The following is a 131,919-nucleotide window of genomic DNA, read 5'->3' on the forward strand; positions in this document are numbered from 1 at the left end:
GTTTTTCTCTCTCCTCTCTCCCGAGCCCAGTTTCGCCCCCTTCCCTTCGTCGGCCGATTTCTTCACCGTCTGGCCACCAATCGGCGCGATTCCAAAGGGAATCCTTCTCTCCTCAGTCCCCTATACACGTATGTGGTGATGGTTTGTCGTGGGGAGCACCGTACACGGCGGTACAAGGCCGAGAAGTTGCACGGTGGAGCCGCAAATCGCCTCAAATCGCCGGCCTTGGTTCTCCCAGCTCCGGCCACTATAGCTCGAGTTCTTTGGGGGCTTTTCTAGCCCAGAGGAAGTAGAAGCTACACCCAAGAAGGCTTGCAGCGATTTGATTTGTGGTGATCGAATTTGGAAGATTCGGAATCTAGGGTTCTTCGAATTTCTGAACTTGCGAGGTAAATTACGGCCAAATGGCTTTGATTCTGACTTTGTGCTAGTTATGAACGTTTCAATTGGAGTTGAGATGAAGAACTTTGATGTTGGAAGTTTTGTCAAATTTTGACTTTGGTTTGGTGGCGGTGCCGCCACTGTGGTGGTGGTTTCCGGCGGCTTCCGGCCACCTCTGGGGCAGTTTCTGCTCCTCAGTGCGATCTACTCGTCGATACGATCATTTCGATATATAGTTTGTAATTTTTGGAAATCGTATGAGCATGTTATGAATTTTCCAAGTTTTAGGGTTTTCGGTTCGATCGGTTTTCTATCCGTGAGGATTCGGCTGTCCGATCGACTTGTAGTTTTGATATAGTGATCGTAGAAGTGTTCCGAAGACGTTGGATGGTCTCGGATGACGATCCGACTGTTGGTTCGTGGTATAATTGTGTTTTGTGATTTGTGTGATTTGTTTTGTATTGAATGTGAACTTGATGTGATTAGGTGATTGACGAAATTGTGTGAGCGGAGTATGAATGATTTTGTGCTTGTCTTGGTTTGTGTGAAGACGCAGCAGGATTTGGAGGTGAGTAAATCTCAAGGTGTTTCGATTGATAAAGTAGTTATGTTTTAATTTAGTATATTTAATTGTTAGCATGAAAAAATCATATTTATCAAAATAAATTATTTGTTTTAAAATATATGAACTTGATCGACAACGGTTCATGGGTAAGTTAAAACATGGTTTTGATATAAAATGATTTTCGAGAAGTATAATTTGTAAACTATAGTTGGTATTAGTGGTCATTCCTGAGTGAATGACTACGTATATATATATATATATATATTTACGTGGAATATATATATTGATTGGCGTGTTATCGAGTGATGAGATGATTGGAATGGATTGATTATTATTCAAGCTTTTATTTCCGCACGTAAGATTTTGAATAATGAATTGTTGAACATGTGGTGAGAAAGTTGTCCTGTATGTTGCGAATTTTGGATTTAGGGTCGACGTAGTGACCGGTATGAAGGAATCGGATGCTCTAATCTTAGGTGGTTGATGAGCTACGATTAGTTGGGGGTATCAGATGCTCTAATCTTAGGCTTATGACGGGCTACGATTAGTTGAGGGTATCGGATGCTCTAACCCTAGGCGGTTGACGGGCTACGATTAGTTGAGGGTATCGGATGCTCTAACCCTAGGCGGTTGACGGGCTACGATTGAGGTAACGATGTCGAGTTTTGAAACGAGTTATTTTGTGAGATGGTGTATTTGGAGTTGAAGGGTGAAGTCTTGGTTTTAGCATGAGTTGTTGATTTCTTTAATTAATTTCCTTTTTCATTTCTATTGTTTGGTTTCTTTTTCTCTTCTATGATTGATTTTTAATGTAATCTCCTGAACTAAGTTATATGCAGGGATTACCACTTTTTGTATTGTTTGTTTTAATGTAAATTCCTGAACTAAACTCTATGCAGGGATTTATATGATTTCTTTTGTTTGTTTTCATGTGATCTCCTGAACTAAGTTTCTATGCAGGGATTACTGATTTTGCTTAATTCTTATTGTGGGTACAGTTGTGGGTTGTGATCTGTAGTGATTGGGGAACGAGTTGTGAGGTCATTGTTTTGACAAATGCTTTATGTTGAGGGGAAGAGAGTGTGATTTGTCGTTGAGATGATATGATATGATATGAACTTGATGTTTGGTTGTGTTTTGTGGAATTAAATATTGTTGCTTTAATTATCTCACGAGCTGAGAAATTATAAGCATGAGTGACGTGAGTCACTTTAATTGAGTTTACTCATACGGGCTGAAAAGCTTACCGGGTTTGTTTTGTTCATTCCCGGTGCACTATTCTATGGTGTAGGGGTTTTTGTGCAGGTTTGGTTATCGAGTGATCATTATCAAAGCTGAGGTGTACGTTCGATGGCATGGAGGGTGCTCTTAGTTTTAAGTCTTCCGCAGGGTAGTAAGTTGTGGTGGGTGTATTTACTTATTGAATTGTCATTCAGTTTGATTTGTAAACTATCTGTAATGTAATATGTGACTCTAAAGAACGAGTCGGTATTGACATTGTGAGTTCAGTTTGTTTGTTACTTAGTTTTAATGAAAAAAAAATTTCTGTATGTGTTTTCTTGTGTTTGTTCTCGCGTTTCGGATTTGAATTCCTTTATTCAAAATTCGGGGCGTGACAGTTTGGTATCAGAGCGTAAGTAAGAATACATTATTGTTCCACTAGGAATGAATGGAGTTATTGTAAGCAATGAGAAATTAAAGCCTGTCAAGTCTGTTAGGTCAGTTGCTGACTTAAGTAAGAATACATTATCTAGGAATGATCAGCATGTAGAGGTAAAGGATGATGTTCAGGGAGATACGCAGAAGAGTGCAGATGTTGCAGGAAACCTCAGAGTTAAGGAAAGGAAAGAGGCGAAGGTGTATCCCAAGGATACAAGAAGTGTCATTTTAGAAAGCAAGGTTAATCAGTTGGAGCACAGAATAAAGATGCTTGAGGGAGAGCTAAGAGAAGCTGCAGCTGTTGAGTCTGCTCTTTATTCAGTAGTTGCTGAGCATGGAAGTTCCATGAGTAAGGTCCATGCTCCAGCTCGGCGCCTTTCTAGGTTGTATCTTCATGCTTGTGGAGAAACTTCACGTTCTAGGAGAGCCAGTGCAGCTAGAAGTGTTGTTTCAGGACTAGTTTTGGTTGCAAAAGCATGTGGGAATGATGTTCCAAGGTATATTCATTGGCTTTTGTTTTGTGTATTTTCTTTGAACTTCTCTTTGTGATTCTGTCGCATGTATGTTGGCCTCTGCATGAACCTAACACTAGGGACATGGACCTTCCATTCAAGGGTCCGCAAGTCTTCCAAAAATAGTATATGACCATAATCATAAAGTTTCCAAGGTGGAGAAACTAGATATCTGCTTGGCATACCAAACATGTGATTGTAACTGATTGGAATAGGTCTCTCTGCTCATGTTACTGCATCTGTTGCATGTGATAGGACTGCATCCGTTATTAGTTGAAGTGATATTTTTTAAAGTTGTTTTTTCATTCAATCTTCTATTCTCTGATTACAGGCTAACATTTTGGCTTTCAAACTCAATTGTCTTGAGAACAATTATAAGCCAGGCTACTGGGGACCCTGAACTTCCCAAGTCTGCCAGGTCTTCTATTGACAGAAATGGTGCTGCAAAAGTTAAACATAAGGCTTCATCTCCATTAAAATGGGAGGCTCCATCCTCTGGGAAAAAACAAGGGATGAAACTATTGAACGGAAGTTTTGGTGACTGGGAGAACCCAAATTCGTTTATGTCCACACTGGAGAAGATTGAATCATGGATCTTCTCCCGAATAGTTGAATCTATCTGGTGGCAGGTGATTGAGTGCCTGCCTTATCTGTTTTTCCTTGTAGATCTAGTATGTACCATATGTGGAATTAATTAATCTTAATCTGAATCATTTTCACCGTCATATTTTCAGACTTTGACACCACATATGCAGTCGGTTGCTGCCAAGGCAATTGATGAAAATATTGGTTCAGTGTCACAAAAGAATTATAGAAGGACATCTAGTTCAGTTGATCAAGAGCAAAGTGACTTTTCATTAGACCTTTGGAAGAAGGCTTTCAGGGATGCTTGTGAAAGACTTTGTCCAGTAAGAGCTGGTGGGCATGAATGTGGCTGCTTGCCTTTGTTGTCTAGATTGGTATGTCTATATACTCAGATATTTTCATTATTATGCTATTTCATTGATAAGTGTTTTTATTTCTTAATAAATCAATCCTGTGAATTTTATCTCAAAATCTTCAATATATTGTTCTGTTCCATATTTTGTATTATTGGAAATTTATCAATCTTGAGTATTATTTCGCAATGATCTCTGTCCTGCGTACGTCTAGGTCATGGAGCAATCGGTGGCTAGATTAGATGTGGCAATGTTCAATGCCATTCTCCGTGAATCTCCTGACGAGATCCCCAGTGACCCTGTGTCCGATCCCATCAGTGATTTGAAGGTTCTTCCAATTCCAGCTGGGAAATCTAGTTTTGGGGCAGGTGCACAGCTGAAGAGTGCGGTAAGCCAATTCGAATTGTATCTTCCAACCTATTTGTAATGAATTTTATTTATTTTATTTGTCTTGTAACAATTATTTGTTTCAATTCTTTATTATTTTCCTCAAGCTTTGGGGTTAGGACACCTTCCACAGTTTTTCTCTTTCCTGGGTAAAATTAAACATTAGGAGTATTGTCCATATGTAACGCTATTGGTTCCTGCTACATGTCCTTGAGTTCTTCTCCACAGGAGAGTACCCTTGTGTTTAATTCCAATTACATGTCCCTTACAAATCGATAGTCATGTGTCTTGACTCGATGACTAATACAGCAAAACACTTTTAAGTCGCATCTAATTTCCATCCTGACATTACATAATATTTGACCTTTATTAGGATGATACACATTCTGTAATATTCCTCAAAAGTGCCTAATGCCTTTGGATGTACCTCAAGAGCATGACCACTTGATTATCACATGATAAAGCAACGTGAAATTTCATATAAGTAACTGACCAAATTGACAAAAACAAAAAACTCATCTTTTTTTTTTATCAAATAGGGAAAAAATTTATTGGTAACAAAAGTATCAATTTACATCAAGGAGTACATAGTGGCCTAGTTAAACCTCACCACAAAAGTAAGGAAGAGTACCACACTCCATTACCAAAAACTGAATACAAAATAACTTTGCACCACTAGTACAAAACATTCATAAAATCCAACGACGAAGGCTGAATTGGAAGACCAATCGAGTTATCTAGGCCGATATGTCAGCATGGACAAGGATGGGGCAAACCACAATAGAAAGCTATTGGGCTGGCCATCCCACTCATCTTGTTAAGTCATTTTTTTGTCAATAATTTATATGTAATTTGTTATAAATATTTCATAAGGGTTTAACGGTTTCCAAAAGAAAGCACAAGTTTAATCTAAAGTCAAACCAAATATTAATTATTCAAAGTTTATTTACATGCTAAATTGTTAGCAGAGAGTAGTAAAAACTTACTAATTATGATGCTTAATTTGAGCAGATTGAAGAATTCTAATTAATTACTGTAATATAGTTGTTATATAGTCGATAAGCTAGCTTTTCTCTTTAATTTGTGCAAATTAAGCATTACTCATTGCCATAGCTCAATCATAAACCGCTGGTTTTGATCGTCACTATTCTTATTATCACTATGAATTGATTTTGCGTTTCATAATTATATACTTCATCACTTACTATTAAATGTCCACAATTAGCTGTGTATTAATTCCATAATTTCCAAACTTGCGAAATCAAATACCAAAAATATTGTAGCGTGGTATTAATATTTAAGTGGGAGTGTAAGTATTTTAGCGTCCATCCCCCTCTTGCTAGACTAGTGTGGAGATCAATACTTCGACCTGAGTCTCAGAGAAGAATATCATATATATGAGTATGAGAATAAAACTAGTACTTGTTGTGGTGGTTATAATATTGTTGGAGCATTATAATCATGGAGAAAAAGCAGCAGCAGACACCAATCCAAATCAACTGGAATTAGTCAAGCCAGGCTGCTCAGCCACCTGTGGATCTCTTGTCGTTCCATATCCTTTTGGTACTACCCCGGGTTGTTACTTTAACGACGACTTTTTCATATCTTGTAATAATACAATTACAGGCGGCGGCGGCGGCTATGAAGGAGGTCCAAAAGCTTTTTTCAGAGGGAGAAGTGATTTCGTTATCCTCAACATATCGTTGGAGCGTCAAGAAATGAGAGTATCACGTTCCATTAGCAAATCTTGCCTTGAAGTTGACAAGACTGGCAATGTGACTTCATATTCTAACGAAGACAACAACCCAGGTGTAATTGCCCCCAAAGCCTTTCGTATCTCAAGTAGGCGCAACAAGTTCACCACCGTCGGTTGCAACTTATTCGGGCTTATTCAGACTGTGGATCAAACTATTAGCAGCAGCCCAGGCTCAAAGAAATACTCATCGGAGACATCGGCGCTGCGTGGATATATTGATGCTTGTGTTTCAACGTGTACCCTAAGAATCGAAAACGTGAAAAATGGAACTTGTCATCCGCATGGTGGCTGTTGCCAAACACCTATTGCAATCGGCGATATAAATCATTATACCACAAGTTTAGACACCATATCAGAAGATTTCCGATCAGTAAAATTATGTGGTTATGCTTTTGTCACAGAAGAAGAGGAGTTCAAGTTTTCCTCTTTAGATCTAATCAAAAGCCTAGATAACAGAAAAGCGGCCCCTTTGGTTCTCGATTGGGCTGTTCGGAATCACCTCAATTGTGCAGAAGCTCGGAGTCGTAAGGATTATGCATGCAAGGCAAAGTACAGCGACTGTCTCAATTCAACAAATGGACCTGGCTATATTTGCAAATGCCGCAAAGGTTACCAAGGCAATCCTTACCTCCTCCATGGATGCCAAGGTACACGCCCTATATACGTGCAAATTTCTTTTACATTTTTTTTTTTCTTGAACCCTACAAATTTTTAACTATTAAACCTACTAATATATTTGTTAATGGAATATTCTAGATTTTATTAATTTGGTAGGAATAATATAAAATGCAGATATCAACGAGTGTGCGAGCGAGAAGTTAAATCCTTGCTCAAGCTCGGCCACATGCATCAACAACCCTGGAGGTGTCACCTGCACTTGCTCGGAAGGATACATAGGAGACGGAAAGGAAGCCGGAACTGGTTGCACCCATCAATTCAGTCGGCAACTAAAACTTCTTGTTATTGCATTTGGTAAGTAACATGCAATATCAACTTCTTTTAGCGAATCTCGCATTCATTACTATTGCTAGTGTTGTGGCCTGATTTAAGAAACTTGTTGGGGACTTAATTCATTAAATAAAAAGAAATTTATTTTGCTTCTAAGCAAATCTCGCATTCATCAATATGGTTACTGTTATTGCACAGTTTTAGGAAATTAATTATTTAATTTGATCGATGAAAGTTGCCAAACAGACAAAATTACTATAATCCTGTTTTTACTTTACTCTCATTGACGTTTATTTTACTTGTCATTGATCGAGCAGGTATTTGCATGGGCATTTTGGTGCTAGTGACAGTAGGTTTTTGGATTTATTTAGTTGAAAAGAGGAGAAGACTCATCAAACTCAAACGCATGTTCTTTGAACAAAACGGTGGAATTTTGTTACAACAACACCTCAACTTGTCCCGTCATAAACCATCCATTGAGATAATGAAAATATTTAGTTCAGACGAGCTCATAAAGGCTACCAACAATTATGACAAGAGTAACATTCTTGGCCAAGGAGGCAATGGAACAGTTTACAAGGGAGTCCTACGAGGCAACAAAATTGTAGCCATTAAAAGGTCCAAGGCTTGTGACCGAAGCCAAATTGGAGAATTCATCAACGAGGGAATTGTGCTTTCCCAAGTCAATCACCGCAATGTGGTTAAACTATTGGGTTGTTGTTTGGAGACAGAAGTTCCGGTGCTTGTTTATGAATTCATCACAAATGGAACTCTTGCAAGCCACCTTCATCCTAATCAAAGTCAGCCGTTGTCAATTACATTGTCATGGCAAATGCGTCTCAAAATCGCAGCTGAAATTGCTGGAGCGCTTGCATACTTGATTATACACATTTATATGCGTATAATTATATCTAAAATACTATAAATAAGCTAATCCTCAAACTAATTATTATGTAATTAATATATTTTTATTTATTTCGTAGAAAATAAGCGGAGTTACGGAAATCGTGAGAAAATGAGGCGAAATTGGAGCTAATGGGAATTATCGACAAAAGGACGAAAAAGTCAGCATTAGTCAACCATGATCAACTTGAGCGAGGAGATAGAAGTCTATCACCCTAAAATAATTTGGACAGAGGTGCCTCAAGATCGGAGCAAAAGAGAGAGAGAAGAAAATATACAGAATAATAGTGAGAGGAATTAATTAAACAATGTTCAATTAATTAAACAAATGTTTAATTAATTAGACAATTGTTTAATTATAGATGGAGGCACGTGGGCTGTGCAAACAGAATGAAGAGAATCAGCTCCACAAATGAGCATGTGACACGCAGCAACACAAGGTCAATTAACTAATTAACCAATTGGTTAATTAAGGGTGCAGCCAACACAGCACGTGATCAAATTCTTCTACATTATTCAATCAATCTGGTTTTGACACGTGGCTGTCCATAAGTCCAAAAAAACCCTATTCTTCTCTCTTCCTTCGTGATAGCCAAGAGCATATATATACATACACAACAGCGCCGCACGAGGAGTCTCTCTCACCCAACACCATAGCAGCCGCACATCACCAAAACAGGGCAGCCCTTTGGGCTGCTCTCATCTCCCTCCTTCCCTTCCATTTCTCTTATTTTCTTTACTTTTCTTGTGGGTATTTGGAGGATTTCTCACTCAAAGCTTCAAGGGAATCATCATCAAGAGTACCACACCTTAATTTGGGTAGTTGGGTGAAGAAATTGCTTGATTCATACTAGCTCATAGCTAGAAGTGACCAAGCTAATTCTCCCCTCTCTTCCTTATTATCTATTTCATAATTTTTATATACTTTTGTTGATGGATTCTTGTATGGGATGTGAGTAGTTTAATTTTGGGAGTTAGGGTTGTGAAGCCCTAACTCATCTTGTATAAATTTTGATGCTTTAATTTTAATAAATGCAATTTCCATTGTGTATGCTTTAAATCCGAATTTATTGGTCCTTAGAAGCATGTTTCTAGGCTTTGTCACCCTTTGAAATTATGTTGTGGGCAATTGTGATGAATGGATTGATAAATTGACAACTTATTGGTCTTGTTGCATCTAGGATTTAAGTGTGGTAACCATTAGCTAGCTTAATTGTAGCTAAGCTTGCTTCAGTCTCTATTATCTTGCACTCTAGGCCTCTAATTTTGGATATTGCGGCCTTAACCGGCGTAATGCCCAAATTAGATAGTTGATTGTGGCCCTAACCGGCATAATCGATACACCGAAAGGATAATTGGTTTAGTAGCCTTAACCGGTACTAGATACGGGACTTAACACATATAGGAAATGCATGCATTTGTGAAATTGACATTGATATTTGCAAGAGAGTTAGTGTGAATCACCCGACACTCCCATGTTCCCATTAATTTGAAAACCCAAAACCCAAATTTAATTTTCTAGTTCGTTAATTAGTTGTTTAGTTTACTTTTTGGTTGCATTTAATTTAGTTAATTCACAATTCAAAACCCCCTACAAATTTCGACTCATTTGTGCATATCCACCACTAGGCTCTTAGTTTTGATTAGGCTTTGGTGAAAACTAAAGCCGAGCATCTCTAAGGCTTGGTGCCTTAGATTAACATTTTTATTTATTCTCTTTTTCTTTTCTTTGTTTGCTAAGTGTCTTTATTTCCGATTACCCAAGGATTGTGGGTTAGCCACTAATCCCCGTGGTACGATAAACTTTGGGCATAATATTTCCCTATCTTGACAAAGATACGTACGCTTGCGTAAATTTGTATCAAGTCAATATGATTATACACATTTATATGCGTATAATTATATCTAAAATACTATAAATAAGCTAATCCTCAAACTAATTATTATGTAATTAATATATTTTTATTTATTTCGTAGAAAATAAGCGGAGTTACGGAAATCGTGAGAAAATGAGGCGAAATTGGAGCTAATGGGAATTATCGACAAAAGGACGAAAAAGTCAGCATTAGTCAACCATGATCAACTTGAGCGAGGAGATAGAAGTCTATCACCCTAAAATAATTTGGACAGAGGTGCCTCAAGATCGGAGCAAAAGAGAGAGAGAAGAAAATATACAGAATAATAGTGAGAGGAATTAATTAAACAATGTTCAATTAATTAAACAAATGTTTAATTAATTAGACAATTGTTTAATTATAGATGGAGGCACGTGGGCTGTGCAAACAGAATGAAGAGAATCAGCTCCACAAATGAGCATGTGACACGCAGCAACACAAGGTCAATTAACTAATTAACCAATTGGTTAATTAAGGGTGCAGCCAACACAGCACGTGATCAAATTCTTCTACATTATTCAATCAATCTGGTTTTGACACGTGGCTGTCCATAAGTCCAAAAAAACCCTATTCTTCTCTCTTCCTTCGTGATAGCCAAGAGCATATATATACATACACAACAGCGCCGCACGAGGAGTCTCTCTCACCCAACACCATAGCAGCCGCACATCACCAAAACAGGGCAGCCCTTTGGGCTGCTCTCATCTCCCTCCTTCCCTTCCATTTCTCTTATTTTCTTTACTTTTCTTGTGGGTATTTGGAGGATTTCTCACTCAAAGCTTCAAGGGAATCATCATCAAGAGTACCACACCTTAATTTGGGTAGTTGGGTGAAGAAATTGCTTGATTCATACTAGCTCATAGCTAGAAGTGACCAAGCTAATTCTCCCCTCTCTTCCTTATTATCTATTTCATAATTTTTATATACTTTTGTTGATGGATTCTTGTATGGGATGTGAGTAGTTTAATTTTGGGAGTTAGGGTTGTGAAGCCCTAACTCATCTTGTATAAATTTTGATGCTTTAATTTTAATAAATGCAATTTCCATTGTGTATGCTTTAAATCCGAATTTATTGGTCCTTAGAAGCATGTTTCTAGGCTTTGTCACCCTTTGAAATTATGTTGTGGGCAATTGTGATGAATGGATTGATAAATTGACAACTTATTGGTCTTGTTGCATCTAGGATTTAAGTGTGGTAACCATTAGCTAGCTTAATTGTAGCTAAGCTTGCTTCAGTCTCTATTATCTTGCACTCTAGGCCTCTAATTTTGGATATTGCGGCCTTAACCGGCGTAATGCCCAAATTAGATAGTTGATTGTGGCCCTAACCGGCATAATCGATACACCGAAAGGATAATTGGTTTAGTAGCCTTAACCGGTACTAGATACGGGACTTAACACATATAGGAAATGCATGCATTTGTGAAATTGACATTGATATTTGCAAGAGAGTTAGTGTGAATCACCCGACACTCCCATGTTCCCATTAATTTGAAAACCCAAAACCCAAATTTAATTTTCTAGTTCGTTAATTAGTTGTTTAGTTTACTTTTTGGTTGCATTTAATTTAGTTAATTCACAATTCAAAACCCCCTACAAATTTCGACTCATTTGTGCATATCCACCACTAGGCTCTTAGTTTTGATTAGGCTTTGGTGAAAACTAAAGCCGAGCATCTCTAAGGCTTGGTGCCTTAGATTAACATTTTTATTTATTCTCTTTTTCTTTTCTTTGTTTGCTAAGTGTCTTTATTTCCGATTACCCAAGGATTGTGGGTTAGCCACTAATCCCCGTGGTACGATAAACTTTGGGCATAATATTTCCCTATCTTGACAAAGATACGTACGCTTGCGTAAATTTGTATCAAGTCAATATGATTATACACATTTATATGCGTATAATTATATCTAAAATACTATAAATAAGCTAATCCTCAAACTAATTATTATGTAATTAATATATTTTTATTTATTTCGTAGAAAATAAGCGGAGTTACGGAAATCGTGAGAAAATGAGGCGAAATTGGAGCTAATGGGAATTATCGACAAAAGGACGAAAAAGTCAGCATTAGTCAACCATGATCAACTTGAGCGAGGAGATAGAAGTCTATCACCCTAAAATAATTTGGACAGAGGTGCCTCAAGATCGGAGCAAAAGAGAGAGAGAAGAAAATATACAGAATAATAGTGAGAGGAATTAATTAAACAATGTTCAATTAATTAAACAAATGTTTAATTAATTAGACAATTGTTTAATTATAGATGGAGGCACGTGGGCTGTGCAAACAGAATGAAGAGAATCAGCTCCACAAATGAGCATGTGACACGCAGCAACACAAGGTCAATTAACTAATTAACCAATTGGTTAATTAAGGGTGCAGCCAACACAGCACGTGATCAAATTCTTCTACATTATTCAATCAATCTGGTTTTGACACGTGGCTGTCCATAAGTCCAAAAAAACCCTATTCTTCTCTCTTCCTTCGTGATAGCCAAGAGCATATATATACATACACAACAGCGCCGCACGAGGAGTCTCTCTCACCCAACACCATAGCAGCCGCACATCACCAAAACAGGGCAGCCCTTTGGGCTGCTCTCATCTCCCTCCTTCCCTTCCATTTCTCTTATTTTCTTTACTTTTCTTGTGGGTATTTGGAGGATTTCTCACTCAAAGCTTCAAGGGAATCATCATCAAGAGTACCACACCTTAATTTGGGTAGTTGGGTGAAGAAATTGCTTGATTCATACTAGCTCATAGCTAGAAGTGACCAAGCTAATTCTCCCCTCTCTTCCTTATTATCTATTTCATAATTTTTATATACTTTTGTTGATGGATTCTTGTATGGGATGTGAGTAGTTTAATTTTGGGAGTTAGGGTTGTGAAGCCCTAACTCATCTTGTATAAATTTTGATGCTTTAATTTTAATAAATGCAATTTCCATTGTGTATGCTTTAAATCCGAATTTATTGGTCCTTAGAAGCATGTTTCTAGGCTTTGTCACCCTTTGAAATTATGTTGTGGGCAATTGTGATGAATGGATTGATAAATTGACAACTTATTGGTCTTGTTGCATCTAGGATTTAAGTGTGGTAACCATTAGCTAGCTTAATTGTAGCTAAGCTTGCTTCAGTCTCTATTATCTTGCACTCTAGGCCTCTAATTTTGGATATTGCGGCCTTAACCGGCGTAATGCCCAAATTAGATAGTTGATTGTGGCCCTAACCGGCATAATCGATACACCGAAAGGATAATTGGTTTAGTAGCCTTAACCGGTACTAGATACGGGACTTAACACATATAGGAAATGCATGCATTTGTGAAATTGACATTGATATTTGCAAGAGAGTTAGTGTGAATCACCCGACACTCCCATGTTCCCATTAATTTGAAAACCCAAAACCCAAATTTAATTTTCTAGTTCGTTAATTAGTTGTTTAGTTTACTTTTTGGTTGCATTTAATTTAGTTAATTCACAATTCAAAACCCCCTACAAATTTCGACTCATTTGTGCATATCCACCACTAGGCTCTTAGTTTTGATTAGGCTTTGGTGAAAACTAAAGCCGAGCATCTCTAAGGCTTGGTGCCTTAGATTAACATTTTTATTTATTCTCTTTTTCTTTTCTTTGTTTGCTAAGTGTCTTTATTTCCGATTACCCAAGGATTGTGGGTTAGCCACTAATCCCCGTGGTACGATAAACTTTGGGCATAATATTTCCCTATCTTGACAAAGATACGTACGCTTGCGTAAATTTGTATCAAGTCAATATGATTATACACATTTATATGCGTATAATTATATCTAAAATACTATAAATAAGCTAATCCTCAAACTAATTATTATGTAATTAATATATTTTTATTTATTTCGTAGAAAATAAGCGGAGTTACGGAAATCGTGAGAAAATGAGGCGAAATTGGAGCTAATGGGAATTATCGACAAAAGGACGAAAAAGTCAGCATTAGTCAACCATGATCAACTTGAGCGAGGAGATAGAAGTCTATCACCCTAAAATAATTTGGACAGAGGTGCCTCAAGATCGGAGCAAAAGAGAGAGAGAAGAAAATATACAGAATAATAGTGAGAGGAATTAATTAAACAATGTTCAATTAATTAAACAAATGTTTAATTAATTAGACAATTGTTTAATTATAGATGGAGGCACGTGGGCTGTGCAAACAGAATGAAGAGAATCAGCTCCACAAATGAGCATGTGACACGCAGCAACACAAGGTCAATTAACTAATTAACCAATTGGTTAATTAAGGGTGCAGCCAACACAGCACGTGATCAAATTCTTCTACATTATTCAATCAATCTGGTTTTGACACGTGGCTGTCCATAAGTCCAAAAAAACCCTATTCTTCTCTCTTCCTTCGTGATAGCCAAGAGCATATATATACATACACAACAGCGCCGCACGAGGAGTCTCTCTCACCCAACACCATAGCAGCCGCACATCACCAAAACAGGGCAGCCCTTTGGGCTGCTCTCATCTCCCTCCTTCCCTTCCATTTCTCTTATTTTCTTTACTTTTCTTGTGGGTATTTGGAGGATTTCTCACTCAAAGCTTCAAGGGAATCATCATCAAGAGTACCACACCTTAATTTGGGTAGTTGGGTGAAGAAATTGCTTGATTCATACTAGCTCATAGCTAGAAGTGACCAAGCTAATTCTCCCCTCTCTTCCTTATTATCTATTTCATAATTTTTATATACTTTTGTTGATGGATTCTTGTATGGGATGTGAGTAGTTTAATTTTGGGAGTTAGGGTTGTGAAGCCCTAACTCATCTTGTATAAATTTTGATGCTTTAATTTTAATAAATGCAATTTCCATTGTGTATGCTTTAAATCCGAATTTATTGGTCCTTAGAAGCATGTTTCTAGGCTTTGTCACCCTTTGAAATTATGTTGTGGGCAATTGTGATGAATGGATTGATAAATTGACAACTTATTGGTCTTGTTGCATCTAGGATTTAAGTGTGGTAACCATTAGCTAGCTTAATTGTAGCTAAGCTTGCTTCAGTCTCTATTATCTTGCACTCTAGGCCTCTAATTTTGGATATTGCGGCCTTAACCGGCGTAATGCCCAAATTAGATAGTTGATTGTGGCCCTAACCGGCATAATCGATACACCGAAAGGATAATTGGTTTAGTAGCCTTAACCGGTACTAGATACGGGACTTAACACATATAGGAAATGCATGCATTTGTGAAATTGACATTGATATTTGCAAGAGAGTTAGTGTGAATCACCCGACACTCCCATGTTCCCATTAATTTGAAAACCCAAAACCCAAATTTAATTTTCTAGTTCGTTAATTAGTTGTTTAGTTTACTTTTTGGTTGCATTTAATTTAGTTAATTCACAATTCAAAACCCCCTACAAATTTCGACTCATTTGTGCATATCCACCACTAGGCTCTTAGTTTTGATTAGGCTTTGGTGAAAACTAAAGCCGAGCATCTCTAAGGCTTGGTGCCTTAGATTAACATTTTTATTTATTCTCTTTTTCTTTTCTTTGTTTGCTAAGTGTCTTTATTTCCGATTACCCAAGGATTGTGGGTTAGCCACTAATCCCCGTGGTACGATAAACTTTGGGCATAATATTTCCCTATCTTGACAAAGATACGTACGCTTGCGTAAATTTGTATCAAGTCAATGGCGCCGTTGCCGGGGATTAGGGTTTGATAGCCTTAATCCTTTGGTGAATCGGTTCTTTAGGTCACTTTAGCATATTTTTGTTTCTTTATTTAAAAAAAAAAGTTGTTTATTTTGTTTGCTTACTCTTTCATTTTATAATTTCTAATTTTTTTTGGTTACTAATCTTACTTTTGGGAACTCATATATAGGTGCATATTTCTTATCATATTGAGTTATGGATCAATGGAGCTATGGATGGGAAGACCCAAGGGGATATGAGCAAGAAAGTTTTTATGGTGGAAGTCATCAAGTGTGGAATTCTCATGCGATCGGTTCTATGTCTTCTTGCAATGAAACTTGTGCTTTGTGTAATTCTCTTTGGCATTCATCTTTTGAGTGCTCTTTGAGATTTGAGTGTCCGGATTTTATGCAAGAGTGTGAGTACAAGATGGGCATGTATCAAGAGACATTTATACCCAATACATATCCACAAGAAGAAGCTTATGAGCCTAGTAAGGAATTTGTTGACGGACTACTAGCTCAATTGCACTCCTCCCAAGCTCTATTACAAGCCTCTCAAGTTAGTATTTCACAAGAGACCATGGTTTCCGAAGTATATCCTCATGAGCAAGCGTATGAGTCTAGGAAGCCTTCTCTTGAAGAATTGCTAGCTCAATTACAAGCTTCCCAAGCCCAATTGCAAGCCTCACAAGCTCAATTGCAAGCTTCTCAAGAAATACTTATACATACCAATGAGCAACTTGAGACTAGTCTTGCACAAGAGCCACCATTCACCATTTATGAGCATGAATCTTTCTTTGACCAAGTGGAGCCTATTTCAAGAGAAGAAGTGTATATCGAGCATCTTGAGCAAGAATCCTTTATGCAAGTTGAAAATGATGATAGTGATGTTGATGTACAAGAAATTGAGGTTGGTCATGAAAGTTTCAATGCAAGTGGGGTGAGAGACTACACTTCGGAGGAACCGGCGCAATATTGGAATTCTAATCTTCACAATGAAGAGGAGGTATATGAAGTTGATTCCGAAGAAGAGGATAGCTTGTCTAGTGAGGAAGATATGGAGCTTGAAGACTTACACCATGATCCCTTAATCGTTGAGGTCGATATTCCCAAGGAGAAAGAGAGTCCTTCAATACCTTGTGATGATGAAGAAATTGAAGAGCCAAGGACTTTCTCTCCTCCCACATCCACGGAAATCCATCATGAGCTTCCTAAGGTGGATTGTAGAATATTGAGCACTTACATTCTTAATGAGAGGATTGAGATCAAGGCACTTTTACCTCTCAATCCACCATTAAGTGGTCAATGTTTCTACAATGAGGTGATGGATTGGAAAGGAAGTGAACCTCTTGCACTTAACCTTCCCCATCACTCGCAAGAGCTTCTACCACCTATTGTTCCTATAAGCATCATTTCTAATCCACTTGAGAAGGAGAAGGCAAGGTTGGCTCCTAGAAGAAAAATTGAGAAGAGGGGGAAGACTAAAAAGCTACACTTTTGGCCACCAATTGGAGTATTCTTAGGTAGTTCTTGGTCTTGCCTCTATGATATATCAAGGAGTCCCTTAGCCCCAAACAATAGGGTGGTCGCACTTGAGAAATATCCACCTTGACAAGATCATGTTCTACATGGACCGGCAATGAAGTCCTTAAACAAAGCGCTCGCTAGGGAGGCAACCCTAGCACATCATTGGTAATATTTCTTCCTTTAGTAGTTTACTTTTGCGGTGAATAAGGCTATTTGGCCATCTTTTTGGAGGATGGGAGGTGTTCGGAGTTGGAAGTGTGGAGAAAGAATGAATGTGGTGGTGAGCAGTTTCTGTCCTGAAAATTCAGTTGAATTTGGGTGACTATCGCTTCTATTCTACATGTTGTTTTGAGTTGAAATTTTCTGAAGCTATTCTCCTATATGTCTACTATTCTGTGCCAAAATTTGAGCCACTTTCAGTCACTGGAGATCCTGTTATTTGATGGTCAAGGCATGAGGGTCAGAACAGAAATAGCTACTGTAGAGCGACTTTGAGAAGCTATACCCTCTACATATCAAGCTATTTGGAGCTAAAAATTTTCAGAGATGTATCTTCACATGTCCTCTATACACAGAAGAAACAGTTTTTGATTTTAACCTTCCTAGCTTCAGATATTGTGTTCCAAGTGACAGAGGTCAGAAACAGGGCACAGCAGAAACTGCAGAACAGATCAGTGAGTTTGGAGGCCAACGATTTTTGACTCATAATTAATTTTCAAGTGAAATTTTAACCAAAGGTAGCTTCATGAGTCTAGTTTTATATCCAGTTGGTCTCACCCTCTTTGCACCTCTGGAGCTTCAGATATTACAGTTTTGGTGACTGAGGGTCAGCAGAAAACTTCATGACAGATTAGCAAGTTTGACCAGCTTTAATTTGCATTTCAATTAGAGATAGGTGGCCAACTTTATATGGATAGAAAGCTCTCTGACTTTCCATTTCCAGTGGCCTCACCTGATTATCACTTTCTGAGTATGAGCTATAGGCATTTGAAGACAGAAAGGTCATTGCTGGAAGTTTTCTGCACTCACTAGTTTTGTTCACTCGGGTTGGTTGGACTTCTTTGCACTTCATTTCATCTTTGAAGGATAATCTATGGGCAGTTGTGGAGTGTGTTGGATGTGTTCAAGGCCATATGCTTAATGGAGGACCTTGTCCTTATTCTTTGGTGGCCTATTTGTGATGCATTGCTCTTTGGACACTATATATTTCTCAATGGAGTTGATCTTTCATGAGCACCTAGAGCTAGCTTGGAGCATACGTTAAGGAAGTCAAGGTCGTGTGCCTTGAGGTTGGTGCCTCATATTTGTCTTCTCCGAAGGTCTTGAGCAATGGAGGGTCAACAAAGGGGGTTTTCTGACGTCGCTCAAAAGCAAGCGCGCAATTTAACCCTGAAATATCGTTAGTAGTATAAGCAAATAGGGATCGTTCTATTCCGGGGATTGAGGGTACACTTGTAATTGTGAAACAAATAAAGAAAAGTATTATTTACAAAAATAAAATAAAGAATATAAATATATACAATTGTATAAACAAATAAAGAATTAAAATAATAAAGTATTATTTACAAAAATAAAATAAATAATAGAAATATATACAAGTAACAAAATAAAAAGGGGGGGGGGTTTAAGAATTATAGAATTGAAAATTAAGATAAATAAAATAAAGAAAATGTAAAAACATATATACAAGGGTGGAACGCAAGGAACAAAGATCAAAACCACATCCATATGCAAGAAATCCAATTACAATTCCTATAGTTGATTTTAAATGTCATGAGAGAGGAGTTGATCATGTGAAACATTCGAAAGCAAATGATTTCCCATATTTTACTTTTCAATGCTAATTAACCTAAGCGAAAGCACCTAGATTAATCCTATCAAACATGCAATCAAGCCCTAGAAAGCTAGTCAATCATGACATGTTCAACACATTAGACATAGAGAAAGGCTATCAACTCAAGTGTACAACTTAGTATGGAAAAGTCCACCTAATTGCAATCCTCTTTAATTAAATTCGGTCTTTGCACAAAACCTTTACTACTTTGATTCAAGTTTACACAAAACGAAAAGTCGATTTCATGTTCTTAAACCTAGCACCAATTATATCAAAACCCTAAGTGTTTGCAACCACATAAGATTAAAATACAAAAGTTTTCTATCATGCAAATTTAATTAAACAAACCCACATAAGCAACATAAAAATCAACATATAGAAATCACAACTTTATCTCAAAACATATAAACGGGCTTTAAACTTTGCCCTTAACATTATTTGTTAACTAGAATTCATAGTTCTACAAATCTAAACAAAGAAAACCAAAAGAAATTACAAGGAAAAAGATAGAATTACACCATGAAGGGAGTGGATGATGAAGAGCTTGAGACATTGATCTTGAATCTTTAAAGCAAGACTTCACTATCACGGCACAAGGTGGATGATGACGGCTAGGAGGCTTCATGCCTTCTTCTTCTCTTCTTCTCTTTGCTTAAAAATGCAGAAACTTAAAACTAGAGAATGGAGAGAAAAATGGAAAGGAAATGGAGAGACAAAGAAGATGAGATGGATGAAGGAATTGGTGTAGGAAATGGTGCCTAAGGAAAATGGAGAGGAAATGGTGAGACAAAGAAGATGAGATGGATGAAGGAATTGGTGGGAAAATGAAAACTAAGGAAAATGGAGAGGAAATGGAGAGACAAAGAAGATGAGATGGATGAAGGAATTCGTGGAAAAATGGAAAGGAAATGGAGAGACAAAGAAGATGAGATGGATGAAGGAATTGGTATTTTGAGAGTGAGAGGAGAAGTGTATTTATAGCCCCAAAAATGATGAATGGAGGGTGGAGATGAACATAAATGAAGGGCTAGATATGTTAGACAAATTTGTAAAAAATATCTTCCCACTTGTTTATCACTTGTTCAACTTGAATTGATTTTCCTCCTCAAGATTTTCCACTTGGTTGCAACTTTAATTTTCCTCCTCAAGATTTTCCACTTGGTTGCAACTTTGATTTTCCTCCTCAAGATTTTCCACTTGCTTGCAACTTTGATTTTCCTCCTCAAGATTTTCCACTTGCTTGGAGGTCCTAAAAATAGAAACTAATAAGAAAAATAGAAACTTTCCTAAAATGAAAAATGGCAACTTTCCTAAACTGAAAATAGAAACTACAAAAATATAAACTTTCTACAAATAGGAACTTTCCCAATCAAAGAATGGAAACTTTCCTAAACAGGATTTTAATAAGGAAATAACGTAAGAAATGTAGGGAAATGCAGTTAAAACGTCGCATTAAAATGCTCCTATCAAATTCCCCCACACTTAGCTTTTGCTAGTCCCTTAGCAAAATCACACTAAGACACACACTAAGACTCAACGAAAATTAAAGACTCTACAAAAACAATGATTCTATTGTCCTTCAACTTTTTGTCTCAGAAATCTCCTACTTTCACAACATCAAGATTAGCACTCAACCAAGAATCAATATGTAGATATTCAAGAGTTAATTAAAACATATAATCCACACATACACAAGTAGGACTTGGTTGTAATAATGGTGATGGTTTCTGTTAAGCATGCTTCGAACAAGTATGATTCATATCCTCACAAGGTATATCCACTCTTTCTTCTCTCAGAATTCAAGACAATGCTTAAAAGCTTATAATCACTCAATTATATGTGAGAGAAAATATTTTGAGGCAATCAAATAGCTCACATATATAAGAAACGAAAAGCACTTTGTGAATATAATTTTTTTGAAAAGATCTCATGAAGGATATCAACTACTTGCACGGATGGACCCAAGTCATAGGTTCAACTCTTGTAACTCATCTCCACAAATCAAAGGCTGTCCCATCTTAAGGATCAAGAAGGTCTTATTTAGGGTTGTAATGGGGCCAAGGCTCAAGGTTTTAAGAAACGAAAGGTAAGGAATTTCACAAAGTGTCCTAAAAACCTAGCAGAGCTCATGTAAATGTAGAGACTTCTAGAAATCCACCAAGATATATCAAAACGTCACATCCCATAGAGGTTTTATGAAAGGACCTAATGTCTTCATGTTGGGCCAAATCTTCACTCTAAACTTCCCTCGAACTAGTGAATTGGACAAAGACCAAATTTTCCAATAGTGGGTCTTCAATTCAAAACAAACTCCAAACTCACCAAGTATGGAGGACTAAAATCCATATACATTTTTTTTTTCTTTCTTTCTTTTCATTTTCTAGCCGTACACTTTTTTTTTTTCTTTTTCATTTCTTTTTCACGGCTTTCACATAATTTTTTTTTTTTTTTTCATGGACAAGTCTACCCCCACACTTGAACTTTCACCTCTTCTCAATCTTCTTTCTCAATGCCAAATCCTCAAGTAAAGTCCCAAAATATAGCTCCGCTAAGTTTTTAGAACAAATGGTAGGAGTGTAGCTATACTAAGGTTCAGGGTTAAGGATTTAAGGGTGATGAAAGAAAAGGCTTAATGTAAGCTCAAAGGGGTTTATCTAAGGGAGTCCCACGACGGGCACAAATAGGGACACATGCTTATTTGGCAATGGTGGTAATTCCTAGGTTGCCTCTATCCTTTCCAGAATCAGGGCCATGTATTGATATAACGTTTCAACAAGCACAAGAGCGAATTCTAGCATTCTCTAGTCCATCAAACTTAATCTATGGCAAGTAGTCAATCAAGATGAAAGAATAATGAGATCATTAAAATATCGCCAAGAAATTAAGAATATGTTTTTCATTTATCACTCCAAGAAAAAGGGACATGGCTCAAATATCTCACATGGGCTTTTATGAATCAAAACTCATCCTAACATGCTCATATTTTGTACCAAGGTTACGAAATCCATATCCACTACACATGCATGCATTTTTCATATATCTCAATTAACCAAAGAATACCATTTTAAAAATCATCTCAGTTTTGTGATCCTCTTTTAATCATGATTTTAGAGATATAGAATTATCCTAGACAGTTGAAAGGGCATCCTAAGACTCAAAAACAAAAACAAAAGTAACGAATTTTTTTTAAATTTTTGACATTTTTCGATTTTTTTGTTTGTTTGTATTTTTCAATATATATGACTCAAGATAAAAGTGTAAATCCCTTCCCCCACACTTAAATATTGCATTGTCCTCAATGTAATCAAGAATAAGCATGCAATGAAACACTTAAGCATATAGGGATGAAATTTACGAAAATAACTACTAAAACAAATAAGCAAAAACGAAAAATAAAAGATAAGGATAAAGAAAGCAAATCTGATTTGCATGGGTTGCCTCCCAAGTAGCGCTTGTATTTTACGTCTTGCAGCCAGACAGTACCTACATTAAATAAAGTTAGTAACTATAATTAACAAAGAAATACAAAATAAAAACAAGTATAACTATTAATTACAAACTACAAGTATTAACAAGTATATTGTACATAAGACACAAGTTAAGTACTCAAGTGAGTATAAAACGTGAAAAGTATTTTTACAAGTTTAAAGTGTGAAACAACAAAATAATTTACACGTATAGAGTATTCACAAGTATTTCTTTTATTATAAACATTATTGATATCGAATCAAATTCCAAGCGGTAAATCAAGTGGACGTGCGGCCCAAGTATAGTCGCCTAGACACAAACTCCCTTTCAAATCGTTTGGGCAACCTTACTGAAATGGCTAGGTGGGGGAGGGCGAACACGAGAGGAAAAATCCATTTTGGCATGAGCTACTCCCACATAGTGGTTTATACCCATTTGCAAGCACTTCTGGATTCAAAAACCCGTCATGAACGTTGTCCCCTTCCTAGACACCATTTCACATAGGCTATACTTACTAAGATGAAAAAGTTCATAAGTGTGAAGACAGTTCAACAAGTGTTAATAAAGGCCGCCCTCAACCTTAAGGGACTTGAGCTAGGTACCAATAAGGGGTTTAGGCCAATATTAACAAAAGAGACTTCACCTATTCCTCTCAATTTACAACCTACAATTAAAATTCGTGTTCAATAATATAAATAATATCCTAGTTAATTTAAACTAAGTTTCAAACAATTTATATACAACAAATATATACAATAAATGATACAATTTAGCAAGTGATTTTTCAATCCCCGGCAACGGCGCCAAAAATTGATGCGCTCAAGGCAAGCGCGCAATTTAACCCTGAAATATCGTTAGTAGTATAAGCAAATAGGGATCGTTCTATTCCGGGGATTGAGGGTACACTTGTAATTGTGAAACAAATAAAGAAAAGTATTATTTACAAAAATAAAATAAAGAATATAAATATATACAATTGTATAAAAAAATAAAGAATTAAAATAATAAAGTATTATTTACAAAAATAAAATAAAGAATAAATATATACAAGTAAACACAAATAAGGGGGGGGGGATTAGGATTCTTAAAATTAAAATTAAAATAAATAAAATAAAGAAAATGTAAAAACATATATACAAGGGTGGAACGCAAGGAACAAAGATCAAAATCAATTCCATGTAATCAAATTCGATTCAAACCCTATAATTGTTCTTCCAAGTCATGAGAAAGGAGTTGATCATGTGAAACATTCGAAAGCAAACGATTTCCCATATTTTACTTTTCAATGCTAATTAATCTAAGCGAAAGCACCTAGATTAATTCTATCAAACATGCAATCAAGCCCTAGAAAGCTAGTCAATCATGACATGTTCAATGCATTAGACATAGAGAAAGGCTATCAACTCAAGTGTACAACTTAGTTATGGAAAAGTCCACCTAATTGCAATCCTCTTCAATTAAATTCGATTCTTGTCCAGAACCTTTACTACTTTTGATTCAAGTTACACAAAACGAAAAGTCGATTTCATGTTCTTAAACCTAGCACCAATTACATGCAAATCCTATAAGTGTCGACCCAAATAAGATAAACATATAAAAGTTTTCTATCAAGAAAATTCAATCGAACAAACTCACATAAGCAACTTAGAATCACAATTATGGAATTCGAAAACTTTATTTAAACATAGAAATTGGGCTTAAACTTTGCCCTAAACATTATTGTTAACTAGAAACAAGTTCATACGAAATCAAACAAGGAAACCAAAAAGGTTACAAGGAAAAGGAACGAATTACACCGTGAGTGGAGATGGAGATGGAGAGCTAGATGGTTGGATCTTGAATCTTGGAAGCAAGCCTTCAAGGTGGATGATGGAGGATATGATCTTCACGGCTCCTTCTTCTTCTTCCTCTCCTTGCTTGAAAACGCAGAACTTTGCAACTAGAGAATGTGTGGGAAAATGGAAAGGAAATGGAGAGATAAAGAAGATGAGATGGATGAAGCAATTTGTGGGAAAATGGAAAGGAAATGGAGAGACAAAGAAGATGAGATGGATGAAGGAATTGGTATTTTGAGAGTGAGAGGAGAAGTGTATTTATAGCCCCAAAAATGATGAATGGAGGGTGGAGATGAACATAAATGAAGGGCTAGATATGTTAGACAAATTTGTAAAAAATATCTTCCCACTTGTTTATCACTTGTTCAACTTGAATTGATTTTCCTCCTCAAGATTTTCCACTTGGTTGCAACTTTAATTTTCCTCCTCAAGATTTTCCACTTGGTTGCAACTTTGATTTTCCTCCTCAAGATTTTCCACTTGCTTGCAACTTTGATTTTCCTCCTCAAGATTTTCCACTTGCTTGGAGGTCCTAAAAATAGAAACTAATAAGAAAAATAGAAACTTTCCTAAAATGAAAAATGGCAACTTTCCTAAACTGAAAATAGAAACTACAAAAATATAAACTTTCTACAAATAGGAACTTTCCCAATCAAAGAATGGAAACTTTCCTAAACAGGATTTTAATAAGGAAATAACGTAAGAAATGTAGGGAAATGCAGTTAAAACGTCGCATTAAAATGCTCCTATCATTTTCGCATCTTTTCTCCGCATTTAGATTTTCATTTTCGTAATTAATTTTTGTGCATTCGCCCGGACTTCACTCTCATGCCTAAATCCAACACGGATTTTAGCTTTCGAGCTCACTTTACAACATTGAGGACAATGTTGGTTTTAAGTGTGGGGGTGAGGGCTCGGGCGCCCTATCAAAAAAAAAAAAAAAAAAAAAAAAGATTAGCTTTTTGTAGTTATATTTTAGTGGTTAATGCCTTTTCCAACCCCAATGACGAGCCATGGACTTAACTTGTTGTGATTGTGAATAGATTAAGCATGATCTAGGACTTTGAATTTGTTTTGTGATTAAGAGTATATGTGATCTATGCTTGATTATATGTGTGCACATAGCCTATGTTAGGTTCGTTCATCATAGTTAGAGAAGCATATAGATTATTCGATTAACTTGCATGCCTTATTTGTGAGCTTTTGAGCCTAATATCCATAGTGTATGCATTGTTCATTCACTTTTTCTTCATGTGTGTACAATTTTATGACATTGCGTATCTAGAACTTGCTTGAGATCTCTCGAGGCTACTTTTAGCTTGCGACATGATAGAAAGGATGGAGGCATTAGGTTTAATACCACCATGGCCAAAGAAGCGTGTGCCTAAAAATATTTACCACTAGCTTGCCACTTTGAGCCTATTTATATCTTTAGCCTTTTCATTCATTTGCACCATAAATTCCTACCTAGCCTATACACTTTTATCCTACCCTTCCATGGTAGTTGGTGAAGCGATTCGAGAGAATGACTTTATGTTTAAGTGCTTCCAAAGAAAAGAAAAATCAAAAGTGTGAGGTTATAAAAGAATAAGTGTGGGGGTGAGTGATTTTAGATAGAAAAGAAAGTTTCAAAAAAAAAAAGAAAAAAAAAGAGAATAAAGTATGTGAATATAGAAAGAAAGTTCAAGGAAAAGAAAAGTAGAAAAAAAAAAGAAAAAAAAAAAAAAAAAAAAAGAAAGAAAAAAAGAAAAAAAAAGTATTACATAGTAAGTAGTATAGTGTAGTGTGGGTTGTACATCGGGATTAGAGTGAGTGAGTTAGCATTTGAAAGCAAAAGTCTTAAATCTCTACAAGAGAGAGTTGCTTCATCGACTTCTATGGACTTTGTATTTCCTTATCCTTCATTTCTATTAGCCACTTGCCTTTAGCCCAATTACAACCAAATAAAAGACCTCTTAATCTTGAATGTTGTGGGTTACTTAGCGGAGATGAGATCGAAGAGCAAGCATATGGCGGCGCGTGTTGTGAAATTGCTTTTGAGTGAAACACATATAGCCCCTAAACACTTGAGCGGTAATATTTAGTGAACCTATGTGAGTTTAGTGGGTTATATCGGGTCTTCTATGTGTCTATTTGATTATGATGGATTGATGTGACACATGGTTTACACATGCATATACTTGAGCATTTCTTACATGTGCATCTTAATTGCCTTACAAATTTATAATTTCTACGTCATGCTTTGTCGAACTCATGGTCATCTACATAATTAGTTCTCTGAGGGTTATGGTTGGAAAGGCTAATATCGCACTTTCTTTACGTTTGAGCTAATAGATTTTTGGCTATTAATTTACATTTAGTTTGCTTGGGGACAAGCAAAGTTCAAGTGTGGGGGTGTGATTATACGCATTTATATGTGTGTAATTATATCTAAAACACTATAAATAAGTTAATCCTCAAGTAAATTATTATGTAATTAATCTATTTTTATTTATTTTGCAGAAAATAAGCGGGATTACGGAAATTACGAGAAAATGATGCGAAATGGAGCAATTCGGAGTTTTTAGCAAAAAGACAAAATTGTGGAAATCTTAATTGAGCAATTAAGTTAATTGATTAATGCAATTATGCTTAATTGGTTAATTAAGCACAAAACAAAACGTGCAGCATGTGCAAGGAATGATGGGTTAATCACCCATTGCTTAATTATCCCTTTGACACGTGGCGGCAATATAATCATTCATGGAGGAACAACATTTCTTTCTCTCTTTTACTACCAAAACGCACTGCACGTGCTGCTCATCCACCATCACCTCATTGTTTTCTCTTTGGCCACTAGCACGCTGCCACATGTTAGTTGATCTCATATCTCTCCGTTCTTCTTTCTCACGAAGAAAAGGTCAGCCCGTCATTCTTTTCTCTCTCTTTGTGACCAGCCACGTGTTGCACCACCATCATGGGCCTTCTCTTTCAAAGCCACACAAAATAAAAACCCAAGACCCATTCTCTCCATATATATTTGCAGTTCGGCAGAAATAGAAGGGGGGAGAACCCTAGCAGCCCAAAGGGGCTGCCTCTATTTGGTGTGTGCGGCCGCTCTAGCTGCTAGGGTTCTCCCCCCTTCTATTTCTGCCGAACTGCAAATATATATGGAGAGAATGGGTCTTGGGTTTTTATTTTGTGTGGCTTTGAAAGAGAAGGCCCATGATGGTGGTGCAACACGTGGCTGGTCACAAAGAGAGAGAAAAGAATGACGGGCTGACCTTTTCTTCGTGAGAAAGAAGAACGGAGAGATATGAGATCAACTAACATGTGGCAGCGTGCTAGTGGCCAAAGAGAAAACAATGAGGTGATGGTGGATGAGCAGCACGTGCAGTGCGTTTTGGTAGTAAAAGAGAGAAAGAAATGTTGTTCCTCCATGAATGATTATATTGCCGCCACGTGTCAAAGGGATAATTAAGCAATGGGTGATTAACCCATCATTCCTTGCACATGCTGCACGTTTTGTTTTGTGCTTAATTAACCAATTAAGCATAATTGCATTAATCAATTAACTTAATTGCTCAATTAAGATTTCCACAATTTTGTCTTTTTGCTAAAAACTCCGAATTGCTCCATTTCGCATCATTTTCTCGTAATTTCCGTAATCCCGCTTATTTTCTGCAAAATAAATAAAAATAGATTAATTACATAATAATTTACTTGAGGATTAACTTATTTATAGTGTTTTAGATATAATTACACACATATAAATGCGTATAATCACACCCCCACACTTGAACTTTGCTTGTCCCCAAGCAAACTAAATGTAAATTAATAGCCAAAAATCTATTAGCTCAAACGTAAAGAAAGTGCGATATTAGCCTTTCCAACCATAACCCTCAGAGAACTAATTATGTAGATGACCATGAGTTCGACAAAGCATGACGTAGAAATTATAAATTTGTAAGGCAATTAAGATGCACATGTAAGAAATGCTCAAGTATATGCATGTGTAAACCATGTGTCACATCAATCCATCATAATCAAATAGACACATAGAAGACCCGATATAACCCACTAAACTCACATAGGTTCACTAAATATTACCGCTCAAGTGTTTAGGGGCTATATGTGTTTCACTCAAAAGCAATTTCACAACACGCGCCGCCATATGCTTGCTCTTCGATCTCATCTCCGCTAAGTAACCCACAACATTCAAGATTAAGAGGTCTTTTATTTGGTTGTAATTGGGCTAAAGGCAAGTGGCTAATAGAAATGAAGGATAAGGAAATACAAAGTCCATAGAAGTCGATGAAGCAACTCTCTCTTGTAGAGATTTAAGACTTTTGCTTTCAAATGCTAACTCACTCACTCTAATCCCGATGTACAACCCACACTACACTATACTACTTACTATGTAATAATACTTGCACTGTGAAACTTGCATGCCAATTATACATAGAGATGTGAAGACTTCTAATGTACTGTTAGATGATAATTTCACAGCGAAGGTCGCCGATTTTGGAGCTTCAAGGCTTGTTCCTCTTGGTCAAACTCAATTGACCACTTTATTGCAAGGAACAATTGGATATTTAGATCCAGAATACTTGTATAATAGCCAGTTGACAGATAAAAGTGATGTTTTTAGTTTTGGAGTTATTCTAGCGGAGCTACTAACAGGAAAGACGCCATTAATATTCGAAGAGGGTCGAAAAGCAACGGTCAACTTGGCAGTGTACTTTGTTTCTTGTGTGGAAGAGGAAAGCTTGCATGAAATTCTCGACGATCAAGTGGCCATGGATGATCAAGTCTTTGAGGTGCTAAAGCAAGTGGCTAGCGTTGCGGTGATGTGTTTAAGGACAAAAAGGGAGGAAAGACCTGCTATGAAGGAAGTTGCAGCAGAGCTAGAAATATTGTCAAAAATGTGAGATTAGTAGGTTCCAGCTTCTTGTTGTTGCATTTGGTATGTAAAACTTTTCGTCCTTTAGATAAAAAAAAAAAAAAACTTTCACTACATCCATGCCATTTCATTAGTTTTCAATTTGTGTTTAACTAGCTCCTTGTTGCATAATTGTAATAGTTTAGGAAAAATTGAAAAAGGAATTCTAGCAATCTTTTACAACATATCTTCTTCCATTTTTCGTTCATTTTTTATAATACGATGATTGTTCACTAGTAGATAATTTCTTAAAGATCAATTACAAACAACAGAATTAATGGTGGCCCAAAATGGTGGACACGTAGCTCAAATTAATGGTGGTTATGCTCCTGCTCCTCAACAAAACTATTCACACAGCACCTCAACATAACTATTCACAGCAGCAAGGGTTCTCCAGTAACAATGGTGCCTACAGGAATATGCCATTACAGCAAGAATCATTATCTCAAGCAACAAATAACTCATTTTCTAATGGAGGCTACTCAACATCAGATGGTGGTGCGCCACAACACAATGTGGGATCTTATCAAAAATCAAGAAACTCAAACTCAGAAGACAATCATGGAAGCTACCCTCGCTTCCCAAACAATAGGAGCTTCAACAAGATTAATACTAATGGCTCAACCAGGTACAACATTGGTACTCAGACAAATACTCAGAACTATGGAAACTCTATTGGTTGCCAAATCTGTGACAAATTAGGACATGAAGCCTGCAACTGCTACTACAGAAATTCTCAATCTCAATAACATGATGGTTCAAGCTCTACTGTTGAATGGCAAGCAGTGGCTGCTTTCATCACTTCTAAACCAATGCCAGTCTCCAATGCCACCCCAACAAGTTATTACTTTGCCTTGCCAAGTGATATTACTTCTCGATCAAAAGGTGTTATTCCCTTGCAAATTACAGCTGCACCTCAGTCATCCATTCCTTCTCATTCTCCTTTAATATCCTACAGTTCTTCAATCACTTCAGTTCCCTCTAAATGGAAACAAGCTATACTTGAAGAAATTGACACTTTGTTGATACAAGGCACTTGGCAGCTTCCCTGTACTCCTCCTGAAAGACTTCTTCTGAACTGTAGGCAGGCTTATCGGCCTATGGATCGGAGCTATGGTGATCACTTCCCCTCCGTCAAAGTTGAAACAAGCATTTTTTGCTGCACTCTTCTAACTCTTTTTTCTGCTGCAATCTGATGTTCGTATCACACCCATCAGCTTGAGGGGGGATGTTAAAGTCTGTAGAAAATGTGAGCCAAAGTCAATGTTCCAGTCAAGTCAACGAGGTAGCTCAGCAGTGAAATACTGTATATGCTAAGCAAGTTTGTTAGATTGTTAAGCAGATTGGTTAGAAGGATAAGATTTCCAGATTAGAAAATCAGTTTCATTTTCTTCCTCTTAATTCTTACAGCAACACAGTGTACAAATACCAGTTTTATAATACCAAATATTCTTCGTCTTTTTCCTCTGTTCTTTAGCTTAGGGCTTAACTTTTTCACCATGATCAAAATTTCTAGCATATAAGAATGACAAAAACATGTTATAAGAGACTAACTGAGGACATCCAAATCAAACATAATTTAGAGCCATTTGAATGTAATCCATTAAATCTATTATTAACTTTGGGAGGGGGACAAAAAAAAACGTCTTCCATTAAATAAAATTACCTTAATGTTTGCTGTACCAGGTTCGTCCTTCTGTTAGTTCTGTGACTTTGTCTGGCTGATATATGCTTTGTTAAATTGCTTAATGGGGTTTCTTCCCTCTCTGTTGCTATATATGCAGCTCTTGGTTCTGTTAGACCTTGTTAATTGCTGCTGAGCTTCAGGTCGAAATCAATTTCAACAGACTTTAAGGGTGGCAAGATTTGAATTGTGGTTTTTAACAGCTATGTGTGTGTCTTAGCACTAGGTATTTGTAGGCTTGTAGCTAATATAATACATTGCAAGTGGATGAACTCTGCTTGCTCTTTGTTGCAACTCTGCAGCATTTGCATGTAATAAATGTGGGACTATTTCTTCTTTTATTTGCTTTTATAAGCTCTCAGCTATGCATTCTTTTTCTTGTAAACTCGGTGATTATACATTTATATTTGCAACATTATTCTCCTTGATCATATAGTTACTTGGAGAGTGCCTCAAATTTTTGTTTAGTTCCGTAACTATCTGTTTTCATAAACTCTCTCTTTTCTTCAAGTTGAGGTATCACATTAGTTAGTAGGTATCACATCTGGATTTTGGCTTTGTCATTGAAGCTGTGATTGTGCTGTTGTGTAGGAAAGCATACATCAGTTCTTGTGATTGTTGGCTCCTGCCTGTGCTACAAGCGGACTGAAATGGGGGGCAATATATATACGGCTGCAATAAGCTGTTCCTGGCTTGGTGAAGCAGAGGAGAAGTACATCATGTTGTTGGTCTGCTGCAGAATTCAGTTGCCGTGGATGAAGGAGCTGATACAGAGCTTCAGTTCTTCACTTCTTCATCTTTTTTCCTTTATTATTCCCATTCCTAAGAACTGATGAACTGATGAATGTTCTGAACTTCTAATTGTTGTTGTTTCACTTTTTATGCCTTTTCAATTTTCATAGCTGGAAACTTGGAATGTGATTATAAATTGCATTGACATTCCATTGTATTGAACTTGTGTTTGAACTTTGAAGGAGGAACTCTGGAATCTATTTTTGAACTTTCGAACTTTACATTTAAACCAATAAACAAATCAATATCTTCGAAAGAGTTAGATCTATTCAAGGATTTCAAGCCATGCAATAAGTAACAAGATTCACTTCTTTTGAATACACTAACGCTTAGGGCTGCACACGGATTGGGTTGGATCGGTTTAGACTCCAAACCATCTCTATGCCAAAGTGAGCGGTTTAGGCATTTTGGAAAACCGGTCATAAAAAAAAAAAAAAAAAAACTCAATCCAACCCAATCCAATCCAATTAAAGATGGTTTGGTTTGGTGGCGTTTTCACCTATATAATATTAACATGCTATTTATAAAAAAATTCATAGTAAAAATTCAGTCTCAAGAATTGAAACTGTGTTAAATTATCTAAATTTAAAATTCAATAATTAAAATCCAAAACATATATATAGTTCAAAACTAAAACCTAAATTAGATTTAAAGCGATTAACTTATTTAACGACTTAGCCAAATACTAGCTTAATATGATAGAATTAAAGGTCAAAGAATGAGAGATTGAGAGATCAGAGATGTGATATGAAATGATCAAAAAAATTGTAGCGATTATATACTAACGTTTTAGGCCTTTGAGCCTTGAATTCAATACGATAGTATATCATTTGAGAATAAAGTTATAACTGGAGATTTAGAACTTACTTAGAACAAACCGGACAAATGAATATATATTTATTATGTATATATATATATAAAGAAAAAAACTTTTTCTCTTATGTTTCAAACATACAGGTCGGTTCGGGTTTTGCGGTTTAAGTACAAGAGAAACCAAACAAACCCAGTTCATAAATGGTTTGGTTAGGTATTCAACCGATTTTCAATTTTGAAAATTAAAAAACCTTAACCAAACCATATTTATCGGTCGATTTTGACTGATTTGGCCGGTTTGTATCATGTTTTGCACACCCCTACTAACGCTCTCTCATGAAACATGCAAGTACCAAAAAATTTAATTATGTTGCTCTCAACTGTGTTTGTCGATGTTTCTCTCTCCGTTGCGGGTTTCATTAATGCGTACAAGTAAAGAAAATCTTCTTCTTCTTTTTTTGTCAACATCTCCATTGGAGTTGGAAATGTTCTGACGCGTACAATTTGTGGGCTGCACCCTTTTTTTTTTCTTTTTTTTTTTTGCTTTTACATCTTTATTAATTAAGCCAATTCCTGGCAGAATGGTTAAATTTTTGAAGTACCTGTAATGTCCACGGTTTATTAAAACTATACATGTATGTAAATACTGTATGAGGGATATGATGGTAATTTTGAAAAAAAAAAACCAAAACAAAAACTACGGGGACAGAATTCTGCGGCCAAGGAGAAGGAAGAAAAAAGAAAAATTGCCCGCCGTCGCACACGATCTCCAGACTCTGGGAGAACTGCCAGGCCACGATCTCAACGCAGACAGACACTAAGGGCGACGTGGGAGTTGATTGCAGTACAAATGGATATATCAACACTCATCCCTCTTCCAATTTACAGTTCATACGAAAATAGAAAACAGACAAAGAAAGAAGAGCAGAGCATAATCAAACCCAAACGGAGGAGAAAATTCTTATCAAATCGGCAGAGGTTAGACTTGATAACTGTCATTCAGTAAATTTCAAATTTCGTTTTCCATTGATTTTCAAATCCACTTGGTTTTTGTTTCCCTTGGCTGTTTGAATTTTTCAGTAGTATGCTCGGAAGTTCGCTATCACCCTTGGGTAATTGATTTTATATCGAAGCAACTATAGTTAGGTTCAGAATTTTGGTTCTTTCAGTTTCGTTCAGTTTATTACATTCATTTATATTTGGGTTTTGTTTGGCTCAAGTAGTGCTTCAGTTTCTGTTTCCTAATGTCGAGTGTTGTACATATCAATACGTGTTATCTAATCATCAAAATTTATATGTCGTTTAGGAACTACATTGACTGATCTGGTCAGGAGAAATTGGTGTTTTGAAGTGAAGAAGGGCATGCCAAGCAGTAGAAAGATTATACAGAAATATATATAAACACACCCGTCCACCAAACTCTCTCAAACCATTTTGGAGGTTGGAAAACTCTCTCTTTTCTTTTTTGATTACTGTATGGTGTTGCCATTGATGTGTTTCTCATACTTATGTAATTGTCTTTACAACGGTAAGATCTTTATTTAGTGGAATATTCAAAATGCATCAGTATTGGTATTACATATATATTTGACACAACACAGACACATATGGAGAGTTGTAGATAGAAGAAGGCGATACGACAATGGAGAATTAGCTACTAAGTCTGCTAATGTGCCCACCAAGTTCTATTGGCTATTAGATTAATTGCAAAAGTGTTGGTGTCTTGCCTTGAAGTTGTGTTAGATTGATGTACTAATGGATGCCCTGTAGACTTGCGTCTATAATTACTTATTCTCATTGTATGCCTTGATTTTGAAAGTCACATTTTCAGAATGTTCCTACTTTTTCTTCTTCATTGGTTGTGCTTCTTCTTTCTTCTTTTTTTTTTTTTGGTTAAAGGTACTTCTTTATTCAATGGATAAATAAGATTATAAACTTAATATTTGATTGCATTTTTGTTTTCACAACCATTGATTTTGTGTAATTTTTTCTATTTGTAGGAAAGTTACCAGCTAGGCGCCCTCAACAAAAGAAAATGTTTCAAAGAAACGAGGGCTTTAGGAGACGTGTTTCTGTGTTTTCATCTGGTTGGCGAATGGGACTATCAGTAAAAATGAACACCGCTAATCTTAGTGAACTTATTTTGAAAGAGTGGAAGAAAAAAAAGCATGCACAGTATGTACTCTGTTAGTTTGTTTCTTATCTTCCAAGTGTAGTTATCAAATTGATTGTCACCTTTTGAAATTCTTACAGTTGGTGCTACAAAAACGCATGTAGAGAGTTATTAACACATGATATTTGTCACATTAAACGAACTTGGAGAAAAGTTTTGCGCATTAGGTATTCATTTGTTCATTTTATTGCATGCATCTTCAATAGACACAACAATTTATTTGCTTTTTCTTTCATATAAAAATTTGAATATGGATGAACAGGAGGCAAAAGCATCGTGAACAAAACAGCTTTTTTGCTAAGGTATTATAGATTTCAATTGTGATACTGAACTATTAAGAAGTCCCTTGATAATAATTCTTTGTGTCTCCTAACAGTTCTACATCAAGCGTTTTCAGGATTTGAAACATGATATTGAGGTGATTATATAATGAGTTCATTTATATGCTATACTTGGTCATATGATACAGTTAAGAATTTTGTATTTTCTGTCACTACAGCATTCTTCCAATAATTGGAGCAAGGGTGTTGCAGTAAGGGAATTGTCTAACTTCATGGTATGTACTTCACTTAGTAGATCCATTTCACTTTATAGTAAAAAAACCAATGACACTGTCTTATGTTTTATTTTATTTTATTTTATTTTAAAAATGTTTTGTTCTTTTTTGTACTATTAATTTGTAGTTTGGGCAACGACTGATGACAAATGGATGGCTGAGATGGAGTTGATTGGAGCATGTTAACTTTAATGAACAAATATGTATATATGCACTTTTTAGAAGATTCTTTTTAAAAAGTACGTTTGTAAACATTTGTATATATTGGTGCATGTTTCTGTATGGAGATTAATGTTTTTTTTACTAATGAATTGCCAAAACCAAATACACTATAGAATAATGTGTGCATATGAGAGAGTTAGGTAATGTGCAAGACGAAAATTATATTGCACTTCCAAGCGAAATCTAACACATGCATAGTAAGAGAGGAATGCCAATATGCATATGCGAAATGTATTGTCCAAAAACAAAACTCCCACATGCGAGCGTGAAGAGTTTGAAATAGTCTGAGAGTGAAGAGTGAAGAGTTTGAAATAGTCCAAAGATGCGGTCATACACGATCTCCAGACTAGCGGAGAACTGTCGAGCCACGATCTCAAAATAGACGGATGTTTAAGACGACGTGGGTGAAAATCGGTGTACAAATGGATGTATCAGGTCTCATCCCTCTTCCAATTTATAGTTCATACAAAAACAGAACAACGAAAGAAGGAAGAGCATAGCAGAATCAAAACTAGAAGGAGGAGAAAGAGAAAGAAACAAATCGGCTGAAAGTTTTATGTTTTTGTACAAAGTTTTATGTTTTTCACTAATGAATTACTAAAGACATATACAATATTTTATAATATCTATATGGGATAAGAGTGAGGAAATATGCAACACACAATTATATTGCACTCATGAGTAACATTTCAAACATGTGTAGCGAGAGAGAAAGGACAATACGCACGCGCGAGCGCGGCCCTTCCGCACGCGCATCGCGCGTGCAGGAAGGCTAGTAATTAATAAAACTAGCATTCTTCATACATGCTCTGCATGTGTAATGGTTTTTTATTTAAAAAATAAAAATAAAACAAAACATTTATTGTAGAGAGAAAATAGTGGGATAGAGAAAAGTGGGGATTGTGGGATAATTTCTTTTTAATTTTCTTAGTAAAAATCTACTTTATAATTGTCATATTTACCCTTGTGATTTAATTTATTCTCAAAGTTTTTTAATCTTTCAAGGCTAAATCTGTTAAAAATTTCAGTTTTGGCCAACAAAGTCTCCTCTGTTGTAGAGAAACTGAATTTGAGAGGAATTTGCTGTGTATTCTCATTGATAATAGGGGCCTCTTTATATAGAGGATTACAATGCATAGAATCTCAATCATACAAGGAAAGTAATTCTACATTGATTAGGATTCTAGATCCTTCTAATTAAATCCTATTACCACTAGGTCAAGTAACCTAGAGTTTGGGCTAAACACAAATTAGGTTTTCCTTCAACACTCCCCCTTGTGTTGCCCAAAAGCGGTGCTTCTCTCGTTGCCTCGTTAAAAACCTTGCCGAGTAACAAAAACTCAGTGGGACCAAAATAACCTCGGTCGAAGGGGAAAAAGAGCACAACACACCCTTCACGATTCGAGACGAACATGTAGACATCTCCCCCTGATGTCTGCACCTCCCCCTGATGACTACGATCATGGGAGTTCAGATAATTTCTGCAAGCCAATTCTTGCCACAAGTTTCTTGAACGTGGTATTGGGCAATGACTTAATAAACAAGTCTGCCTCACTGTCCTCAGATCGAACATAGTTCACTTTGATCTCGAGGAGTGTCTGTTGTTGCTGATTATGCTTGGTGTTGTCGCTGTTGATGTAGTCTTACCTCATTTGTTCAAAACAAGTAGCATTATCCTAAATGCTCGTAGGCTCATCTGTGGTAGACTTCAAACCACAATTGCTCGAACATGCGTAATTATGGATCCAATCCATATACATTCACGAACCACTTCGTGAAGAGCAATGATCTCTGCATTGTTCGAATATATAGCGACTAGGGTCTAATATGTAGACCTCCAAGATGTCACGGTCTTTTCCCATGGTGAACACTTAACCGGATTGGGAATGACCATTGTGTGGGTCAGACAGATACCCAATATCAGCAAAACCTTCCAAAACACATGTCGTTTTGGGATGGGGATAGAGAACGCATGCCAGCGTTGGCGGCGTACCTGGTGTGTGATGGGTCCGAATCCATCATCTCTTTGTAGGGATAGAACAAGCCCATATCAATCGTACATCTCAAATATCGAAAGATATCTTTTACACCAATCAAATGGCGTCGCGTTAGCGCAGAGCTATATCTAGCTAACAAGTTCACAACATATGAGATGTCCGGTCTTGTGCATTGAGATAAGTACAATAATGCGCCTATTGTACTTAACTATGGCATTTCTGCCCCTAGCGTATCTTCGTCATCATCCTTCGAACGAAGAGGATCCTTTTCAGGATCAAGACTACGGACGATCATGGGGGTGCTTGAAGGCTTGACCTTGTCAAAATGCCTAAGCATCTATCGACACGATGCTCAAGTTCCAAACCGAGACATAATCGTGTTTTCCCAAAATCCTTCATCTCAAACTCGGATTTCAAGTGTTCAGCGGTTTCCCTTAACTCTTTAAGGGCTTCTAATGAAGATCATGTCCAACATGAACCGCGATAGAATCTGAAACTTGTCATAGAAACGCGTGGGCATATCCCTTCCCAATCAAGTAGTCACTTTAGTGAGCGTTTCAACCTCTTTGTAAACACGCTCCATGGTCTAGAGCCACTTGACTTGGGTAAATGAAGTTCACCATGAACCTTCATGTATATTCCGTATCTAGATCCCTATAGAGATACGTAGTAACCATATTTGTAAGCTGTATGTTCAGTTATTCGGAAACTACCAAACCGACAGGGTAGTGGAGTGCAATGACATCCATTACGAGAGAATATGTCTTATCGTAGTCGATTCCAGGGTGTTTTGTGAGAAGCCTTGCGCCATAAGGCGAGATTACCATCTCTTTTTCTCACTATGCTTTCTAACGAAGACCCCATTAGTCAACAGGTTTTATGTTAGGAGGTGTTGGCATCTCTAGCTCGAAAACCTTCCTCTTCGTTAGAGAATCCATCTTAACCTGGATCGCATCTTTCCATTTAGGCCAAAAACTCTCTACGTTGGCATTCATTCATTCATCAACGGAGCGTGGTTCGATATCATCGGACTCAGCAAACTCATGCACAACAAAATGCGTAACTACATCATCAATTATGATGGAGTTTCTATCCCACGTCTCATGTACACTAGTGTAAGTTTCATAGAGGTCTATATTCTCAGGAATAGGGTTTGACGTTGAGGCGTCCCCCAACGATAACCATAACCCGGAAGATACTCATGAGACGGATTTTGAGTCTTGATGATTAAAGGATTGGAATGTGCCAAAGTATCCTTCGAACCCACGGGCCTCCCACGCATCCTAGCTGGGGCCATGGCCTGTAACGCCAGAGTGCCACTCTCTTTGGCATTGTCGCCATGCCTACCTCCGTGTAGGGTGGCGCTTACGTCCTCTCGTAGGGACATCCTTCCTTGCAGGCATGTTTGCAGCATATTTGTGTGATCTCGTCACTTTAATAGGGATCAAGATGAGACATAGTGGGGACAGACCACGACAATTCCTGTCGTTCCTGTTGAACATTCGTGTTCTTATCTCCCCCTAACGACGGGAAGATTGTCTCATCAAAGTGACATCCGCAAATCTAGCTGTAAGGAGATCGCCTAGCAAGGGCATTTAAGTGGCGGACGATTGTTGGAAGCGCAAATCCAACGTAGTTGCCCATTCGTCTGTAAGGACCCATCATAGAGCGCTGTGGCGGCACAAGTGGCACATAAATGGCTCACTCAAATGTGCGTAAGTACAAAATACGTGTACCCAGTCACTAGCTGTAACGCATAGGTACATTGAGTGGCGGTAGGTCGTAGACGAATTAGCATGGCTGCATGCGATATCGCAGCACCCCAAGCGGATGTAAGAAGATTGGTGCGCATTACCAATGTTCGGACTATCATCGTAGTCGTTTCCGCGAGACCAATTGGGTGTGTACATAGGAATGTGATATCCAACATCAAACCCATTGCAATATCCATCGAAAGTCTTTCGATGTAAACTCTCTAGCGTAGTCAAATCCAATTGACTGAATAGGATGATTCGGGAAGTGACCCCGTTGTCACATGATATGTGCTAGGAGTGTAGCATAAGTAGCATTTATAGGTGGACAATGGCACAACACGTGACCGGCGTGTTTGCGTGTCAACCAACATCATGAAATATTTAAGCTTCCGCAAGTTGGTTGAATCAATTCACAAAATCCCTACGGATTCTTTGTAAGAACAGAATGAGTATTGTCATATCCTTTGCATAGGACGGTCTCAGTCCTAATTTCCATAAGGAATGGGTTTTGTAAAACGAGCGAGAGGCCTTAGAAGCAACCAATGAGGAGTTTGGTTAGGCCTAAGCGTCTGTAGCGCTATTAGAAGCAAAATATGTGACTACATCTCCCATCATGGCATGGGAGCCATGGAAATTAGCATGTATGGCGTCATGGCCACAAGGAGGAACAACCATGGTGTTATGCCCATGGTTGGCGCCTTTTATGGCGGCATCTTGCTTCATTTTTCTCAAAAGAAATGATGTCCATGTGAAGTCTTTTGTAGACGGATCATCATATCATGACTAGGATGATCTATCCTGTCGTGACAAAGCCAATATGTGTCTAAATCCAAGAGATCTTCTCTCATAAGTTTATTGGATTTAATAGCTCGAATAGTGACATAAAGTCCACTAGAGAGACACATAAACGTCTCTAAGATGCGTCTTTGTTCGCAATCATTAGAGGTAATGTAAAGGAACTCATTTTCGTTCTCTACATGCATTTTCGCATGAAATTCGTTGGCTATTCATAGGGTACTATTTGCCCTAAGAGCGTAGAGAGTTTCTGTGACAACTGTAATCAAGGTGCCATTTGGCAAGTGGAACTTGGGCTATTCCATGTCCTTAAATTAATACTAATGGTCTAGCCATCGTAGTCACAAAGTCATATGCTCATAATCAAAATTGAGTCATAATGAAAAGAACTCAAAATTTTATTCATAAGCCAACGAAATACATCATTGTTTCTATGATCAAAGAAAATCTAATCCAATAAAAAGGAATATGGCAATCGCCTACATCTCTTGGAAAATAAAAAGACTTAATCAAAATCGCCAGTTTCTGGGTCTTGATCCTTGTAGTCTTCCACCCTTAGATCTAGATCACCATCTTGATCTTCTTGTGCCATGTAATTTGCTTCCCTTGCTTCACGATACGTCTTGTATGCGTTTGCAACATTCTGGGGTGCGGTACATGTTTTGGCCCAATGTTCAGTTGATCCACATCGAAAACAAACATCATCATGGTCAGGCTCCCTTGATCGAGGCGCCATTGGGGCGCGATTTGAATGACCTATCCTCTTGGTGGCGTTACTACCATGGTCGGAGGCTCCGCCTCTCTCTCTCTTCACACGTTGACCTCTACGGTTCCGTGCACGCCTCTCTTGGCGATTTCCTTCCTCTTTAGGGCGAATATATGGACCAGAACGTCCAGAATTGTCCCTATCCTTAGGGTTTCGCTCCTTGCGTCTTCCATTAGGGGCGCGACTATAGTTAGACTCCGGAATAGGCTTAGTTCCCACGGGTCTAGCGTTATAGTTATTCACAAGGATATTATCGTGCTTTTCAGCTACGTTCATGGCGCCAATGAGCTCATGAAACCTTGTGATACGTCCTGCATTTACATCAATCCGATAATTCTTTGAAATCATCAATGCAGAGACGGGGAAGGTAGAGAGAGTCTTCTCGATCAACATCGTATCAGTTATGGCTTGGCCACAATACTCCATCAGAGACTTGATACGAAGAGCTTCCGAGTTATAATCAAGCACAGACTTGAAATCACAAAAGCGGAGGCTATGCCATCGCACTTCTAAATCAGGAAGCAGGGAGTCACGAACGTTGCCAAATCGCTGCTCTAGTTCTACCCATAGCTTTCTTGGGTCTTCCTCATTGAGGTATTCATTTTGGAGCGCGTCATTCATGTGCCTTGTCATGAGAATTATGGCCTTAGCTTGTTTTGCTTCAAAAGCAGTAGCTTGCTCGATTGAGAGCACGTTCTGACCAGGCTCTTGGATGGTTTCCAGAATTCCATCAGCCTTAAGATGTTGGCGCACATCTCGGACCCACCTATGGTATCCTGCGCCAGTTGTCTCGAGTGGGACAAAGCTCAACTTGTTCAGGTAACTCATCCTGAAAAACAACACAAGATTAGGGTTAGTTTCGGAGCGAAAAAGGCTACCACGAAAAATTATTAAATTTCTGAGCGTAGTCGCTTCCAAGAAATTAGGAATTTTCTGAGCGTAGTCGCTTCCAAGAAAATCCGATTCCAAGAGGGGTTTTGGATTAGATCGAAATAACGATGTATGTGGTCGATCGTTTTCTTCTCAACAAACTCTAAGTTTGGAGGACTCTACAAGCTCCAAGCTTGGAGTGAGCGCGAACCCCCACAGTTCGGCTTTTGGTCTCTCCTATGTAGAGAAAGGGGGGTAGAAGAAGGGATTTTGGAAGTCCCCGAGAAAAGAAGAAGAAATTGAAAAAGAACTTCAAAAACGGGAACTTTTAGAAAAAATTACCTTAAAAGATGGTCGAAAAAGGCGTCGCCGGAAGTTACTGTAGCGGCCGGAAGTACTGTAGCTGCCTGAGTTACTGTAGCTGACCGGAAAAAGTCGCTTGAAAGATGCCGGAAAGTGGCTGGAAAAGTCGCAGGAAGTTGGCCGGAAAAGTCGCCGGAAAGTGTTGACCGGTCGTTGACTGGGTGCTGACGTGGCTGGTCCGCGCGCTGACGTGGCAGGTCCAGTGCTGACGTGGCAGAAGGCTTGGCGGCTAGGTGGCTTGGCGGCTTGGGTTGGGGCCTGCTGCACGTGGGCTCAACCTGTGGGTTTGGGCCTGCAGCAGGTGGGCTGCACAGGTCCCTTTTTTTTTTTTTTTTTTTTTTTTCTTCTTCTGCCGGTTCAGGTTAGGAGGATTCTGGTGGCCGGTTTGGTGGAATTTTGGCTGGTTCCGGTGATGAAATTTCCGGTTCCAGGTTACTGGGGTGGAGGCGCTGCAGGTGGTCGAGTATGGCTGCAGGAGGTGGTGAGGAAGGCTTTGAACCGGGCAGAGAGACTTTGGCTTCTTCCGGTGGCCGGTTCGGTGATTTTCCGGCCGGTTCTGGGGATGGGGCCTCCGGTTTCGGACTCCTGGAGTTGAGATCTTCGAGTTGGGCGGCTGAGGTTTCTGGGATTTGAAGGCTACGAATTTAGGGTTTCAGGGTTAGGGCTCGTGCTGATAACGTGTTGTAGAGAAACTGAATTTGAGAGGAATTTGCTGTGTATTCTCATTGATAATAGGGGCCTCTTTATATAGAGGATTACAATGCATAGAATCTCAATCATACAAGGAAAGTAATTCTACATTGATTAGGATTCTAGATCCTTCTAATTAAATCCTATTACCACTAAGTCAAGTAACCTAGAGTTTGGGCTAAACACAAATTAGGTTTTCCTTCAACATCCTCTTAATAATAGTATAGATAATCAAGATTTTTCTCATTTTTTAACTTGACTATTTTGCTCTTCTGATTAAATAGGATGTAAACTAAATAAAATCTTCCTTTATTATAGTCTGATGTTTACTATTTTTTGAATTTGAATTATGACCACAAATTAGAATCAATTTAATCTTTTTTTTTTTTTTTAATCCCCACCCCTCCCCACCCATGATGGGGCTCGAACTCCTGACCTCCCAAATGAGAGTTCAGAGCCTTACCACCCCACCAACACACACACACACCAATCAATTTAATCCTTGATTTTTCTCTTATTTAAAACAACTAATTGCCCTTTATTTCTTCCTTTCTGATGTGAGCCATATATATATATATATATATATATATATATATATTTGTTAGTAAATATGTCTACTTATTATCAGAGTGTGTTATATATGTTTTTTGACATGGTTAGATATTCTCTCACTAAAGTTGCGCCTAAACTCTAGGTGAGAGTACTCTTTAGCCACTCATGAACTTGTAGAATCTATTGAAAAAAAAAAAATTAAAACTGCCAGCGATGTTGAAACCCATGTTCATTAGCATAAACTCTTAAAAAAAAAAAAACACAAATTACAATTACCTATTGAGGAGGAATCGAACTAAAGTAAATCAGATATGCATACCTATTAATTTGGGTATTTTAAATAACCTTCCATATATGATAAACCCGAAAAAACAAAACACAAATCACAAATATATATTGAGGAGAAATTGACATACACTGAATCAAATATGCATACCTATTTAGATACCTATAATTTGGGTATCTACCTAACAATTGAGTATTACAATTGGTTATTATAAATAACTCCCTATTTAGGTTTTGATTCACACTGCTTAAATCAAGGGTCTGATTATGTTATGGGAGATGTCTGTGGGTGTCATTTTCATCCTTACTTAATTACATATTAGCATAATCAATCTCAGAATATTTCAATTCCCATTCAATTAACTCAATTCTCATCTGCCATTAATTATACAAGTGCATTCTGTCTTTCTTCTTCTTCCCAGTTACTATGAGTTCAAATCCAAGAATGTAAGATCCACTTACAACCTGAAAGAGCTTAATTAAGATCAATATTGGAAAGACAGAAGCAAAGATTTAAATGCTTTCAAAGAAATTAGTATGCATCTGATCAATGATTAGAAACCATGGATGCATGAATTCCTAGCTTATAAATTATAATAACTCAAGAAACCTTTTTTTTTTTTCCAGCATAATATCAGGAAAACTTATCAGATCCAATACATGGGCATGAAAGGTAGAGTGGATATAGAAAAGGGTGAAGTGGGTGAAAGCACTGTTGAAGAAAGGAAAAGAACCCTCTGTACAGAGCTTTTGGAGGCCAGATCACCTTTGATTGTTTCATGTTGCATATTCAAGGTTCCTGAGGTGTTACGAAGACAAAAAGAGAAGGCATACGAACCTGACATAGTCTCAATCGGGCCATTTCACCGAGGTGCTAATGAAAAATTTCAAATCGTGGAAAATGTGAAAAAATGGTATTTAAAATGTCTTCTCGCTCGCCAGCTACCGAACCCGACAGGATTGAGCTTGGAGGACTTGCTTGAAAGCATGAGCCTAGATAGCTTGACTGAAAGTATGGAGAGCTTGGCTGAAATGATCAAGGGAGAGGAACTGGATAAACTCGCCCGGGGTTGTTATTCAGATCCATGCAATCATCTTGACCAAAACAACTTCATAGATATGCTCATACTCGATGGTTGTTTCTTGATAGAATTATTTCGGAAGGCATTTGATTCATCAGGACACGATAATGACGACCCTATTTTCAACGTGCCTTGTATGCTCGAATATCTATACCATGATCTTCTGTTACTCGAAAATCAGCTGCCCTGGTTTGTGCTCGAGTTTTTCTATAAGCTAATTGAGGGTGGCAACGCTAACTCTCTCGATAAATTGGTATTCGACTTCTTCAAAAATTCAGTGGCTTATGACAAAATTTTGAGAGACCCCAATCCCAAGTCTTCTGATAACATTCTTCACATACTTGATCTGATTAGAACTGCCCTCGTTGGTATCCCAGGTTTGAAGGCTGCCGCCAAAACAGACATCCACCCGCCCCACCTGCCGCAAAGGATACCGAGTGTTACTGCTCTTTCAGACGTAGGAGTTAAATTTAAAAAGGGCCGCCCAGGTTGCATATTGAACATAACATTCAAAAACGGCGTTTTCACAATTCCTCCTCTGGCTGTCGATGAGAGGACAGGTACTTTGTTCAGTAACCTTACGGCCTACGAGCTGTGCTATCGCGGTTGCGTGCAAAGGATAATATCCTATGCAGTTTTGATGAATTACCTCATCGATACGAAAAAGGATGCGGATCTTCTATGTGAGGAAGAGATAGTAGCCAGCTTCGATAATATCGATGCTTCGAAGTTCTTCGAAGATCTAACCAATGACACCACAGTCACTGATTTTATCTATGAGGGACTCTGCAGAGAAGTGTGTAATTATCTCGAAGATCCACTGAACAAGATACCATGGAACAAGTGGAGAAAGGAATTGATACGTTATTTTATCGCTTATTTTGCTGCTTTTGTTCTCCTGGTCCTCACCTTCTTGCAGACCGCATACTGAAAGGAAATGGAATTGCTTTGTTTGATTGTGGTGATTGATTACAAAAGAGAACACATATTTAAACTACAAGCATGGAGAAGACAAGAAAATAAAATGTGGCAGACAAGCCTCATAAACATGCCGAATACAAGGTGTGGCAGACAATAGTTCTTGGCACATAGCACAAGGAGCATGCTTGCTTCAGTCTGTTCTATTACGCCCCCGCAAGCTGAAGGTCGGTGATCGAGCTATCAGATTGAAACTTAGTTGATAAGTATGCTCCGTAAGACTCGTTGTGAAAATATCTTAGCAAAGTTTGCTGATGCGAGAGAAGAAGTAGTTCGCCAAAGTCGAAGAGAAACAGAATTTGTTTACCAAACATTTGTTTTGAGCCGACAAGTGGAATGGCTGCTGATTGAAGTTGGAGAAGAAGATGGTTGCCCAATGCCGAGAGGAGGAGAAGGATTTCTTTCAAGTTGAAAAGAAGCTGAATTTGTGTACAATTGGAACTAACGAAAAGAGAAAGAGAAAGTGTGATGCATCTATCAATTTGACAGAGAGAAAATGAGCAGCAGAAGAGGTGACACACCCCAAAGATGAGAGAGATTGAAGTAGTGTGAAACAGGTTGAATTTTGAGAGGAGTAAATCTACTGTACCGCAGACGCACGAACCCAAAGGGTCCCTCAAATCTGCGGACCTGGAGCCGGGATTGAAGTGCAAGAAAGGACGACGATGAAGAAGAAAGACGAGCCACGCTGATGTAGAAGAGAAAATTGCTGTGCAATTAAAGTGTGAAGGAAGAACATGGTTAGAGAAGGAGAGAGGAAAGTGAATAGTCCACACAAGCAAATTGGGGAGAAGAAAAAGATGATGTGAATAACGATGAAACAAAAGTGAGGAAGAGACTTGAATACAGCAAAAGCAAAAGCAAGAGCAAAAAAAAAAAAAAAAGGAAGAGAAACAAAAACAACAGGAAAGCAAGAGGAACGTGGTACACCAGACAAGAAAAAGAGGGAGAGTGTGAAGCATGGGAAAAAGAAACTAACAAAGGAAAAGGGAAGATGTGGCAGACAAGACTCTTTTGTCTTGATGTAATTGCTTTGACTTGGTGTGGCAGACAATGGGGAAGATGTGGGAAAAGAGATACCAGGAGGATGTGGGAGAAAAAGACGGAATAGGGATTAAAAACTTGAAGGATGATTAAATAGCGAGATACATAGATGAGTAGTGGTTTGTTCTTTTGGTTGACAAAGATGTTGTTGGCACACTAGGTGTGAGAAAAAGACCGAGAGTGGGCAGACTATAGAAAGTAAGTAGGAAAGTGAAAGAAGATAGTGGGTGCTGGGCAGCGAGAGGTGGAAGAGAGAGCAAGTAATATGTTGAGTGGAGGGTGCCATGAAGGGAATCAAATAGCCAAGAGTTCTACATGAATGATATTTTCTTTTGCAGAGAAATGAAAAGGAGGTAGTTTATAGGTGCAGAGGGAGTGAGAGAGCAAATGAACAGATGAAAGTGGTTGTTGTTCTTCAAAGAAAAATTTAAGCACAGATGAAAGTGGTTGTTGTTCTTCAAAGAAAAATTTAAGCTTTAATTCGGAGAAGCTATGGAGGAGATCAGGAGAAGGGATGTTGGGATATGGTGGGGAATTGAAACATGGTGCTTCTCCCATGATTGTGTTGAATTGAAAGCTGAACTAAGAAGAAAGGTTCGGAGATGCTGCAACCCGTGGGTGCATGGAGAGAATCAGAGAGCTGGTAGTAGCAGAAGGAAAAACCGAAGAAGGATTGAGAGATGCTGCTTTTGGTTTTGGGCCCGTGGGTGCATGGAGAAAAATTCTCCACACACCCAGGGAAGGTTTTGGAGATCAAAGGATCAAGAGCGGTTAAGCAGTAGCTCTGATACCATGAAAGGAAATGGAATTGCTTTGTTTGATTGTGGTGATTGATTACAAAAGAGAACACATATTTAAACTACAAGCATGGAGAAGACAAGAAAATAAAATGTGGCAGACAAGCCTCATAAACATGCCGAATACAAGGTGTGGCAGACAATAGTTCTTGGCACATAGCACAAGGAGCATGCTTGCTTCAGTCTGTTCTATTACATACACAGTCCAGCAATACTATCATTCTCCTAATTAATGTTGGATGTCACCTGTTATACATATTTCATTTTATTATTTGGTTTGCCTTCATTTTCTTTTAAGCTTACAAAATAAGGCTCTTAGCCATTGATGTAATTTCTTTTGATGTTGATACATTACTGTGTTAAGGGTAAAACTGTAATGTTCCAACTCAAGTTAGATATATGTGCTATGGTATAATTACCTGTACTTGACAATCGATCGATACAATTCGTTTTCCAGCTTCGTCTCTATTCTTCTGCTTTTCTCAGTTTTTCACACAACTCTTTCATGGTATCAAGAGCTCAGGTCGTTTTGTGACCTAGGTTTTGTTCGTCAAGGCCCTCTTACTTAGCCTCGTGTTCGATTTAGTGTTCTCAATATTCGATTCGGATTTTTTTCTATCTACAAAGATTCAGATAAGTACCGTATTACTGAAGAAGAAGATTGTTTCTACATGTTCTTGAAGATTGTTGAAAAATTACAGAAATTGATTAATTTCGAAGCCTTGATTTCGTAGATGCTGTGTTCGAGTATGATTTGATGCAAGAAATAGTTGTTGATTCTTGAAATTCTGTCAAGATTGTGATATTCCTGAGATTTCAAAACTCTAATTCTTCAAGTTCTATGTAATTTGATTGTTCTTGATCGGCGTTCTATGTAATGTGATTATTCTTCATTGATCCAACGTCGTTTCGCTGTCAATTGACTCAAGCTGATCGATTCAGCAACCCTACTGCTTCTGAATGCCTGGAATGTTCCTCGTCTTACTTGCTTGATTGTGTCTGAATAGCCTTTAATTGGTTCGTTTTGGTATATTGTATTTTGCACGAAGAATTGGTAGACGTCAGAGAAGATTGTACATGAATTGAAGTTTTGTGCCATAGCCTTTTCTACACTTGGTTTGGTTCTCGAATTTCTCTCAACTCAGAGGATGAGGAGATAGTAGTTTTTCCCTTGTGCTTGATTTGTTTGAATTTGCTTCCACAATACTTGTCATTGAGCAAACTCGGGTTGTATTGAGCTTGGTTTTGGAGCTTCTAGGATTTCTTTTGAAGCTTTGGAATGATTTGCTTGGTGGGTATGTGGCCACGGACAGGTATTTGGTTTGGTGAAGTTGTCTAGTGTGTTTCAAGCTTCTAGCTTTTGAGCTTTAAGTTTGAATCTTAATTTGAACTTCTGTGCTATTGTTTTGTAGCTTACGAATGGTTTGACTTTGTGGAGGCATTTACAAAAGGTAGATTGGGAAGCGCTGTGAGTTTGTTTGAGGTTTGCAGGAGATTTCCAAGCTTGGACTGATTGTTATCTGGTTGCTTTCATTAAATGCATTTTGCTTCATTGCTGCCCTGAATCATGAATAAGAACATTGAGCTACAGAATTGTCTACTCTTTAACTTCAGCAAGTTAATCTCAGTACAGTCAGATGACTCTAACTACGTAACATGGAAATTTCTGATAGAAACACTGTTAAAGGGTTGTGGTCTGATGAGATATATCGATGGATCGTTCCCTTGTCCTCCAGAACACATGACTATGGAAGAAAATGGGGTAAAATGATTCTGCCATTATGTCTATACTTGCAGCTACTATGGCCAATGATACTCTCTCCATCATTGTTGGAAGTAAGTAACATTGTAACACTCAACTAACTTCAATACCTGGGTATGTTTCTGCATCAACTCATGCTACTAGTGCTGTGCATGCCTCTAATACTATGATGTTTACAAGTAGTGTTGCATCTTACTACTTTCTGTTTTCTTTAAATTGAGGCATCTTACTATTCATTTTGAAGTATCACATAAGTTAGTGGATATCACATTTGGATGTTGGCTCTGTCATCGAAGCATACAACAGTTCTTGCTAATTGATTGTTGGCTCCTGCCTGTGCTACAAGCGGACTGAAATGGGGGGCAATGGCTGCAATAAGCTGTTCCTGGCTTGGTGAAGCAGAAGAGAAGTACATCATCATGTTGGTCTGCTGCAAATTCAGTTGCTGTGGATGAAGAGCTGGTATAGAGCTTCGGTTCTTCAGATCTTCATCTTTTCTTTTTTATTCCCATTCCTAAGAACTGATGAATGTTCAAAACTTCTAATTGTTCTTGTTTCATCTGTCATGCCTTTTTCAATTTTCACAGTTGGAAACTTGGAATGTGATTATAAATTGCATTGGAATTGTGTATGAACTTTGAAATCTGGAAATCTAAAGAAACAAGGTTTTTGGTAAATTAAAAAAAACAAGGTTTTTGGTAAATCAAAAAAAACAAAACAGGTTTTTTTGGGCCAGAAAGCCTGAAATATGGACCCGTAATGAAACGGACCGGTCTCTATTGGGACAGTCACTGGTTTTGGGCTCAAACAGTATATTTCAGTCCGGTTTCAGACTTACTAAAAATCAGATTGGGCCTGGCCTGTGCCCAGACCTAATGGAATGTACACTAATGAGCTCACTCGTGACTTTTGAATACGCTAGAAGTTCTCCCATAATGTTGCCACAGTTTATTTAGCTGTTAACTGGTTTTTCCGATGTCTCTCTCCGTTGCGGGCTTCATTAAGGCATACAAGTACAGAACATCTTCTTCTTTATTTGTCAACGGAGTTGGAAATGTTCCGAGTTCTGACCACGTACAATTCATGGGCCGCACTTTTTTTTTTTTGCTTTTACATATATTCTTATTCTCTGACAAAAAAAAAAAGCATATATTTTTTATTCAAAAGGGTTGGAATTTTTCTTTGCGTTTGGAATGAGAAAGAAATATGTTACGGGCTTTGCTTGTGCAATTGAAAATTATAATATTCTTAGTACACCTTTGCTTCCTGTGTGTTTGAAGATATATAGTTTTTCATTCTATATAGAGTTCCATATGGTACATTCACACTAAAAGAGTCTGTTATCTTCTTCCATTAATACTAGGCCCCTTTTCTTACTGAATGATCCTGCAACTTGTCTGATTTTCAGGTACATGTTTATCTTCCCTTTTCTATTTCAACATTTTAAGTCGGGCTATTTGTCTATCTATGCTATTATGAATAGATTAATGAGGTTTTAATTACCTAAATTTAACGTGCATAAAGGCATGCATGGCCTTAACCTTAATGGGCAAGTTCATTGCACATATTAACATATAGAATGATTTAATTAACGTGTCAAGATTATGAATTTGGTATCCCGTCATTCATCGGATATGGGTGGAAAAGATCAGAACCTTATATGTAGGGCTTTAATTTTTGAATATGTAATTCTAGTCTCGAACAACTACTTATGCATAAGTAGAACTCTTAACTGTATGCAAAATCCAATTCAAAGTCTAAGTATAAATATGTGTGTGTGTGGATTATCTAAAATATCTTTTTAGTCTAGAAAATAATAATTTGTAATGAAATCATCTAAAATAGTTATAATAAAATACAAGGAGAAGAAAATTTGAACAAGTGACAATTATAAGGAGCCTTTATTCACAATTCACACGTGCATCACATGTATATAAGCTAGTATATGTTAGATCAAATTGTATTCGTTTTTCTAACTTTTTGACTAAAACCTAAGTGTTTCAATTTTTTTTATTAAAAAAAAAAAGAAGTGAACTGTACATTACTCAATAGAGTGGTACAATTCAAATTAGTTAGCATGCTATTTAAAAAAATTACAAAAGATGTAAGTCAAATGGTGTACATAAACAATCCTAAAACTTCAAAAAATACAGAAAATGTCAGTCAAGTGGTACAGTACATAGATTTAATTCTTTCCCTTCATATTTTCACACACACACACACAAATACACATATATAAAGTAGGATTATACATTTCAATCCATTGTCTAAAGTAGTTTGTCATTAATAATATTAGAAATAAGTCGTTATTTTCAAAAAAAAATTATGTCTGCTTTAGTCATGTTGATGTAATATTGAAGTATCCATGATGAAGTTGATTCATTTGATTAAAATATATATATATATATATATATATATATATATCTTTGCTGAGTTCTTATTTTCAAAACTTTTCTTGTCCACGTACTTCAGTCATGTTGGCTTCATTATTGTTCTTGTCATGTTGAAGTTAGTATATTTGTTAATAGTCTTTGCCGAGTCTTTGATGTAATATTGAAGTACTTTTGATGAAATTGATTGATTTGATAAAAAAAAATATAAAATAAAAACTTTTTAATCTAAAACATTTTGGGTTTAAAATTTTTCGTCAATGGCCTAGGTGGTACAATCCTTATAAGTTATAATATATAAACATATGGTATATGCATGTACTATTTGTAATTTTCAAATGTTAATATTTTTGTTTGTTGAGAAAGTCAAATGTTGACTTTTGTTACTCTTTGTCCAAAACAAAAAATGTTAACTTCTGTTACTCAATATGTTTACTAGTTTGTAATGTGCCTTGTTGACTATAGTGGTACCAACCATATTTTTCTCCTAGAATCAAACACTCAAAAGCTATAAATTTTTTATGTGAAATAGTCCCGCAAACAATATAGTCGTCCATTCTAATATATACACACATACACATTGTACTCTATCTGTCTTTAACTTTTTAAATGAAATTCTGTACATGTATTTTCATTTTTTGATTAAAAGACCAAATACAATTAAATACGTGTTGTCCATCGACATAATTCAAATTAGGGAGCACACTTAAGAAATTTTTTAGTGGAATGGAAACAATCCAAACGAGAACTAATTTAAACTTTTTATTTTTCAATAATTTCATATCTATTGTGATATATATTTTATTTGGATTGTATCGATCTCAGTAAAATTGATATTATTTGATTAAAAAAATCAAAATTTATAAACTTCACTTTAAATAAAAATTAGAAAACCATAGATGAATTCCTTATAAATTATAATAACTCAAGAAAACTTGTTTTTTCAGCATAATATGAGCAGCTTAGATCAGATCCAATACAAAGGCATGGGAGGTAGCAGTGATATAGAAAAGGGTGAAGTGGATGAAAGCGTTTCAGTTCATCTAGAACGTAAAGGACGTAAAGGTATGACTGTTGAAGAAAGGAAAAGAACCTTCTATACAAAGCTTTTGGGGGCCAAATCACCTTTGCCTGTTTCGTGTTGCATCTTCAAAGTTCCCGAGGTGCTACGAAGACAAAAAAAGGAGGCATACGCACCTGACGTAGTCTCAATCGGGCCCTTTCATCGAGGTGCTAAAAAATTACAACTCGTGGAAAATGTGAAAAAGTGGTATTTAAAATGTCTTCTCGCGCGCCTGCTCCCGAACCCGACAGGATTGAGCTTGAAGGACTTGCTTGAAAGCATGAGCCTAGATAGCTTGACTGAAAGTATGGAGAGCTTGGCTGAAATGATCAAGGGAAAGGAACTGGATAAACGCGCCCGGGGTTGTTATTCAGATCCATGCAATCATCTTGACCAAAACAACTTCATAGATATGCTCATACTCGATGGTTGTTTCTTGATAGAATTATTTCGGAAGGCATCTGTTCTATCACTACAAGATGAAGACGACCCTATTTTCAACGTGCCTTGTATGCTCGAATATCTATACCATGATCTTCTGTTACTCGAAAATCAGCTGCCCTGGTTTGTGCTCGAGTTTTTCTATAAGAAAATTGAGGGTGGCAACGCTAACCCTCTCGATAAATTGGTATTCAACTTCTTCAAAAAATCAGTGGCTGATGACAAAATTTTGAGGGACCCCGATCCCGAGCCTTCTAATGAGATTCTTCACATACTTGATCTGATTAGAACTGCCCTCGTTGGTATCCCCGATTCAAATTCTACCAACATATCAAACATCCACCCGCCCCAACTGCCGCAAAGGATACCTAGTGCTACTACTCTTTCAGAGGCAGGCGTTATATTTAAAAAGTCCACAGAAAGTTGCATATTGAAAATAACGTTCAACAATGGCGTTTTCACCATTCCTCCTCTGGCTATCGATGAGAGTACAGGTCCTTTGTTCAGGAACCTTATGGCCTTCGAGCAGTGTTATCACAGTTGCAAGCACAATATAACATCCTATGCGGTTTTGATGGATAGCCTCATTGATACGAACAAGGATGTGGATCTTCTATGTGAGGAAGAGATACTAGCCAACTGGTTGAGTGCTGATGATGCTTCGAAGTTCTTCAACGATCTATATACTGACACCACAGTCATTGATTTTGTCTACAAGGATCTCTGCAAAAGTGTGTGTGAATATCACAAAGCTCCATGCAACAAGTGGAGAGAAAAATTGAAACGTGATTATTTTGATACACCATGGTCTACTATCTCTTTTTTTGCAGCTTTTGTCCTCCTGGTCCTCACCTTCTTGCAGACCATATACACAATCCAGCCATACTATCATCCTCGTGGATAATGTTGGATGTCACCTATTATTATATATGTTCCATTCTATTATTTTGTTTGTCTTTCATTTTCTTTCAAGCTTACAAAATCAGGCTTGGCCATTGTATTTGTAATCTATTTTGTTGTTGATACATCATTGTACCTAAAGAGATTCTGAATACTATTATGTTACATGAGCTGTAGCACACTATGCTTTCCAGCAATGCTGCAGCTGGAATATACTCATATTGACAGAGGTGTCTATGTAAGCTTTCTAGCTGTAATACACACAGTGTAATCATGGTATAAGCTCTATAAGAGCATGATTGTAATTCAGTGTAAGTGTGCTTGAATACAGAAATACATTACTAGTTTTAACATGGTATCAGAGCAGTTTTGCTCTTGAGACTGATACCCACCTCTAGAAATCTAGATTACCCATACCCATATTCCGCTGCCAAAAATATCAAAAGAAGAACCTTGTTTCTTCATCTTACCCATTACCCATAACCAAGTTTTTGCTCAAAGATTGAGCAGAAGCTCATAAAATACCAAGAACCAATTCTATTCTTCATCTTTTTACCCAGAAAATATAGCCATACCAATTGAGCAGAAGCTTTACCCAACAAAATACCGGCACACCCTTTGAGACGTTTGAATCGGGTCTTGCACTGAGGACATACTTGGCTTCCTTCTCGGCGCTCATACTCGTAGCAAGTCCGGCAAACTGGGAAGGCACACTCGTTACAGGCGACGAACAATTCCCCGTCCGCGTTGAGCCCCACGTCGTCTCCACAAATCTGGCAAATCTGCCCCTTCAACCCTTTCGGAGCAGAATCTTCGTCGCACTCGCGGCGGATGACGACGAGCTCATTCCGGTTGTGAGAGCCGGCCACCAGACCAGCGTTGGAGTCCATTGAATCAGATCTGAAGCTGCTGCTGCAGCTGAGCCGCAAGCCACTGAAGCTTTTAAGCAACCAAAGCTACTCCCGCATCTGCTATGCTTTGCTTGCTCTCTCTCTCTATCTCTCTCTGGCCCGCGCCTTCCACTCCACCGCAGCAGCAGCTCCATTCTCCGATATTATAAGAAGAAAGAAGAAAGGAAAGGAGAGAGAGACAAGGGCTGGTCTCGGGAGGAGGAGAAAAGAAAAAAAAAAACAAAGCAAAAGCAGGAGAAGAAAGAAGAGAGGAGTGAGTTTCAAAGCAAGACAGCAAGCAGCTTTTGAAGAAAGGAGGAGGCGTGCAAGCTTGGTCAGGAGAAAAGAAAAGGAAAAAAAAAAGGGGCACGTGAAGAAAGACGTGAAGAAAGAAAGAAAGTGGGCATTACTTTTTTGTCAAGTTTTTTGACAAATCAAAAAAAAAAAAAAAAAAAAAAAAGGTGAAGGCATGATGATGATGATGAGCACGTGAAGAAAGAAAGAAAGTGGTCATCAATTTCTGTCTAAGTGTTTTGACAAACCAACAAAAAAAGAAAAAAAAGAAAGAGATTAGAAATTTTATCCTTGTAACGTCGAGCTTACTCGCTCAACCACATAGGTCCCTCCAATTAATGTGGTGTCTAGGCTGATTGGATACGAGAAGTGCTAGCAAAGGGTCTCGTCCCCTGCTAAACAAGTGAGCTGAGCTCCGCCAAAATCGTTCCTCTACTACCTGGCCACATTAAAAGGAGTTACCGAAAGGTTGCGCGATAGGCAACACCCAAGGATCCGATTTCTCTTCTCTTTACTTAGTCAGTACTGAACCATGGCTGCTCGATACAGACCGCCGCATGTTCGTAACTTCCAGCCTTCTTCATCTACATCACCCAGGAAAGCACCTTTTTCAGTTCCCATGAATCACTCTGGTAACTCCACTTTTACCTTCATGACCACTTCAGGTAAACCTTACTCTCTGCTATCGAATAACTCTGACTTTAATTGGAAGGATATGTGGATAATAGATTCAGGTGCAACGGACCATATGACTAATAACTCTAGCAATATTCACCATTTAACTTCAGTTCACCGGTCTGGCGTAACTAATGCCAATGGCGATTCCTATCCAATTACAGGTGCTGGGTCTGTCACTCTTACAGACTCCATTACCCTTGATACAGTGTTACTTGTTCCTTCCCTATCTCATAATCTCTTGTCTGTCAAACAGATAACAAAACAATTTTATTGTTGTGTGATTCTTTACCCGTGGTGTTGTATATTTCAGGACATCCTAACAGGGGAAATCATTGGGCGGGGTATTGAGAAGGGGGGTTATACTACATGGAGATGACCACTGCTGGCAATCATCGTGTAAGTGAAGTGCATCAGATTCAAAAAGGAACTTCCACAAATGAAGAACAGATATGGTTATGGCATAAGAGATTGGGACATCCATCATTCGGTTATCTTCAAACTCTCTTCCCTTTATTGTTTCAACATAATAAACCATCCGCCTTTAAATGCGACACTTGCATTTTAGGCAAGAGTCACCGTGTCAGCTATCCATTGAGCTCCACTAAAAGCATTGCCCCTTTTGATCTTGTTCACTCTGATGTCTGGGGACCTTGTCCACCAACCCCCTCTGGAATGAAATGGTTTGTTTTATTTGTCGATGATTGCACCCGGATGAGTTGGATCTACTTGCTGAAAAATAAAAGTGATGTTTTCCCAGTTTTTCAGACTTTTCATGCCATGATCCGAACTCAGTTTCAAACACCTATTAAAGTCCTTCGTTCAGATAATGGTGGAGAATATGTGAACCATCTCTTTCACCAGTATCTAGCTACCCATGGCATCATTCATCAGACCACATGTCCTCAAACTCCTCAACAAAATGGTGTGGCGGAAAGAAAGAACCGCCACATTCTTGAAGTTGCTCGCTCCATGTTGATCGGAGCTCATATGCCAGAATCTTTTTGGGGGGATGCCATCCTAACTACTGTTTACCTCATAAATAGACTTCCTACTCAAGCCCTTCAGTCTACATCTAAGGAAACCAGTCCACCACCACAAACACCAATTCAAGCTCTTGCCAGTCATTTACCTTTACCACCTACCCATGCCCTTGATCCAAAGATTTTTGGTTGTGTAGCTTATGTACATATCCATCGAAACCAGAGGACTAAGTTGGATGCTTGTGCTGAAAAGTGTATCTTTATTGGCTATGCTTCCACTCAAAAGGGATATCGGTGTTATAGTCCAACCACTAAACGTACCTATGTTTCCATGGATGTTACATTCCATGAACATGATCTACATTTTTCCCCGAAGGCTACTCTTCAGGGGGAGAATGATATTGAGGAAGAGCAGTCTTCGAGGGATTGCTTGTGTCCACCCTTGGAACCCATGGACATCCAAGAGCATGGAAATACTGAAAGGAGCAACCAGTTACCGACATCAGAAGCAAACTCTAGAATCGTTGAAAATGGAAATCAGCTGCCAACTCCAGAATCACCAGTAAGAGAGATTTCTTCCCCTTCTACTATCCCATCAACACCAATGCTCCCTGAGGATGATCCAGAGGTAATTAATAACCCTGTGTTTGAATTTCATGATAATATAAATTCTGAGCCTAACACTGAAACGGAACCAAGTCATAAATTGCCATTTCGAAAAAATAGAGGTCAACCAAAGGCTCAATATGAACCAGATCCTAAAGCCAAGGCCAAATATCCCATAAGCAATTACATGTCATCCCATAGGTTATCCAAGTCATATGCGTCCTTTGTATTTCATTTATCTGCTATTATCATTCCAAATAAAGTACAGGATGCTCTAGCAGATCGTAAGTGGACTAAAGCTATGGAAGAGGAAATGGAAGCCTTGCAAAAGAGTCAAACATGGGAACTAGTGCCAAAACCAGCAGGGAAAAGAATAGTAGGGTGCAGATGGATCTATACTTTGAAGTACGCAGCTGATGGTACATTGGATAGATATAAAGCCAGGTTGGTTGCTAAAGGGTATACTCAAACATATGGTATTGACTATCAAGAGACTTTTGCACCGGTGGCCAAGATGAATACTGTTCGAGTACTACTGTCATTAGCGGCTAACCTTGACTGGCCTCTGAAGCAATTTGATGTAAAAAATGCCTTCCTACATGGAGACTTGAAGGAAGAAGTCTACATGGATCTACCTCCTGGCTATTCTCTACCTTCACAAGCAGGAATGGTGTGCAAGTTGAAAAAATCCCTTTATGGACTAAAACAGTCCCCCAGGGCATGGTTTGGGAGATTCAGCCAATCTATGAAACAGTTTGGTTATAAACAAAGCAACTCTGACCATACACTGTTTCTGAAACACAGAAAAGATAAACTTACTGCACTTATCATTTATGTTGATGATATGATTGTGACAGGTAATGACCCAGAAGAAGTCAAGAAACTAGAAGCACATCTATCATCTGTTTTTGAGATAAAAGATCTTGGAGGATTGAAATACTTCTTGGGCATTGAGGTGGCTAGATCAAAAGAAGGCATTTCCCTATCTCAAAGGAAATATGTGGTTGACTTACTCATAGAGACTGGTTTACTAGCATGTCAACCAGCAGATACACCGATGGAGCAAAATCACAAATTAGCAGAATATCCAGACCAAGTGCCTACTAACAAAGAGAGATATCAAAGGTTAGTAGGCAAGCTCATTTATCTCTCACATACACGACCTGATATTGCATATGCTGTAAGCGTTGTAAGTCAATTCATGCATGCACCAAGTGAAGATCACATGCACGCGGTACATAGAATTCTGAGGTATTTGAAAACAAATCCCGGTAAAGGGATCATGTTTTCCAAGAATAACCACACAGACATAGCTGGATACACAGATGCAGATTGGGCTGGTTCTATCACTGATAGAAGGTCTACTTCTGGTTACTTTACTTTTGTGGGAGGTAACTTGGTCACGTGGAGAAGCAAGAAGCAAAAAGTGGTTGCTAGATCCAGTGCAGAAGCTGAGTACAGAGGAATGGCTCATGGAGTATGCGAAATGCTATGGCTTCGTCATTTGATGAAAGACTTGGGGTTCAAACCCAAGCATGCTATGAATTTGTATTGTGACAATAAAGCAGCCATTGATATAGCACACAATCCAGTTCAACATGATAGAACAAAACATGTTGAAGTGGATCGACATTTCATCAAAGAGAAGTTGGAGTCAAAAACCATTAACATGCCACATGTGTGTACTGAAGATCAACTTGCAGATATCCTGACCAAAGCAGTTTCTGGAAAAGTGTTCCACAGCTCACTAGACAAGTTGGGTATGCGAGACATCTATTCCCCAACTTGAGGGGGAGTGTTACATGAGCTGTAGCACACTATGCTTTCCAGCAATGCTGCAGCTGGAATATACTCATATTGACAGAGGTGTCTATGTAAGCTTTCTAGCTGTAATACACACAGTGTAATCATGGTATAAGCTCTATAAGAGCATGATTGTAATTCAGTGTAAGTGTGCTTGAATACAGAAATACATTACTAGTTTTAACATATTATTCTTGATCATCCTTGAAGTTGTTTGTACTTTGTACTACCTTATACCTTCTTGCCAACCATGCATGGCCGAATTTGTTTAAAATTTAATTCCAAATAATTTTCATAATAATTTCTTAATTTTCATCATTACATGCAGTACATACGCAGTAAACCAATTTCATGCAATAACATACTAATTCTCTACCATTAATGTGTTAATATAAGACTATCAATTTTCATCATGAGCAATCAATGTTTCTACTTACCAAGCTCCAATTCCCTATTGATTGAAAGCCTGAGCCTGGATAGCTTGACTTAAAGTGTGGAGAGCTTGGCTGAAAGGATCAAGGGAGAGGAACTGGATAAACTCGCCCGGGATCGTTATTCAGACCCATGCAATCATCTTGACCAAAACGACTTCATAGAGATGCTCATACTCGATGGTTGTTTCTTGATAGAACTATATCGGAAGGCACCGGTTCCAGCACGACAAGATAATGACGACCCTATTTTCATCGTGCCTTGTATGCTCGAATACCTATACCATGATCTTCTGTTACTCGAAAATCAGCTGCCTTGGTTTGTGCTCGAGTTTTTCAATAAGCTAATTGAGAGTGGTAACCCTGACTCTCTCAGTAAATTAGTATTGGACTACAAAAATTGAGTGGCTGATGCCAAAATTTTGAGCCACCCCAAGCCCGAGTCTTCTGGTAAGATTCTTCACATACTTGATCTGATTAGAACTGCCCTCGTTGGTATGCCAGGTTCGAAGGCTACCTCCAAATCAAACAACCACATGCCGCAAAGGATACCTAGTGCTGCTACTCTTTCAGAGGCAGGCGTTATATTTAAAAGGGGTAAAGAAGGTTGCATATTAAACATAACGTTCAAAGGTGCCGTTTTTACCATTCCTCCTCTTGCTATCGATGAGAGGACATGTCCTTTTGTCCAGGAACCTTATGGCCTTCGAGCAGTGTTATCACAGTTGCGCGCACATGATCACATCCTACGCGGTTTTGATGGATAACCTCATCGATACGAACAAGGATGTGGATCTTCTATGTGAGAAAGATATATTAGCCAATTGGTTGAGTGCTGATGATGCTTCTAAGTTCTTCAACGCTCTATATACTGACACCACAGTTATTGACTTTGCCTACCAGGATCTCTGCGGAGAAGTGCATAAATATCACAAAAGCTCCATGGAACAAGTGGAGAGAGAAATTGAAACGTGATTATTTTGATACACCATGGTCTACTATCTCTTTTTTTTTTTGCAGCTTTTGTCCTCCTGGTGACCTGGTCCTCACCTTCTTGCAGACCTTATACACAATCCAGCCATACCATCATCCCGCTCCTGAATAATTTTGGATGTCAACTATTATATATGTTTCATTCCATTATGTTGTTTGTCTTTCATTTTCTTTCAAGCTTACAAAATAAGGCTTTGCCATTGGATATTTAAACTATTTTGATGTAGATACATTATTGTACCTGAAGAGATTCTGAATACTGTTCTTCTTGATCATCCTTGAAATTGTATGTACTACCTTATTGCCAACCATGGCCATATTTTTTTTTTTAATTTTTTTTTTGAGAAAAGGAAACATTGCATATATTAGGCAATTAGATAGTTACATCAGCAATGGCCAGCTTTGTTTAAAACCTTAATTCCAAATCACTTGCATAATAATTTCTTAATTTTCAGCATTACATTCAAAACATACGTAGTACATCAATTCATGAAATAAATATATTATTTTTTTTACCATTAATGTGTTAATAAAATACTATCAATGTTTAGGTAACTTGAATTCTTAGCTTCTTGAAAATATCTGAAGAATTTCGCAGACCATGGTGGCCGGATTTGCCACCCATGCATGACCGGTTTCTTCTGAATTTTAATACCAAATAAGGGTGACAAAAATGAAACAGTAATTACATTCACCAAACATTTTTGTAGCTAGTGATTATAGTGAATAGAGAAACACATCTTTTGAATTTTAAAAGGAACCACCAAAGAAAATATGACAGGACAATCAGGAAGCTACTTGTTAGTTTCATGATCTTCTTAAAGTTCTTCGTGCATGGATTGTGGCAGTTTTGACGGTTTGGCAGTTGGCCCATCTTCGAGAAAGATGAATCGTACGTTTACTTAGAAAATTTAGACACACAGTCTTTGTTTTATATTTCTGAGATTCCTTTTATTAACAAACGTCATAGTTAAAAATAAAAATTCAACGGTCTTTTCCCGCGCATTTAAGAAAATACGATGCACTTGCTTACGTACCCGTCCAGCAAGTTAATCTGGTCAACCACGACACGCGGCATTGTATCATATATGATGAAGCTCATCCTGGTAAGACTAAGGCCAGCCTCATCAGCTTCTGCTTCAGTTTCACGTACGTAGTAAGAGGAGTTTAATGGACAAACTAGCACAATACGAGCGTGTTTTCAATCAATTCGATGGCAATGGAGACAGGAAGATATCACCTTTGGAGCTCCAACAATGTGTCGAGGCAATAGGAGGTGAGCTTTCGTCGTCGGAGGCTGAGGCGGCGGTGGAGTACTTGGACTCCGACAAAGACGGGCTGCTGGGTTTCGACGACTTCGTTAAGTTCGTTGAAGGAGGAGATGAGGAAGAGAAGGTGAGTGATTTGAGGGAGGCGTTTAAGATGTACGACATGGATGGATGTGGGTGCATTACGCCCAAAAGTTTGAAGAGGATGCTGAGTAGACTTGGTGAATCCAGGAGTGTTGATGAGTGCAAGGTCATGATTGCTAGGTTTGATCTCAATGGAGATGGTGTCCTCAATTTTGATGAGTTTAAGGTCATGATGTTTTGATTTGTTTGTTCATATATTACAGCTAGCCGGTATACTCATTTATTTATTGATTTATGATGCCTTCTTCTCATTTGGATTCCATGTATATTTGTTTATCTCTCTATCATCCTCAAAATTTACTTGTATATTGGGTACAAATTTTATTATGCTGAACTATGCAATATAGACTGCAGTCTGGTGCTGTCTCAGTGTCAAAAACTGTTTCCAACTTTTCTTTGCTGGCCTTTTAAATCAGAGTACGCGCGTGTAAAAGTCTACGAAAAAGCATCTCATTTATTAATTCACATGCATGACTATTCAGTCGATTTCTAATGGTTGTGACATTTTCCACATGTCTTATATGAGGTTTAGAAATTTTGTTGTTTAATGAAATTGATTAACATTTCACATAGTTATTTTTCAAGGTATTCAGTGGATTTCCAATGGTCTAGATATGTTTCAAATGTCTTATATGAATTTCATAAACCTCATTTTGTAATAGGATTGTGTTTTGACACCTGCTTCAAATTGTGTTCGATATTAGTAGAGAGCTATTGCTATACACTACTTTTTGGAGAAATTTCATGCGGGCCAATAGACACCATTTTTTTAGAGAAATTTCATGCGGTTTGGGGGTGCTAAGAAAAACCTTAGAACAACATTGAAACCTTTTAAGAATCATAAGTTTTAATATATTTTTGATGATGAAGCTTAAAATCTCAAATACTTAGTAGGGATCAAGCTTATGCGCTTGCCGGAGATTTTATAAACTTACACAGGACAACAGCAGTGGCGGATTCAGGATCTGTGACTTGTCTAGGTTAATTAGAACAACCACTAATTTTTTTTTTTGCTCATAAACCTCCAAAACTCTAAAAAAAAATCTCCAAAATGCACATCTTTAAATAAAAAATAATCACAACATAATTAGAAGCCAAAGAAAGCATCAAGAAATCCCAAAGCCCAACAAAAGGTTGACTACTTGAGCTGAAAAACCAGTCGCTATTTGATGTTTCCGAACACCCACTAGAAACAGTGTACACAAACAAACCCAAAACCGATAGCCCCCAACTCATGACCAAGCAAAACCAATGGTAAGAGCAGTCCCAACAATCCCAATCCTCAACTTATACACAAAAGCCCAACTCACAATTACATCCACCACTGGTAGCAAATAGAATCGGTGAGCTTCTCCTTCTAGGATTTCTTTAAGAAAACCCTATTGGGAAAAACAGAGCATGAAGAAGAACATAGATGTATCAAAAATTCAAAACAGGAGAGATCGATAGAGTTTCATACATTGTTTACGAGAAAGCGAAAGAAAGATTGTTGCTTTGGAGATTCCTTAGTCTGCATCGCAGACTGAAGCTACTGGACAACAAGGGGTGAGATTTTCCACAAGAAGGGAATTTGGGTGTGGATTGCTTGAGGCATTTCGCTTTCGAAGATAAGTAGTGTGAGGCTCCATCGAAACGCACAAATCTGACCTATTGAGTAGTGTGAGGCTCTGTGCTGCTGTGGGAGATTGGGAATACACATGACTTTTACAAATAAAAAAAAAAAATATATATATATATATCTACCTTCAGCCCATACCAGCCCAAAGAAATATATATACTTAAGGGTTTTTGGCCCAAAATATTGTCTAGGCTTGAGCCCATATAGCCTTCTACTTCCTAGACAACGGTAGATGCAAAATATCCGCGGTTGATAAACTAATAGAATTTGCAGACGGTAGCAATCAAGAGAGTACGAGGAGGCAGTGAATGCTTACTACTCGGCTGCATTGATGGGGTTAGCCTACAAAGACACTAAATCTCACTGCCATCGGATCATTGCTTGCAGCATTGGAAATTCAAGCAGCTCAAACGTGGTGGCATGTACACCAAGGAGACAACATGTATGAGGATGTTTTCGCAAGTGAAAACAAGGTCACTGGAATTGTGTGGTCTAATAAGAGAGATACCGGACTTTGGTTTGCTCCTCCAGAGTCAAGGGAGTGCAGGCTTGGCATTCAGGTGCTGCCAATTTCGCCTATCACTGAGGCCTTGTTCTCTAATGTTAGCTATGTTTGGGAAATTGTAGATTGGACAATGCCAGCTTTTGAGTAGGGAGGGAGTGACTGAAGCATGGAAAGGGTTTGCTTATGCCTTGGAAGGGATGTCTAACAAAGAGGCTCTGCAAAAGATCAGAAACTGGAATGGTTTCGATGATGGGTCCACAGTAGAGGCTAGGATCGAAGACAAGGAATTTGGAGTTATTAGAACTCCAGTGTTTAGATAATATGAACTCTGCTAGAAACTCATCGCTACTTAGTTTTAGGGTGTAGGAGCTCTGTAATACTAGTTACTCTTTTATTTGGATCAATATTTTTATTTTGTTAGAAATATGCTAGTTTTTCTTGTTGTAACTCACTAACTCGGAATTAATTGCTAGAAACGTGTTATTACTTTTATATTACATTCTCTTCATGAAAATCTAACATGTGTATAACTGTATAAGCATGTGAGATTGTGTACTACTATGAGGCACTAAATGTAATGAAGTCAAAATAAGGGTCTCTGTTTTTTTGGCCAATAAAACAAGGGAAGTTCACAAGCTTTCAATTTTTTTTTAGTAGAAACGATAACTTTTATTTATCAATTTTATCAGTCTCTCACGGAATTTACTTTCCATTAATGGCATGTTTACTTACTTGGAATGGAAAATAATTATGAATCGGAGACAAGTGGAATGGGAGAAGAAAGGAATCGGTATTGATCCCGGATGAATGATTCCTAAACTCATCTCCCCCCTCCGTAATCGAATTCCTGAGTATTCAGGAATCGATTCCTGATAAATGGGTGGGACCTACACCAATTCCGATTCCTTCATGTGTTAGTAAACACATGAATTCTTTTACCTGGAATCATTCCGATTCTTTTATGTGTTAGTAAACACAGGGGTGTTTTTACTCCGTAATCATTTCATTACATTCCATTCCATTCCAAGTAAGTAAACATGCCCTAAGTTCTCTTAATTCACTTTTTCCAGAAATTCTACAAACTACGGAATTTGAATCCACAAACTACGTAGTACACCACAAATTCATTGTTTCTGTTAGTTTTCTGAAAACAGAATCAACAAACCAACTACCGCTGGAGCGCTTCACCTTTATTATATCAGGAAATGGAGATAATACAGAGTTGAAATCACCCTGCTCTCCATGTCCCTATCAGATACTTGTTGATTACATATATTGATATATATACAACACCCCACTATTAACCTCATCCAAATGCCAAGAACTTAGCTGTGACATTAACATCTAAATACAACCCCAGAAACTTGCTCGCTACCTAGAACATGGTCTTTTGTTTGGATCCTTCATCCCTGAATCAGTCAGTCTGAAATCTGAATATTCACATAATGGTTGCAGCAGCTGCCTTCACCAGAGGTTTGGAACAGCTCTCACTCATCAACATATTCTCTCCTTCTACCGTGTACTCTTCCACCATTCTCGAAAGTTTCTCAACAACTTCTCCTGCACTTGGTCTCAAACAAGGGTCTTCATTTACACAAGCACTTGCAAGATTCGCTATTGTGAGAGCTGCATCAAAAGAATAATTCTCACCCAATGCGCTGTCCATCCATTCCCTCAGCTCATCTGCATTGTCTGACTGCAATATGCATTTGATTTTCTCTGACAGCCAAAAATGTTTGCCCTCCCCCATCTCACTAGGCTTGGTTAATGTCTTTTGCCCGCACAAGACCTCCAACAACACTACTCCATAAGCAAATATATCAGTGCTTGGAGAAACCACACCCTGGTGAACATATTCAGGAGCCAAATTTTCAGTATCATTTTCAACACACTTTGCCATTCCAAAGTTTCCAATCTTGGCATTGAATTCTTCATCCAAGAAGATGTTTCGGCTCTTCACATTTCGATGCACATAACTTGGGTTCATTATGTGGTGCATGTACTGTAATGCCAGGGCCACATCAAGACATATCCTCAGCCTTTGTCTCCATGTCAAGAAACAATCACACGAGGCAATGAACTGGTTTTTAATTGCCAATCCACCATGAAGCCAATCCTTCAACGATCCATTCTTTGCATACTCGAAAACCATAAATGAATCTTGAGCCTCTGTCAAACATGTCCCCAACAACCTCATTATGTTTGGATGGTGGTGAATTGCATCATGGAAAAGCCCAAACTCGATTCTTGAGATGGTGTCATGTCGCGTGCGCTTTATTGCCAAGTTGTTGCCACTGAGACGGCCATGGTATACAGACCCTTCAATGTGGTTGCTTGAACTGAAGTCCTCGGTTGCTTTTCTCAGCTCCTCCATGGTATATGTCTCCACCAGCACTTTGTGTGGCGTGGTGGCTTCAACAATCTGACCATCTAAAGTATCTTGAGATCCCTCAAATGAGACCTTCTTGTCACTTGTGGTTCTTACGCTTAGACTGAGCTGCTGTAGTTCCAAATCAACAACTCCTTTGGATGAACTGATCTGTTTCTTCTTCCTCAACTGAATTACCAACAAAGCCGCTGCAATTGCAATGCTAGTTGCAACAACCACCACAATGATCGTGACATATAGTCCAACCCTGTGCATTTTTGCTTTCTTCTTGTGTGGACTAATAGCTGGAATGCTAGTTGCTGGAAAACGCAAGTTTGGTTCGCGGGGCTTTTCTAGAGGACCAAGTATCGGTTTTGCATTGAGTGGAATCAGAAGAGATGTAAGTGGCACTAAGCTGTTTTCAGGTCTAAATGTTGATCTGTTATTTGTAGATATGATAGCTTCTTGAGTAGTATTGAATTGAATGGCCAAAGAAGAAATGGTATCACCTTCATTCACTGGATAAGAAAGCAAGAGTGTTGACTGAGATGAGTTAGAGGGACAAGCACATCTCAAGGGAATGTGTAACTCAACTTTATCAGCAAGTTCCCAGGGCGAGACACCAGGGTTCTTCTCTCGGATAGCTTTGCAAGTTGTCAAGCCCTCTAGTGCTTCAGCAATGCCATAAAAGCTCTCACCTCTGATGGTGGTTTTTGTCAACTGCGCTTGAAACAACCTCCCATTGCTGCATTTGCAATCAATTGGTATCAACAAAGGCTGTTCTTTCGGAAGAAACTCTGTGTCTGCTGAAAAGCCATTTGCTTCTGCAATCACAAACCGGTTGATCCCCAAGTAAGAACTCAGGTTCAAGAGAGAGGAGTAGTATGAGTTGGTTCGAAGAATTGCAAATGTGGCACAGTGGTTGAGTGATGATGATGATCCATTTGATCCACTAGTACTAGTATTGCAGTGGTAGGCAGAAGAAGCATCTGGAGATTCGGACTCGCAGCTTAGCAGTTGGTTCTGTAGTCCAAGTGCAGACACAAGAAGCGAGACGATGAAGAAGAATAATGTCAAGTAGAGCTGCTCACTAGTGAACAAAGCAGCAGCCATGCCAATGACCAATGACCAGTGACTTCAACACACAAGGCCTATAAAATATGAAGTTAATAAAGAACTTGGTTTGAGACAGTGAATATTTTGGATCATAAAAATATACAAATATGGAAGTTAAAAATACAAGAACTTACAAAGTTGTTCATGGACGGGATTCTTGGGAATAACAAATTCAGAAATTCTATACATTTACTAAGTTTCCAGCTGTTTAGACTCTTTTCCTAACTAGTTCTGAGTCCACTCGTTGGCTTCAAACCAGGTTTTATAAGGGTATTGTAAAGGCAGCTGTGATCATTTTAGAAAGGCAGGATAAAAATCTGAAATACATTCGAAGAGAAAGCTATGCAGGTTAAAGCAGAGGCATGAAAAGAGAGGCTAGGCATTGCATTGCTGATAGGTCAAGTTGGTCATGAACATCCTAGGTTGACAAGCACCACCAACAAATTATCACATCACATCATGCTCGTGTTTGCTTCCATGATAATTAAGTTTTGTCACAGCTTCAAGGTGAAACCCACAAGTATGTATCAGCTACAATTTCATTATCTATAGTAGAGGGTAAGCTAAAAGTGAAAACCTTTACTCACTTTACTATGGAAAAGTAAGATTCAGATTCAGTAAAAACTTGTTTGGGGAGTCTCCATGTAAAGTACTACTTTCCAAGATCTGTGGACTTGGAAAGCATTAGCTTAAAAAGATGCAAGGATTTGCTGAGATCGCATGTTTGGAGCTTAAGCACAACTGCACAAGTACCAAATGAAAATGCAGGAAATGCATGGATATTGTGTCTTACATCTGAATTCTCAACTGGGGAGAGCAGATGAAGGGAATGTAGCACGGTATTGAACAAGCAACAGATGCACTTTTCACTCAAACTCCGAAAACCCCAAGTACCAATGAATCAAAAATCGAACAGTAAAGGAAAGCCACGTGGTAACACATGCTCACCACTAATCTAAGCTAATCTTGGTCAATATAGATTTAGTTACCAAGAAGGTTTTAGGACTCTGGAGCATCCCTCTTTGCCTTTGCCGAGACATGAAAAGTTTCTAAATAGAATACAATAGCACGACTACTGTCTCTCACGTGTATTATGACAAATGCTCAGGTGCTTAAACCTTAAGTAATATGCAAGTAAAAACTTGGATTCTGGTGTGCAATCTCACTTCTCTCAAATGTTTATCAACGCCACTAAAAAAGTAGAGGAATTATGTACTCATTTTTCTGTTACTAGGCTGGTAGTGGATGCCAAATCAAAAGAGTCCTGCAGATCGCATATTATGTGATCTGGCTGGTGCATGTGCCTTAAAATTTGACAGATGAGGAGGGACATATCTTTGACATAAAATAAAAACGAACTGACGTGGTAGACAGGATTGTCTGGGGATTATCTTCATCTTAATCCATCAAGTTATCTTTTCTGGTCTATTCTCTACACAATCCGCTGGTCATCTTCCAGGATTGTCTAAGGAAACTTGTAAAAATAGGCCACTTAGCCAGGTTCTTAAATTCTGAGGGGTTATCACTATTCGAGCAACAAGAGAGTAGTGCTTGAACTCTATCAAGTAATACTAGACTCCCCTATCACATCCTCTCGAGTGATTAAATGTCTATCAAATTAAGGTCGTCTTACAAATTTCCAATGTTGCTCGAGTCTAAACAAGCAAACAATGAGGACGCACCAATGTAAACAACCCAACGGTTCCCCCAACAACTATTCTGATTTCCATGAGTACATGCGAGGTGAAATTCAGATCTCAGTGTGAAATACTGAAATGTATTCTACTATAAAGATGAATAACAACTTGGAGCGAGTGTGATTCTTGTTCTCTTTCCCCCAACGACTATTCGCATTTCAAAAGAAAAGGCAGGAGATCACACGAGGAATATCTGGCTCATGATGACTGCAATTATAACATCCAGGCACCAAAAAAATCACAAAAGTAAAGCTATAAAGAAGCCACAGACATGTCCACAGATATGAAAATGAATAACACATTGAACGTAATAATGTATTGAGGTAGGGACTCATTAAATCAGCATAGGGGTGGCATAATATTCAAGTCTGACATAGAGGTCTTACTATCACACAAGAAATATTGCCACAAAATAGGTATTTGTACTTTGGAAATGAAAGATGTAATAAGCATCATAGTGAGATTTTATTAAAAGACCCTCGAGCAATCATATTGTGTTGGCTGGATTATTACACTTGAGATAGTATACAGATGAAATGATAGTACACACAACAGCATGACTTTGACAAATCGTAATGCTCATTTAAGCTTCAAAAATCACCACATCAATTAGATCATAGATGTACATATAAACTTAAGGAGAACCCACTTGTGATATATCTTGCCTGTACCAGCATCAACTATTTTTTCTGAGATTCCTCAACACTAGTTCTCAAGACGGATATTACTTTGGCAGGTTCGGGGGAACCAAACACTGAACTTCCAGCAACTATGCAGTTTGCTCCGGCTGAAGCTGCAATGTCAATGGTTGAAGGCCCTAAGCCACCATCTACCTGCGGAATGAGGTTGAAAGTGATTTAGGTAGTATCATCCCAATCAGATTGAAGTATGTTTTTCAGAACACTCATGTTATCGTATTAAACATGTACACACATAATATGTACATAATTACGTGTCATGAGCAAGAAGAGACACAATGAGGAAAAATAATTCAGCTATTACTGGGATATACCATAACGAGGGTGAAGTGGAGAACCAATACACAATAGGAAAAACGATTTCAGAGGAAGCATAAGGGATTGACTTACCTCTATATCTAGTGAAGGATACTTCTTTCTCAGTGTGCGAACCTTATCCATTGTTTCTGGCATGAACTTCTGTCCACCAAATCCAGGTTCCACAGTCATAACGAGGACCATGTCCACATGAATTTCACCTTCCACCTGTGGATTACAAAAGGCTAACTTCTCAACCAGAATTCTTATTTGGATAATTTACAACTTAACATTGCATGAGATATAACAATAACAGGAACAAAAAAGAAGTCATAAAGAGAGAAGGCATACCAGAGGAAAAACTTCTTCAATCGGAGTTCCAGGCTTGAGTGCCACACCTGGTGTCATGCCCTTGGACTTGATCCTTTGAACAAGCTCTTGCCAATTATCTGCACAAAGGAGGGAAAAAAATAAACTGATTGAAGAAAAACAAACGCACACTGACATCATGATTCCCAAACAGCACCACAGCCCACCTTTGGATACCTCAACATGAAATGTGAAACCCGAAGCACCGGCTTTTGCCAACGGCTCAACATAATCAAGAGGATTTGTGACCATAAGGTGACAATCCAGATATGCCCTGTAGACAAACAAAAATGACACCTTCATCCATCATTTTACACTCAATTTACAAATCAAAATAACGAATAAAGAACAAGTCAAGAAGCATTACTCTGTATGCTTTCTCAAACTCTGAATAACCGGAGCACCGAGTGTTAGATTCGGAACAAAATGCCTATGGATGAAAACATAAACTCAACATATAAGACCATAATAAAATCTCTCATAAGCTACAAAAGCAAAAATTGCCTCATTTAGGTACCAAAAATCACACACTAATTCAATCATGGACAAAGAGCTATAACACTAACATTCACAAATTCATGTCCTTTTTTAGCAAATTCACATTTCTCTCTACCTTTAAACATCAATCAACCTACTTCATTGTATCAAAATTCAACTAAGTAAACAAAATGGTAAATAAAAATCGAGAGAATTATAAAACCCAATTCTTTTGCAGCCACTTGATAAGCAAAAAGAACCGAACCTACCCATCCTGCACATGAAGAAGAGAACTTTGTTTGTTAAACATGGATCATGGTACTAGTAACACAACATTCGAATTCATCAAAAAAAGAACGAAACTTTAAGATTGAAGAGTGGAGTTTGATACCATGATGTCCATGTGGAGCCAATCGGCGCCGTCTTTGAGCATTCGATGGGCCTCCGACGCCAAATTAGCAAAGTCCGACGACAGCATCGACGGTGCTATTTTCGCCGCCACACCCATTTTCCCGATGTGGTGGGCGAGAAGACCAGTACGAACGACAAGTCGTGAACAACGAAGTTAGCTTTAGACGAGTCTAGGTTGGTTTGGTTGGTGAGATGGCGCGGTTTTTTCACTTGTGTTTCGCCGTAGTTTCTGTTATTTGGTCAATCTGAAGTCCGCGTTTTTACTTTTACCTGTTTTACTGTGGAGACTTGGGTAGGAGTCCTGGAGTCTGGGCCTCATGAGCCCATTAAGTAAGGGGATGTCCATGCAAATGGTCCTTACAAGAATAGTTGCACTTAACTAGCCCAAGATTTCGGAGAGATGGAAATGAGTGGCGAGAAATTCTTGAAATTGTGCAGTTGAATTATGTGGCACGTTTGATCTATTAATTTCATGAAAATGTGAGTGTTGGCATGAATTAAAGAGTTTGCTGTATGGATTGAGATACTTTGAGAGGTAATATTATTTCGACTTGATGTAATCGATGAAAGAGATGTGTTGTGTGGCACGACGATTATAGAGTTGTAGGATTTCTTGTAAGAGGGCTCATCATGCCAATCCACATATGGAGAGCAACCATGTCTCCCAATTGTTCGAATGAAATCATGAACTAATTGTTGAATGCGACTTTCTTTGTTTAAAACGTATTTGTAATGTGGCAATAATAGCATTGAAAAATCAGAAGAGGCAAGTGGCATAACAAGACCGCGTGGACGGCGCGTCACATATGAGATTATCCTTATTCCATGTTGATTGATTGATAATTGCTAGACAAAATTATTCCAAATCAAATGGTGGCACTTTTAGACTAGATAATAGAAAAGAACAAGAAGATATGATAATGTGTGGATATGTTCAAACCACCCAACTATTGTCTGCATCTGATTTTGTCACGTATTAAACAATAATTTTGTGTCGACACAGGTAAAATTTAGGATGACTGTATTCATACATCCATAATTGATATTTAGACCTTCTAATTTTTTTAAAATTTTAAATATCCTCTTTTACCCTTATTTCAAAAAAAAAAAAATCCTTAAACACAATTCCATTCACCCATAGAATCAGTCATGCCCAACCTTCATAACTTATCTTCTTCTTTTTTTTGAAAGGCCATAACTTCTCTTTAAATCATTGAAACTGATAAGACATGCTTCGTTTTGGCATTTCTCAACAAGCTGATCGACATAAACTAACACACTTGAATAGAAATATGTTTGAATGGTGAAGTAATCTTGTGCGTGGTTCATGATTTTTGTGCAATAGTTTTTATCAATCTACAACTAAACAATTAAATTAACTTAATGACAATTTCAAACCATTCAAAAGATCTAATGTTCTACTGATTTGAGTTTAACTTCGTTGAATTATCCAAATTTGAGCCTGCGTTTTCATATAATGGGTTTTTTTTCTTTTTTTCGTAACCATATATAACCATAGAATACAAGTAGGGGACATAGTGCCTAAATCTCATATTACAATAAGCCTGACGAGAACATCATGAAATAACATCAGGAGTCCCTACTAATTTTGTGTATTTTAAAACACACCAATTAACAAACAGTGCATAACTGGCTACTCTATTTGCTTTACAATTTTGGCGACATACAGGAAAGATAATGCTCACGTGGAGCCATAATACACTAATATGACAAACTTTCCCACTATGTTGCCATCGAAAGATTAATTCGGTGACACTTAGTTTCATTCTGCCACTAGGAGACTGCGACCATTTGACGATGTAAGGAGCTCGCTACCGTCCTAGGCTAGACATGACACTTAGGGTGCACATCCTGGGACGATGCCCACCTCACCCTACTATCCTATAGTAGGAATTTATTAAAGGCTCGAAGCCATCTAAAAATAAAAAACATAAAACAATTAAAATAGATAAAACAATGGGCCTAGATAGACCTAAGCGCAAGTACAATGAGGCCCAACCAAGGAAAAAGAAATATTAAGGTCAAATTGCAACTATCCATTCAATTGTGGAGGACATTGGTTGAATGGATAGTTTACCAATGTCCTTCACAATTGAATGGATAGTAACTATCCATTCAATTGTGAAGGACGTTGGCGAAACTTGGTGGTCTAAAAGACAAGGGGAGGTGAGAAGATGATGAAATGAAAAAAGAAATACATAAGGAGTAAGGTTAAATTTGGAAGTTTGATGACAAAATTATGAACGGAGGTCTAAATGCTAACTGTAGATATATGAATAAAACCTTCTTAAAATTTATTCTTAAATAAAAATAAATGTAATATCACTTTTTTTTTTCTTTTTTTTTTCTGTCCTAGTGTAATATCACATGAGTATAACGAGTTGGATGAAATAAGTGAAAAAAATTAGTAATTTATAAAGGTGTCGGCAATACTTTAATTTCAAATTTTTTAACCGGTTGAAGAATCAAATCTCTCAACCATTGAAGCAAAAGGAGAATCACCCAGCCGGTGCAACTTGAATCCGCTTTCTGTTTTTGCATTAAGCACTCATGCTAAAAGCCTGTTTTTGCATTAAGCACTCATGCTAAAAGCCTAAAAGAGTTTTGAGTAGTTTCACATCCACTACTTGTTCAGAGACCTTTCACCTTTTAGAGGCTAAATATGGGTCCTCCACCCAAATAGGCAAATATGTTCTACTATTGTATGTGATTGTTTGCGTTAATTAGTTATTCTCCCCCTTGTGTGAAACTTTTCTAGCGGTTTGTTTTCATATTGCCCTCATGGATACGGTAGCTCTCAATAAGCAATATGTCATTAACCTCATTGGCTCATTTGGCATAATCAGCTATAGTAGACATGGCCTAATACGTTTAAGTGGTAGTTATCTCTAAACATATTATAAAGAATCCACGAGACCACGACTAAATGAACACAAGGATATGGTTAGGATATATGCACAAAAACTCTTCATCTACCGATCCACTAATTGGCAATTTAATAGTGTAGGATCAATAGTCATTTTTCTTTTTTACGTATTAAAAGATTAGTAGACCTTTTAAACTCTACATATTCAAGTAACTTTGAATATCATGTGTATTTAAAATAAAATCACACAAAATTTTAATTTTACGAACTGAACATATAACATTATAACTCATATAACGTGTAAATCAAGATTCTGTAATCTTTTAAACACCATCATTTGAGATTATAAGTTCGAGTATAACATTGAAAACACATTTAAACTACCTAATTAGCCCCTTTTTTCTTGTTCATAGGCCACTGGAAACCTAACCTGCATGCATTTCAATATTCTCATCCCTCCCATACATATATTATATGAAAACTGAAAACCTAACCCATGTAAAGCTGCAAATCTTACTTACTTTAACTATTACCTCCACGTGGTCGATCTTGATAATTGCATACTTGTTTCTGTTTCTTCGCTCTGCGCTAGAAGAACCCGTGTAAAACCTGATGGTTTTTTTCGTGTTTAGTTTTATTTAGTCATGTAAAGTAAAACCAAATTCTTGTTTTTGATAATTGCTTGTAGTACATCTTCCCCAAAGCAGCAAAGTCAGGGTAAATAACTAGTAGATATCGATAATCAACGGATCCATAATCAAATATCGATAATCAACGGATCCATAATCAACTGTGTAGATTAACTTCTGGGTCAACATCGTGTTGCCTGCTTTCCATGACCAACAATGCATGAAAGAGACTCGACCTTGTTTATTGACAGAGATCGTTCGAGAATAAAGGAGAGGGAAAAATATGTGAGAAGAAACATTAATCTGGAAATAAGAACTTCCCTGGCCTGGTTAAATTGTACGTTTTTGGTCTGCTCATTAGGTTAATATGGTCATCGTCTCAGTAATTTCCATCGTTCTCAACTGTAGCCAAGTGATGCTCTCAACCACAACTTTTATACTTTTGTGTCTCATAATCACCAAAGTTGAAACTTGAAACAAACAAAACATCGATGGTAATTACGAATATTATAGTAAACAGAGTAACAAACAAAACTTGATTGATAATTATAAGGCAATTTCATATTCTCCATCATTTAGATTTACTCGATCTGTTGTCAACCAAACTCAAACAGAGTAACCGACAGGGAGGGGTGGTAACTGGTAAGACAGAACAGAGAGCAATAGGGTTTAACTTTGGGTTGGTTCTGATCCATCTTGTCAAAGCATGGCTCTCTTTGCAATCTGCATAGTTATTCTGACGTCATTGATATCATTTTCATAAAGTGTCCATGCATTTATTAAAACGACTGTCGTTATTATTCGACCTATAGCTAGTATTCACTGTATTCTATAGAGGCGACCAACAATAGATTGAATAGTTACGAGATTCAAAGTCACGGAATGGAAGCTACTGATAAATTATTCTATGTATCGATAGTGTAAATGACCTAACACTTATAAAATGATCTCAACTCTTGATATTTATAATTAATATTTTTATTAATAATCTAAGAGTGTATTTAATATAATCTAACCATCTATTTATATTGGTGCAAGTGCACATCTGTGCACTGAATCCTCCCTTATTTTTAAAGCGATGTAAAGAATTGAGATTGGTATATGTTAGTTAGTCGCCTCCAAATTAATAAACAAACCTACCAATTTGCATTAGTTTTTTTTTTTTTTTTCGAGTCAATTGTAAATTTGTAATGTATTAGTTTTTTTGAGTCAATTGTAAATTTGTAATGTATTAGTTGATGAAGTCAACTTACGGCTTCAATATGATATAGGCTCATGTAGTATATTCTGATTTCTCTGCCCTTATGAATTATATTCTCATTCACAAATCAAGGGACAGTACATTTTTTTAACTTACACCAGTAATCTAAATTTTCTATACTAATTTTCTACATGCTTAGAACATATTCTCGGCTTTAAAGTTTAAAATGACTTTATAAGAGAACTAATAATATATAACTCAATATAGATGTATTTATGATTCCGTAACACTACATATCTTAAAAATCTTGTAATCGATCTTGTAATACACAATTAGAATGAGAATCCTGGCACACTATATCCAAGCAAGGGATCAAACCCTATATTCTTGTGTGAAATTCAAAGGAAAAGGAAGCAAAATCAAAACAGATATCAAAGGAAAGAAAAAAAAAGATTCAACACAATTTGGTTCCCTCGAATTTCTGCTCATCCTCCTTAGGAAGTGTGTTATTAAATAACCATTTATGTCCCTAACGACCTTTCACATTCGTTCATCGCTTTCAACACCTACCCATAGCAGACCCTCTAAGTCACTCACTGCATTTATAATGTCCATAATACCCACACCCCTTGGTTTCCTTCTTCAGAAATCAAAATCTCCATCGGCGTGGAAACCGTGGACATCGCATAACCCCAAAGAAGGAAGCTTTGAAAATTTAAATAAAAATATAAACTCTCGAGGGTCCACCACCTCTCTTACCCTTTCATAGCGTAGACTTACCTCTCAAGCTCTCTAGAAATTAGCGAGGAGATTTTTCTTGGGAGGTTTGGCACTCACTCTCCTTAAGCATAACGCCAAAAAACGCATTCTTTCTTTCTCCCACTTCTACTTTACTCTCTCTCTCTCTCTCTCTCTCTCTCTCTCTCTCTCTCCGTATGAAGTTTTCAGAGCATCAGTGATATTTGTGTTATTGGGTTCGAGACTTGGAGTTGTTTAGAGAAATGGGTACGTGTGCTTCGGCTCATAGGGAATCCGGGTCGGCCATGAAACTCGGAATGTCTTTCGGGTCCAAACCGGACAAGCTCTCCTCTATTCTACCGTCCCCGGTCAAAGAGAAACCGTCGACAAACGGTGGCCGTCCGATCAACGATGAATGGTCGCCTGCTCGCCCCACAGCCACGGCTTTCCGAGACTACGGTAAAAGACTTCATCTTTTTTGGAGTCAAACCTATCAAGTTTCTTTCTTGTTTTGTCTTTTCAGTTTTCTATTGTTGTGTTCTTTTCTTTTTCGATAGAAAAGGTAATCTGTTTTCTAATATTAACTTCTGAGTAATGAGTTCATATTATGTACTGGTAAAGTTAGTTACTTTTTTTGTTGTGTTTAATGCCTAACCTTGTTGATTCGTTATCAGAAGTATGCAAAACTTTGTTCTTGGGTCGTTTTCGTACCACTTTTGACGAATGATGCTAATGTTTTCAAACTTGAATTTCGTTATGTATTACTATTTGCTTATGGTAGTTGTTGGAAATTGCTCAATCGTATTCTCTTGATGTTCTCAATCATGATTCTGGTGACTCTTATTTTCAGCAAGTGGTTATGCATTTATTTTGAGACGTGATGTGTTTTCTAAGTTCTTTTTCTTTTTTCTGGTTGTGGTTTTGGTTAGGCTGAAAGAAAAGTCCAATTTGGTTTTTTTTTTTTTTTGCTGGATATTATTTGGGTTGTTGCACAAGGACCTTTTAAAGAAAAGATGCATAATGGGGAATCCTAATTATGTAATGAATAGTTTTATCTCTTTGTTATGGTGGGTATTGAAATGGGAAGATTTGCTTGAGCTACTTGTGAAGGAGCATCCATGTGACTATTCTACCAGAGAATTAATTGAGGAAGTCAGCACCACAGTTTAGATCATTCTCCTGTTGCTTTTTTTTTTTGTTTGGCGATTATTCTCCTGTTTGTTTGTGAATACAATACCAATACTGAGCTTCAAGTACAAAAATTTCTGTATCACATGCTTGATGTAAGGAAAAGGTTAATGGAGCCTTTTCTTAACTCAGATTTCCCAGGATCATATCAAAGATAGGTGAAAGTCATTGTCCTATGCTTTAAGGAAAGCTGAGGTCGTTAAAGTTTGTGTCAGGTAGTTTCTCCATCAGTGATCAGATCGTATTTAATATAGGTGACTTTTAGCAATCGTGGTCCCTGTTTACAATACATCTGACATTCATGAGGCTCTTAAATGAGAGCATTCTGATTTGCACCGTTAAGGATCATATGAAAATCCAATTTCTGGGTGATGGATGGACTACATTTGAATGGTCTTGAATTCTTCAATGTGTTTCTATACACTTACTGTTAGTGATTAGGAGGAAGTTGGTACTCTAAATTTGTTGAATTAGTGAACTGATCATTGTTATGAAGTGTTAAAAAAACTATAGCAAGCCAATCAAGTTTTGATTGTATATCAGGTCCCCTCACTTTCCTTCCCAGTATTGTTGATTGTTGATAATTGAGTTTGGCCTAATGTTTGTCTTCCCTACTCCCTAGCTTGCAAGTGACACAATGGCATCACATTACCTCAGTATCTGATTTTTGTTGAATACAATATGATGAAAAGTCATGCGCTTGGCATGGGACATCTAATTGCTGCTGTTCCAACTTGGCTTATTGTTTCTATATGCTGGTGTTTGTAAGAGGGGTGTTTCTATAGGCAACCATTTGAGGATTCTGTCAGATTTGTACTCTGCCTATTTTATTTTCTAAAGCCTATGTTACAACTGTCTAATGTATGGAGTTAATAACTCCAACTGTTTATTAGCAGGTAGTAAAGATGAGGCCTTCTTTGATTCCAAGCCTTGGTTGGACTCAGATTGTGAAGATGACTTCTACAGTGTCAATGGTGGTAAGAATTTAGTTGAATGCTCTGTGTCATTTTTGTCTTACAAGCTTATGACTTTGTACCTTTCTCCTCTTTACAAGTGGTTGTTTGTTTGGGTTCATTTCTTGTGTACCAGTGAAGATAAAATACTGTTATTTCTTGAGGTGCACATAGTATGAAATCAAAGAGGTGTTCTTCCTTAATTTGCAGTGCTTGAAATCTGTGTTTCTTGAACTTATTACTGAAACAGTAAAATTAATTGAAGTTTATAATCAACAAGGTGTTGATTAAGCAGTATCACAAAGAATGTACAATGCAGGAGAGTTTCCATTTACTGTATTTCATACCATTTGGATGTGGGCTTTTGTTTGACTTGTTTATTGGGATTTTGGCCTCTCATGCAGACTTTACTCCATCTCGTGGCAACACTCCGGTCCATCAGAACTTCTCTCGTGTCAACAAAACTCCTTTTGAGAACAGAAGTCCTGTTTCTATTCCTGCTCCATCTCCAATGCAAAAGAAAAAGAAACTTGCTGATCTCTTTCGCGAGAGCTTCAGAGATGGTGATGATGTTGATGATGCAACAGATCACTCAGGTGATCAAACCATGACTAATGGAAAGATGGAAGTGAAGCCCACCACCCAAGACCTCCCTCCAAAATCTCTGAATGGTACTCCTAATGTTTCTGGTAGCGAAAGGACAGCCAATGAATATGTAACTGAAGACAGACCAATTAAATCTACACAATGCTGCCTTCCTACCTTTGTTTCTTTTCGCAGCTCTAGTCAGAGGGGGAAGATGAGCCCTACCATTGCTGTAGTTGACAAAGCTTGATTCTGACACCGCAACACAATGTAAATGAAGAAGCCAAGTCCTTGCTATGACACTGAACGTCTACCTCCATAATTTGTGAAGTCCATGAAATCCCCGCTGTTGAAATTAAGAATTTTGGGCAGGAGGGCATGTAAAGAGTAAAAGAAAGATTTCCTATGAGAATTTATCGCCTTTGTAGTAGATACAAATAGAGAGTTCTCGTATCAAAAATTTTCAAGTTGCAATTGCCTCTGTTTAGTTGCAGTACCAACTAACCTATCACGTATGTATGAATTAACTATTTATTGCAGAGGGAGGGCACATGTTCAGTGTTTGTAGGTTCATTTCTCAAATCTTTCAATGGTTACAGCTTACAAGCTCTATAGCCTTTACAAAAGTTTTATAGAGCTCTGAAGTGAGTCGGGAGTCATTGGATTGGTCACTACTAGTAGTGCGCCTTCACTGTAATCAATAGCCCTTTTTTCGCTCGGAAACACATGAAGCAGGGGGGGGGGTCCTTTTGTGTTAAAAGCCAGTGTGAAAAGTCTCTGATATTTCTCATTGGATTCGGACAAACTGAGAGGGGACCCTGCAGCTGCTGCAGAAAGTGGCAGAGTGGGAAATAGACAGAAGTATGGTCGCTCACTGGCTTTGATTCTCATATTGTTGTTAACAAGCACCAAATACATGTCAATGTGAAAGCGAGAATTGCCTGTGTCCAAAAAAGCCGACTCCACGATGAAGGCACTAGTACGTAGTGTAGTGGTAGTGCTTCCTTTTTGCCCATTCAGAATTGGGCAACCGTTTTTTTCGCAACTATTCAATTCCTGCTCATTGTGAAATGCGATGAAGATGATAAATTTGTTTATGTTGGAGTTTTTTTGCAGAAGGATGGGGTGGAGTTGGTTTGGAACCAAGTGGTGGAAAACCACTTAATGGTGGCACCGTCTAAATGACAGTCCATGGGGTTCACATTTCCACATCTTATTTAGAAATTACTGGTATATGCACTGAAACAAAATATTTTTGTCACAGCACTATGAGAACTCTCACAGTCTCACCGTTGTCATGATATGAAAACCGCCGGAAGATTTTCTTTAAAAACTGAAGATTTTTTTATTTACTTAACTGTTAAAATTATAAATCCAGACAGCTGTGCAGTGAGAAAAATATAACAAATACGTATACTATTGGATTCGTCCACTGAAAAATTTTCTCATCAGGTGATTTACATTGGACACGTCAGCTATAGTATCCCTAGCTTGATTTATATAGTATCCCCAGTATTGTATGAGTACGTTCATGAATGATATCTGGAGCATTTGGAAACCATAATTATATAATGAAAGCTATACCAGCTTTGCAAAGATATTAAGGTACTGACTTATGAAATGTCTAAATCATTCTTAATTAGTGCATCTCTATCCAAAATCATGTGCTACCAATTAATCATGTGTATCAATTGTCAGGATCTTTTTCCCTCATTACAATATAAGCAATTAAAATCAACAGATACTGAATTTGATGGAATCCCTTCTATCTACGTACTAATTACAGCTCCAACACAAAACTCAACCGAAGCGGAACCATGTTTTCAGCTTAGCTACGCATCTTCATCCATTCATTACCGAAATCTCTGTCAATAATTGTGAATTATTACACAACACAATAATCAATATTCCGTTTTCGGTCACGAATGCATTTCTCCCCTAACAAAATGGTCATGTTATCCAGCTTCGTCCTAAGAAAATGGAGCATTAATTACCATAATCTCTATTCCTTTGCACTATATAAAACTCGCAGATGGTTCAGAGGTTCCAAATTCCAATTACAGCTCCAGATTTCTTATCAAATTTTTTTTTTGGATATACAATAAGAGAGGAAGGCTAGCCGAGAAGGGACCCACTTCCGGTCATCACTGAAAGTAACGTCAAAAGCTTGTCTTCCATTCATTTTAGGCCATATACCAGAACAGATTGTTCTGTTTTCACACTCTGATACACTTTTCTTTTCGATTGCATACTTATCTTCGTCGACCATATAAACACCCGAGAGTGAAGGGTGCTCTCAATTCTCATCATACCCCAGCAAAAATGGCTCTGCGCAGTTTAGCTTTTTGGATGGTGATGGTTTTGGTTTTGGTTTTGGTGGTTGCACTTGCGCCTGGTGCTGTGGAGGGCTCGAGTCGGAAGCTTTTGGCTCAGGCAAATGCGGTTGTGGCTGCACAGGCGTACGGTATATGCAACGCCTTGGTAACTGTGCATGGTTACCAATGCCAAGAGATAACTGTAAGCATACACCTATTTTTATATGTCTCCGGAATCTCAGAGATGGTTAAAGAAACTATATAATGTGTTGTTATGTTGTTGCTCAGGTGACTACCGACGATGGTTACATACTGAGCGTGCAGAGAATTGGTGGTGGTGGCACCGGGAAACCACCGGTGATAATTCAGCATGGTGTTCTTGTGGTAAGTTCATTGATCTAGTTTTCTCATATTCAACATGGTATCCTCTGTTTTCTCTGATTCTTCAACTGCTGTGGGTCACTAAATATGGGCTGAATTCATTGAAAGTTGTCTTTTCTCTGCTACATTGTGTATATGGGACCAAATTTCTTTGCTCTTTTCTTTGCTCTTTTGGCCTTTCCGGTACCAAAGTTGCTTTCAATCATTATTATCATGTGCCATGTCTATTCTTCTTGGTGAGTTTACATGTACCATGTCACGCGCTTTGGTCTATTTCTAGCATTATGAATGGGTTTAAAGCCAGTTTAGTTAAGCACTTTTGTGCCAACAAATCTGCTTATGAAAAGCCAATAACAAATTAAACAGTTTCCGAAAGTTCTTGCTAGATTTACGCACTTGGAATTTGGAAATGGCTCAATGGCTCCAGCTCAGAGCCAGGTTTGCTATAAAGCGCCTCTCTTTTCCTTCGAATTTACACCACCATAATGATGATTATGAGTGTCTTAATTAGTAGCATAAGCATTTTACTTGTATTAGTAGAACCTAAGCTTCAGTCCCAAGTAACTATTGCATCCCAAAAGTGATTATGATATAGTCATTATCTATTACTTAAATCAAAAGCCTCAACTTCGTTTCACCAAGTAATTCATGAGCAAATACTCCACGCAATGTCTCGGCATAAACTAAACTCATCGCAAGTGGCAAATTTTCGGTTTAAAATTTCAAGACGGAGGTGGATGTGAATCTGATTCTAAACATATGAGGCAAAACAGGGACTGGTCATCTGAAACTGAAACCGAAACCGTCCGAAAACTCATGCACCGTTACAGGCATAATTCCATAGGCCACTGAAACCAAGACTCTGGCTGCACCTCATAACCCTGTCGGGTTTGTAACTTTGTATATTATATATGTCGGTGCAGGATGCAGCAGCCTGGCTGATGAACTCTCCGGATAAAACTCTGCCGTTGATTCTAGCTGATAGTGGATTTGATGTGTGGATGGCTAATTCCAGAGGGACCAGATTTAGCCGGCGGCATACTTCCATGGACCCCAGCAATCCGGTACTCTCTCCTTATACTTTACGAGCAAACTCTCTATCTCTGTCATTCTAGCTGTAATAGATTATCGGTAGTGAATAGAGAATTATGCGATATTAACTCATTCCGATCTTTGGACTATTCCCTATGTAAACCTTATTTCTTTTGGTATATGCTTATTAGTTGATTCTGATTTGACAGAAATTTTGGAATTGGTCTTGGGATGAACTGGTGGCTCATGACCTACCAGCTGTTTTTAATTACGTGCATGGCCAAACAAAACAGAAGATTAACTACGTCGGTCATTCCCTGGTAAATTCTCTACGCAAAAACATGTAACTTTTCGATTGCCAATTTGCCATCATTGCTAGCGACAACGCGTTTCATCGTGTCTAATGTTATCCACGATTTAACGATGTGTTTGGCAGGGGACTTTGTTAGCATTGGCTTCGCTTTCAGAAGGGAAGTTAGTGGATCAGCTGAAATCAGTAGCTTTGCTAAGTCCCATTGCGTACTTGACTCACATGAGTACACCAATTGGTGCGGTTGGGGCCAGACTCTTTGCCGGCGAGGTATAATTTTGGTTACACTAAAAGAGATCGAACTACGTACTTATTGCTGTATAGCTATAATCTTACAAAACTGACAACACAATGGTTAGTGCAGATCACAACGGCATTTGGTTTTGCAGAGTTCGATCCAAAAGGGTAAGAATCAACTCAACAATTAGGGTTTATAAGCAAGAGATTGTATTGAGTAGATGCCAAACAATTAGGATTTAAGTATCACTATGTTAATTTATGTACCTATGCTTAGAAATACTATCCGAATGATTTCAGGGAGCCAGTGGCTGAATTCCTAGATCGTCTATGTGCCACTCCAGGAGTTCCATGTTACGACATATTATCAGTACTCACCGGTAGGAATTTTTTGCACAACAAGTTCTATCACATTTACATGATAGATCACGCGACAAATGCATATATATGCAAATAACTAATTATTTTTACAAATTTATCTTCCTTAAGGCAAAAATTGTTGTCTCAATGCTTCCACTGTTGATCTCTTCTTGGATCATCAGCCTCAGCCAACATCAACCAAGACCATGGTGCACCTGTCTCAAGGTAAGTAAAAGTGATGCTAAATCTGAATTAAAATGCTTAATTATCAATTTCTAAATTAAAATATGTTCTAAACTTTGCAGTTGTACGAAATGGCGTTTTGATGAAATACGACTACGGGCGTTTCGACCTTAATTATATGCATTATGGGTCATTTTCCGCTCCGCATTACGATCTTTCTAAAATTCCGAACAACCTGCCCATGTTCATCACCTACGGAGGCCAAGATGCGCTCTCCGATGAACACGACGTGTCGCGTTTACTTGAATATTTGAAGTCTCACGACGTGGGAAAGCTCGTGGTTGATTTCATCCATGAGTATGCCCATGCCGATTTTGTCATGGGGATCAATGCCAAGGACCTTGTGTATAATAAAGTGATTTCTTTCTTCAACCAGCAACAGTAATGCTGATACTAGTGAAGTCAGTGAGATCGGGTGCAAGACTGGTTAAACATAAATTGGTGTGTACTAGATTGAGATTAGTACTAAAGTGTACTCCTCGATCAGTTGGAATCTAGCTAGCTGCAAACCATATTGTACATAATCGAGCCATGAGCAACTTACAAGATTCTAGTCAATCTCTTTGGAATACGTACTCTGAATTTCTGTAAGTTTTGAATCAACCAATTGCAATGTTATTTGAAAGAGAACATGTTTTTATATTTACCAAGTATGTGCATCACACGGTTGATCAGCAATCTAATAACTTACCGACACTACTAGAGAAAACCTATTTGGAGACAAATTTTTTCGGGACGGTTCGTCCCCTATACACATAATTAGAGACAAAAAAAATTATTTTGTCCCTAATTTTGTTTTTCAAAATTCTCATTTGACTCTATTTAGAGACAAATAGGATTCAATTAGAGACAAAAAATATTTGTCCCAAAATTTAATTGGGGATGAAATTTAATTTATTAGTCTCCTATGCGTTTTAGATTTTGCAAATAATTGGTAAAATTTAAGCGGTTAGTTGCACTAAATTTCAAATTTTGGACGAAACTAATTAAGGACCAAAAATTTCGTCCCTATTTTTGTTGGCAGTATTTATTTATTTATTTTTTTTATAACTTTTCATCTAGGTTGGGTTTGGCAAAAATAAATAGTGTGTAGCAACTGATTGGGATTGAAACGATGTAGTTCGGATCTCACATATAAATAGCCTCTCCATTTATCTTAGTTCTTCAAACTATTCGACGATCACTACTCTGCGACTTCCCATAAGAACCTCCGAACACCAATATCTCCCAGCAACGGTGTCTCTGTCATGCAATCCTTCTCATCTATCTTGTCTCTCTTAGTTTATGTTCTCCTCATTTAGTACTCTAAATCTCGAATTAGGGTTTTTCAATTTTTTTTTTTGGTACTGCTAATCTTTGTTTGTTGATGTCGTAGTAAGGTTAGAGGCTCGACTAGAAAACAATTGCATTGCTGACTGCTACTAAGAATCTAAGAGAACTTTTTTGAAAACCTGGATTCTAGATCATTTTTTATATGAAAAGAGTTTAATGTATTAGGATTTTTTTATTTTATCTCATAAAAATTAAGTATTTGTTGGTCAAAATATAATTTTTTACGTAAATATCCCTTATATAGATACTATGAAAACCACGTCAATGACAAAGGATAAACAAGTAATATTACAAAATAACAACAACTAAAAATAAAGATAAATTTTGATCTTTATTATAAAGGTAATCAGCCTTGGGGAGATCATATGTGTTCGTTGGTGTTCGACGTGCCTGCGCTGGGACGGATAAACCCTAACCAAATCTTTGCCCTCCTCCGGCAGCGACGCCGGCCCCCAGCCCCCCTCATATGCCTTCTTTTTCTTCTCTGGTCGCCCCTGGCGAGGCCTCCATCTCTCGGCTTCAACAATGACGAGCTTCTATCCTCCGTGGTCTGGAACGCTGCAACACAAACCTTGTGGGCAAGGTTGTTCTCCCTCCCAAACCCACGCTGCTCAAGACGCACGATCTGGCGATGCAATTGAAGGCGCGTTGGCCTGCCTTGTAGGGTTGGTCGATCAGTTTCGCCATTGATTTATTTTTCGATTAGGTACGCCACTTGAACCTTCATCTTCTACTTCTTATATTTGATGTCATCAAGTAGAAATCACTTTTTAGTTAATTGCTTGAAACATTCGCCGTCAATTTTTCATTGCTACTTGGATTATTTATATCTTATTGGCTTATCCTTGAATAAGTTTTTTGGTGAGCTTCAAACTGTATGTGAGAACTTTTGCATCATGAAGCTTTCAGCTTTGAATAAAAGTATGAATTGATCTTTGTCATGTTTATGGACAAAATGCAGGGATTTGTTTCTAACAATGTTGTATTAACCCATCCTCAGATTCTCTTCAGCTTAACCTATGGAACACCTTGAGAAGGTTGGAACCTCAAAACAATGAACCCTAGTCTCTTATCAGAGATTTCAATAATATTTGCAAACTGAGGAGAAAATTGGGGGTAACTCCCCTTTTAATTGTTATATGCATAATATGTGTTCTGGATATTGGTCTCTTGATATTTAATTTTTTTTTTCCTCAAGTAGATTCTTTTCTCTGGTGTATTAACAGTATTATACACGTTTGCTTCATGCAGGATTAACAGACTCTACGAGTTGTCTTTCTTTAATAAGGTAAAAATAATGTAAAATATTTCTGATTATTGCTGGTACAAATTAAATATACTTGTTTGACAAGCTTACATTGCAGTTTGGTACGACTATACAAGTTACTTTTGTTATGTCATTTGGATTTCAAAATGAATTCGCTTACAATAGTTGTTTTCTATAATGACCATTTGACATGAGAAAAAGCTTAACTTAGCTTCCTATTTGTGGCCTTTCTGTATTTGCATGTTAGAGTATCTGGTATCCTAGAGTATCAGCTATTTCTTGGATGTGATTGTAGACATCATGGAAATGACTTAGGTAAGAATGCTTTAGTTGAATATAATGAGTGTTTCCTAGTAGTTATATATGGATACGATACTACAAGTTGTATGTGGCTAGACACATTTGTTTAAGTCACTAAACTTGTTGTGTTTCAATACTACTAGTGCATGCATTAGATTGTATTATGTGATACTGGAACCATATTGTATGAATGGATGTATGATATAGTGATTTAGATTAAGGTAGGCCTCACCAAAAAGCCCGCGGATCAAGTGGGCCGATGGAGGCCCGCCGGCCCGCAGGGCTTTTGGCCCGGCCCGGCCCGTAAAAAAACCCGCAAAAGCCCGTCTTGGTGGGCCGATGGAGGCCCGCAAAAAAAGCCCGCAAAAACCCGGCCCGGCCCATAGGCCCGGCCCGCCTAAAGCCCGCTAGGCCCGGCCCGTAAAAGCCGCAAAATATTATATATATATATATATATAAATATCTATATATGTGTGTGTGTGTGTTATATATATATAGATATATCTATATATGTGTGTGTGTGTTTATAAATATATATATATATATATATATAATATATAGACACATATTGACATATAGATATATATTTAATATTTGTGTGTGTGTTACTGTGTTTATATAGATATATATATATAGTCATTAAGTCATATAGAGAATTAGAGAAATAGAGATATATAGATATATATATATATATATATATATCAATATATCATATATGTGTGTGTGTGTTTATATATATATGTGTGTGTGTGTTTATATATATATATATATATATATATATAGAGAGAGAGAGAGATATATATATATATATATATATATAGATATACATATATATATATATATCAATATATCATATATGATATATGTGTGTGTGTGTGTGTTTATATATATATATGTATATGTGTGTGTGTGTGTGTGTGGAAGTTCTTATACTATTATACTTCTATATAAAATATGTGCATATATATATTCTAAATATCGGTTGACCAATCCGATCGGATTCGAAAATATGGTGAAATTGGCTAAATTTTTTACCACACTCATAATTTATTGTAATAAACTAATCCAACGGTCGGTTTTTCCATTTTCTTTAAATTGATAGGGGTTGCTCTTTGGAGTGTTTGATATATAAATATAGGTTTATAAGAGTAACTACGTTTGACCTAGTTGATCGAATTCGAAACGAGAACCAAATTGGCTGGATTTTCTACAACCACCATAAAACATTACAATCTCGCTATCGAGTGGTTGGTTTGTCTGAATTCATTTTCCACTGCATGGTTGCTTTAGAATGAACTTAAACAATTTAAATGCAATGTATAAGTTATACAACTTTAGGAATAAAATTGGTATAGTCTAATGTGTTTGTAATTAAAATTAATTTTTTTATCTTATGTCCACGCACATCTATCGATGGAATATATACAAATGTGATGTGAAAAAATAAGCACGTTTTGCTGTTGTCACGCCATCGGTCAACCAATAAAACATATAAGTGACTACGGTTTACCAATCCGATCGGATTCGAAAATATGGTGAAATTGGCTAAATTTTTTACCACACTCATAATTTATTGTAATAAACTCATCCAACGGTCGGTTTTTCCATTTTATTTGAATTGATAGGGGTTGCTCTTTGGAGTGTTTGATATATAAATATAGGTTTATAAGAGTAACTACGTTTGACCTAGTTGATCGAATTCGAAACGAGAACCAAATTGGCTGGATTTTCTACAACCACCATAAAACATTACAATCTCTCTATCGAGCGGTTGGTTTGTCTGAATTCATTTTCCACTTCATGGTTGCTTTAGAATGAACTTAAACAATTTAAATGCAATGTATAAGTTATACAACTTTAGGAATAAAATTGGTATAGTCTAATGTGTTTGTAATTAAAATTAATTTTTTTATCTTATGTCCACGCATATCCATCGATTGAATATATACAAACGTGATGTGAAAAAATAAGCACGTATCGCGGTTGCCACGCCATCGGTCAACCAATAAAACATATAAGTGACTACGGTTTACCAATCCGATCGGATTCGAAAATATGGTGAAATTGACTAAATTTTTTACCACACTCATAATTTATTGTAATAAACTGATCCAACGGTCCGTTTTTAAATTTTCTTTGAATTGATATGGGTTGTTCTTTGAAGTGTATGATAATATGATATATAGATATATATTTATATTTAAATTATGTAAAATTATATATATGTTTTTAGAAAACTATCAGTTGGTTTTCTAATCCTGCCGTTGGATCCGACCGTTTTCTCATGATACCGTTGGATACCAGCTGTGAGTGTGAGACGGCCTAAATGACCTAAAGGCTAAAGTTAAGTCCTAAACCTAAAGCCTCAGCAGCCTCACTCACGACCTCACGTCTCAGAATCTCAGATCTAAAATTCTAAATCGATCACTTTCTCTGTCTCTCACTCTCTCTCGCCTCAAGACCTCAAGTCCTCAACCTCAGCCTCCTCTCATCTCAGGCTCTCAGCCTCACGCCCTCACTCAGATCTAAAGTCTCAGCCTCAGACAGATCTAAAGTTTCAGTACCTTAATCTTTCCCGTCTCAGCCTCAGCCTCCTCTCGTCTCAGCCTCAGCCTCGTCTCAGCCTCAACCTCAGCCTCGTCTCGTCTCAGCCTCAACCTCAGCCTCGTCTCGTCTCAGCCTCAGTCTCAGTCTCAGCCTCCTCTCGTCTCAGCCTGAGCCTGAGCCTCCTCTCGTCTCAGCCTCAGTCTCAGCTCAGCCTCAGCCTCAGCCTCCTCGCGTCTCAGCCTCAGCCTCAGCCTCAGCCTCCTCTCGTCTCTCGACGACTCTGTTCCTCCATAGCTCCTCAGCCTCCTCTAGTCTCTCGACGACTCTGTTCCTCCATAGCTCCTCAGCCTCCTCTCGACGACTCTGTGCAGCCTTGGATCTTCTGTAGCAAAGCCGGTCACGACGAGCTACTCTCTTCCACTTCCTCATCTCACGGGCTGCAGGAGGGGATAATCTGTCCGTTTAGATTTGATCGAGCAGGTACTGAAACGGAGCGATCTGTTTTGTTTTGAGTTTGAGTTTGATCTTGATCTTGAGTTTGAGTTTGAGTTTGAGTTTGAGTTTGTTTTGAGTTTGAGTTTGAGTTTGATCTTCAGTTTCTGTTTTGTTTTGTTTAAGTTTCAGTTTCTATTTTGTTTTGTTTCATTTTCAGTTTCATTTTCATTTACAGTTTCAGTTTCATTTTCACATGATTCTTTGAAGTGGTTTTTGTTTTGTGTTGTTAAGTTAAGAGTGAAGTTAACTTATATGTGTGAAGTTACCAGTTGTTAAGTGATTTTTTGTTTTCGGAGGTGTTAAGATGATAAAGTTCAAAACCAGTAGTTGGATGTTTTATTCTTCTGTTTCCTTGATATGTATCTGTTTGTCCGTTGATTAGATTCTGATATTGTCTAATATTGTCAGTTGCCACTTTCGGTAATCGATACTAATAGTGCACTTATGAATAAAGAATTTGATTGTGCAATTTGTTTTTACTCTGTGCAATTTGATTGGATATATACATAGATATCCTGTACTATGTACATAGTTTTTTTTTAATCTTGTTTTCATTGTGATCTCTTACATTGCAGGATGAGTAAGAGCAAACAAAGGAATGGACAGTAGCATCTCTCATATCTGCGAATAAGTTTTAGCTTGCTCATTCAAAACTTTCAAGTAATATCTTAACCTTGTTTCTTTCCCGCTAGAAATGGATGATATAAATGCTGATAACTTGACAGAAGCTGGAGCTTCATCTATTTCTGCATCTTCTAAGAAAACTAGATTCACTAGTAATGTTTGGGAGTTTTTTGAAAGGGTTCAAGTTAATGATCATGGAACTATGGTACCAAAAAATAAATGTGGGGTTTGTAAGACATTGCTTAGAGGTGCTGCGAGTGCTGGTACTAGTCATTTAAGAAGGCATTTACAAATTCATGAAAAAGGGCAGAAAAGATTAGGTGTAGATAGTTCTGGAAATATCAATAGTTTTGCTTACGATAAGAATGTTGCACGTAGAGAACTTGTTGATTATGTTATTAGAGCTGAACTGCCTTTTACTTTTGTTGAAAAACAGGATTTTAAAGGAATGATTCGTCGAGGATTTTGTCCTCAATATGTAGGAATTTCAGCCTCAACATGTAAAAGAGATGTGATGAAGAAATTTACTAAGGGCAAAAAAGAGCTTTTGAGTTTTTTTGAAAAGTTTAAAGGAAAAATTTGTTTGACATCCGATGTTTGGTCATCGCGTCAAAAAATGGGTTACATGTCACTTACTGCACATTTTATTGATAACACTTGGTCTTTAAATAAAAGAATAATATGCTTTAAGATGATTGAGTACCCTCACACGGGAGAGTCACTTGCAAATCATATATATGAAGAATTGTTGTCTTGGCGCATTCATGATAGAATATTTTCCATTTCTTTAGACAATGCTTCAAATAATGATGTGGCTGCATTTGTTCTTCCCACTTATCTTATGCTTGAGGAAGTGCCTAAAAGATTGTTTCATGTACGTTGTTGTGCTCACATTTTGAATTTGATTGTGCAAGATGGTTTACATATTTTAGGTCCATCTATTGATAAAATAATCAATGTTGTTCGAAGTATGAATTCTTCTAATAAGAGACATGAACTGTGGGTGCGTTGTTGTAAGGATTTTGATTTGCCAAAAAAAAATATTGACAATGATGTGCCTCATAGATGGAATTCTACTTATGAACTTTTAGACCTAGCTATAAAGTATAAGGGGCCGTTGAATATGTATGCTCAAAAGGTGAATGAAAATAGGTCTTGCAATTTAGATGTTCCATTAGAACAAGATTGGTCAATTGCATTTCTAGTTAATGGCTTTTTGGGGATTTTTGCATCCTCAACTAAGATATTTTCTGGTGTCTATTATCCTACATCATGTCGTGTTATTAATTGCTTGATAGATATCCATGCAGCATTTGTGGCATATTCTGATTTTTCTGTCTTTAAAGATGCATTGGCTGCAATGAAGGACAAATTTGATAAGTATTGGGGTACATTTCCCAAAGCTTTCTGTTTTGCTACAATTTTTGATCCTAGATTTAAGTTATTTGCTCTTGGAGAATGGCTAAAATGCATGGGTATGGATCAGCTTGATGTTGATACAAAATTGTTAGAGTTAAGAACCGAATTGCATGCTCTTTATGAAACATATAAGAAGAATATTGTGTCTAATGTAGCACCTAGGCAATCTGAAAATTTAGCTTCTTCGACCTCGAGTTTATCTCCGGGTTCTATAGCATTGCCTATTGTTGGTAATTTCTCAATGCAAAGTTTGAAAAGGGCAAAGGTATCATCTTCTCATACTTCAACTACAAGTTCTAATGATTTACAAATGTATTATGATTTACCAACTATTGAAGTTGATGATGATAATCAATTTAGTGTCTTGTCTTGGTGGAAATCAAATCAATCATTATACCCTGTGGTTTCTCTCATGGCTAGAGATTTACTAACAATTCCAGCTTCTACTGTAGCGTCAGAGTCTTGTTTTAGTGCAGGAGGTAGGATTGTGTCCGAGAGAAGGGCTAGCTTGAGTCCAAATACAATAGAGGCATTGATTTGCTTGAAGGATTGGAGTTTAGCAAAATCAAGGATGCAAGAGGCTCATCGTGAAATGCAGCTAGCTGAAGAAAGGAGGCTCATTAGGGAAGGACGACCAGATTGGATGGAAAATAGTGAAGATGAAGCTGAAAATGAAGCTGAAAATGAATCTGATAATGATTCTGAAAATGAGTCCCATGAACAGGTATATTGTTTTGGTTACTTCATTGCTTCTATTTTTTTATTTTCAATTTACCAAACATGTTTTCTGGTTTTTTAATTCTTTATTTAAATGGGTAGGTACCAAGATCAGTTGAATCCCATGAGTTATCAACGAATCTGCAGCCTTAAATTTTCAAGGTTAGTAAGCTGCAGTTTGCAGACTTGCAATTTATGTGGAAAATAGTCATTTGATCCTTAACAATTCTTAGATGCTTTTACATACAAACTTCATCTGAATTTAGACTATAGTGGGTAGTTTTAAAGCTTGAATTGGTTCATTTGAAACTTTGAGTTGCTTGCTTTTACTAAAACTTGCAGATTAGATATTTGGCTCATTTGATGAAATTTTTGCAGGGCTGTACCAACTATGGAGGGTTGCTGGCAGATTCTAAGTGAGCCTCAATGATACCAAGTTTGAATGGAAGAGAATATGCCTAATTAGATAAACTCAAAGAAATTGTATTAATAATTTGCTTTCGTTCTAAGTTGTAAATTGGGACACTTTGTAATTTTGTATTCTGTAATTTTATTTTAGTACATTAAAACGGGCGTGGGGATGAGCCTCCTAGTTCGGCTAGGTTCCAAACCCCTAAAAACTTTGAAAGGAAAAAAATAGCATCCTCAATATGACTTGTGAGATGATCTAGATTCTAGAAGAAAGATATAGGATGTACATCATACATGTTAGCCGAAGACTTCATCAATTAGGTGCATGCAGGTTGAGTAAAATTAGTTGTTGTGGATGACACTAAATATTGCACAATAAAACTCGCATAATACAAAAGCCCGGCCCGGCCCGAATAAAGGTGGGCTACCCGGCCCGGCCCGTAAAAGCCCGCAAGGCCCGCCTTATATGGACGGGCTTGGATCCGTTGATATACAAGGAAGCCCGGCCCGGGCCGGCCCGTCACTATTTAAAAATCTCATTAGGCCCGGCCCGTTGACGAGGCCTAGATTAAGGGAATGCATGTCAATTTTTTTAACATGGTTTAAATTTCAATTGTTGGTATTGATTTTCATTCTTGATACTAGTACTGTTTGGATTTCATGGCCAATTAATTAGTGAGTTGTTGTTGATGGAAAGGTACTGGAGATAATATGCTAGCTAGTTCTGATATATATATATATATATATATATATATTCTATTTATATACATGATTTTGAGCGTGCTAAACTTATACCAAATTGTTTTGTGGCACATGTAGTTCATGAAAGTTCTGTAGCGGGAATTAAATGTCGTTGAGAAGGACAAGGATGCATTCATTGAGGAATTTTCTAAGGTGAGTTTCTTCCTCATTTTCTCGGGGTATTTGATATGTTATTACAGTTCCATGCAATCATGAAACTCTGATTCTTTGAAATCAAAATATGTTCAAGAGGACAACAATGACATGGTGGATGGTAGGCAATGCTGGTTAGGACTAACTCTAGAGAGCAGAAGTGAGGCCTCTTCATTGCCAAGAATATTTGATTATGACACCTCAAATTTTGCATATGCAAATGCGTTGTACTTGAGTTAGATATGCATTTCAGATAAACATTGTATTCAGTTGCTGGTGTGTTGTGCTTTAGACGGTTTTATATTAAAATATGTCGTTGTCCTATTAGTGTTTGAACTTTTGCCGTCTATAATAATGAAATTAGGGTTTGTTTTTGCTCATGTGTATCTGAATCTGTGTCAAATTCAATATTTGTATGTTTTAATCTTCCCCTATTCACCTGACAGGCTCCATTAAATTTGAAACTAATTTAAAATTTGACAATAGAAAGAGACGGAATGAGTTTCGTCTCTTATTCATCTAATTGGCGCTATTTATAGTTAATTTTCCCGCCAATCTAAATAAGAATGGGGGATGAAATTTTGTTGAATAGGGGATAAATTTAATTTCTTCTCCAAATGCATTAGGAGACCGAATTTATCAACCGTTGCCTTTAGTAATTAGGGACGAGCATTAGGAGACGTCTTTAGCCACAAAATTATTTTGTCTCAAATTTTCTTTTGGGACGAATTCTTAGCTTTTAGAGACAAACGGATTTCGTCTCTGAATGGATTTTCTCTAGTAGTGCGATTACTCAGGGTTAGCGTTTAAGGATCACTTCTACCATGACTAAGCAAAATGAAAAATTGTTTAAGCTGTCTGTGTGACTGTGTTTCATTAATTTTATTTGTTTGCAGTCCACACAAATCAGACGAACAATCACCAAAAAATTTCTGAGCTGATGTTTTCAGGGGAAGAAAACCCTTAAAAAATGCCTGTTTTTGACCATTGAATTTGTTGCAGGGCGACTGCCGGGCTGAGGATATCCTCACTAATTTTCTTAAAAATAGAACATCGATCGATTTCTTTAGAATGGCTCATTTATGTAAACACAAACTAGTTCATTCCATGATGAGTGCCTCAAGCTATTGAAGCTAGCTAGGACCGGTGATTAGAGGACGGTCATTTATGTAAAAATAGAACAACACTATGATAACTCTCACCGTGTCATGATTTCGGGAACATTTTCTTTAAAAACTGAAGATTTTTTGATTACCTTAACCACAACTCTATACAGTGAGAATGATATACCTTAGCAATTGCATATACTGTTTGATTCCTCCATTAAAACGATATACGTACGTTAGCAAGTTATAACTTTGCAATTAGTCTAGTATTATAGTCAAATAAATGGAATAATAGATCATTCGAGCTTAACGAGATTAGTTTTTACTATTAGCTATATTCATCCGGATTAAGAACCTTAAATATATAAGCTTTAAGTAAGAACTCTTAGCTAAACCCTATAGGCCTGCTTACTATTAGTTGATTTACGTACAATGGACACGTTGGCTATAGTATCAGTAGCTTGGTTTATATAGTATCCCCATTCTCCAGTATTGTACGAGTATATTCTGAAATGATATCTCACGTATTTGGAGACTGTAATTATATACTGAAAACCTATACGAACTTTGCAAAGTTCCTCAAGTACTGACTTATGAAATGTCTAATCATTCTTACGTTTCTATCCAAAATCATCTTCTCACAATTAGACATATATCTCAATTGTCAGGATCTTTTTCCCTCATCACAATATCAGCAATTAAAATCGACTGATACTGAATTTGATGGAATCCCTTCTATCTACTTCCCCCAATTACAGCTTCAACACAAAAAGTTAACCGAAGCCAAACCATGTTTTCAGCTTAACTACGCAACTTCATCCATCCATACATTACCGCATCTTCATCCATTCATTACCGAATTTTCTGTCAATAATTGTGAATTTTTACACAATACAATAATCAATATTCTATTTTTAACTTTCGGTCGCGAATGCAATTCTCCCCTAAGAAAATGTGCTATCCAGCTTCGTCCTAAGAAAATGGAGCATTAACATAATTCCATTGCTCTATATAAAACTCGCAAACAGTTCAGAGTTTCCAAATTACATTTACAGCTCCACGTTTCATATCATATATATATATATATATTTTTTCTGATATATAATAAGAGAAGAAGGCTAGCCGAGAAGGACCCACTTCCGACCGTCACTGAAAGTAACGTCAAAAGCCTGCCTTCCAAAATACCAGAACACATTGTTCTGTTTTCACACTCTGATGCTCTTTCGTTTTCGATTGCATACTTATCTTTGTCAACTATATAAACTCCCGAGAGTGAAGGGAGCTCTCAATTATTATCATACCCGGCAAAAATGGCTCTGCGCAGTTTAGCTTTTTGCCTGCTGATGGTTTTGGTTTCTGTCGTTGCACTTGCGCCTGGTGCGGTGGAGGGCTCGAGTCGGAAGCTTTTGGCTCAGGCAAATGCGGCTGTGGCTGCACAGGCGTACGGTATATGCAACGCCTTGGTGACTGTGCATGGTTACCGATGCCAAGAGATAACCGTAAGCATACACCCATTTTTATATGTCTCCGGAATCTCAGAAATAGCAATTCTAGTGTAGTGGTGGGTATCTCATACCCACATTTACAAAAGTGAAAACAAATTTTGTTGTTAAAGTTGTAATTTGAGTCATACTTTGTGTAATCTTAGTTCTAATAATGGTAATTACACCTCTTACGACATTTTACAAGTTTTTAAACAAATTCATTGTCAATATTGTAATCTTAGTTCTAATAATGGTAATTACACCTCTTACGACATTTTAAAAAGTTTTTGAACAAATTCGTTGTCAATGTTGTAATTTTTGTTTAATTATATTTAAATAGTGTAAATGAATATGGTAACTTTTGTTCTCAATGTTGTAAGTTTGGTTCAAATACTTGTAAATTTTTGTTCAAATAGTTATAAATGAGTACACTAGCTTGTCTCAAAGAAACTATATAATTTGTTGTTACGTTGTTGCTCAGGTGACTACCGATGATGGTTACATACTAAGCGTGCAGAGAATTGGTGGTGGTGGCACCGGGAAACCACCGGTGATAATTCAGCATGGTGTTCTTGTGGTAAGTTCATTGATTTTTCGATCTAGTTTTCTCATATTCAACATAGTATCCTCTGTTTTCTCTGATTCTTCAGCTGCTGTGGGTCACTAATTATGGCTTGAATTCATTAAAAGTATATGGGACCAAATTTCTTTGCTCTTTTGGCTTTTCCGGTACCAAAGTTGCTTTCAATTATCAGAGGCTAAGCTTCAGTCCCAAGTAGCCGTTACATCCCAAAAGTGATTATGACATAGTAGTATATTACTTCAATGATTTTGTTTCACCGAGTAGTTCATGAGCAAATACATACATTATATCCATCGCAAGTGACAAATTTCCGGTTTAAAATATCAAGACACAGGTGAATATGAATCTGATTCTGAACATATGAGGCAAAACAGGACTGGTCATCTGAAACTGAAACGGTCCGAAAACTCATGCACCGTTTCAGGCATAATTCCATAGGGCACAGAAACCAAGTCCTCTGGCTCCACCTCTTAGCCCTGTTCGGTTTGTAACTTTGTATATTATGTACGTCGGTGCAGGATGCAGCAGTTTGGCTGATGAACTCTCCGGATAAAAATCTGCCGTTGATTCTAGCTGATAGTGGATTTGATGTGTGGATGGCTAACACCAGAGGGACCAGATTTAGCCGACGTCATACCTCCATGGACCCCAGCGATCCGGTACACTCTCCCTATACTTTACAAGAATACAAGCCAACTCTCTATCTCTCTGTCATTCTGAACGTAATAGATTATCCGAAGTGAATAGAGAATTATTCGATATTAATTAATTCCGATTATCCCCCATATATACCTTATTTCTTTTGGTATTTTTGCTTATTAGTTGATTGTGATTTGACAGAAATTTTGGAATTGGTCTTGGGATGAACTGGTGGCTCATGACCTACCAGCTGTTTTTAATTACGTGCATGGCCAAACAAAACAGAAGATTAACTACGTCGGTCATTCCCTGGTAAATTCTCTAAGCAAAAACATGTTACTTTTCGATTGCCATCACTGCTAGGTGACAATGTGTTTCATCGTGTCCAATGTTACCAGCCATTTAACGATGTGTTTGGCAGGGGACTTTGTTAGCATTGGCTTCGCTTTCAGAAGGGAAGCTAGTGGATCAGCTGAAATCAGTAGCTTTGCTAACTCCCATTGCTTACCTGACTCACATGAGTACACCAATCTGTGCGGTTGGGGCCAGACTCTTTGCTGGCGAGGTATATTTTTGGTTACATTAGAAGGGATTGAACTATGTACTTATTTCTGTATATTTATATATAATCTTAGTTATCTTACGAAACTGACAATACAATGTTTAGTGCAGATCATAACAGCATTTCGTTTTGCAGAGTTCGATCCAAAAGGGTAAGAATCGACTAAGAAACAATTACGGTTTATAAGCTAGAGATTGTACCGAGTAGATGCCAACCAATTAGGGTTTAAGTATCACTATGTTATTTTATGTACCTATGCTTAAATTTACTATCTGAATGAAGCCTACTCTAATTTTGAGATTTTGATCATAATTGCAGAGAGCCCGTGGCTGAATTCTTAGATCATCTATGTGCCACTCCAGGAGTTCCATGTTACGACATATTCTCACTACTCACCGGTAGGAATTTTTCGCATTACTTGTTCTATTACAGATTGGTCACGCGACAAATGCATATATATGCAGATAACTAATTATGTCTACAAATTTATCTTGCTTAAGGCAAAAATTGTTGTCTCAATGCTTCCACTGTTGATCTCTTCTTGGATCATCAGCCTCAGTCAACATCAACCAAGAACCTGGTGCACCTGTCTCAAGGTAAGTAAAATTGATGCTAGATCTGAACTAAACTGCTTCATTATCAATTTGTAAATTAAAATATGTACTCAACTTTGCAGTTGTACGAAATGGCATTTTGACAAAATACGACCACGGGAGATCGTACACTAATTATATGCACTATGGCTCATTTTTCGCTCCGCATTACGATCTTTCTAAAATTCCCAACCACCTGCCCATGTTCATCACCTACGGCGGCCAAGATGCGCTCTCCGATGAACTCGACGTGTTGCATTTACTTGATCATTTTAAGTCTCACGACGCGGGAAAGCTTGTGGTTGATTTCATCCCCGAGTATGCCCATTTCGATTTTGTCGCGGGGATCAATGCCAAGGACCTTGTGTATAATAAAGTGATTTCTTTCTTCAACCAGCAACAGTAATGCTGATACTAGTCAATTCACTGAGATCGGGTGCAAAACTGGTTAAGCATAAATTGGTGTGTACTAGCTAGATTGAGATTAGAACTAAAATGTACTCCTCGATCAGTTGTAATCTAGCTAGCTGCAATCCATATTGTACATAGAATCGCTCCCTAAGCAACTTATAAGATTCAAGTCACTCTTTCGAATACTCTGAATTTTTATGAGTTTTGAACCAACCAATTGCAATGTTATTTGAAAGAGAACAATGTTTGATAGTCAATTCATAGAATTGCCAAAATCGTCTATGATCAACTTGCTATCTAAACCCTAAATTCTAAACCCTAAACCCTCAGAGTGATTGAAAGCTTCGACCTTTGGAAATTTGACAAACCAAGCTTTCTCAAAATCAAAACAAGCTTTCTCAAAATCAGCTCATCTTTCTCTTATCTTCTTCTTCCTATTGATTCTTTTGAAATTTGATACGCGGCTGTGTGTAATATTGCTGGAGAAAAAAAAAATTTGCTTCTTCTTGTTCCAACGTAACCCTAAAGGAAAAAAAAAATTAGAAAGGCTAAGAGCTAAACAAGTTACCAATTTGTTAAATATTTTGAACCATTGGATATATTACTAATCCAATGGTCCAAAATATCTAATAAAATTAGGGTATGACAAACACCAAGGTACGTACCCAAGAATTCTCCATTTTCCAAGGTACGTGCATGCCTCACATGGTTGATCCACAATCTAATAACTTACATATTACTCACGGTTCTCTTTTAAGGATCCTTTCTACCATCACTACAAAAAAAAATTGCAATGGCCACGGCGCAATGCCGTTGCTAAAACTTCATTTGCCGTTGCAAATGACTTTTGGCGACGGCTAGGCGACGGCAAAGCTTCTGTCGCCGTTGGTGGCGTCGTCAATGCTATTTGCTACGGCAAATGTGCCGTCGTAAGAGTATTAGCGACGGCAAACCTTTTGCCGTCGCAAGAATCATGCGACTGAAAAATGCCGCTACCAGAGTCATTTGCTGTAGCCAAAAGTCATTTGCGACGGCAAAAACGCCGTCGCAAAAGTGTTATTTGCATGCCAAATTTTTTTTTTTGGATAAAAGCTATACAAAAAAAATTAAAGCTTATACAAAAAGGAATGAAGCTTATACAAAAGGGATAATTTTAATTTTTCTCATGAATGTTACAAAAGGAATGAAGTTTCTACGAAAGTTTACAAGATGATTAAGCACAAGGAAACAGACACTTTTGTTTTAATCTTCCTCGACTTCAAGATTAAAACAGAAGCTACTCACCAAGCCTGACTGGGAAGAAACATGAGCTTACCAAGCTGCTCACCAAGCTTGAATTGATGCTTTAAAGCCCTACCTATATGACAAATTTTACATAGTCAAAATGTTAAATATATACAACCTTGAAGAAATATATAACAAAGCAGCAGCTAACAATCTTCAATTATATAACAAAGCAGCAGCTAGCTAGAAGCTAATGCTACCAAAAGCCTGAACTAGATAAACAAAAGCATAAATGCATCTAGGTATATTTCCAGATGGCCGGGTGTACAATATCCGAAATCAATTACGTATGTGTCTTCTAGGTCGATGAAAGAATTGCTAATATTTATCACAACTCTCAATCATTTAAGTGTCATCAATAGAACATAAGTATTTAGGATAATTATGAATGAATAAAAATGGACTTTGAAAACATAAAGTATATATAAATCTGTAGGACGGGGGGGGGGGGGGGGGTGTGTATTCACATCACTCACCTCTCTTTGATGACCAACTACGGACATGCTTGTTACTGATGTTGTCCCAGAGATTCCAAGTATTTAAGAAGTGACTGATCATCACCAATAGAACCAAATGCACCTTCACGGACCTAGAATTATTCAAAAACAGTAAACATTAAATGTAAGAGGCAGATAAAAGCACACGTATGCTGGTGTTCTGATTTGATTGTTGAAATTTTGGTATTCTTTTGCAAGTATTCAGGATTAGGGTGAGCTACAGCTACTTGATCAGTTACTTGGTTAGTTACTTGGTCAGTTACTTGACCAGTTACAGTTACTTGGTCAGTTACATGGTCAGTTACTTGACCAGTTACAGTTACTTGGTCAGTTACATGTAGCTGACCATGTAACTGACCAAGTAACTGACTACGATATTACATCAAGAACAGTATTCATGAATTACAGAATTTCAGATCTTTTGGTCTAAAAGGAAAAAGCAACCCAACATGAAACAGAGAAACCACTCATCAATATTGTAATAGCATCTGCAGTGCTTTCACTCTTAAGTTCTTCTTCAATGGAACTCTCCGATGAGAAAGATAGTGTTAAGTTTTTAGATTGCACCATTTGCAATAGCTCATCCTATCACAAATGCAATACAAATCTTAGACTTCAAAACAATAAATTATCTATTTTCATACTGAACAACCAGGAAAAAAAAATTACACAAAGCTAAACTATAACTGAATTACAGAGAGGTAAACCTTTGCCAGCTCAATGAAGGCCTTCTCCCATGCCACTACTCTTTCAATTTCATTCCCTTCTTTATTAATAGCATTGTTTACAGGATAAGTTATTATAAATGCTGATGCCTGTTTTGGAAATATCAAAACGTTTATCAAAGACTCCAAGACTCAATCTTGCTTTCAACTTGAAATGATTTAAAATACACTCAAGTTCAGGAAAAAAAAAATAGGAAAAAAGAAAGGATAAAATCATTACCTCGGAATAGTTTTTTCCACAGAAACCACCTAAAGTAGTGCTGGGATCAAGAGGAGCTTTATCTGTGCTTTCTTATTTTTCTGAAAACTTATGAGAAACTAGACAGTACAGGTCAAGCATACAACTGATAGCAAAAAACATATTCTAGATCAAACAGTAAGAGCAGTAACAGACGTGCAGATGCAAGCTGCTGTGGCGGTTGCAATTCTTTTTTGTAGTGACATTTCAAAATGTTATCCATACTGAGACAACAAAAGTTAGCTAAAACATATACCAGCTGCAATCGAAGAAATTAATAGAGTTCTAGTAGCAATAGATTAAAACATATAACTTTAATTTCACAATAAAGAGGCTTGAGATTGCTAGAGAAGTTGCAAGTAGTACCCAAAAATCACCATTAGCCCAGTTACACTTCTCCAAGTCTAAATGTTGCTATTCACTTACCAATAGTGAAGCATGAAGGCCAACCCCTGGAACAAAATTCAATGAGAAACTAGTTCAAGAATAACACATCAAGCCAATATATAACTCTTTCATAATTATAGCACACATTATAGCATTTGTGTTTACAATTGCCAAAAACATAGTATCTCGGGTATGTACTTTGCATAAGTATGACACTAAATTATATCACTGATCAAGCTCTTCACAAACACCATCTTTCATCAAAAACAAAAAGGCAAACCGTACGGAATCACAGATAATTTGCATTAACAAAATTCACTTTGCATTAACAGAAAAATGCAAGAAAGCAAATCTCACACAAGCAATGACTAAAGCTTTCAGTCCACAATGAATTAAATTACAGATAATTTCTAGTAGATCATAACTGAAAAGCTCAAACATAAAATTGAACACCAGTAATAACAAGAAGCCCAAAACAGAAACCAAGCCAAAAGAGATTGAGAACTGACCAAGATGCGAACTTTCCTAGAACAGAGATGAGAACGCATCCGAGTTCAATCGAAATTCCTCATGAATTCTGCTCGGACATAACGAATCTCGCACGAATGACCCAGCCATTAAATTGGACGCATCTGAGTTGAATCGTATTCAAAGAGAGAGGAAGAGGAACGACTGAAGAGAAAGCCAAATTGAAATACCCAAAAAGAATAATCCCTGGATTTAGACCAACACAGTGGCCACCAAGTTCTGCGATGTTATTTGTTAGGTTAGATCCAAAATGGAGAGGAAGAGAAAGAAGGTTGCGGTAGAGATCGAACAGAGATTGATGGAAATAGGCTAGGGCTTTTTGATTAGAAAATATATTTAATAAGAGAATTGGGTTTGTGATGTCGCTCAAAGCAAGCGCATAATTTAACCCTGAAAATATCGTTAGTAGTATAAGCAAATAGGGATCGTTCTATCCGGGGATTGAGGGTACACTTGTAATTGTGAAACAAATAAAGAAAAGTATTATTTACAAAAATAAAATAAAGAATATAAATATATACAATTGTATAAACAAATAAAGAATTAAAATAATAAAGTATTATTTACAAAAATAAAATAAAGAATAAATATATACAAGTAAACACAAATAAGGGGGGGATTAGGATTCTTAAAATTAAAATTAAAATAAATAAAATAAAGAAAACGTAAAAACATATATACAAGGGTGGAACGCAAGGAACAAAGATCAAAATCAATTCCATGTAATCAAATTCGATTCAAACCCTATAATTGTTCTTCCAAGTCATGAGAGAGGAGTTGATCATGTGAAACATTCGAAAGCAAATGATTTCCCATATTTTACTTTTCAATGCTAATTAACCTAAGCGAAAGCACCTAGATTAATCCTATCAAACATGCAATCAAACCCTAGAAAGCTAGTCAATCATGTCATGTTTAACGCATTACACATAGAGAAAGGCTATCAACTCAAGTGTACAACTTAGTATGAATAAGTTCACCTAATTGCAATCCTCTTCAATTGAATTCGATTTTTGTCCAAAACCTTTACTACTTTGATTCAAGTTTACACAAAACGAAAAGTCGATTTCATGTTCTTAAACCTAGCACCAATTACATGCAAATCCTATAAGTGTCGACCCAAATAAGATAAACATATAAAAGTTTTCTATCAAGCAAATTCAATCGAACAAACTCACATAAGCAACTTAGAATCACAATTATGGAATTCGAAAACTTTATTTAAACATAGAAGTTGGGTTTAAACTTTACCCTAAACATTATTGTTAACTAGAAACAAGTTCATATGAATTCAAACAAGGAAAACAAAAGATCATTACAAGGAAAAAGAATGAATTACACCGTGAGGGGAGATGGAGATGGAGAGCTAGATGGTTGGATCTTGAATCTTGGAAGCAAGCCTTCAAGGTGGATGATGGAGGATATGATCTTCACGGCTCCTTCTTCTTCTTCCTCTCCTTGCTTGAAAACGCAGAACTTTGCAACTAGAGAATGGAGAAGGAAAATGGAAAGGAAATGGAGAGACAAAGAAGATGAAATGGATGAAAGAATTGGTATTTTGAGAGTGAGAGGAGAAGTGTATTTATAGCCCAAAAAATGATGAATGGAGGGTGGAGATGAACATAAATGAATGGCCAGATATGTTAGACAAATTTGTAAAAAAAATCTTCCCACTTGTTTATCACTTGTTCAACTTGAATTGATTTTCCTCCTCAAGTTTTTCCACTTGCTTGCAACTTTGATTTTCCTCCTCAAGATTTTCCACTTGCTTGCAACTTTTTTTCCTCCTCAAGTTTTTCCACTTGCTTGCAACTTTGATTTTCCTCCTCAAGTTTGACAAAGGTTGTTAGCAGATTTGGAGGTGAATTTCTGCCCCTTTATTCCTTCAATTATTTCTCCTCTAAGAACTCAATTTTAGCCTTCGACTTCTTCATATGAAATTATCCACCATGAGTGTAGATTACTGTGGTAAAATTTCAGAATTTATTGCCATGTGGTTGGGCCGGAAATGCTGCTGGACCTCTTACAGGTCCAGTTTTCCTGTTTTGCTTCTGTAGAAAATTGGGCTGATTGTTTGAAGGCCTTCCACTCATATTTTTCTCTGGCACTCTTCATAAGAAATGATCATTTGGGTGTCTAGAATGGATCTGGAAGGTTTCAGCTCATTTGAAGTTCATTTGGTCAGGCGGCCGCTCCTTCTTCTTTGCTTGGCTTGGTTTCTCCTAGCCGGAGTAGGAATATGTGTAAAATTGATCTTTTAGTACATTTCCATTTTTCTACTCCAATGTACCTTCATCTTTGCTCCCCTTGGTGTTCGCAAGCTCCTCTTTCCATTTATGAGTTCATTTCCATATTTTAGCTCGGAGGTCCTGAAAATAGAAACTAATAAGAAAAATAGAAACTTTCCTAAACTGAAAAATAGAAACTACCGAAAATGGAAACTTACTAAAAATGATAAATAGAAACTATAAAAATAGAAACTTTCTACAAATAGGAACTTTCCCAATCAAAGAATGAAAACTTTCCTAAACAGGGTTTTAATAAGGAAATAACGCAAGAAATGTAGGGAAAAGCAAGTAAAATGTCGCGTTAAAATGCTCCTATCAGCTTGTAGCTGTTCTCTCATGCGACGGTATTGTAGACGTAGTTGCCAAGTATGGAAAGTTTGCTACTGCAAACGTTCGCCGAAGAAAAATAGGCTACTTTTGGCTACCCCATTGCCACGGCGTAGTAATTCGGTCGCAAGTTTTGCGACGGTGTAACTTTGCCGAAGAGAAAAGTCCATTTTTAGCGACGACAAAAAGATGCCGACGCCAACTGGGGTAGCGGTTGCAATTATTTTTTGTAGTGCATGACTCAGCAAAATGAAAAATTGTTTAGGCTATTTGTGGTTCATTAATTTTATTTGTTTGTAGATTCCACACAAATCAGATGAACAATCACCAAAAAGAAGTACTTGATGTTTTTAGCGGAAGAAAACCCCTAAAAAAAAAAAATGCATTTTTCGACCATTGAATTTGTTGCAGGGCGATTGCCGGGCTGAGGATCGGATATCCTCACTAATTTTCTTAAAATAGAACATCGATCGATTTCTTTAAAATGGCTCGTTTATGTAAACACAAACTAGTTCATTCCATGATGAGTGCCTCAAGCTACTGAAGCTAGGGCCGGTGATTAGACTTTCTTCATTGATCTGTCTAGGTTGTCCTGGTCGGTATGATACTCTGATGGAGACTGTTTTGCTATAAAATTTGAGTTTGGAGGACCAACTAAGCTAGCTAGCTGTCAAGTGAATATGATCACAATGATAACTACAAAGCTTGTTTCCACGCCAAGCTTTAACCACCTAACTAGTTTTGCTTTGCGGACAAAAAACCCAAACTCTCTAAGAACATGAATGAAATGGTCCCCTGTATATATAGTTGTGTACGCACTGCAGGTAATGCTCATCAGAGCTTCAATACATATTACGAAACGAGTTACGAGTAAAGACTAAGGAGATCAAGGAGTTCGACAAGCGAAGATCACAGAATGGGGCTCAAGAACACAATTTTGTTATCTTTGTTTTTTGTAGCTTTGGTTGCAAAGAAAGGCTTGGCAGCACAACATGTAGTTGGGGGCAGCCAAGGTTGGGAAGAATCCACAGACTTCAACTCCTGGGCATCTGCTCAGAAATTCAAGGTTGGAGATCAACTTGGTATGTTTCTTAAACCTAATTATATTCATCTCTTAATCTAGCTTGTTACATAATTATGTAAGTGCTAGCAAATAATAACTTGAATCAATCTTGACAGTTTTCAAGTACACTTCGGGTTTGCACAGTGTCGTTGAACTACCTAACGAGAGTGCCTTCAAGAACTGTGACCTTGGGAGTGCACTGGACTCGAAGAAGGGAGGAAACGATGTGGTGAAGTTGAACAAGGCCGGTACAAGATATTTTGCTTGTGGTACTTTAGGCCACTGTGACCAAGGCATGAAGGTGAAGATCACTACTGCAGGCAGCACTGCAGCTTCTTCTCCGGCATCATCATCCTCGAACGATGATGGTTCTTCTTCAGATGCTTCTACCACTACTTCAACTACTTCTGCAGCTTCTGCCAACTTCAATTCTTTCGCTTTGTTCTTTGCGATGACTGCAGTATGGGCACTCGTTCTGGTTTATGTGTTTTGAGGGACATACATGTTGGAGTACTGTTAATTGAATTGTCTGCTTTAAATTATAGCCAGTGCTGATCCATATTTTTGTTTCGATATATTTCAGAATAAAAGTGGCAGGGCTATTTGCTATAACCCTGTCCTGATTTTGTAATTTGTGTCGATGAATCTTGATCTTGTTCTTGGAAATTACAGAGTTCTTAATTGATGATGTCAAATGTGCACCCTAAATTTTTTTCCAAGCATTACATTCTCCTCCACCTTATTTAGTAACCTAGCTCGATAAGATCAAAGATTATAATCTCACGTTTCATCGCATTTTCATTGGAATTGAATTCACATTATCTATTTTATAATTCACATTTTATTTTTAAAATCATTTTGTAATTGTGTCAAAAGCACACAGCTAAAATTTACTCTAAGCAATCGCCTTCAATGTGCTCCTCCACCCAAAGATGCTCTTTGCTCCAAGTTTGGCATCCATTAGGATTTACTGATTTAGAGGGTACCAAATTTACCTTGAGGCCTCGTTTGGTTTACGGAAGGGAAATCGATTCCCTTGTCTTTCCCGGGGGAAGGGAAACTAAAGTTCATGTCAGATTTCCTTTCTTGTGTTTGGTAAAGCAGGGAAAACATTCAGGAAAGATCATTTGATTTCCCTTCCAATGTTTGGTTGGTGCAGGAAAGGAAAGTAAAAATATATCAATGTTTCAATAATGCCCTTCTATTTTAAAATAAAAACAACCTGTAATGAATTTCCAACACTACCAAGGGTACTCAAGCAATTAATGCTATTATTGTCCAAAATTATTGCAATTAATGCTGGGAAATGAGATGGGAAACTCAATCCCATGAAGTTTGAGTGGAATGAGTTTATCCCCAACTTTTCCTTATGTCAGGAAAGCATTTCCGGACTTTGTGGTTACCAAACAAAGAAAATGAATAACTTTCCTTTCCCAAGTCCTCAAATCCGCGAAACAAACGAGGCCTGAGGTTTTCCACTAATGAAGCTCTTTGCTTTCAACTTCGATAATTTAGTCCAGAATACACTAAACAAAACTTCACTTTAAAGAAATTCTCTTCGAACTTTTTTTTTTTGTTGACTTTGTCAAGGGGAATAGATAAACCCCTTCGGCGCATGTGAAATGCAGCACAGTGTCTAGCCACTTTGACAGCTTCGGGGTTCGAACTTAGGTTGGGGAGCACACCCAACTAGACAAGAACAACTAGGCCACTTGCAGTGGTTAATTCTCTTCGAACTTAGTTGTTTGAGGAACTTAACCCAACAAACATTTTTTTTTTTCAATGTGCACCCAAATTGTGTCAACTAGGATAAATATTAGGTCTTATTGTTTATGACATAATATGTTGTCATAAAATTTTTCCCACAGGAGCGTGGCAACACGAATCGAGGAGGAGGAGGGCAAGAAGACTAAAATAAAGGCACGAACGCGTGTGGGAAAACAGAATGAGAAGCGCTGGTGCAGGAAATCTTCGGTTGATAAGCGCCGGCGAGAAAATGCTCCTGTCGATGAGCGCCTGCAAGAAAAGGCTCCTGTCGACGACGACGGTAGGAGAAATGTTTGATCCATGAGCTCCGGTGCGAGAAGAGTTTGACCCATGAACGCGAGAGGATTGCGATCCATGAATGTCGGCGAGATAGGGTTCCGATCCATGAACGCTGGCGAGAGAAGGTGCGTAGTTTTTCTAAAGCATATGTTTTTAATTCAATGTATAAAAAGTATTTCCATAAATTAACTATTTTTTTTATTTTTAAATTTTACTAAATGAACTCAGCAAATATTTAGTGTACCCAACACTTAAAAAATTATCTAAATTTATCAAATTTATCCATTTTCAATTTACCGCTAATGTCTAAAGCATACAAAATTGACCTTTTCAAAAAAAGTAAATTGGCTGGGTTCTTGGACGCCGAGGTCGTCCAAACCAGAGTTTGCGGTAATCATTATCCATGTTCTCCATCAGCCCAATGACCAACAGGCTCCTTCCCTAATCTTGTTTGGTCTCCAAATCCTCGTAGTTGTGGAATTAGAATTAGGGAAGGAAAGTATAAGAGCCTCCGAGCCTCACCGCTACAAAGCAAGTATAAGAGCCTCCGAGCCTCACCGCTACAAATCCAAATTGAACCCAACAACCAATTTCAGAAGATTCAGTCATGTCCAGTGTTAGGATCCCCAGGATCCAGGCCCAGAATTGACATGGTTGCAAAAGAGAAAGAAGGAAAACAATAGGAAAAAACTAAGCCAATAAATCTGATTCAATAATTCGATATCCCATACAATTCCTATCAGCTATTTAAGCAGAGAAAGACTAGAGGTAGTGTACTCATGTAAGGAAAAGCCCAAATAGGCCCAAACAACAATGATGGCCCATGTACAAAGATAGAGTCGTAACATCCAGTGACGAATGGTTTTTTCATTACAGAGTGGTGCAAACAAGCCTAAGGGAACCGTACCCCGGCGGCGAGGTCAAGATTCTGTTCAAATTGTTGTTCTACAGGGTAAACTTAAGCCTATCCCCGGGGGGTGATCCAGTTTTTGACAGAAGTGAGTCAACCATCTCAGTATCTCAAGCAGAATTTTGGGTCAATTTTGGTGAGATCAAGTCAAATAATAGAGTCGAGGAGTATAGAGCGATGATGGCGGATTGTCTTTCAAACTTTGGTGTCCCGCAAGATGAGCATCCACATATTATTGAAAACATATTCCAGGTGGTTGACGCGGCCGTCTTCCCCGACTACCCTATTGTTGTTAGCATATGGGACACCACTTTTCGCAGCAGGAGTAGTGATGAAGATGAAGTATGTAGACCTAATTTCGTTCCGGCAGCGGAATTGTCGATCCAGGGTTTGCAGCAAGTGACACTTGATAGCTCGAAATTTAGGGAATTTGAAGCAACAAAATCATCATGTGCAATTGGTTTGGAGGATTTTGCAGAACAAGGTATTGATCAACTGGTGGTGGTTACTAGCCTGCCCTGCTCACACTATTATCATGGAGATTGCATTGTCAAGTGGCTGGAGATTTGTCATCTATGTCCCATATGCCGATACCCAATGCCAATAGAGCAAGTGGGCGACCCATCATCAAATCCCTTACCCCAATCAAGGCAATAGCGTATATTATATATATGCTGCTACTTGCCAAGAGGTGCTTGCTGATACCGGTGCTTCTTACTTGTCTTCTCAATTAACTAGCATTTTTTCACACATGCTCTGCATGTGCAAGCTATTAATTTTTTTTTTCAAAAAAAAAGAAGAAGAAAAAAGTTGGTATTGCAGAGAAAAGAAAGTGGGAGAGAGAAAAGTGGGTTGTGGATAATTTTTTTCAAATTTTTTAAAGAAAAATACATTTTGTAAATGTCTTAATTATCCTTGTGATTTAATTAATTCTCAAAGTTTATTAATATTCTAGGATCAATTCTGTCAAAATTTTAGATTTTGGCTAACAAACCCTCTTCTCTTAATAAGAGTATAGATAATTAGCTGCTATTCGTCTGCAATGTATCATTTTTTATTTATTTATTTTCTTGGAAGCTATGTTTGTATGTGACATGATTTTGTGCACTCTGTAACAATTGGTGTAATGTTTCCCTAGCTCGAGAGAGTTTGATAAATCCGAGGACTTTGTTGGTTGAGGAATGAAGAGCATTATAGAAAATGTGGCTTCAAGCTATTTATACTTCATTATGCTATACAATCTGGCAGTAGCAATACACTTGCTTTCTTATTGCTTGGTTTCCTCCCAACAAATTTGGGTTTAGTTACGGTTCCTTTTGTTTTTTTTTTAAATTTCAACTAGATGGCATGCTTTCGGTTTGCAATTTATCTTCGTTTATTGGTGTTTGTGAAAGCTTCAAGGTAAGCTTGAGAGAAAACCAGAGAAAACCAGAGAGAAAGAAACTGAGCTTATATAAAATGGAATGATTAGTTACAAAGAGTAAGGGGTTCAGTATTTATAGTAACTAGCTTACTGACTTAATTAGCATGCTAACCACGCTAACTAACAATGCTTCCTAACTAATCCATGTAACCATCAGTTGCACGTGAGGAATAGGTGAATTGGTAAAACAAGTATATATGTTAACACCCCTCCTCAGCTTGATGGGGGGGAACCAAGCATCAAGCTGGAACACAGATAATCATGTTGTGGAGAACAGAGACCCTTGGTGAAGAGATCAGCGAGCTGTTCTTGAGAGCAAACAAATTGAAGGCGGATTGAACCATCTCGGACCTTGTCTCGTGTAAAATGGATATCGACTTCGATATGTTTGAGCTTGGAATGATGCACAGGGTTTGTGGCAAGAGCAAGAGCGGATATGTTGTCACAGTGAAGAGTAGGTGTAGAGTCAAGTGTGAGATGCAAATCAGTAAGAAGATGTTTGAGCCATTGCAGCTCAGAGGTTGTATCAGCCATGCTACGATACTCGGCCTCCGTAGATGATCGGGAAACAGCGGTTTGCTTCTTACTACACCACGAAACTGGAGAACCGTTAAGGAGAATGACAAAGCCTGTGGTTGATTTGCGATCATTTGGGTCCCCAGCCCAATCTGCATCACTATAGGCTTGAAGGGAGAAATTGTGATCAGAAAAGACTTGAAGTGATAGACTGCCATCAGAAGAAGAAAAAGAGCCCCTCCTGAAGGTAATGCCATAATCATTTGTGCCCTTGACATACTTGAGTATACGTTTAGCAGCAGTGAAGTGTTGATCAGTGGGGCAATGCAAAAATTGACACACAGAATTTACACTAAAGGCAATGTCAGGCCTAGTGAATGTAAGATACTGCAAGCAACCCACAAGACTTCTGAATTGAGCAGCGTCATTGGAGGAAAGGGGTGTGCCGTGGTCTTTGAGAAGCTTGAGGCCGGACTGACATGGTGTAATGTGAGAATGACAATCATCCAACCCTGCTTTGTGAATAAGATCTCTGGCATATTTTTGTTGTGACACAAATAGGCCATGTGATAGATATTTTATCTCTAGGCCCAGAAAATAATGAAGGGGACCTAAGTCCTTCATTTCGAACTCATGTTGCAAGGAGGTTTTAATCTCAGCCAAAAGTTTATCACAATTGCCAGTAAGTATGATGTCGTCTACATATAAGAGAAGATAAGCCTTGGAAGTGCCAGAGATAAGAGTAAAAAGTGAAGGATCTGCATATGAAGATTTAAAGCCAAGAGAAGGTAAGAAGGAGGCAAACCGTTCATTCCATGCTCGAGGTGCCTGCTTAAGACCATAGAGAGATTTTTGAAGCTTGCAAACATGAGTGGGATGCTGTGAGTCTTCAAACCCAGGAGGTTGTGTCATGTACACCTCTTCATTAAGCACACCATGCAAGAAGGCATTCTTGACATCAAGTTGATGTAATGGCCAGCCATAAGAGGCTGCAATACTGAGAATCATACGTACAGTTGTGTGTCGAACAACAGGTGAATATGTTTCATCATAATCGATACCATATTCCTGGCTAAAACCGCGAGCAACAAGTCGAGCTTTGTGTCGAGCAATAGAACCATCGGCATTCTTCTTTATTTTAAAAATCCACTTGCAAGATACGAGATTTTTATCAGGGGGTAGTGGAACCAATGTCCACGTATTTTGATTGATTAGAGCATCATATTCTTCTTGCATAGCAGACTTCCAAGCAGGAACTTTGAGAGCTGTTTTGTGTGAATAAGGTTCTGAGAGTGTAGAGTCTGAACATATAGAAGAAAGAACAGAGAGAAAAGCCTTTTTCTTAACAATCCCTCGTTTGCTTCTAGTCAACATGTGATGGTCATTTGTGGTAGCAGCAGTCAACCCCTCCACAGGATGTAAAATATTAGAATTGGAAAGTTGACTAGTAGGGCGTAAAGAAGAGCGTTCTAATTCAATAGACACACCAATTCCAGGTTGAGAACTAGTATCAATGGAGCCTTCAGTTTCATCAAACAGAATGTTAGGAAGGTACACAGTGGTTTGAGTAATAGCCATAGAGAAATGATGCGATATATCAGCTAGCAAATCACAGAGGGTAGACAAAATTCCCAAAAAACTAGGGTTCCAAGCTCAAGAAAGTAACAATTAACCAGATCTGAACAATATTGATGATATAAACTGAAAGAAGAACGAGAATCTCAGCTTCAATTAAGAAGAACAGCCTTGAAATAGTAAAATCTAGGGTTTCAACTTTGAACACATAACAATAACCAGATCTAAACCACTGTGATGATATAAACCAAACGATTAACCAAAACCGGAGCTTCGATGATGAAGAACAACCACGAAATCAACAATCGAAAACGGAGACTGAAACGAAACCAGAAGAAGGAACAAACTTAGCTGAATTTGAAGGACAAGGTGCGGAGAAACGAGCACCGGAGACGAGGACAACACCGGAACTACGATCGGAGAAGCGACGAGGCTCCACAGTGACCGGCCATGGCTCTTGATACCATGAAAGCTTCAAGGTAAGCTTGAGAGAAAACCAGAGAGAACCAGAGAGAAAGAAACTGAGCTTATATAAAATGGAATGATTAGTTACAAAGAGTAAGGGGTTCAGTATTTATAGTAACTAGCTTACTGACTTAATTAGCATGCTAACCACGCTAACTAACAATGCTTCCTAACTAATCCATGTAACCATCAGTTGCACGTGAGGAATAGGTGAATTGGTAAAACAAGTATATATGTTAACAGTTTGCAGCTATGAATGTAACATGGTTTTCTTCCCCTCTAATATCAAATGGAGTCCTGCCGTGTTTGCTAAATTTATAGTCAAACTTGTACTGTATTATGTGGTATGCTATAAAATTGGGCATTGGTTGCTTCACTTGCTTGTTGTTTGATTTCTAAAAGAAACTGGTTCCACTTAGTTATCATCATTTGCTTGGCAAAGCTCAACCAGATTGCATGGCTTCTTTGCGAGGCCCAAGCAAAGAAGGAAACAATCTGGAGCGTCGGTATTCTGTCTCTACAATAGCCACATATATTATCCAACATGGCATCAGCTAAAGCATGCTGATGTTGTACACTCCTGATAGATGTGGCTGAGCTCAACTATTTTATTTTATTTTATTTTTTAGAACAGCAGCATATATAGTCCAACATGGCACCAGCTAAGGCACCAGCAACCATGTTGTGCAGATGTGATAAATGTGGCTGAGCTCAACTTTCTCCCGAGAACAGCCCAGCTGACGTTTGCAACTCTGAAACATGAGGTAAAGTGACAATTTAAGATAAGGAAAAGTACATTAGAATTCTGAGCATTATTTAATCTATAAATTTTTCAAGGCACATCATGATAGGCAAGGATAATATGCTCCGTGAAAACTCTTTTAAGTCTGTCTGTGACATGTTGTTCTGTAAGCAAAAGAACATCGGTCTCTCTACCTTTACATGTTTCAGCTGTTTCTTTATGGAGACATCGCGGGTTAACCCAAGTGGTGAGGTAGGGGCCGGCACATTGGTTAGGGATAGAATACATCATGTGAAAAAAATGTCCTTGTTTAAATTTCTAAACAACTTTCATTTGGCATATTGCCGGAAATTAAGTGCAGATGTTAGTCTAAAATCCTATTTTACGCATTAATTATATGTTGCTAATGTGATCATCTTTTTTACTAGGGTATGGAAATATGAGTTTCAATTTATTCAAAACACAAAGACCTGTATGCCTGCTTCCTAATTCTGATCTATAAATTAGTCGATTATGTTGTTATGCTTACTTTACTGTTCATTTTGGTCGAATGATTGCTTTACACATGATGATCTGGATTCTGTATCAGCCTTTCAGTCAGGCTGCTTAGCGGTAACGGAAATTGGCCGTTGATATGGAACCAAACCGGGGCACGGTGGGTGATTGGTAAGAAGATGTTCTGATTAGCGTTTCGAATTCTAGACCCTAAGAATGGCAGAACGGGCCCGGTCTTTCAAAGAGTGATTGATAGAACTGCTATTAACCGGAGCTGCCTGCCCATAGATAATTAACTTAGTCGAGAAGCAAACGATATGCGCTTAATGCATTAGCTCCTGCCATTCGTGCTACCGACCAGCAAGGCAACGAGCTCAGTCACTTGTTTTGGAACACAAGCCAATTATCTGTGTTTCCCTCAGATATAACATACATATGGTAATATTAGAATGAAAGTATGTATGTCTACCAGTATCAGCTTGGCTTACACTAGTCTTAAATAAGTGAGTGACTTATTTGATAGCAAAACATATCCTACTCTGTTTTCTCTTTTAATTAGTTAAAATTTATGTGTGCCCTGAATTAATCAATATCAAGCTGCCAGGAGAGAATGCCAAAGTTGAAATGACAAAACTATAGACACTACTAATTAAGCCTGTCCTGTTAGCTTTATCAAATTACATCTAGGTGATTCACTTGGAACCTCCACCTGACCTCCATCTAGACCTCCTACCAAGCATCTTCACATATTGCAACAGACCGCCCAGTGTACGTCCACTCTTCCAGTAGGTGATGGTGATGGAAACCATTATGGTGGTTGTTTACTTTTTTATTTTGATTTACCAGGAACTTATAATCACATGGTAAGTTTAGATAAATATCCCTTCTTCCTGGAAGACATCTTGATGTTATGCTTCCTGGTAGATCCGAACAGTGGAAAACTGGTGTTGAAACGATGGGAATCTTGATATAACAAGGGTGCTTCTCTGCAACGATTATTCAGAGAGAGGTGATGGTTTGGTAGCATAACACTCCACTCAAATTTTGAAGGAGGAAGATGTTGGAATTATAATGCTGTCATTCGCATTAGCAGTGTGTGTACAGATTTGCTGAATACATTTCTCTATAACTGGAAATTCATTTATGATAAAGTCAAATGAAATTCTGTTATGATACCTCAGTGAAGTACCAGCTATGGATCCAAGGGATGCAAAGCGATATTAATTTATGCATCTTTATGTGCAGGTATTATTCAAGGCCAGATTTGAACAAGGTGTACGTTGACTTGTGAGTCATGTTGTGTAGAACAAGTTTGCTTGCATATAATCTTGTAGAAGAAGGAAACTTGGAGGACAAGTACACTTGCAGAGCAAGTTTACTTGGAGATCAAGATGTGTAATGTAGTAGTGTAGGGCTTGTATATATAACTCCATTTACACCATTGAATCAATATGAAAAAATTCATCACTCACAAATATCTCTTCCTTTCTATTTCATATTTTGACTCGGTATCAGAGCGAAAATCCGAGAGGACTCTGTCTGTTTGTTTTTCCTTCATTCTTCTTTCCTCACACTCTGGGGTAAGATTGTTCCTTCCTCTAATTCGGAGGTTAGGATTGTTCTTTATCTTTTAGAAGGTGATTTTTATCCTTGTAACGTCGAGCTTACTCGCCCAACACACTAGGTCCATCCAATTAATGCGATGTCTAGGCCAAGGATCGAATAAGAGAAAGGTAATCGAAAGGTTGAAAAGTGAACATTGCTCCACCAAAATCTTAACCCTCCCTATCTGGTCGCATTAAAAGGAGTTACCGAAAGGTTGCGCGATAGGCAACACCCAAGGATAAGATTTCTTTTCTCCTTACTTAGGAAGTACGTACTGCTACTTCTTGACTAGTCGATTAATCCCTCTTGACTTGTCGAACATACCTTCTGTCTCAATTTCGCTGCATATTGTTTTTTCGTCGGTATTCCAATGGCTGGTCCTGATGCTCCACTTCTAGAAGGAGGGAATAACAACAATTCCGGTATTCAAAAAGTTGAAGTCTCAGTTCAAAACCCAAATTCTTCATCAGGTTCATTCGGAGGAGCAAAACTGAATGGACCTGGGAATTATACGACATGGAAGAAGATGATTTCCGCTCACCTTCGTGGAATCCATAAGATGGGTCATGTCACCAGTACCATTAAGGCACCGGCGAATGAGGAAAGTGAAGAGTATGTCAAGTGGGAAGATGCTGATGGACTTGTACTGTCAATTCTGTACAAGGCCATGACTGATGAGGTGATCCAATTGATCATTGGGTGTGATACTGTTGCAGAAGTTTGGAAGACGCTCAATGATCTCTATCTGAATGAATATGATTTTTCCCAGATCTATGAATTGTTGTGCAAGGCAACAAGGATGAAGCAAGATGGGCAAGCAGTTTCAGTGTTCTACACCCAACTGAAAAACATTTGGGCCGAGATTGATTAACGGCGACCAAAAAAATTGAAGAATGCTGAGGATATTACTTGGTACCAGAAGGAGAAGGAGTTGGAGCGTGTGCACCAGTTTCTGAGTGGATTAGATGTTAGACATGACAGTGCCTAGGGAGAGTTGTTGCTTCAGCAAGAGCCTCCTTCCCTCACTGAGGCTTTTACCTACATCCGCAAGGATGAGTCTCATCAAGGTAGCACAAAGGCAGCTCATTCTGAAATCTCCAGCCTAACAATCCAAGCTAAGCCCCCTCGGGCTCAAGGTCCACCTCCTGGCTTCAGTACACCACAATTAGGATTACATCCTATGACTCAGGGTTCTTCTCCAGGCAGGTCTGTATGTCAACATTGCCAACTGACTGGACACACCAAGGAGACTTGTTATAAGTTGGTTGGGTACCCAGCTGGATACTTCAGCAAACCCAAACCAACTGAACCTCGAGGTAGAGGAAAGGCAGTTGTTCATCTTGTTCAGAGTTCAGAGTACTTTGGAGTGGCTGGGCAAGATCATACCACAGGCAGTGATGGCCCCTCAGTCTCACTAGTTGCTAGAGGTACTGGTAAGATTGGTATGGCTTTAAAAATTTCTAACTTTGTAGGTTCAGATACTTGGATTATTGATTCTAGTGCTTCAGATCATATGACCTATGATAAGAAGTATTTCATTACCTTATCCACACCTACTGTGTCATATGTTACAAATGCCAATAGTGAATCATTTCCTGTCTTAGGTATTGGGTCCATAAGAGTCACACCTACCTTAGTATTGCATGATGTATTGTATGTACCAGACTTGTCTCACCACTTAATCTCAGTTCCCCAATTGAATACTCAATCCTTATGCTCTGTGACATTTTTTTCCATGTATGTGGTGCTTCAAGATCTGATGAATAAAGACGTACAAGAAGAGAGTACTGACATCTCGAAGTTGACTAGTCAAATTTCCCAAATCGACAAGTCGATAGGGGGAGTCGACCAATCGAACGAGGAAACCGGCGAAATGGGCAGAAGTGTACTAGACCAATCGAAGGAAATTCTCGACCAGTTGATTTCTGAAGAGGACTCTATTCCAGCTTCCCCCCTCATCTGATACTTCACCCCCTAATGCTGAACTTTCTGGTCAAGAAGCTCCATCTCAGGTTGTCCAGTATCTTTACCTGGTAATCCTGGTAACCCTATAGAGTCTGTATCTTCTACATATGTGTTACCTAGTAGGACTACCCGTGGTCAACCAACCAAAAAGTATGAACCTTCCATAACTGCTAAAGCCAAATATCCAGTAGCTAACTTTGTGTCACACCATAGGTTATCTAAACCTTATGCATCATTTGTGAATCAAATATCCTCTGTATTTGTTCCTAACAAAGTGCATGAGGCTTTGGGAGACCCAAAGTGGGCCAAGGCAATGGAGGAAGAAATGGAGGCATTAGAAAAGAATCACACCTGGGAACTTGTACCACTTCCTCGTGGTAAAAAGATTGTTGGGTGTAGATGGATTTTCACTGTCAAACATAATGCAGATGGCACAGTAAGTAGGTATAAGGCGAGGTTGGTGGCTAAGGGTTTCACTCAAACATATGGGATTGACTATGATGAGACTTTTGCTCCGGTAGCCAAGATGAATACTGTTCGGGTATTGTTGTCACTTGCAACTAATCTGAATTGGCCTCTTCATCAATTTGATGTAAAAAATGCTTTCCTTCATGGGGAGTTAATTGAATAAGTATACATGGGTCTTCCTCCTGGATATGCATCAGATACACATGATGATGTTGTTTGCAGATTGAAGAAATCCCTTTATGGACTTAAACAGTCACCCCGGGCATGGTTTTGCAGATTCACTCAGTCCATGAGATGCTTTGGATACAAGCAGAGCAAGTCAGACCACACCTTATTCTTAAAGCACCAAAAGGGGAAGGTAACTGTGCTTCTTATATATGTGGATGATATGATAATAACAGGGGATGACTTGGTAGAAATTGAAAGTCTTCAGAAGAAGTTGGCTTCTGAGTTTGAGATGAAGAATTTGGGAGATTTGAAGTACTTCTTGGGGATTGAGGTAGCCAGGGGGAGAGATGGCATCTTCTTATGTCAGCGAAAGTATGTGTTGGATCTCTTGGCAGAGACAGTTATGTTGGATTGTTCTCCAATTGACACTCCAATCGAGCAAAATCACAAACTAGCATAATATCCTGATCAGGTTCCAACTGATAAACCAAGATACCAGAGGTTAGTGGGACGCCTGATATATTTGTCACACACTAGACCTGATGTTGCTTATGCAGTTAGTATTGTGAGTCAGTTTATGCATAATCCAAGTGAACGACATATGGAGGTAGTGGTAAGAATCTTGAGGTACTTAAAGTCAGCACCAGGAAAAGGTTTAATGTTTTCTAAATGTCAGCACCTCGATGTTACTGGCTATACAGATGCAGATTGGGCCGGTTCTATCACAGACAGGAAGTCTACATCTGGGTACTTCACCTTTGTGGGTGGAAACCTTGTTACCTGGAGAAGTAAGAAGCAAAAAGTTGTTGCAAGGTCAAGTGCTGAAGCTGAATATAGAGGTATGGCACATGGAGTGTGCGAACTTCTGTGGCTATGAAATTTACTTGAGATTTGGGTTTTAAGCCTAAGTCAGCAATGCAATTGTACTGTGATAACTGATAACAAAGCAGCTATTGACATATCACATAATCCTGTACAACATGACCGAACGAAACATGTGGAAGTTGATCGACACTTCATTAAGGAAAAGCTGGATGCAAAGTTAATCTCCTTTCCTTTTGTTCCAACCGAGGAGCAATTAGCGGATATACTAACCAAAGCTGTATCTAGCAAGTTGTTCCATGACTCACTAGGCAAGTTGGGTCTTCGTGACATTTATGCCCCAACTTGAGGGGGAGTGTTGTCTTGTGAGTCATGTTGTGTATAACAAGTTTGCTTGCATATAATCTTGTAGAAGAAGGAAACTTGGAGGACAAGTACACTTGGAGAGCAAGTTTACTTGGAGATCAAGATGTGTAATGTAGTAGTGTAGGTGAGAGGAGCATTTTAATGTGATATTTTAATAGTTAATTCCTCACATTTTGCTTAGTTAATTCCTTAACTGAATCGATTTTTAATTCAATTTCTATTTTTAGGTACATTGGAGTAGATGAAGGTGAAATGAGCATTAGGTCCATAATTACCTGGAAATGATGAGAAAAATGGAAATGTACTAAAAGATCAATTTTACACATATTCATACTCCGGCTAGGAGAAACCAAGCCAAGCAAAGAAGAAGGAGCGGCCGCCTGACCAAATGAACTTCAAATGAGCTGAAACCTTCCAGATCCATTCTAGACACCCAAAGGATCATTTCTTATGAAGAGTGCCAGAGCAAAATATGAGTGGAAGGCCTTCAAACAATCAGCCCAATTTTCTACAGAAGCAAAACCGGAAAACTGGACCTGTAAGAGGTCCAGCAGCATTTCCGGCCCAACCACATGGATTGAAGCTCTGAAAATTTTTCAGGATGATCTACACTCATAGAGGAACATTTGATATGAAGAAATCGGAGACCCAATATGAAGTTTTGATGGAGAAATAATTGAAGGAATAAAGGGGCAGAAACTGACCTGAAAACAGCTCAACACCACATATTCATGTTTCCCACCCACATGAAGAAAGCTAGATGCTTTTCTCTTTTTCCTTGGATATATTTTTTCTACAATCTCTTTAATAGATCATCATCACTTCCATGTTGCTGCACCTTCATGCTTTGCTTTCATTTCATCATTTCTCTTTCTTTTCCATATTCTACAAATCACTTTCATACTCCACTTTCATTATTTTTCTTCCACTCATCATTTCACTCTTCCTTTTCTTCCCTATATAAACACCTTCTCCTCTCATTCTAAAACATCTTCCTTCATCCATCTCATCTTCTTTGTCTCTCCATTTCCTTTCCATTTTTCTCTCCATTCTCTAGTTTTAAGTTTCTGCATTTTTAAGCAAAGAGAAGAAGAGAAGAAGAAGCCATGAAGCCTCCTAGCCGTCATCATCCACCTTGTGCCGTGATAGTGAAGTCTTGCTTTAAAGATTCAAGATCAATGTCTCAAGCTCTTCATCATCCACTCCCTTCATGGTGTAATTCTATCTTTTTCCTTGTAATTTCTTTTGGTTTTCTTTGTTTAGATTTGTAGAACTATGAATTCTAGTTAACAAATAATGTTAAGGGCAAAGTTTAAAGCCCGTTTATATGTTTTGAGATAAAGTTGTGATTTCTATATGTTGATTTTTATGTTGCTTTATGATTAATTGAGAATTTTCAGATTCATATATTGTGATTCGAGAGTTGCTTATGTGAGTTTGTTTAATTAAATTTGCGTTATAGATAACTTTTGTATTTTAATCTTATGTGGTTGCAAACACGTAGGGTTTTGATATGAATGGTGCTAGGTTTAAGAACATGAAATCGACTTTTCGTTTTGTGTAAACTTGAATCAAAGTAGTAAAGGTTTTGTGCAAAGACCGAATTTAATTAAAGAGGATTGCAATTAGGTGGACTTTTCTATACTAAGTTGTACACTTGAGTTGATAGCCTTTCTCTATGTGTAATGCGTTAAACATGACATGATTGACTAGCTTTCTAGGGTTTGATTGCATGTTTAATAGGATTAATCTAGGTGCTTTCACTTAGATTAATTAGCATTGAAAAGTAAAATATGGGAAATTGTTTGCTTTTAACGTTTCACATGATCAACTCCTTTCTCATGACTTAGATGAACAATATTAGGGTTTGAATCAATTTTAATCATATGTTTCGGTTTTTGATCTTTGTTCTCTCACTCCATTTGTATTTTTATGTTTTTGCATTTTAATTATTTTGTTAACTTAGTTTTATTTTCAAAAAAACCAAAAAGAAAATCTCCCCTTTTTCGTAAATAATGTTTATACTTGTGAATATCTTTGTGAATATTATACTTTGTTTTAATTTTAATTGTTTGACAATGACAGGTGTACCCTCAATCCCCGGAATAGAACGATCCCTATTTGCTTATACTACTAACGATATTTTCAGGGTTAAATTATGCGCTTGCTTTTAGGCGCATCAGTAGGGCTTGTATATATAACCCCATTTACACCATTGAATCAACATGAAAAAATTCATCACTCACAAATATCTCTTCCTTTCCATTTCATATTTTGACTGTGTAAGCATAAAAAAGATAGAACAAGAGATCCTGGGTGTTAATTTTTAGGATCCAGTTTCCATGGTCAGTATCCAGAGAGTAGCCTCTTCATTCTTCAATGCAGTTGAACAGAAGGATTAAAAACCTCCCGATGAAAATGAACAGGAGTTAAACAAGTTAATTGCTGAGATTGGGGTTGAACATGGGAGGTGAAGAAGCAGCAAAGAAAGAAAATTTTATCCAATTAAGGTATTGGAAAAGATAAGAATTTGGGGGAACATGAGAAGATCTGAAGCACTTTAAAATGACAGCTCCGATGATGAAATCAAAAGGATGAGTTGGTGGGTTGTAAAAATGTTGTAGATGCTAGTGTTTCTGACAGTGATGTTGATGATTCTTGTGGAAGCATAAGAAATTCAAGGCATCTAGATGAAAAATGCTGAAGATACTAATAGTTAGATAATGGCGGACAAAGGTAGTATGTTCGGTGATCTTAAAACTGCAATATCGCTCCTAATGATGAGGAAGAACATGAAATAACACCATCGAGAGCTATTCACTATGATTATGGAGTAATATACTTTCCTCGCCTGCGTGTGACTCCGCCAGTGATGATAACGAAGAGGACTGGAAGTTCATCTTGTGAGAGGAGAGTATATAAATACTTAATATTTTGAGGAAGATCATGACAAGTTGCCCCGAACTAGAGTAATGCAAATGGCAAGCATTATAGTACATATTTAAAAGAGAATGCACAATTGCAACCTGATAACCAAGGTAGTTTGAGGAGGATTTGAGTCAGGATGTGTTTAGTTATGAAGAAAACAAGCAAGAGACTTGTGGAAAGTTTTCTTGTATTACTACTTGTTAGAAACTGAGTACACGGATACAATATATATATAAAGTCTACCACCTAAACTCTCAACTAAGATTAACAACTACGGTAAGATATGAACAGTAGAAGGTAATGCCAAATCAGTGGACCATGCTAGATAAGTACAAAATAGTAATCAAGTTGTGCTAGTCATGCTGCAGCCATGCTGCTTCCGTGCTGTCATGCAACCATACTCAACCCCATACTGTCACTATTTCCAATAAGTTATGCTGAAAAAGCATCATGGGGAGCAGAAGAGCAGAGGCTGTGAAAAACTCACTAGTATCAACTTTGTGATATAATTAAAAGAGAAACGAGCAAAGGGATTATTAATCTATGCATTTGAAGGCAACCTCTGTGATGGAAATATATTTTGCTTATATTTGTTATTTTAGTTTTTCAAACAGAAGCTTATAAATTATATAGGTTACGCTAATTGCTATGGGAGTCAATATCCATGTTACATTATGCCAATCACGTAAATGACTAAATTAATTTCCAAGAGAAGTACACAAGTAAAAATTTTGACCGGCTTCTCTTGTGAAATATTCAATTTCAGATTCGAAGCAGGCAGAGAGTTCAAGAAGGGATCAATTGGTATCAACTTGACTACTGCAACATACAACTTTCCCAAGAAAAATAAAATCAAAATTGATTGGAAGTCTGAAAGGTTCAAATTTCGTTCTGGTAAGTTTTTGATCAGTTTGGTAAAGCTTGTTAGCTACATCAGTAAGCATAAACTAACCAAATGTGGCTCTATGTGGATTCACAAACACCAGGTAGTAGGCATAAACTAATCTAATGTGGCTCTCTATGGATTCACAAACACCAGGTAGAAAGGGCTACAGGTGAGGAAATGTTTGTATTCATTAGGGTTTTAGCTAAGCTAACTGAAGGTATTTATCAAACTTCCAAATATCAGGAAAAAAACACATGAACAGAAATAAAGAAATTGAGGTATTACCTTGCCAAAGGAGGAGCAAGTGGGCGCGTGGAGGCTTTTGGGCTGCAACCAGAAAGAGTCGGAGCGCGTGGGCCTCAACCAGGAAGAGTCGGGCTGCTTGGGCCGCACCCAGGAAGAGTCGAGGCACTTGGGCAGCAACCAGGAAGAGTCAGTGCGTGGGCCACAACCAGGAAGAGTCTGGGCTCGTGGGCCGCAACGAGGAAGAGTCGGGGTGCTTGGGCAGCAAGCAGGAAGAGTTGGAGCGCGTGGGCCGCAACCTGGAAGAGTCTGGACACGTGGGCCACAAACAAGAAGAGTCGGGGCGCTTGGGCTTCAACCAGGAAGAGTCGGGGCAAGTGAGCGGCACCGAGGAAGAGTCGAGGCTCTTGGGCCCAACTAGGAAGAGTCGAGGCGCGTGGGCCGTAACCAGGGAGATTCGAGGCGCTTGGGCCATAACCAGGAAGAGTCGAGCCCCGTGGGTCGTAACTAGGGAAAGTTGAGGCGCATGGGTGGTAACCAGGAAGAGTCGAGGCGCATGGGTCGTGACTAGAGAGAGTCGAGGCGTTTGGGTAGCAACCAGGAAGAGTCAAGGCGCTTGGGCAGTACGCAGGAACAGTGGAGGTGCGTGGGCGGTACCCAAGAGAAGTGGAGGGGCATGGGAGGTACCCAAGAGGAGTGGAGGCGCGTGGGCCGCATAATGGAGGAGGGGCGGTGAGTGGAGCTGTGTAGATCGGTGCAGAGGTTGCAAGTGGTGGAAGGGAGTAGGCTGGCAGTGGAGGCGCGGCGAGCAGTGGAAGGGAGTTAGGCTGGCGGTGGAGACGTGGCTCTTGGTGGAAGGGCGTAGGCCGGCTGTGGAGGGGCGTAGGCAAGTGGTGGAGGGGCAGTGCGCAGTGGAAGGGTTTAGGTCTGCGGTGGAAGGGCGCGCAGCTGAAGGGCGTAGGCTGGCGGTGGAAGGGCTTAGGCAGGCAGTAGAAGGGCGGTGCACGGTGGAAATGTGTAGGCCGGCGGTGGAGGAGTGGCGCGTAAAGCAGTATTGAAAGGTGGAAGGGTAGCGCCCAGGAACACGGAATGGCCAGAGCCGGTCGAAGAAATAGCGCCGTGAAATCTAATTGGACTAGGATCGAATCTTGAAGTCGAGGCATCGATCCCATAAATCACACCGTGATGAAGCCAAACAGGTGCAAGAGAAAATCTTGAAGCTAGGGCTCCAGTCGAGCGGCACCGTGATGAAATTGAGGAGGGCCAAGAGCGAATCTGTTAAAACTCATAACAAACTCACAGTGTTTAGAAGGCTGAAGCATATTATTAAATTCCCAAGACAGCGACTTTATACAAGCCTTTTACAAAGAATAACAAAACAAATTAAACACCACGTTCACAACACCTAAGAATGTGGGAAGTGGTTTAAGACCAATTCAAATACAAACTGACTACCCTAACATCCAGGGCATTATTAACAGAAAGAGTAAATAAAGCAACTAACAAGAGTTAAGTCCTAACGACTATATCTCTTAAACTCTAATGCCTCAACATCCTCCCCTAAACTAAATTGCACAAGTGCATTCAGTTTACTCCAGCTTCGAGCACATGCCCAACTTATCACATAGCTTCAAGAACGATTCCAATTTTAGTGGCTTCGTCATGATATCTGAGACTTGTTCTTGTGTATTGCAGTGCACCAATTCAACAATTCTCTCCTTTGTTAAGTCACGCAAAAAATGAAACCTCACATCTATATGCTTACTCCTACCATGCATGACTGGATTTTTCGAAAGTTTTATGGCTGAACTGTTATCACAATAAATCGTGGTACACTTACTTTGAGCATGCCCAATCTTCTCGAGTATTCTTCTCAGCCATACCCCTTGACACGCACAATATACAGTTGCAATAAACTCAGCTTCTGTGGTTGATAAGGTCACAACTGGCTGCTTCTTTGATGACCACGAAACTGCTCCAGTTCCAAGCATAAAGACGTACCCTGAAGTACTCTTTCTATCATCGATGTCCCCCGCATAATCGCTATTTGCAAACCCTACCAGCTCCGCAAACCCTACCAGCTTCTCTTCTCCACCTCTTCTATAAGCAATCCCCAACTCAGCTGTACCCTTCAAATACCTGAGGATTTTCTTCGCAGCTTGCATGTGAAGTTCAGTAGGTCTCTCCAGATATTTGCTAATCAAACTAACTGAGAACATCAAGTCTGGCCTCGTAGCTGTTAAGTACAGCAAACTCCCAATTATTTGCTTGAACTTTGTAGCATCTATAACAGCTCATTTCCCACTCCTTGACAACCTACACCCTGGAACGATTGGGTTCTTCACTGAGTTACTATCAATCATTCCAAATCGTGCCAACACCTCATTTGCATACTTCTTTTGATTAATAAAGATTCCCTGCTCATTCTGTATGACTTCCACCCCAAGAAAGTACTTCATTTTGCCGAGATCAGTCATGGCAAACTCTTTCATCATTGATTGCTTAAACTTCACAAACATATCCTCATTGTTACTAGTAAAGATCAAATCATATACATAGAGACTTACAATGAGAATGTTACCTCCATCTTCAGTCTTCACAAACAAAGTGTGCTCACAATGGCATTTTTCAAACCCTTCTTTAATGAAATAGGTCTCAATTCTGCTGTACCAGGCTCGAGGAGCCTGCTTGAGCCCGTACAATGCTTTCCTCAGCCTATAAACCTTGTGCTCTTCTCCTTGCTTCACGTAACCTTGGGGTTGGTCAATGTACACTGTCTCATTTAATTCTCCATGCAAAAATGCGCTTTTTACATCTAACTGAAATACACACCAACCTTTAAAGGATGCAAGAGCTAGGATTGTTCTGATCGTATCCCATCTGGCTACCGGTGCAAATACTTCATTATAATCAATGCCATGCCTTTGAGAGTACCCCTTTGCTACAAGTCGGGCCTTATGTTTGTCCACATCCCCATTCTCGTTAAGTTTCATTTTAAACACCCACTTCACTCCTACTCTTCTAGCTCCGGCCGGCAAGGTAGTTAATTCCTATGTTTCGTTCCTTTCAATAGCCCTCATCTCTATATCCATTGTCTCCCTCCATTTCGTGCTCTTGTATGCTTCCTCAAATGTGGCTGGATCTTCAGCAGAAGTAAACATCACAAGATTGTGTGCCTCTTCTTCATCAGACAAGCCTTCACCTGTCATGTAATCTTCCATCCAAACCGGCTGTTTCCTATTTCTCCCTTGATCTGAACTCAATGATGTCTCTTCAGAAGACTCATTTGGTGAATAGTTATTAGTTTCTTCAACTTGCTCATCCTCTAAACCTTCTCCTTCCTCACTAGCTCCAGCATCTCCAATTTCAACTTCATTCTCATCTCCCCACTCCAACACATCACGCTTCACCTCCTCTGTACTTCTACCCCAGTTCCACTTCTCATCCTCATCACACACTATATCTCTGCTAATCACTATCTTCCCCGATATTGGGTCGTAAAGCTTATAGGCTTTTGACTCCTCACTTACACCCAAAACGACACACCGAAAGCTCTTATTGTCAAGCTTTTTCCTTCGACTGTCAGGCACGTGAACATGAGCCACACACCCAAATACACGAAAATGATCAACTGATGGCTTTATGCTACTCCAAGCTTCTTCAGGGGTAACACCTTTGACAGCAAAAGTAGGGCTCCGATTCAGCACATAAATACACCAGTTAACTGCTTTTGGCCAAAACACCTTTGGTACTTCTTTCCCTGATAGCATACAACGCACCATATTCATTATAGTACGGTTCTTCCTCTCGGGGGTAAGCTGCCTGCTAATTCCATTTGAGCTACAAAAGTTGTTAAACTCGAGCGAGGTGAACTCCCCACCTCTATCGGTTCTTAAGCAGCAAATAACATCACTAATCTCTTTTTCAACAAGCAACTTATACTTTTTGAACATAGCTAGAGCTTCAGACTTTTTAGATAAAAAAATATGCCCAAGTCTTTCTACTGTAATCATCAATGAAGGTGATTACATACCTCTTGCTGCTGTTCGATTCCGGCGTGATAGGCCCGCAAATATCTGCATGGACAAGTTGGAGTCTCTTAGCTGCCCTCCATAAGCTTTTCTTTGGTATTGCTTCTCGGTGTTGCTTCCCAGTCAAACAATCACCACACACTTTCGATGGAACCTTGAGCATTGGCAATCCTCTGACCATCTTCTTATAAAGAAGAGTTCTCAGCCCTTTGAAATTGAGATGTCCATACCGGCAGTGCCACAATTGTGTGTTGTCCTCGAGTGTTGCTTGAAGGCAAGTTGAGGTTGGAGAAATCACAGAAGCAAGCACAACAAACATCCTGTTGGCTGACATCTGTGTTTCCATAATTAATCCCCTTCTTGGATGGTAGATTTTACACATCCCATACTGAATGAGAATAGCTAGATTCTTCTCTTGAAGTTGACCGATGCTTAAGAGATTATTTCTTAACTCAGGAATAAAATAAACCTCTGTTATTACCTGAGTTATTCCATTGATGTTCAGCTTGACATTTCCTCGTCCCATCACCATCATCCTCGAGTTATCTCCGAGCCTCACTGATTGTCTGAACTTTTCATCCAAATCAAAGAACCAATCCTTGTGACCACACATGTGGTTACTGCATCCGGAGTCTAAGAACCAAACATTCTCCCTTGTTGAGCCCTTCATCTCTACATATGACATGAGAAGCATTTCTTACTCCTCGTCTAACTCAGCATAGTTCACACCCTTCTCCCAACTAGGGCATTCATATTGAAAATGCCCTAGCTTGTGGCATCTGTAGCACTCGACCAAGGACTTATTGAAGGGTTGTCTACCCCTGCCTCGTCCTCTTCCTCTGTAGCTTCCACGAGCTCTTCCTCTCCCCTCAACTCGGTATTCACCTCTTCCCCCAAACTTCTCTGAATTGGTGACATTCAATACGTGCTCTTCCTCCTGCTGTCCTTGCATCCTCTGTTCATGGACCAGCAGACTGCTTTGAAGCTCATCTATGGTCATGGTGGAGAGATTGTTGGACTCCTCTATTGAACACACTACATAATTGAATTTAGGAGTCATCGATCTCAAGATTTTCTCCACAATCACATTCTGCTCCATCCTTTCTCCTTGTGCTTTCATCTTATTAGCAATGGTCAATGTCCTGGCAAAGTATTCATCGACCTTTTCTCCCTCCTTCATGCCAAGAATCTCGAACTCTCTTCTCAAAGGCTGTAGCTGAGCTCGTTTCACCTTGGTAGAGCCTTGATACTTCAATCTCATCGAATCCCAGATCGCCTTTGCTGTCTTCTTATTGAGAATGGTCTCAATAATAGTTCTATCTATAGCTTGGAATAGATAGTTCTTGACCTTTAAATCTTTCAATCTCAGATCTTCAATGGTTTTACGCTGTGCATCTGTTGGCTCTCCCCCATCTGCTGCTGCAGGTATTCCACTATCTATTAATCCTCAATACTCCTTCGATCTGAGGAAGTTTTCCATGAGCATGGCCCAATGGTCGTAATGACCATCGAACAGTGGAATCGCTGGCTGAACAAAGTTGTTCTCTGTTGTCATGATCTCCCTACTCTTTTCTCCTTTTTACGATCTCTCACTCTTGCTTCTTCCTTAAGAAACTGCAGTTTCTCACACACTCAATCAGACCCCTGTGATGGGGCTCTGATACCACTGTTAAAACTCAGAACAAACTCACAGTGTTTAGAAGGCTGAAGCATATTATTAAATTCCCAAGACAGCGACTTTATACAAGCCTTTTACAAAGAAGAACAAAACAAATTAAACACCACGTTCACAACACCTAAGAACGTGGGAAGTGGTTTAAGACCAATTCAAATACAAACGGACTACCCTAACATCCAGGGCATTATTAACAGAAAGAGTAAATAAAGCAACTAACAAGAGTTAAGTCCTAACGACTATATCTCTTAAACTCTAATGCCTCAACAGAATCTTGAAGCAGCGGCGCCAGTGGAGCCGGTTGCAGAAATCACACCGTGATGAAATTGAGGAGGGCAAAAGCGAATCTTGAAGCCGGGACGCCAGTTGAGCCGATCCCAGAAATCGCACTGTGATGAAATTGAGGCGGGCCATGAGCCAATCTTGAAGTAGGAGCCGAGGTATGAGCTGAGGCTTGTAGGGGGGCGACCGGAGGGAAGGCACGATCAAATTCGGCGTTAACAGAAGCACTGAAACTCTTCATGATGATTATTGATGGTGAGGGTTAACGATAGGGTTTATGGTTTCTAATTCGAGAGTTGTAAAGAATTAGGGGGATTGAATGAGTTAGAGGGTGATATATCCTGCAGGGAAGCGAGTATGGGAATTAGAGTGAGCTTATCTCGCCAAATCATCAACTGGGCTATGGTGAGCTCAGTGATGTGGGTTTGCTGGTATTTCCCTGCCTCCCATAACAACTTATTTCGCATCCATTTATTTTGGAATTGGTAAGCTTTTGTTCTATATGATGAGAGGAGTATAACAAGTCTTTCTCCTTTGGCGAATAAACATTTCACCTATGATGCACGGAAACGCGAAACCTCCCTCGTTTCCCGTATCGAAACGGGAAACGGGTCGGAAACGCGAATCGGATTTGGAAACGTACGTATCCAATTTGGAAACTCTAGAATGTAAATAAATAGGAAACGTGGGGGTATTACTGACTTTTTACTAGGCATAAATTGAAAAAAAAAAACAAAAAAAACAAGCAAAAGACGCGACGAGAGAGAGACCAGAGACGCGACCAGATCGAGATCGTGAGAGAGACCAGAGACGCGACAACGACGCGACCTCAGACGCAAACGAGACCCTCGATCGTTTCTCTTGTGCTCGGAGACCCAGTTCCGGTCATTCCTCTTCTGCTCGGACGATACCAGTTCCG

General features: G+C 38.1%; 13 protein-coding genes, 2 long non-coding RNA genes and 1 pseudogene across 24 annotated transcripts; 13 read left to right on the forward strand and 3 right to left on the reverse strand.

Moving 5' to 3' along the window:
• Nucleotides 1–2,604: 2,604 nt before the first annotated feature.
• Nucleotides 2,605–4,905, forward strand: LOC112187340. Its single transcript, XM_024326092.2, has 4 exons — nt 2,605–3,102; nt 3,449–3,746; nt 3,852–4,076; nt 4,270–4,905. Exons 1-4 carry the CDS (start codon nt 2,612–2,614, stop codon nt 4,480–4,482), a joined length of 1,227 nt encoding a protein of 408 aa, XP_024181860.1. The 5' UTR covers nt 2,605–2,611; the 3' UTR covers nt 4,483–4,905.
• A 1,255-nt stretch (nt 4,906–6,160) lies between these two features.
• Nucleotides 6,161–29,186, forward strand: LOC112185326 (putative wall-associated receptor kinase-like 16). Its single transcript, XM_024323565.1, has 4 exons — nt 6,161–6,845; nt 6,991–7,170; nt 7,464–8,019; nt 28,682–29,186. The coding sequence occupies exons 1-4, from the start codon at nt 6,161–6,163 to the stop codon at nt 29,184–29,186; spliced, it is 1,926 nt and encodes a 641-aa protein (XP_024179333.1).
• Nucleotides 29,187–33,185: 3,999 nt separating this feature from the next.
• LOC112189879 lies at nt 33,186–35,532 on the forward strand. 6 transcript variants are annotated; one of them, XM_024329256.2, is made up of 9 exons: nt 33,186–33,464; nt 33,567–33,598; nt 33,793–33,926; nt 34,487–34,661; nt 34,740–34,826; nt 34,922–34,961; nt 35,036–35,077; nt 35,159–35,215; nt 35,343–35,532. In XM_024329256.2, exons 4-9 carry the CDS (start codon nt 34,522–34,524, stop codon nt 35,385–35,387), a joined length of 411 nt encoding a protein of 136 aa, XP_024185024.1. In that variant the 5' UTR covers nt 33,186–33,464; nt 33,567–33,598; nt 33,793–33,926; nt 34,487–34,521; the 3' UTR covers nt 35,388–35,532. The 6 variants fall into 6 exon arrangements, 4 of the variants coding, with proteins under 4 accessions (XP_024185024.1, XP_024185023.1, XP_040370953.1 ...); XM_024329255.2 differs by lacking the exon at nt 33,567–33,598 and having other exon boundaries at nt 33,189–33,464; XM_040515019.1 differs by lacking the exons at nt 33,567–33,598; nt 35,036–35,077 and having other exon boundaries at nt 33,189–33,464.
• An 8,637-nt stretch (nt 35,533–44,169) lies between these two features.
• On the forward strand, nt 44,170–45,522 carry LOC112185327 (UPF0481 protein At3g47200). The gene has a single exon (XM_024323566.1). The coding sequence runs from the start codon at nt 44,170–44,172 to the stop codon at nt 45,520–45,522; it is 1,353 nt and encodes a 450-aa protein (XP_024179334.1).
• A 1,237-nt stretch (nt 45,523–46,759) lies between these two features.
• LOC121051127 lies at nt 46,760–49,807 on the forward strand. The gene is made up of 2 exons (XR_005805219.1): nt 46,760–48,723; nt 48,823–49,807. It is a non-coding gene; the product is annotated as an uncharacterized LOC121051127 (long non-coding RNA).
• A 695-nt stretch (nt 49,808–50,502) lies between these two features.
• Nucleotides 50,503–54,266, forward strand: LOC112187532 (UPF0481 protein At3g47200). The gene is made up of 2 exons (XM_024326374.2): nt 50,503–50,580; nt 52,510–54,266. Exon 2 carries the CDS (start codon nt 52,516–52,518, stop codon nt 53,968–53,970), a length of 1,455 nt encoding a protein of 484 aa, XP_024182142.1. The 5' UTR covers nt 50,503–50,580; nt 52,510–52,515; the 3' UTR covers nt 53,971–54,266.
• Nucleotides 54,267–61,768: 7,502 nt separating this feature from the next.
• LOC112190110 (putative calcium-binding protein CML19) lies at nt 61,769–62,448 on the forward strand. Its single transcript, XM_024329534.2, has one exon. It carries the CDS (start codon nt 61,812–61,814, stop codon nt 62,232–62,234), a length of 423 nt encoding a protein of 140 aa, XP_024185302.1. The 5' UTR covers nt 61,769–61,811; the 3' UTR covers nt 62,235–62,448.
• A 1,019-nt stretch (nt 62,449–63,467) lies between these two features.
• Nucleotides 63,468–64,496, forward strand: LOC112185328 (annotated as a pseudogene).
• An 832-nt stretch (nt 64,497–65,328) lies between these two features.
• Nucleotides 65,329–68,102, reverse strand: LOC112189413 (protein LYK2). The gene is made up of 2 exons (XM_024328750.2): nt 67,795–68,102; nt 65,329–67,695 (listed from the first exon to the last, which is right to left on the reverse strand). The coding sequence occupies exon 2, from the start codon at nt 67,655–67,657 to the stop codon at nt 65,615–65,617; it is 2,043 nt and encodes a 680-aa protein (XP_024184518.1). The 5' UTR covers nt 67,658–67,695; nt 67,795–68,102; the 3' UTR covers nt 65,329–65,614.
• A 1,689-nt stretch (nt 68,103–69,791) lies between these two features.
• On the reverse strand, nt 69,792–71,799 carry LOC112189414 (ribulose-phosphate 3-epimerase, cytoplasmic isoform). Its single transcript, XM_024328751.2, has 7 exons — nt 71,590–71,799; nt 71,468–71,472; nt 71,089–71,151; nt 70,889–70,995; nt 70,704–70,801; nt 70,446–70,580; nt 69,792–70,190 (listed from the first exon to the last, which is right to left on the reverse strand). Exons 1-7 carry the CDS (start codon nt 71,704–71,706, stop codon nt 70,038–70,040), a joined length of 678 nt encoding a protein of 225 aa, XP_024184519.1. The 5' UTR covers nt 71,707–71,799; the 3' UTR covers nt 69,792–70,037.
• Nucleotides 71,800–77,089: 5,290 nt separating this feature from the next.
• On the forward strand, nt 77,090–80,269 carry LOC112187412 (uncharacterized protein At3g27210). 2 transcript variants are annotated; one of them, XM_024326180.2, is made up of 3 exons: nt 77,090–77,523; nt 79,146–79,229; nt 79,610–80,269. In XM_024326180.2, the coding sequence occupies exons 1-3, from the start codon at nt 77,328–77,330 to the stop codon at nt 80,038–80,040; spliced, it is 711 nt and encodes a 236-aa protein (XP_024181948.1). In that variant the 5' UTR covers nt 77,090–77,327; the 3' UTR covers nt 80,041–80,269. The 2 variants fall into 2 exon arrangements, with proteins under 2 accessions (XP_024181948.1, XP_024181949.1); XM_024326181.2 differs by having other exon boundaries at nt 77,103–77,523; nt 79,149–79,229.
• A 1,568-nt stretch (nt 80,270–81,837) lies between these two features.
• Nucleotides 81,838–85,310, forward strand: LOC112185134 (triacylglycerol lipase 2). The gene is made up of 9 exons (XM_024323346.2): nt 81,838–82,307; nt 82,394–82,489; nt 83,410–83,550; nt 83,728–83,838; nt 83,955–84,098; nt 84,193–84,233; nt 84,366–84,445; nt 84,555–84,650; nt 84,731–85,310. The coding sequence occupies exons 1-9, from the start codon at nt 82,113–82,115 to the stop codon at nt 85,051–85,053; spliced, it is 1,227 nt and encodes a 408-aa protein (XP_024179114.1). The 5' UTR covers nt 81,838–82,112; the 3' UTR covers nt 85,054–85,310.
• An 11,537-nt stretch (nt 85,311–96,847) lies between these two features.
• On the forward strand, nt 96,848–100,269 carry LOC112185135 (triacylglycerol lipase 2). Its single transcript, XM_024323347.2, has 9 exons — nt 96,848–97,279; nt 97,746–97,841; nt 98,366–98,506; nt 98,688–98,798; nt 98,908–99,051; nt 99,159–99,199; nt 99,367–99,446; nt 99,549–99,644; nt 99,725–100,269. The coding sequence occupies exons 1-9, from the start codon at nt 97,091–97,093 to the stop codon at nt 100,045–100,047; spliced, it is 1,221 nt and encodes a 406-aa protein (XP_024179115.1). The 5' UTR covers nt 96,848–97,090; the 3' UTR covers nt 100,048–100,269.
• A 929-nt stretch (nt 100,270–101,198) lies between these two features.
• On the reverse strand, nt 101,199–104,131 carry LOC121051139. 3 transcript variants are annotated; one of them, XR_005805246.1, is made up of 4 exons: nt 103,693–104,131; nt 102,779–103,248; nt 101,813–102,648; nt 101,199–101,409 (listed from the first exon to the last, which is right to left on the reverse strand). It is a non-coding gene; the product is annotated as an uncharacterized LOC121051139 (long non-coding RNA). The 3 variants fall into 3 exon arrangements; XR_005805245.1 differs by having other exon boundaries at nt 101,813–102,418; nt 102,541–102,648; nt 102,779–104,131; XR_005805244.1 differs by having other exon boundaries at nt 102,779–104,131.
• Nucleotides 104,132–107,147: 3,016 nt separating this feature from the next.
• Nucleotides 107,148–108,086, forward strand: LOC112188394 (mavicyanin). Its single transcript, XM_024327500.2, has 2 exons — nt 107,148–107,408; nt 107,506–108,086. The coding sequence occupies exons 1-2, from the start codon at nt 107,243–107,245 to the stop codon at nt 107,880–107,882; spliced, it is 543 nt and encodes a 180-aa protein (XP_024183268.1). The 5' UTR covers nt 107,148–107,242; the 3' UTR covers nt 107,883–108,086.
• Nucleotides 108,087–109,770: 1,684 nt separating this feature from the next.
• LOC112184160 lies at nt 109,771–111,047 on the forward strand. 2 transcript variants are annotated; one of them, XM_040515585.1, is made up of 2 exons: nt 109,771–110,052; nt 110,290–111,047. In XM_040515585.1, the coding sequence occupies exons 1-2, from the start codon at nt 110,043–110,045 to the stop codon at nt 111,000–111,002; spliced, it is 723 nt and encodes a 240-aa protein (XP_040371519.1). In that variant the 5' UTR covers nt 109,771–110,042; the 3' UTR covers nt 111,003–111,047. The 2 variants fall into 2 exon arrangements, with proteins under 2 accessions (XP_040371519.1, XP_024178203.2); XM_024322435.2 differs by having other exon boundaries at nt 109,771–110,045; nt 110,283–111,047.
• The last annotated feature ends 20,872 nt before the right edge of the window (nt 111,048–131,919 follow it).

This window comes from Rosa chinensis, chromosome 2, assembly GCF_002994745.2.
Source record: "Rosa chinensis cultivar Old Blush chromosome 2, RchiOBHm-V2, whole genome shotgun sequence".
Classification (NCBI taxonomy): domain Eukaryota; kingdom Viridiplantae; phylum Streptophyta; class Magnoliopsida; order Rosales; family Rosaceae; genus Rosa; species Rosa chinensis.

Bases quoted from the DNA above. Each gene is read 5' to 3' on its own strand.
- LOC112187340 (XM_024326092.2), top strand. From the start codon at position 2,612: ATGAATGGAGTTATTGTAAGCAATGAGAAATTAAAGCCTGTCAAGTCT. The intron at 3,103-3,448 runs GTATATTCATTG...CTCTGATTACAG, and splicing joins TGTGGGAATGATGTTCCAAG to GCTAACATTTTGGCTTTCAA. The intron at 4,077-4,269 runs GTATGTCTATAT...GCGTACGTCTAG, and splicing joins TGCCTTTGTTGTCTAGATTG to GTCATGGAGCAATCGGTGGC.
- LOC112185326 (XM_024323565.1), top strand. From the start codon at position 6,161: ATGAGAGTATCACGTTCCATTAGCAAATCTTGCCTTGAAGTTGACAAG. The intron at 6,846-6,990 runs GTACACGCCCTA...TATAAAATGCAG, and splicing joins CCTCCTCCATGGATGCCAAG to ATATCAACGAGTGTGCGAGC. The intron at 8,020-28,681 runs ATACTTGATTAT...TACTATGTAATA, and splicing joins GAAATTGCTGGAGCGCTTGC to ATACTTGCACTGTGAAACTT.
- LOC112189879 (XM_024329256.2), top strand. From the start codon at position 34,522: ATGTTTCAAAGAAACGAGGGCTTTAGGAGACGTGTTTCTGTGTTTTCA. The intron at 34,827-34,921 runs GTATTCATTTGT...ATGGATGAACAG, and splicing joins AGAAAAGTTTTGCGCATTAG to GAGGCAAAAGCATCGTGAAC. The intron at 34,962-35,035 runs GTATTATAGATT...GTCTCCTAACAG, and splicing joins AAAACAGCTTTTTTGCTAAG to TTCTACATCAAGCGTTTTCA.
- LOC112185327 (XM_024323566.1), top strand. From the start codon at position 44,170: ATGGGCATGAAAGGTAGAGTGGATATAGAAAAGGGTGAAGTGGGTGAA.
- LOC112187532 (XM_024326374.2), top strand. From the start codon at position 52,516: ATGAGCAGCTTAGATCAGATCCAATACAAAGGCATGGGAGGTAGCAGT.
- LOC112190110 (XM_024329534.2), top strand. From the start codon at position 61,812: ATGGACAAACTAGCACAATACGAGCGTGTTTTCAATCAATTCGATGGC.
- LOC112189413 (XM_024328750.2), bottom strand. From the start codon at position 67,657: ATGGCTGCTGCTTTGTTCACTAGTGAGCAGCTCTACTTGACATTATTC.
- LOC112189414 (XM_024328751.2), bottom strand. From the start codon at position 71,706: ATGGGTGTGGCGGCGAAAATAGCACCGTCGATGCTGTCGTCGGACTTT. The intron at 70,581-70,703 runs GTATGCCTTCTC...TGTAATCCACAG, and splicing joins TTGAAGAAGTTTTTCCTCTG to GTGGAAGGTGAAATTCATGT. The intron at 70,191-70,445 runs GTAAGTCAATCC...CTCATTCCGCAG, and splicing joins ATCCTTCACTAGATATAGAG to GTAGATGGTGGCTTAGGGCC.
- LOC112187412 (XM_024326180.2), top strand. From the start codon at position 77,328: ATGGGTACGTGTGCTTCGGCTCATAGGGAATCCGGGTCGGCCATGAAA. The intron at 77,524-79,145 runs GTAAAAGACTTC...ACTGTTTATTAG, and splicing joins CACGGCTTTCCGAGACTACG to CAGGTAGTAAAGATGAGGCC. The intron at 79,230-79,609 runs GTAAGAATTTAG...CCTCTCATGCAG, and splicing joins CTTCTACAGTGTCAATGGTG to ACTTTACTCCATCTCGTGGC.
- LOC112185134 (XM_024323346.2), top strand. From the start codon at position 82,113: ATGGCTCTGCGCAGTTTAGCTTTTTGGATGGTGATGGTTTTGGTTTTG. The intron at 82,490-83,409 runs GTAAGTTCATTG...ATGTCGGTGCAG, and splicing joins TTCAGCATGGTGTTCTTGTG to GATGCAGCAGCCTGGCTGAT. The intron at 84,651-84,730 runs GTAAGTAAAAGT...TAAACTTTGCAG, and splicing joins CATGGTGCACCTGTCTCAAG to TTGTACGAAATGGCGTTTTG.
- LOC112185135 (XM_024323347.2), top strand. From the start codon at position 97,091: ATGGCTCTGCGCAGTTTAGCTTTTTGCCTGCTGATGGTTTTGGTTTCT. The intron at 98,507-98,687 runs GTACACTCTCCC...GTGATTTGACAG, and splicing joins CCATGGACCCCAGCGATCCG to AAATTTTGGAATTGGTCTTG. The intron at 99,645-99,724 runs GTAAGTAAAATT...TCAACTTTGCAG, and splicing joins CCTGGTGCACCTGTCTCAAG to TTGTACGAAATGGCATTTTG.
- LOC112188394 (XM_024327500.2), top strand. From the start codon at position 107,243: ATGGGGCTCAAGAACACAATTTTGTTATCTTTGTTTTTTGTAGCTTTG. The intron at 107,409-107,505 runs GTATGTTTCTTA...CAATCTTGACAG, and splicing joins CAAGGTTGGAGATCAACTTG to TTTTCAAGTACACTTCGGGT.